At 54.0% G+C, this 134,568-nt stretch overlaps 7 protein-coding genes across 20 annotated transcripts; 2 read left to right on the forward strand and 5 right to left on the reverse strand.

Moving 5' to 3' along the window:
* Positions 1-1,043: 1,043 nt before the first annotated feature.
* Positions 1,044-51,298, forward strand: PDE4A (phosphodiesterase 4A). Of its 7 annotated transcripts, XM_045990976.1 has the most exons (17): positions 1,044-1,121; positions 7,442-7,549; positions 8,189-8,388; positions 35,493-35,684; positions 36,415-36,451; positions 36,572-36,642; positions 37,378-37,427; positions 37,598-37,710; positions 41,214-41,307; positions 42,986-43,209; positions 44,251-44,349; positions 44,451-44,615; positions 44,885-44,984; positions 45,088-45,242; positions 45,443-45,565; positions 46,011-46,193; positions 48,674-51,298. In XM_045990976.1, exons 2-17 carry the CDS (start codon positions 7,502-7,504, stop codon positions 49,361-49,363), a joined length of 2,544 nt encoding a protein of 847 aa, XP_045846932.1. In that variant the 5' UTR covers positions 1,044-1,121; positions 7,442-7,501; the 3' UTR covers positions 49,364-51,298. The 7 variants fall into 7 exon arrangements, with proteins under 7 accessions (XP_045846932.1, XP_045846931.1, XP_045846930.1 ...); XM_045990975.1 differs by lacking the exon at positions 1,044-1,121 and having other exon boundaries at positions 7,368-7,549; XM_045990974.1 differs by lacking the exons at positions 1,044-1,121; positions 7,442-7,549; positions 8,189-8,388 and adding an exon at positions 11,010-11,608.
* A 13,275-nt stretch (positions 51,299-64,573) lies between these two features.
* KEAP1 (kelch like ECH associated protein 1) lies at positions 64,574-73,404 on the reverse strand. Of its 4 annotated transcripts, none has more exons than XM_045991155.1 (6): positions 72,925-73,404; positions 70,251-70,958; positions 67,640-68,325; positions 66,376-66,581; positions 65,919-66,095; positions 64,574-65,317 (listed from the first exon to the last, which is right to left on the reverse strand). In XM_045991155.1, the coding sequence occupies exons 2-6, from the start codon at positions 70,887-70,889 to the stop codon at positions 65,151-65,153; spliced, it is 1,875 nt and encodes a 624-aa protein (XP_045847111.1). In that variant the 5' UTR covers positions 70,890-70,958; positions 72,925-73,404; the 3' UTR covers positions 64,574-65,150. The 4 variants fall into 4 exon arrangements, with proteins under 4 accessions (XP_045847111.1, XP_045847109.1, XP_045847108.1 ...); XM_045991153.1 differs by having other exon boundaries at positions 70,251-70,936; positions 72,925-73,403; XM_045991152.1 differs by lacking the exon at positions 72,925-73,404 and adding an exon at positions 72,549-72,886 and having other exon boundaries at positions 70,251-70,936.
* Positions 73,405-77,043: 3,639 nt separating this feature from the next.
* On the reverse strand, positions 77,044-83,464 carry S1PR5 (sphingosine-1-phosphate receptor 5). Of its 2 annotated transcripts, none has more exons than XM_045989665.1 (2): positions 82,182-83,464; positions 77,044-80,482 (listed from the first exon to the last, which is right to left on the reverse strand). In XM_045989665.1, exon 2 carries the CDS (start codon positions 80,462-80,464, stop codon positions 79,268-79,270), a length of 1,197 nt encoding a protein of 398 aa, XP_045845621.1. In that variant the 5' UTR covers positions 80,465-80,482; positions 82,182-83,464; the 3' UTR covers positions 77,044-79,267. The 2 variants fall into 2 exon arrangements, with proteins under 2 accessions (XP_045845621.1, XP_045845620.1); XM_045989664.1 differs by lacking the exon at positions 82,182-83,464 and adding an exon at positions 81,749-81,876.
* Positions 83,465-103,529: 20,065 nt separating this feature from the next.
* On the forward strand, positions 103,530-109,903 carry ATG4D (autophagy related 4D cysteine peptidase). Its single transcript, XM_045992170.1, has 10 exons — positions 103,530-104,082; positions 104,627-104,710; positions 104,788-104,961; positions 105,216-105,492; positions 105,567-105,631; positions 107,342-107,472; positions 108,383-108,461; positions 108,532-108,608; positions 108,693-108,812; positions 109,346-109,903. Exons 1-10 carry the CDS (start codon positions 103,851-103,853, stop codon positions 109,526-109,528), a joined length of 1,422 nt encoding a protein of 473 aa, XP_045848126.1. The 5' UTR covers positions 103,530-103,850; the 3' UTR covers positions 109,529-109,903.
* A 137-nt stretch (positions 109,904-110,040) lies between these two features.
* KRI1 (KRI1 homolog) lies at positions 110,041-118,114 on the reverse strand. 2 transcript variants are annotated; one of them, XM_045992169.1, is made up of 19 exons: positions 117,969-118,114; positions 117,783-117,856; positions 116,886-116,991; positions 116,446-116,554; positions 116,134-116,188; positions 116,006-116,052; positions 115,614-115,710; positions 115,459-115,536; positions 115,057-115,187; positions 114,649-114,775; positions 114,446-114,541; positions 114,187-114,357; positions 112,868-112,943; positions 112,688-112,773; positions 112,476-112,602; positions 112,260-112,390; positions 111,276-111,340; positions 111,080-111,178; positions 110,041-110,444 (listed from the first exon to the last, which is right to left on the reverse strand). In XM_045992169.1, the coding sequence occupies exons 1-19, from the start codon at positions 118,060-118,062 to the stop codon at positions 110,105-110,107; spliced, it is 2,109 nt and encodes a 702-aa protein (XP_045848125.1). In that variant the 5' UTR covers positions 118,063-118,114; the 3' UTR covers positions 110,041-110,104. The 2 variants fall into 2 exon arrangements, with proteins under 2 accessions (XP_045848125.1, XP_045848124.1); XM_045992168.1 differs by having other exon boundaries at positions 116,006-116,055.
* A 436-nt stretch (positions 118,115-118,550) lies between these two features.
* On the reverse strand, positions 118,551-121,110 carry CDKN2D (cyclin dependent kinase inhibitor 2D). 2 transcript variants are annotated; one of them, XM_045992177.1, is made up of 3 exons: positions 120,980-121,110; positions 120,552-120,707; positions 118,551-119,516 (listed from the first exon to the last, which is right to left on the reverse strand). In XM_045992177.1, exons 2-3 carry the CDS (start codon positions 120,690-120,692, stop codon positions 119,157-119,159), a joined length of 501 nt encoding a protein of 166 aa, XP_045848133.1. In that variant the 5' UTR covers positions 120,693-120,707; positions 120,980-121,110; the 3' UTR covers positions 118,551-119,156. The 2 variants fall into 2 exon arrangements, with proteins under 2 accessions (XP_045848133.1, XP_045848132.1); XM_045992176.1 differs by lacking the exon at positions 120,980-121,110 and adding an exon at positions 120,791-120,930.
* Positions 121,111-122,467: 1,357 nt separating this feature from the next.
* Positions 122,468-131,582, reverse strand: AP1M2 (adaptor related protein complex 1 subunit mu 2). Of its 2 annotated transcripts, none has more exons than XM_045992171.1 (12): positions 131,460-131,582; positions 130,221-130,377; positions 129,956-130,023; positions 128,498-128,628; positions 128,239-128,386; positions 128,022-128,148; positions 127,397-127,545; positions 127,245-127,316; positions 124,338-124,496; positions 123,649-123,774; positions 123,231-123,306; positions 122,468-122,865 (listed from the first exon to the last, which is right to left on the reverse strand). In XM_045992171.1, the coding sequence occupies exons 1-12, from the start codon at positions 131,499-131,501 to the stop codon at positions 122,843-122,845; spliced, it is 1,278 nt and encodes a 425-aa protein (XP_045848127.1). In that variant the 5' UTR covers positions 131,502-131,582; the 3' UTR covers positions 122,468-122,842. The 2 variants fall into 2 exon arrangements, with proteins under 2 accessions (XP_045848127.1, XP_045848131.1); XM_045992175.1 differs by having other exon boundaries at positions 127,397-127,539; positions 131,460-131,580.
* Between the last annotated feature and the right edge of the window lie 2,986 nt (positions 131,583-134,568).

Raw genomic sequence — 134,568 nt, forward strand, 5'->3', positions numbered from 1 at the left:
CCCGGGCACCCGGAGAAGAGGACCTAACCCCACGCTGGGGAGGGGTGTCTGATCAGAGCATTTTCCCAATCCCAGGGGTACAGCACCCAGCCCTGGGAAGGTCTAAATGGAGGAGGAATATGGCCCTGCCCTTGGGGGGTCGGATGTAGGGCGATGTGGTCCTGCCTTGGGCGCTAGTGTTTCCCTGGCTCGGGCTACAGCCTCCCCCTCGCGTCACCATCCTCTGCCATTCCTGAGCGGGGATTCACGCACATACGCCCCCTCTAAAATCACCCGGACCCCCACCCCCCGCCACCAGACTCCAGTCTGGGATCTCGGGCTCTTGTCCGCGGCGTCTCCCCGTGCGGCCGCTGGGTGTCGCTAATGTCTAGTCAAACGCCTGTGCTCCAGCCCAGTGCCGCCGGGGGAAGGGAAGGGGATCTAGGAGGTGCGGATGGAAGCTTTCCTCGTGGTGGTTCTCTAGAATCGTTCGTAGCCCCTCCTCTTTGGTCTCGAGCCCCCTTACGCGGCCGGGGCTCTAAAGACTCCATTACTGCGAGTTTGGGCGACCCCAGCTGCACACTTACGTGCATCCCAATCCTCGTTTTGATACTGGGATAAAAGGCCGTGTTGCAGCCTGGGGCCAGGATTATCTCTGATTAAAGGGCGCTCCGTGGGGGCGGGTGGGATAGGAGGAGCTCCGACCCCACGGGTGAGAGGCGCTTTTTCCCAGACTACCCCCGAGAGCATGTTCGGAGAAAGGGGGCTGGAGGGGATGGATTAAAGTTCTCAAGATGGGGGGATTCCCCTGCCCAGGGAAGAGGAGGGGCCATCCAGACAAAAGCGCCCGCGAGCTGTCTCCCCTCCCTCTCCTGCATCTTTCAAACCCGCGAGTGGGCGGGCGGGGGCGGGGGAAGTCCCACTGTCCTCCCCCTCCCCCTCCAGCCCAGGCAGTCCAGCATCTCCGCGGCCGTCAAGGCCCCGGGCACGCGCGCGCACGAACCCACACCCCCGCGGGTCTCACAATCGCGCACAGACACATACACACACACAACAGCAAACAAAGGGTCTGGACACCCCTGTCCCCTCCCGCCCCTCAGGCCGGAGAGGGCGGGGCATCCCCTCCCCAGCCCCTCTGCAAGGTAAGCTTCCGGGCTGAGAGCTGTGGTTGGGGACGGGGACCTAGCACCCTGGAGGGAGGGGACCAGGACGCTGTGGGGTTCCTCCGCCCCCCAAGAAAGCCTGGGCCCACCAGTACGCCCTTTGAGGGTTTCAGGGCAGCCTCCGGGCTGTGGGTGTGCGGGGAGGACCCCAGATGCCGGAGATTCCCGGGTTTCCGCGGAGATCTTTCCCTGGCTTCCGAGACCGGAGCCTACCGGCCCCAGTGAAACGGGATCCTGGGAGCCCGAGCTCCCAAAATTGGGGACAGGGCGCCGGAAGCTTCCCTATCAGCGCCAAGACTTTCTTGATCTGCCAGCACAACATGTCCGGCTGGGTGCTGAGACAGAGCCCTCTGAATTGCTTTGCACGGACCTGGTTTTCTCACACCACCATCAGGGCATCTTCTGCTAAGTCTCCCGTACCTGTGAGGTGGGGGTGGGCGGCTATCCAAGCTTTCTCTGCAGCATCCCACAGCCACACATAACTTAGCTGCGGTGGGACCCCAGTGGCATCGGCTCTCCCTCGCTGAGCTTCAGTTTCCTCATCTGCAAAGTGGGTAGGGACAGTGAGGATTCCCTGAGGTCATGCATGCGAGCCTGCCTTTGCTCTGTCATTGATTTCCTAGCTCATTTCACACATATTTCCGAGTGCCCCAGCACTGCAGCCAGGGAATGGGACTATAGCCACCAGCAAAAAGAGCCAGCTGTTTGCTGTGGTTGTACCTAAGGCGGGTGCGGGAGCAAGATCCGGGTGTAAAGAAAGCAAAACCCACTGGTGAATTCAGACTGTAGACACTAAAATCTCATAGGGCATAGAGGGTGACTGGGGGTAAGGGTGTGCCCGATGGAAGGAGATTTCTGGTTGGTATCTGCCTTACTCATTCACTTCATTCAGCTTGTTGTATGGGGCTGGGCCAGAACAGTGCCTGGTACACAGTAGATGCTCAATAATTGTTTATTAGAGAAGGTATTAGATTAAGACTATTTTCATAGTACTTTGGGTCAGGAAGGAGGTTTATCATGAACCAGTCCATCCTCCCTCCCATTGTACAGATGGGACAAGTGAGTCCTCAAGACCTGGAACAGTGGAAAGAGCTTGTCAGAGGCAATACAGGGAGTTGATGGAGTATCATCGTTCCCATCAAGTGAGCATGACTGAACGAAGGGGAAAGGAAGAAAGTTAAGACCAAATTTGAGCACAGGGCGCCCCAGGAACCCATGATCCACAGCCGGCTCCCGCCTCTCTCTCTCTACCACACAGACACAGCCCTACTGTGATGAGTAGGTACTCCACAAACATTTATTCAGCATCCACTGCTATATGCCAGGTGCTGGGGACACAGCCGGGAACAGAACACAACTCTCCGCTCCCACAGAGGTGCTATTTAATGGAGAAGACAGAAAAAGAAACAACGCAAACAAATAAATATATAACCACAGATTATGATTAGGGCTGTGATCTGTGATCGAAATAGAAGGCTGTGTGGAAAGAGCAAAATGCAAGGGCCCACTTCCGGTTGGGTATCCAGGAGGACTTCCTGGAAGAGTCGGGTTCGTCTTCAAACACGCACACAACACACACACACACACACACACACACAGAGTCACTCACATGCCCTTAAACCCAGACAGACATAATCATACTAAACAAACACCATACCGGGTGGGAGCCAGCACAGCTAAATAACATGCCTGAGGCTACAGAGCTAGTGAGTGATTGAGCAAAAACTTGAACCCAGAACCTGCGTCCCTAACTACTGTGAAATGCTGCCTCCCGCTGTGTCCACAAGAATGTGTTCTCCTCTCTTCCTGCATACACGTTCTGTAATCGCACAGAGGCACGCCCAGTGTCATTCATAGACTGATGTGGCTTCACCCTGTCACATGTATTTATATACTGCTGCAGGTGTGGTCTGGTTTTAGCTGTGCGGCACTCACAGACTCGCCCGAAGTCCCACCTGCTCCGTGGCACACGGACACTGGGGTATACTCTCACGCGCACATACATGCATATCCACGAGAGCTGGGTCAAGGAGAACTGCATGTACAAAGGCCCTGGGGTCTCTGGTGAGCCTTCCTGGCCCTGCTTTAGCTCCAGGCAAAGAGCTAGTTAGTAACGATTCCTTCTCAGGCCTGAATGCTCAGGGCCAAGGTGTGAATAAGGGCCTTTACCCTCATCTCCTTCCCTCTTTTTGGCCATCCAGGCCGGCATCCTTCTGAGGGTCATGGGCTTGGGTGAAGCTGGTGCTTTCTTGTCCAGCCAGGCCAAGGGCTCCCAGGCTGGGCCATTGGCTGATCCCGCTGACAAGCTGGGGTAAGGAAAGCAGCCCCTCTCTCTTCTCTTGCCTGAGCCTGGTGCCAGCTGCCCAGAACAGCGTGCTCTGCCATCTGGACTCCCCCTCCCCAGCCTGCCTGCTGCCCATGGGAGGGGAAGGCAGGCTTAGAGGCACCCCATTACCTTGGGCACTCAGGCCAGTTCGTGATGCCCTGCCTTCCAAGCCTGGGGTTCTGCCAAGGCTGATTTCTGCAAACATGCTCAGGTGTCCAGACAGTGATGGGTGGTGTGTGTGTCTCTGCCCCTCTTCCCTGCAATGCAGGGCTCCACTGGCCATCCACTCCTCCATTCCTTAGTTTATTCTGCAAATCCAGGGCTGCTCCAGGCTCTGGGGATCTGGCTACAGGATTAGAAGAGCCCAGGGCAAGGGGAAAAATGGAGGACACTTGGTCAAAGTAAGGAAGCATTTCAGACAACAAGGGCAGTGCGTTCAACCTTCCAAGCACGGGGCTGTGAGTGACCGTACAGGTCACAGGTCTTTGAGGCCGGTTCTCGATACAGCTAAAACCAGACTGAAAAATCCCCTCCCCTCGTGGAACTCAGGCTGTTGACAGAGATGTAAATGTACATTATGTCAGGGATGATGATGGCTGAGGAGGAAGATAAAGCTGAGTGAGGCCAGTGGGAGGGAGGGAAGCAGCTATATCAGCGAACCCCTCCAGAATGAGCTGCTTTGAGCAGAGGCCTGAGGAGGTAAGGGCTTCAACTGGAGTGATTCATTCTATTAAGAGATATAGGTTGAGTGCCTACTGTACGCCAGCATTGTCCTAGGATCTGAGAGCCAGCTGGAGACAGAACAGATCAACATCCAGACCTCAGTGTCCTAATTAAAGATGGGCAACAGCTGATAAAAATAGGTGCATTCTTTATCTTGTTAGAATGTTATGTCTATTTTTTAAAAGATTTTATTTATTTGACAGACAGAAATCACAAGTAGGCAGAGAGGCAGGCAGAGAGAGAGAGGGGGAAGAAGGCTCCCTGCTGAGCAAAGACCCGCCCCCCCCCCCCCCAACACAGGGCTCAATCCCAGGACCCTGGGATCATGACCTGAACCGAAGGCAGAGGCTTTAACCCACTGAGCCACCCAGGCGCCCCTAGAATGTTATAAGTCTAAAAGAAACAAACAGACTGAAAGCAGAGTCAAGGCAATCAGGAGGAGTGGGGAGGAACACAGGATATCCAAGCCTGGTGTTCTGGGTCAAGTACAAAGTCCCTGAGGTCTGAATATGCTTGAAGTCTGCAGAACAGTGAGTCAGCTGGTGAGTCTAGGGGGAGAGTGGGCAGAGGTGAGGTTTCTGTGAATGTGTTGCTGTCTTCCATGTCTGTGAGTCAATAATGATGGTAATTGCTATTATTACTGGGATGGCGGCTACCCTTTTGTGAGCACCCACCATGAACCAGGCATGGTGCTTAGAACCTTACAGGCATTGCTTCACTTTATCCTCACAATAAGGCCTTCAGATAAGTATGGTTATCATTCCCATTTTACAGATAAGGAAACCAGGCTCAGAGAGGCTGGGTGACTTGCCCAAGGACATACAGTTAATAATTGGCAGAGCTAGGATTTGAATGCAAGCCTGTCAGTGTAATTTTTTTTAAGAGAGAGAGAGAGCGAGCATCCACGCCGGGTGGAGGTGGGGGTTGGGGGTGGAGGAGAGGAAGAGGGAGAGAAAGAATCTTTTTTTTTTTTTTTAAGATTTTACTTATTTATTTGATAGAGATCACAAGTAGGCAGAAAGGAAGGCAGAGAGAGAGGGAGAAGCAGGCTCCCCACCGAGCAGAGAGCCAGATGTGGGCTTGATCCCAGGACCCTGAGATCATGACCTGAGCCAAAGGCAGAGGCTTAACCCATTGAGCCATCCAGGTGCCCCGAGAGAGAGAATCTTAAGCAGGCTCCATGTCCAGTGTGTGTCTCGATCTCAGGATCCCGAGATCATGACCTGAGTGAAAATCAAGAATCAGGCGCTAACCTGACTGAGCCACCCAGGCACCCCTGTTGGCATAATGTTGGAGTCTGAGCCTGGCCCTTATTACATGGCCATTTCTCTGTCTGTCATGGACTGTCAGTGCATGTATCTGACTTCATACAGAGAGAGGAGGTGCCTCTTTCCCCCTGTGTCTATCTTATTCATTCCTTCATTCGCTCAGCATCTGTTGAGACCATGTGTGGGGGACCATAATGAATGTATACCATTGATACAGATAATTACAACTCAGAATGAGAATGCTTTAATGGGGGCAAAATAAGCATCAGTGGGAGCTCAGAACATGAACCGTCTCAGTTTGGCTGAGAAGTGGAGGTGACCTTTAAGCTATCTTTATACATTGATCCATTTGTTCAACAACTGTCTATTCAACACTTGCCAAGGTTGGTGAGATAGTGTTTACATTCATTTCTATTTGGCTGACACGGAACTGAAATGCTAGTTAGTGCAATAAGGCAAGAAAAAGAAATGAAAGCCATAGTAAGGGGTAAAATAGTAGCAGACCTTGCTAGGAACTTTATAATTATGCTATTATGTCCTCAAAATAATAACCAGACATCAAACAAATACTAAGAGCCTGCTGTGTTCTGGATTTGGTTCTAGGCTCTAGGGATATGGTAAGGAATAAAACAGATAAAATATTCTTGCCCTCCTGCAGTTGATATTCTAATGCGGGAAGAGACAATAAATGTAATAGATAAATTACATTGAATGTTATCAGGTGATAAGTCCTGTGAAAAATAGAGCAGGATAAGAGGGATTGGGAGTCCTGAAGGGCTAGCAGTTAAACAGGGGTGAAATGGAGAGACACTCCAGGAGAAATGCCTGAAAAGGTGAGATATGAGCAAAGACGGGAAGAATGTGAGGACCCTGTGGATATTTAAGGGAAGAGTTCCAGGCAGAAGGATCAGCAGGTGCAAAGGCCCTGAGGCTAGAGTGTGCCTGGTGTGTCCAGAAACAGGTGAGACCAGTGTGGATAAAAAAGCTGAGAGGGAGTGAGAGGTGTGGACTGCGAGGTGTCTGGGCACATTGTGCCAGGACTGTATGGGCCTCCTCATGAGGACTCTGACTTTTCCTCTGAGGAAAGTAAAAGCCGTGGAGGGCTCTGACCAGAGGAGGGACATGATCTGACTTGGGTTCTAACAGACTCTCTCAGGTTCAGATATTGGTGGTATTAAGCACTTACTGGGTGCCAGACACTGTCCTGTGAGAATTCAGTGTGGTATGATCTCATTTCATTCTCGCATGGGCCCTGTAGGGACGACCATTCCATTTCATAGAGGAGAAACCAAGGCTCAGAGAGTTTGTCATTGACCCATGGCCACACAGCAATAACCTCACGTGGGTGCGAAGGTGAAGTGAACCAGCCTCCCCCTCCTCCAGGCTTTCAGGCAAGGATCGCCGCCGGCAGAGAGCACTCATCATCGGGAGCTGCGTCTGTGTCCCTGTCTGTCTGTTTCTATTTCCACGCGTCCCTGTCTGTCTCCGCGCGCCTCTGCTTGTGCGTCCCCCATCTGTGCCCAAGCCGCCGTCTCGCTGCGCCCGGCCCCCGCACATCGGAGCTATTTCGGGTTTAGGCATAAAAGCCCAACAGCTCGGAGGAGACGCTTCCTCCGGCCCCCGGCTCGGACCACGCGCCACACGCGGCCGCTTCTGGGAGCTCCCGGTCTTCTCTGCGGGATCCCCAGGCCGGGGGAAGCCCCCGCGGGAGGACGGGTGGGGGCTGGGACGACCCGGTCCTGAGGCTCCCGGCCCCCCAGTGGCCATCCCGGGCATTGACGCCGTCCAGACCCCAGCCGTGCGTCAGCTGTCGCTCTGGCAACGGGCAGGCGACGTCACCCCCCCCCCCGAGCAGTGCGTCAGCCACCCGCTGACGTCACGCCACGGGAGAGAAAACTAGCGAGGGAGGGTAGGATTCGGGCTCCGCCGGCAGGGGGAGCCCTGGGGCACTAACGGCGGATGTCTTCGGCTTGGTCCCTCAGGAGCCGCTGGCCGGGGCGGACATGACCCTCGCAGCCCCAGCGGCGCGCTAGGTTGGCGGGATGAAGAGGAGTCGCAGTGTTCTTTCCGTGGCCGGGACCGCGGACGAGGTGCGAGAGGCGGGGCCCGGGCTGGGGGCGGGGCTTGGGCTGCGGGGGAGACGGGCGCCCTCTTGTGACTATGGCTGTTCACTAAGTGTGGCTTCACGTTGTCAAATCTGAGGAGGGTCGTCGCCTTGTGCCTCAGTTTACTCCCTTGATTCCGTAATTTTCCAGCTGCCTAGATCAAGAGGCTCTCAGGCCCGGGACAGAACGCAGGGGCTTCCAAGGGGCTTCCCAGGTGGGGAGTGGGTTGTAGGGTGAAGAAGGGGTACTGGGGGTAAGGTTTTGAGGGTCTAAGATGCTGGGGAGGGGCCACAGACAGGAAGGCCAGGAGGGCCGTCGTAGGCGTGCGGGGTGCGGATATGTTAGAGGGGTTTCACAGCGAGGCACACAGTGTACAGGCACAAGGGTCCAGAGCCCCAGGGTAGGAACATCAAAAGGAAGCCCTGTAAGAATTATGGCTGAGAAGGCGTGGGAAAGCGCCCTTTGTGGGAGGGATCAGCGGGTGGCTAAGATGGGAGGGGGACACGAGGAGTCTACGTCCCCAAGAGCCACTTTCTCAGGTGGCTAGGGAAGGGTGTTATTGGAGGGAGGGGCTCAGAGCAGCCTCGTCAGGCCATGCCCCGTCCTGTCCTTGTCCCTCCTCAGAGGCCGTGGGAGACCCCAGAGCCCAACAGTGCCAGCATGCTGGGGGCCGACCTCCGGCGCCCTCGCCGTCGCCTTTCCACTGGTCCTGGCCTGGGCTGGGCGGAGACTGAGCCCTCAGACCCTGGGATCCCACTGCCGCCAAGGCCCACCACCCTGCCACTGCTGGTCCAGCCGCGGATTTCCATCACCCAAGCTGACAGGTACGCTGGAGGGGACCAGGCTGGGAGGTGGGATGGAGATTCAGGGCCTGGAGCTAGGTCCAGCCACCAGCCATTTCCATGTTCCAGGCCCCTGGCTTTTCACAAAGTCAGCTGAAATTTCTGGAGCCCTGTGGGTCAGGTTGTGAAGCCCCTTCCCCAGGGTGCCCCTTGCAGCCTGAGGAATCCCTTCTTCCATTTGCAACTCCCTGAGTCAGCAAGAGGCAGGCCTGTGGAAAGGGTTTCAGCCCTCCAGTCCCATCATGCCCCCACAGAGAGCTGGGGCAGGTTAGGCAGTGGGTGTCCCGCCTATCAGCTGTGTGGGAGGACACACTTTCTTCCAGGCCTTAAAGGGGATGGTGAGACCCTGGTGGAGGGCTGGACTGGCATTTTCTTTCTCTTGGGAGGAGATGTAAGAGGTATGTGTGAGCCCCCTTGCTCTTTCTCATCTGGGGTCCTCTGAGGGCACTTCAGCCCCTACTTTGGCCTGAGGATGAGTTCAAAAGCTGGACAACTGAGGTTGCCCTGGCTGCTGGCCAGGCCCCTGACCCTAGGGCCCTCCTCAGGCCCCTGTTGTCTGCAGCCTCAATCTTCCCATCCCCTTATCTACTCAGTTGGAGATCTCCAGGGTCTCTGCTTGGGTCATGAGCTAATGCTTTATTTCCAGATGGGGGAAGGAAGTGACTGTCATCCCTCCTCCCTGGGTCTACTGTATCTCCCTCCAACTCCCCACCCCCACTCCCCAACGCCAATCATCCTACCCTCTGCCAGGTTCAGGTCCAGCCTGGTCTAACCCGGATTCGAGCAGAGCTCCAAACACCAGCCTTAGCCCGCTGCCTTGCACCCTTCTGCAAACCGCCCCCGCCCCCCCCCCCCCCCGCTGTGGTCCACAGCTCCCCCCCCCCACCTCCGCCCAGATCCATTGTTACTAACCGATAGCTCTGGCCAACGCTACAGCCTCCAGGCCCCAAGAATTTGGCCCAGCCCAGGACCCTCAAATGATCTGGAGAGGACTGGCAGCCCTTGCCAATCCCCTACAAGCCGTTTTGACTATATACTGTTGGGGGAGGGTCCGCGAGAGAAGCGGGAGACACAGTTCTGGCTTCTGGGATACCCCGCGGCTGCTAATGCGGGGCGGGTTCTTGCTCGGCGTTCGCCCACGCCCGGAGCCCCCTCGGGCTGGGAGAAAAGCGGCTGTGGGGGTTGGAGACGGCCGCTTTTTTTTTTTTTTTGTAAGAACAGTGCAGGTGGGGGGGGGGGCGCGGGAGGGAGGAGGGCGGTGGCAGACGGCACGGCCTGCCCTGGGGAGTCCGTGAAGGGGACGCGCGGGGGCGGGGACCTGGTTCCGGGGACGCGCACCCAAGCCGTTTAGCGTCCGAGAGCGCGTGGGCCCCGGAGGGGGGACACCCGGGAGATTGCGCTCCCAAAGCCGGGCTACCGCCAGGGCTCCCTCGCGGCCCGGGCGGCAGAGATGGGGGGAGGGTGGCGCTCGGATCCCGCTCGCTCTCTGCTCGCTCGCTCGCTCGCTCGGCGCGGCACTGGGGGAGGCGGGAGCGTGAGTCACGGCGACTCCCGATTTAGGTGCCGGAAGGGGGGCTCTGCTGGCGGGGGCCGCGGGGAGGAGGCTCGGCTGTTTACTCGCCTGAAAAGGGCATGGGGGTGCATCTCGCGGCTGCCGGAGACCTGCCTCAGTTTACCTCCTGTAGAAGCGCTTTAAAAGAGGCCGCGATACACAGAGCGGTGGGCGGGCAGCCGGGGTGTCCTCCTGGAGCCACACGGGAACCAAAGGGACACACCCCAGAAACACCCCAAAGCGGCCCTCGGGCGTACCAAACACACACACACCAACGCATGTAGACTCCCTGAGACAACACAATAAAACAGCCGAGGCTGAATTGCCTGCACAACTCGGCAAGCGCGGACCGACCACAACACACACCCAAACGCGTGGGTACACATGCACAGCCCCAGGCCACCAGAACAGACCCCACAGCGGCGCACACCCTCCAAACAAGCAGCACACGTGCGCACACATCGTTCACCCACAGACACACCGATACACACACAGCGAAATCCAGAGAAACAGGCAGACCGCAGCAGCCAACCACGTGCGCACACACACTTCCAGGCGACACCAAAAACACAGACAACCCTCGGAAGGGGCCACGTGCACGCCCATCCCGCCCAGGGCACACATCATCACCATCTTCCGACCCACCAACAGGAGAATCCCGGAACATCGCCGCTGCCAGCCTCAGAGACCGCACCGGCGGCGCCGGGACCACTCCCCACACTCTCCCCCCGACCAGGGGTAGCGGCGAGGACACGCCAGCATAGGGCTCCGCCCCCGCCATGATGGACGGACTGACTGACACACCGGCAACCAGTTGGGTGTCTTCCTCCTGATCGGATTAACCGTTTAACTCCTTCTTTCCCGTGCACGCCGGGGCTAGGCAGGGCGCTCAGGAGAGAGCCGAGTTCCGGCGCCCCCTCCCCTCCGGGAGCGGGGCTCTGCGTGGGCGGGGAGGGGCCCCCTCCTTGGGTGGCTGCCCCCCACTGGCCCGGACGGAGGAGGAGGAGGGGGGCGGCGCTGACAGAGCGGCGGGCGGGGGGCGGGGAGGGGCGGGACGGGGCGGGGGAGCCGGGGCTGGCGCGGAGCGGGGTGCCGAGCGCGGAGAGCGCTGCCGGGCGCTGAGCAGAGCGCCAGCCGCCGACAGAAAACCGCGGCGCCCGGCCCGGGGGCGACCGGCCCGTAGCGCCCCCGGGTCTGTCCCCGGGGCGCCATGGCCCCACCGAGGCCGGGCGCACCCGCGGGGCCTCGGGCGCGTCGGCTAGCGCGCCGCTGAGCAGGGTGCAGCTTGGAGAGGCCGGGGCCCCCCGGGGCGCAGTAGGGGGCCGGCGCCATGGAGCCCCCGGCCGCCCCCTCGGAGAGGAGCCTGTCTCTGTCTCTTCCCGGGCCCCGGGAGGGCCAGGCCACCCTGAAGCCGCCCCCCCAGCACCTGTGGCGGCAGCCGCGGACCCCCATTCGTATCCAGCAGCGCGGCTACTCCGACAGCGCGGAGCGCGCAGAGCCCGAGCGGTCGCCACACCGGCCCATAGAGCGCGCCGACGCCGTGGACACCGGCGACCGGCCCGGCCTGCGCACTTCCCGCATGTCCTGGCCCTCGTCCTTCCACGGTACCGGCACCGGCAGCGGCGGCGCGAGCGGAGGCAGCTGCAAGCGGTAAGACTCCGGGCGGCGGGCGCGCGTGGAGCGGATAGGCGCGCAGAGAGGACGCAACTCGCCCCGCTGACCGCAGGGGGCGCTGCGCTGCGGGTGGAGTCCGAGTGACTCGCGGGGGTGTGGAGGGGAGGGGGAGTTCTACTGTGGGGGGCGTCCGGGACGCGACCCTGGTGATGCCCTGTACACGAGTACCCTTCCTGCTGACGCCAGTCCTGGGGTCGACTTAGGGGGCGCCATGCTGCGTGTAGTATTAACGGCGTCTTGCTTGAGGGCTGCAGCTTTGGCAGCGTGAACCTTAGTTGATGACAGCGCAGGACAGTGGCTAGGCTGGGTAGTTGAAGGGACTTTCCTGGGGGCACTGTACTGATTCCTAGAGGGCACTGTAGGGGGCGCCTGCTGAGATCACAATGTTTCCTCCAGGCTGAGGGGCTCTCGGAGTCCCCTGAGGGGGTGGAGGACTCTATGGGGTGTGGGGGAGCATTTGGGGACTCGCCCTGAAGCAGCTGGGGTCAGAAATCCAGAGGGAGCCTCTTGGGGGAACCCCGTGTTGGGGGCCTGTGTGCTGCGTTGGAGCTCCCTCTCAGGGCAGGAGTGTTAGGGTTCAGTAGCTCACCAGAGGGAGGGACTGATGCCCAGAGTGCATGGTCCCAGCACAGGGTAGTAAGGGATTCCCTGCCTCCCCGAAGGGACAGTGTTAGTGAGGGCAGGTGTCAGGCTGGTTCGATGGCATCCTCTCCTTGACCTGGGTTGGCTCCAGCTGTTGGGGTACTACTAGCTGTGTCTTAGCTATAGGCACGGCCATGGGCTTCTGGGGACCTGCGACTGTGACATAGGATTATGTGTGCTCTGGGGACAGTGATTATGGCGGTGGAACCATATGCGCTTCCGAGACCAAGATTGTGAGAGCATGACTGTGTGTGTGCTTCAGGACAGTGCGGTTGTGATACATGGCATGCTTCCAGGACAGTGACTGTGACCGTGTGACTTGTGTACTTAGGGCCACAGGAATTGTGACAGTAGGACCCTGTGAGCTCCCAGGACCATGAGGATGTGACAGTGTGTGCTTTAGGGACAGCGATTGTGACAGTGACTGCGTGTGCTCTCGAGGCACATATCATGATAGTAGGCATTCCTGGGAGGCGGTGATGGTGGCCCTGGGACCGTGTGATCGTGTCAGCTGGACTGTCCGAGCTCCCAGGGACACTGACTAAGATGGACATGCTCTCTGCTGCCTCTGTCCCCTGAGCCGAGGAGCCGAGGAGTCCTCTGAGCTCTGGGGTATGCTCCCGTCCGCCTGCCCTCCCGTGCTCTAACCACCTGGTGTTCTTGGCTACCGTATCTGCGGTGTCTGCTCTAGTTGTGCTGGGGGGGGGTGGGGTGTCGTCTGACTCTGGGTGACTGACAGCTTCGCCTGTGTGCTGTGTCTGACCCCCGCGGGTGCCCCTCTGCTTGGGACATCACTAAGACGGTCAGATTCAGGCCTCTCACCCTTGGAGTTCCCGAGGGAGGCCTCTCTAGGCCGTGACCCTACAATTCTAGCTCTCTCTCTGGGGCCTTCCAGCAGGCCCTACACCTCCCCCCAAACACCCCCACCCACTCTCATTGGAAACATACCCAGCCCCAGCACCCCTGCCCCCAGGCAGGAAGCAAGTGTCTTGGGCCCAGCACACATAGCCTGCGATTTCCCAAAGGGAACTGGAGAGAAGCTGAAGGAAAACAAAAGCTGAAATCAACAGGAAATGCCAAGACCAGGGGCTGTCCGCCAAACTGGCTCAGGTCACTGTCCTGAGAGACCAGTGAAGGTGTGGGGGGTGCCTTCGGGACTGGGCTCTCTTCCTTTTTAAGACCCCAGGGACTCCCCCTACCCTGGTGTCTGGGCACTCTCAGGGGACAGTGGCTGATGGTAATGATCATCATTCTCTTGGTGGTATCCATCTCTTAATGGCTTGCTCTCGGGCTCTGTGCCGGGGACTTTTCCACATGTCTTCATCTCTAGTGCCTGGGGTGGTATTCCTGTTGGACAGACTGAGGCCCAGAGGAGCAAATTCCCTCCTTTCTGCCCAAGCCCACATGAGCAGGAAATGGCAAAGCTGAGATCCCAGCACCTCTCTGTCTGATGCCTGGAGTCCTGGCACAAGGGTCTTGCCCTCTCTGGGCCTCGGTTTCCCCATCTGTGAAGCGAGGCTGTTGGTACTGCTCTGTTGGTGGGGGGTTGTTTGAGAGTTGTGAGATTAGGGATGTGTGTAAAGGACCTAACACAGCGAGTGCTCAGTAGATAGTCACTCAGGAGAGAAGCTGGGGTTGAGCAGACCCTGCTCCGCCAGGTTGGGAATTAAAAACAGGAACCTCAACCACATCCCGGCAGGGCTTAGGTTTCTGTTTCGCCGGGGGGGGGGGGGGGGGGGGGGGGGCTGTGTAGCCTCCAGCGCCTGTGGCCAGAGGGAAGGCATGGGTGCCAGTGGCCTCCCCCCACCCTTAGGCAGAAGGAGGAAGGGGGAACTGAAAGGCGTCCAGTGGGAACCTTGCTTCTTAGAATGGGCTTCCTGCCAGCCTGTTTCTCCAGAAAGGGGGCTCTCTGAGCGCACACAGGGCGTTCCAGGGCTACCCACGTTGCAGTTCTTGCAGCCACCAAAAAGGGGATCCAGACAGCCCTAGACTTGAGTCACAGGAACCCCCCAGAGAGAGGGCACTGCCCTCCATCTGAGATGGCATCCACAGCCCCCCTCCAGACCTGGGGATGTATGAGCCTGTGCTCCTGGCGCCCTGTGGGGCTGAGTCACGGCACCACCATGATCTGTCAAGAGGCAGATGGAGCTGGAGGAAGAGAAAGACTCCAGTGGTAGTGGGGGCGGGGAGGGGAGGGCTTGCCTAAGTTGGGGGCAGGGCCAACATACGGACCCCTATCCCCTGTGCCCCTCTGTACCTCCAAATTCTTCCCGCCGAGGGAGGCGCTGCCGGCCTGGGAAGGGGTGGAGGCAGCTGGACTGGGGTGTCTCTCTGGCCCGTGGCCTCTGTCTCCACTTGGGTCCTCGCCTCCCCTCCTCTCTGGCTCTCCCTTATCCCTGGTGGTGCCCTGGGAACGGGTCCCTCCACGCGCCCTCTGCTGGGTGACGAGAAAGGCACAGGCTGAGTGTGCGTTCGGAGTCCAGATACGCCTGTGGGGCTCTAGTCCCCGAGCAGAGCAAAGTCACAGCCGCCGCCACTACCGGCCCCAAGTTATTATTTCATGCGTATCGAGCGCCTTGGAGAGTGGGCGCCAGGTCGGCCGACCGCAGGCTGCGGGTGAGGTCCTCGCCTTCCCTGGGCAGGGACCAGGCGTCTCTCTCTGTCCAGTCGGGCGCAGGGGGACGGCCGCTTGGTGGAGGCAGAGGAACTTGGCGGAAAAGTTGCGGACGCGGAGTTCCTGGCTCACCTCGGCGCTTGGCCCTGCCCATGCAGGTACCAGGGCCTCCCAGCACCAACCTGCGTGTTAACTCCCGGTGTCTTTGGCTCGGCATTCCTGCCCAGCAGATGGAGAGAAGTGACTTGCCCAAGGTCGCACAGCGAGTTGGGGTTAACACCCAGGTCTCCTGGACTCCAGATTGGTGGGTGAGAATCAGATTCTAGCCCTGCCGCCTGAGTCACTGTGGGACCAGGAGCCCGCGGTCATGCCTCCGTGAGCCTCAGTGTTCTAAGATCTGCCCATCCCCAGGGCTGCGGTAAGGCTCCAAGGGCTGACGTTGGGGCTGGGCAGCCAGGAGCTGGAGTTTTGAGATCTGCACTTCTGCAAAGCGCATCTCTCTGATGCCTGCTGACAGAAGGGGGTGTCCTCCAAACCACAGTCCTGGGCCCTGGCTGCTGGGGTGCCCCCCGACTTCACCAGTCGCAGACTAACTGCAGGGTTCCTCTAAGTTGCAGGTCCGGCTTTGGGCCTGAGGGAACTGCAGACTGACAGAGTGAGGACAGAGTTTCAGGGGGCATCTGAGCCCACCGTCTTCACTCCTGAGTTAGAGCTCAAATCCGCCTTTGCCCTTGATTTGCTCTATGACCTGGGGAGGGGATTCACCTGCCCGAGCCTCATTTTCCTCATCTGGAGCAGGGCCATTCATGCCACAGACCGTGATTGAGCATCTTCAGGCTGTGGCAAAGAATGAGCCAGACCCCCACCCCCCGCCACCCAGTCCCTCCTGTCCTGGAGTTCTCAGGCCAGTGGATGAGGAAGAAACAACGGGTAAAGGCATATGATAATTCCAGAGGGTGACACATGGGACAGGAAGCAAAGAGGGACCGTGGGATCAGGGAAGGGCTCTCTGAGGAGGTGACATTTTAGTACAAACTTAAGTGAAGTGACACCAGAGGCTAAGTGGGCCTGAGGGAAGAAGGTGACAAGCAGAGGGAACAGCCAGTTCAAAGGTTCTGGGGTAGGAACGTGTCTGTTACGTTAGAGGCAAAAGGAGAGAGGCACGTGTGGCAGGAGTGAACAAGAGGCGAGCGGAAGGAAAGGAGGCAGGGAGGCGAAAGGGCAGCTCATTCAGGGCTTCACAGCCTATTGGGGAGATTGGCTTTAGGCCTTAGTTTCTCTCTGACTTTTTAGGAAGGAACCGAGGTCACTGAGCTGGAAGGAGACTGAACCATGAAGGGCCTGTGTAGCCTAGTGGCTAAAATCCCGGTCTTTGGAGTCAGACAACTGGGCTCATCCTCCAGCTCTGCTTTTTCCAGCCGGGGTGACCCTGACCATGTCACTTCCCCTTCCTGGGCCTCAGGTTTCCTCATCTCTGAAATGGGCCTCTTCAGGACCTTATTTCCAAAGCCTGACCTAAGAGTCAGCAAAACAATGGAAGGAAGCCTGAGGGCAGGTCAGTAAGAAAGCTCTTCCTTTCTGGTTGTAGCTGGACCAAGGGGTCCTGGTGGCCAGCGCAAAGGGTCTTAATGAGTTGAGACGAGGAGTTTTCTCTTTTTTTTTTTTTTTTTAAGATTTTATTTATTTATTTGACAGAGAGTGAGAAAGAGCTCACAAGTAGGCATAGCAGCAGGCAGAGAGAGAGAGAGAGAGAAAAGCAGGCTTCCCGCTGAGCAGAGAGCCCGATGTGGGACTCGATCTTGGGACCCTGGGATCATAACCTGAGCCGAAGGCAAAGGCTTTAACCCACTGAGCCACCCAGACGCCCCGAGACCAAGAGATTTCATCTGAGGGCGATTCTGACCTCTAGGATACATGTGGCAAAGCCTGGAGACATTTTGGTTTCATGATTGAGGGGCGCTTGTAGTTACTGTAGATAGAGAATTATCTGGCCCTAAATGTCAACAGTTGCCAAGACTGGGAAACCCTGCATTCCCAGAGAGCAAGTACCACCTCCGAGGAAGCGAAAATTGATTCTTGGGTGGATGTGTGAGGGAAAAAAAACAACCTTACATTTATGTATAAAGCCCAAATATACACATAACACATAAACAGCATACAATACAGGCATACCTTCACGACGCTTCGCAGAGACTGGATTTTTTACAGATTGAAGGTCTGTGGAGATTCTGCATTGGACAAGTTGCTTGACGCCATTTTCCCAACAGCATGTGCTCACTCTATTTCTGTGTGTCACGTTTTTTAAAAAAAATTTTTATTTTTATTTATTTATTTGACAGAGAGAGAGATCACAAGTAGGCAGAGAGGCAGGCAGAGAGAAAAGGGGAAGCAGGCTCCCCGCTGAGTAGGGAGCCTGATGCGGGGCTCAATCCCAGGACCCCGAAATCATGACCTGAGCCCAAGGCAGAGGCTCAACCCACTGAGCCACCCAGGCACCCCTGTGTGTCACATTTTGGTAGTTCTGGCAAACTTTCAAACTTTTTCGTTATTTTTACTATAGTCACATGTGATCATCTTGTGACAAGTGTAATCATTTGGGGGCACCGCAAACTGGGCCCCTATAAGTTGACACACGAAATCCGTGAGTGTTGTATGTGTTCTGACCGTTCCACCGACCTTTTCTCCCCCTACTCTCCCTTTCATTATGCCTCCCTAATTTTTTTTTAAATTTTATTTATTTGACAGAGAGAGAGAGATCACAAATAGGCAGGGAGGCAGAAGCAGGCTCCCCGCCGAGCGGAGAGCCTGATGTGGGGCTCGATCCCAGGACCCTGAGATCATGACCTGAGCCAAAGGCAGAGGCTTTAACCCACTGAGCCACTCAGGCACCCCGTGCCTCCCTATTCCCTAAGACACAGCAATATTGAAATTAGGCCAATTAAGCATCTTGATGGCCTCTAAGTGTTCAAGTGAAAGGAAGAGTCGGCACGTCTCTCACTGCCAATCCAAAGCCAGAATTGATTGAGCTTAATGAGGAAGGCATGTTGGAAGCTGAGACAGGCAGAAAGGGAGACCCTTTGGACCAGCGAGCCAAGCTGGGAAGGCAAAGGAAAAGCCTCGAAGGAAACTGAAGGTGCCACTCCAGCGAACACAGGAATAAGAAAGCAAAGTGGCGTTATTGCTGATTTGGAGAAAGTTGAGCAGTCTACATAGAGGACCATAGCCGCCACAACACTCCCTTAAGCCAAAGCCTCATCCAGAGCGAGGCCCTCACTCTCTTCAGTTCTGTGGAGGCTGAGGAAGGTGAGGAGGCTGCCAAAGCCAAGTTTGAAGCTAACGGAGGTCGGTTCCTGAGCTTGAAGGAAAGGAGCCACTCTATTACGTGAAAGTACAAGGTGCTGATCTAGAAGCCGCAGCAAGTTATCCAGAAGCTCGAGCTAAGATCGTGAAGGAAAAAAAAAAAAAAAAAAAAAAAAAAAAAAAAAAAAGATCGTGAAGGAAGGCGGCCACACTAAACACACTTCCAGTGTAGACAAAGCAGCCTTCCATTATTGGAAGATGCCATCTAGGACTTTCATAGCTAGAGAGGAAAGGTCAACGCCTGGCTTCAAGGATCAGGCTGCGTCTCTCTTCTTAGGGGCCCGTGCAGCTGGCGACTTTAAGTGAAAGCCAGGGCTCACTTGCCGTCCTGGAAAATCCTGGGGCCCTTAAGAATTAGGCTAGGGGCGCCTGGGTGGCTCAGTGGGTTAAAGCCTCTGCCTTCGGCTCAGGTCATGATCCCAGGCTCCTGGGATCGAGCCCCACATAGGGCTCTCTGCTCAGTGGGGAGCCTGCTTCCTCCTCTCTCGCCTGCCTCTCTGCCTACTTGTGATCTCTGTCAGATAAATAAAATCTTAAAAAAAAAAAAGAATTGGGCTACACCTGGGGCACCTGGGTGGCTCAGTCACTTAATCGTCTGCCTCCGGCTCAGGTCATTATCCCAGCATCCTGGGGTGGAGCCCCGCATCAGGCTCCCTGCTCAGCAGGAAGCCTGCTTCTCCTTCTCCCTCTGCTGCTCTCTCTGCTCCTGCTTTCTCTGTCTCTCAAATAAATAAATAAAATCTTAAAAAAAAGAATTAGGCTACACCTATCCGGTCTGCTGGGTAAACGGAACAATGAAGCCTGGATGACAGCACATCGGTTTACAACATGGTTTACTGGATATTTTAAACCCACTGTTGAGACCTACTTCTCAAAAAAAAAAAAAAAAAAAGGATTGCGTTCAAAAATATGACTGTTGACTGACACTGCGCCCAGCTGCTAGCGAGCTCCTGGACAATGAAATTAACGTTGTTTTCATGCCTGTTGATAACCACATCCATTCTGCAGCCTGAGGATTAAGGAGTCACTTTGACTATCACGTCTTATTATTTAAGAAGCACATTTCATAAAGCCATAACTGCCCTAGACCGTGACTCCTCTGATGGGTCTGGCCAAAAGAAATTGAGAACCTTCTGGAAAGGACTCACTGTGCTCGATGCTGTTCTGGACATTCTGACTCTTGGGAAGAGATCGCAATGTCAACGGGAGCAGGAGTTTGGAAGAAGCGGATTCCCACCCTCCTGGATGACTTGGGCAGGGCGTTCCAGACTTCCAGGGAGGAAGTACCTGCCCGTGTGGTGGGAACAGCGAGGAGCGGAATTAGGCGCGGAGCCTGAAGATGGGACAGCCTCGTTGCAATATCACGATCACACTGGAACAGTACAACTCGCTGAAAACTCAGATGGTGGTCAGTGTTTTTTGGTTTTTTTGGGGGGTTTTTTTGTTTGTTTTTTGTTTGTTTGTTTGTTTGGTTTTTTTTAGCAATAAAGCGTTTTAAATTAAGGTACGTACACTTTTTTTAGGCGATTGCACACTTAGTAGGACTACGGTGTCGTGTAAACATGGCTTTTGTGGGCACTGGGAAACCACAGAATTCATTTGGCTCGCTTTGTTGGGATGTTCACTTTACTGCAATGGTCTGGAACCGAACCCGCGGAATCTCTGAGGTACACCTGTGGGTGGCTGGCTGTAACGTTTCATAGAGAAGGCAATTTGGGACCGTCTCCGTGGGCTATTCCTCTAGGCAGGGAGGGGATAATGAAATAAAGGGTGGCCACGCTGGTCGAGAGCCTGGCTCAGACACTCTTTGGCTGTGTGACCTTGAGCAGGTTGTTTTTCGTCAAGACTCAGTTTTCCATCTGTAAAAATGGGACAACACTATGTCCCTTTGCAGGTATTTTGTGAGGATTAAAAGAGATATCAGGGCTAGAGGCGCTGAATGTTCAGGTTTGCTGCTATCACCGTTATCATTATCTTCATCTTCATCGTCGTCTTCATCTGTATCCTCTGGCTAGTATAGTGGCTTGCACATTATAAGCTCTCCAAAAAATATTTTGTCAGATAATCATAGCTGATATTCAGTGAGTACTTCACTGCGTCCAAATGCTTTTCTGACCCCCCCCCACTTTTTTTTAACATGTCCGTCCATGAGGCGCATAGTATTACGCCAATTCTACAGGTGGGAAAACTGAGGCTGGATGAAATGAAGTGACTGGCCCAAAGTCAAATGACTAAGAAGCGCCGGAGGCCAGACTCAAGCCTAGGCCAGCCAGTTCAGGGGCCCATGACAACAGAGCCAACAAGTAGAGAGAGAAAGGTATTTACAGAGGCAAGGTCCTAAAATAGAGAGTCGCTCCATTTTTCTTATGTAAAACAAGCTTCTCCCACTTCCTAACCCCAAAGAGCCACAGACAGTTTGGGGTAGTCTCTGGAATTATATCCAGCTGGCTGGCTTTGTTCTAGAATCTTCACCTCCTCAGTCTCCCTTTCTTCCTCTGCGATAGGGGATCCCATGCCCCCTCCCCCAGAGTCACAGTGACTGAGCATGCAGGGGCTCCAGGAAGTCCCTGTCTGCTGGTACTGCTCTGCCCAGGGGAGGTTGGCTTCTTGGGGCCACCTCATGAGCTGTGAAAGGCCCCAATTCTAAGATGCCTCAGAGATTCTAAGGGGTGGCCCGACTGGGCGGGGGAGATCTCAGGAGTGTCTAGGGGCCGTGAGCACCCTCAGTGTCTAGGGATGTCTCGGAGTTATAAGGCATGTCGCAGAAGCTGTGGGAGACATTGTGGAGCCGTCCCCAAGGATTGTGGGTTCATCTTGGTTTCGGAAGGTAGCCTGGTTATAGGACTGTCTTAGGAACTGTGGAGGAATCTAATTGTGCCCTTGGGGTCTGTAGGGGACCCTAGGATTTGGGAGGCAGCTACATGTTTATGGGAACACCCCTTGAGTCTGAAGACACCCCCGAGGTTATTTTGGTGTCTCTGAACTTGTGGGGCCATCTCAGGGATGCTGTGGAGCCACTCAGGGGTTGGGGGACCTCTGAGGGACTATGGAAGAATTCTTAGGATCTGTGAGGGATCCTAGAATTCAAGGGGCCTTCATGCAGTCTGTGGGAATACTCTGTGACTACAAGAAATTCTAGGGGAGCTCTGGGAGTCTCTGCCTGACTGGCCGGGTGCTTTAGGAGATTTGGGGGACATCTGAGGAAATTTGATGATCCTGGGATCTGACGGAGTTTCATTTGCAGGTGCATCCTGAGAGTCTTGGGGTGCCCCTGGGTTTTGTGGGGATAGATCAGTAATAATGAGGACACTAGTGGGGACATTTGGGAAGCTAAGGGATTGTCCCAGAGTCTACGGGGCCTCTCAGAGCACCTCTGGCTTTTGGGGGGCACTCTGGGATTTGGGGAGGCACCTCTGGGTTCTGTGGGGACACCTCAGGGATAGCTAGGACACTCCCTGGAATTGTGGGGACATCTGAGGGACTGTGGGGACATCTAAGGGACTTTGGGGACACCATTGGGGTTTATGAGAGCCACAGTGGTTTGCGAGAGCACCCCAGGGATCTGGGGGGCACTCCCAGATGTTTGTAGAGACGCTTCCGGTGATTGTAAGGACCTCAGGGGGACTGCGGGTGCCCCTGCGGTCTGAGGGGTGCCTCGCCGCAGCCGTGTGGGCGCCTGGGTCCCGCTCCGCCCTAGGGGCGGCCCCAGAGCGAAGCCGGAAGGGCCGAGGCGGCCGGGCGGGGTGGGGCCCGTGGGCCCCAGGGCTGGGCGGCCGGCCTGCGTGGGCTGCCCGGGTCTGGCGGGCAGCGCTGCTCCCCAGCGCCCGCCGAGGCGGGGCCGCCCGGCGCCCCCTGTGGTTATGGCGCGGCCGCGAGGCCTGGGCCGCATCGCCGAACTGCAGCTGGCGGCCTTCCCGGCGGTGGCGGCTGCCGAGGACGAGGCGTTCCTGCCTGAACCACCGACCCCGCGCGCAGCCCGCCGCCCACGTTCGCCGCCCTCCTCGCCCGTCTTCTTCGCCATACCGTCCCCAACTTTCCGCAGGCGTCTTCGGCTTCTCCGCAGTTTCCAGGACTTTGGCCGCCAGGCGTGGGTGGGGTAAGTGCGCGCCAGCGGTGGTGGGTTCGAATCTCCCCTGACCGCCTGGCGCTGGCCGGGTCCCGGGTTCCTCGCTGGCCCTCCCCAGCGTAACTTCCCCTCTTCCGTCACAGGGCAGCGATGAAAATCATCCCTGCCCTCCAGCGTTGCTGTGGAGACATCTGATAGGGCATGCAGTAGGCACTCAATAAACGTTAAGTTCCTCCCACTTCCTGGGCAGACCTGAGGCCGCAGTCAGGCTTTGGAGGATTGAGGCCCACCTGCCCTCCTGGGTGATCTGAGGGCGTGTGTTCAACCCTGTGAGCCTCAGTCTAACGGCCTGTGAAATGGGGCCAGCGCTGCCATCTGCGGGTTGCCTTGCCAGGAGGCACGGTGATGTTACCGGGTGCATCGGGCACGGAGGGCAAACGGGCAAACGGACTTTTTCTTCCTGGCCAGACCCGGGGTGGGACATGGGGGCTGGAAGCTTGCGGGTGAGGAGCCTGGAGACCACATCCGGTGTCCGCTTATCTTGGAAACGGAGGTAGACAGCCCCCAGGTGGGAGCGGGCTGGCTCTGGGGGCTTCTCCAGAACCAGGCAAGGGTCCTCTACCGCTCCCTTAACCCCTGCTCTCCGCACGCGCTTGTTTGGAACCTGAGTCCAAACAACCTGAGACGTACTGGGAGAGGACACTGCGGAGACAAGGCTCCGCGTCTGGCCCCGGGGAAGAGATCCGGGAGGGGAGAGAAGCGGAGGAGAGGTCGGGAGCCCCGCGTGGAGTGGGGGACTGGTATGTTTGTGGGAAATCAGTGCCTCTCTCCGAGTTTCTCTGTGTGTCTCTGTCTCCACTTCTGTCTTTCCTGTCCCTGCTCCACCGCCTTCCCCGCATCCGTCGTCCCCCTCCTGGGGGTTTTGTCACCGGACCCGCACTCTGCTGGCGCGGGCGAGTCTCTTTCCCCCAGGGGCGCCGGCGTTCAGCGAGGGCTCCAGCGGGCCCAGCTCGACGTCAGAGGGGGGGGAGGCGGGGCCAGAGGCGAGGCGTGGCGGAGGGGGATGTGGGCCTGGGGCCAGAGCCCGGGAAGCGGGAGCCTGGGCACCCCTGCCCCCCCCAGGCCCGGAGGGAGGGGTGCAGGCGGGAAATGTGCTCTGAGTTCCGCAGTAGGAGGCCCGTGCGGAGCCCTCGCTGGCGCTGGGGACACGGAGAGACGCCCGAATGCCCGCGGCCGTCCCTGGGGGGGTCACCGAGAGGGCGGGTGTGGAGGCGGTGCCAGCGGTGGCCACAGACACCTCGGGCCTTCGCCTTCAAGCACTGCTCGCCACACCACCGTGCCGCTGTCCCCATGCTTGCCCTGACAGCGCTTGGCACCCATGCGCTCGGGGACAGCACCCCGGGCAAGGCCCCGGCCCCCTGACCTGACACTGCCCCCTGCGCGCCTTGAGTCCCTGGTCCACTTCTCCTTCAGCGACGAGGACACCCGTTGGCACCCTCCAGGCAGATCTGTCAGGTGGGTGGCAGGTGGCCAATTTCCTCCTTTACCATCAAGGGCTCCGACTGGGGGGAAAGGGTACCCAGTCTTCCTTGGGGAGTCCCCAGGGTGGCTTCTAGGGTCTGCCTGGAGCCCCACCCCTTCCCCCCCTCTAAAATTCTCCGTGTTGGGAAGGGCTTCCTGCACGTGAGAGCCTTCCAACAGAATGTTGAGTCCTGCCCCCTTCCTATTTAAGGTGGGATCCCTTCACCCTCTTTGTGCCCCTAAACCTGGGTTTCTGGCACTCATCCTGGCAGCAAATATGGGTGTCCGGCGTCACCTGGGCTCCACTCCCAGGCCACCGGCCCGGAGCCAGGTCCCTCTGGCCCTGCTCTGCTGAGTGCCTCCAGGCTTTCCCACCCCCTCCTTACTGGGGCTGCCAGGCTGAAAATCAAGCTGGGGCAGAGGAGGGAGGGAGGCTCTTGCTGGAACTCCTGGAGGTTATTTAGAATCAGCTGGGCAGTGCTGGAGGGGAGAGGTTCTCAGAGGTCTCTGGGTACTCCAGCCTTGATCTTGCTTCCCTCCGCCAAACCCTTCCGATACCTGGACACACACAGACGCAGACATGGGCACATGCACACACACTGTCCGTCCATGGCTACACTGGACACCCGCACACAGGGTATTCGGGGTCACCTGGTGTTTACTGTGTAAGGCACGGGTCTCTTAGCTCGTGGGAACCCGAAGAGCCTCTCATGGTTGACCCTGGGGTGCGGGATGCACACACTACAGAAACCTCGTCTCCCACGGTGCAATACACCGCCCTGCCCGCAGGAACACACTCACCACGGCACACCCCCGCGCCCGACTCCCAGCTGTGCACAGCCACACTCAGGAACGCACCTCATCCCCAGGCAGGACTCAGAGACAGTCACAGCATAGGTGTGGCACTCAGGTGCACTCTTCCAAGGTCACACAGGTTCACAGACACACACAGGTTCATGCATGCATCCATGAACACCCAGACCCCACTGACACGCTTGGGTGTCCAAATCCACATGGAGACCCCTATACACCCAGGTACCCCCGAGCACATGTTTGCTGTGTCTCTCTCTCACACACACACACACACACACACACACAGACCCTCTGTGCACACCCAGCCCTTACAAACAGCCATGTCACCTGGCACCACGCGCCTGCCTGGCAGACACGCCAGCGCCCGCCCTCAACCTCTGTGTGACCTTCACGAAGCAAATGCCAGGCCTTTCCATAAAGGCTGCTTGGCACCTCCTGCAAGGGAGTTGGGTGGAGTGGGGCAGGGAGCCCTGGGAGATGCCAGGCCTGTCTAGAGGAAAGACAGACACCCAGTGACTTGGTGCACAGGTTCGCAGTCCGGCTGCCCAAGCTGAAATCCTTCCTCTCCGGCTAACGGGGTTGTTCGTCCTGTTTGTACCTCAGTTTATTTCTCTTGAAAATGGGCCATTAGCGGACGCCTGGGTGGCTCAGTCAGTTAAGTGGCTGCCTTCGGCTCAGGTTAGGATCCCAGGGTCCTGGGATTGAGTCCTGCATCAGGCTCCTTGCTCCGCGGGGAGCCTGCCTGCTTCTCTCTCTGTCTCTGCCTGCTTGTGCCCTCTCTCTCTCTGACAAATAAATAAATAAGATCTTAAAAAAAAAAAAAGGAAAGAAAGAAATGGGCCATTAGTATGTGTCCAGCCACAGCACAGTGTCTGAGGCATTTAACAGCAGTTGACTACTTTCGTGGTGGTTAGGATTTTTACCAACTGGAATGTGTCTCCTTTCTCTGCTACTCCCCTCCCGGCTTGTTTGTTGCCCATTGGCCCCTTGGAGCAGAACTCCCTGGAGCCGTGATCTGCTACTGGGCTGCACGGTCCTCCAGGGGCCCAGTTCAATGCTTGGGGAGCCCACGTGGGCAGGCCAAGGGGCCCCGGGAGTGGGGGGGTGCAGGAAGGCAGGTGGCAGCTTCCCCCGAGGGTGCCACCAATGGTCAGCCCCTCTGAAGGGGCGTCTTGTGCCGGTTTTTTCCTTTCTGGTGGAGTGTCTGGGCATGTGGCTGTGATGTCAAGGCCTGCTGGCTGCCCTTGACTCCACTTTATGGCCTTGGGTCCCTTTGGGACATTAATGGAGCAGCCTCCGGCCCGACTTTGTTCCACCCTGAGCAGCGGCAGGCCGGGGAAAGTGACAACTTCACATAGTCCCAGGGTGCAGTTCTGGAGGGCATCTGAAACCCTTCCCACCCCTACACCCCCCCCCACACACACACTCACACACTCAATCTGCAGTTCCAAGGGCCCAGTCCCCTCCCCTCTGCCCTTCCAAAGCCCGGGGGATAGCAGCTCCTAGAAGCACAAACAGCGGGGCCCCAGGGAGCCTCTTCCCATCCCAGCCTCTGGGCTCCTGCTTACGTGAGCGGCGTCCCCTGGGGCTGCAGGATCAGCCAGCCGTGCTGGTTGGGTGCCCTCTGGGACTTGACTCTCACCTTCCCTTACGTGGCTTCAATGACCTGGACAAGGGTGAGGTCCCGAGTATGTAGGCAAGCTCCTCTCCCCGCCCCACGGTCACTCAGCAGCGCCAGGACATCCAGGCTGTGCCTTGGGAAGCAGAACATAGTTTTCAGGCAGCAAGGCCACCAACCCCTTACCCCCCTTCTATGCCTCGCTCTCCTTGTGGAGCTGGGATGTTAACACAGCTCACAGAGTTGGCGGGAGACATAACCGGGCTCATGTGCGTAAAGCACTAGGAGTGTGCCAGGCACATGGCAAAGATTCAGTAAGTAGCTTGTTATTATCGCTTTATACCTACAAGGATCTCACCTGGCCCTGGTATAGCAGATGCTCAATAAATGGGCTTTATCATCAAAGGCCCAAGGTCATGATCTAAGAAGAGTCCACCTTAAGAGTTTTTTTTCTTTTCTTATTTCTTTTCTTCCTTCCTTCCTCCCTCTCTTTCTTTTCTTTTTCTTTTCCTTCCTTCCTTTCTTTCTTCCTTCCTTTTTTTCTTTCTTTCTTTCTTTCAGGCTGCATACTCAGCATAGAGCCCAACACGGGGCTCGAACTCACAGCCCTGAGATGAAGACCTGAGCTGATACTGAGTCAGATGTTTAATTGATTGAGCAACCCAGGCACCTTATAACCTCATAACCCCTTATGAGTTTTTGTTTTTGTTTTTTTTTACTTTTAAAAATTAATGTCTAGTAAAATTCACCCTTTTTAGTATACACTGTATGAGGGGTTTTTATTGTGGAAAGTATACAAAACATCCAATTACCCATTTTCATCTCTCACGGAGTGTACAATTCAGTGTCGTTAAGTACGCGCACATTGCTTCACAATTATCACCACCGTCTGTCTCCAGAACTTTCTCATCTCCTCAAACGGCAACTCTGTCCCCATGAAGCACTTACTCCCCACCCTTTGCCAACCCTTGGCTCCCACCATTCTACTTTGTGTCTAGGAATATGACTGCTGTGGGACCTCTTAAAAGTAGAATTTTACAATATTTGCCCTTTTGTGTCGGGCTTATTTCATTCAGCGTAATGCTTTCAAGTTCGTCCATGTGCTGTCATGTGTCAGAATTTCACTTTCTTTTTAAGACAATACGAGTCCATTGGAAATATACGCCGCCATTTTCTTTATCTGTTCAACAACCGGTGGACACTTCAGTTGTTTCCAGATTTTTTGTGTGAATTTTTGTTGTGAATTTTATTGTGAATAATGCTGCTGTGAACATTGGTTTACAGACACCTGTTGGAGTCTTGCTTCCAGTTCTTGAGTATTTAGTATTTCCTTTTTTTTTTTTTTAAGATTTTATATATTTTGGGGGCACCTGGGTCACTCAGTGGTTAACTGTTGGCCTTTGGCTCAGGCCATGATCCCTCTCTGCCTATTTGTGCCTTCTCTCTCTCTGTCAAGTAAATAAATAAAATCTTTAAAAAAGAAAAAGATTTTCGGGGCACCTGGGTGGCTCAGTGGGTTAAAGCCTCTGCCTTTGGCTCAGGTCATGATCTCAGGGTCCTGGGATCGAGCCCCGTATCAGGCTCTCTACTCAGCGGGGAGCCTCTCCCCCCCCCCAACTCTGCCTGCCTCTCTGCCTACTTGTGATCTCTGTCAAATTAAAAAAAAAAATCTTTAAAAAAAGAAAAAGACTTTATATATTTTTATTTTGAGAGAGAGCATGAGTGGGGTTAGGGGCAGAAGGGAGAGGGAGAAGCAGGCCCCCCGTGGAGCAGGGAGCCGGATGCGGGGGCTTGATCCCAGGACCCTGGGATCATGACCTGAGCGGAAGGCAGAGGCTTAAGTGACTGAGCCACCCAGGTGCCCCTCCTAAAGATTTTATTTTTAAGTAACCCAATGTGGGGCTCAAACTTAGGACCGTGAGATCAAGAGTCACACGCTCTACTGACTCAGCCAGCCCGGAGACCCTATTTTTTTATAATAGCCATTCTAACGAGTGTGTGGTGCTCTCTCATTGCACCTTTGATTAGCATTTCCCGAATGATTAAGGGTGTCGGGTATCGTCTCATGTGCTTATTATCCATCGGTGTGCACACATATCTTATTTGTTGTGCTTTGGTTTACTGGACTTTACAAATACTGTGGTTTTCGCACATTGAAGGTTTGTGGTAAGCCTGCGTCAAGCAAGTCTATCAGTGCCGTTTCCCCAACAGCATTTGCTCGCTTTGTGTCTCCGTATCACATTTTGGTAATTCTTGCAATATTTCAGACTTTTTCATTCTCATTGTATTTGTTAGGGCAAACTGGGACCAGTGATTAAAACTCAATGAGAGCTCAGATGATGGTTAGCATTTTTTAGCAATCAAGTAGTTTTCTTTTTTTTTTTTTAAGATTTATTTATTTATTTGACAGAGAGAGAGGTCACAAGTAGGCAGAGAGGCAGGCAGAGAGAGAGAGGGGGAAGCAGGCTCCCTGCTGAGCAGAGAGCCTGATGCGGGGCTCGATCCCAGGACCCAGGGATCAAGACCTGAGCTGAAGGCAGAAACTTAACCTGCTGAGCCACCCAGGTGCCCCAGCAATCAAGTATTTTTCAATTAAGGTTATGAACTTCCTAGACTTAATGCTACTGCACACTTAATAGACCACAGTGTAGTGTAAACATAACTTTTATATGTCCAGGAAATAGACAAAATTCAGTTGCCATGCTTAATTGCAGTGTTCTGGAACCAAGCCTGCAACTTCTCCGACGTGTGCCCATATCTTCTCCAGAGAAATGTATAATTTAAGTCCTTTGCCCACTTTTTAACTGGGTTGTTTGTTTTTTGTTGTTAAGTTTTAGCTCTTTATGTATTCTAGGTATCAATCCCTTATCAGATACATAGTTTGCAAAAATTTTCTCCCGTTCTATGGATTGCCTTTTCACTCTCTGGATAGTGCCCTTTGGTGCCAAAAAACTGATAATTCTGATGAGATACAATTTCTTTTCTTCTTCCTTTTTTTTCTTTTAAGATTTTATTTATTTATTTGACAGAGAGAGAGAAGGCACAAGCAAAGGGAGCAGGAGAGGGAGAGGCAGGCTCCCACTGAGCAGGGAGCCGGATGCAGGACTTGATCCCAAGACTTTGGGATCACGACCTGAGCCAAAGGCAGACAGTTAACTGACTGAGCCACCTGGGCACCCCTGTTTTTTGGTTGCCTGTGCTTTTGGTGTCATATCCAAGGAATCATTGCCAAGTCCAATGTCGTGAAGTTCCTAGGAGTTTTATAGCTTTTAGTTCTTCCATTTAGGTCTTTGATCCATTTTGAGTTAATTTTGTATATGGTGTGAGGTAAGGATCCAGCTTTATCCTTTTCCATGTGAATAAGCAGTTTTCTCAGCACCATTTGTTCAAGAGACTCTCTGTCCTTTCCGCATTGAATGGTCTTGGTGCTCATACTGAAAGTCATTTGACAATATATGTAAGGGTTTGGTTGTGAGTTCACTCGACTCTGTTGGTCTATAAGTCTGTCTTTATGCCAGTACCACACTGTTTTGATTACCGTAGCTTTGTAGGTTTTAAAATCGGGAAGTGTGAGTCTTCCAACTTTCTTCTTCAAGATTCTTTTTTTTTTTTTTTTAAGATTTTATTTTATTTATTTGAGAGAAGGGAAGAGATAACACAAGCAGGGGAGAGAGGGAGAAGCCGACTCCCCACCAAGCAGGGAGCCCCCTGTGGGGCTTAATCCCAGCAACCTGGGATTACAATCTGAGCCGAAGGCAGGCGCTTAACCAACTGAGCCCACCCAGGGGCCTGTCTTCTCATTCTTTTTTTTTTTTTAAACAAATCTTTTTTTTTTTTTAAGATTTTATTTATTTATTTGACAGAGAGAGCGATCACAAGTAGGCAGAGAGGCAGGCAGAGAGAGAGGAGAAGCAGGCTTCTTGCTGAGCAGAGAGCCCAATGGGGGGCTCGATCCCCGGACCCTGAGATCATGACCTGAGCCAAAGGCAGAGGCTTTAATCCACTGAGCCACCCAGGCGCCCCCCCACCCCCGCCCCGGTCTCCTCATTCTTGAATGCAGGATGTCTTTTGATTTATTTGTGCCTTCTTTAATTCCTTCCAGCAACATTTTTGTTTTCTGTGCACTTTTGTCCCGTTGGTTAAGTTCATTCCTAACATCTTATTCATTGTGATGGTATTGTACATGGAATTGTTTTCATAATATTCTTTTTGGATTATTCATTGTTCGTGTACAGAAAGGCAACCGATTTTTGGTGACTTTGTATCATGCGACTTCGCTAAATTCATTTATTAGTCAGTTCTGAGTTTTGACACAGGTAATCCCCACTGCTGGCTTCTTTCTCTTTGCAAAATTCTTTTGAGACTGATTCAAGTCGTTTTGCGTATCAGGCGTTAAAAAGGAAACTGCTGCTTCTTTCTGCTCTTGCTGACTCTTCACTTCTGACACCAAACATGTGTGGTTTCCCCGCCACACACACACCAACCAATTCTGCAGCTGTCTGTGGCACGGACTGTGTGAACTGCATTCTGTTTCAATTCTGACACGAACTGCCTGGAGTTACTACAGACCCCACAGGTGAAGGGCTCAGTCTGGTAAGGCTGCCCCCACTTTAGCTTAAGTCTCAAGTCCAGGGTGTGTCTACATATGCTTTAGCCCCACCAGCTGTAAGTCAAGGTTAGGACAACCCCCGCCTCGGCTTTGGTTAGTTTCCTGGAGCTGGTCACAGAACTTCAGTAAACTGTGCACTTACCAGACCACTGGTTTATTAGAAAAGATACCGCTCGGGAACAGCCAGAAGGAAGAGATGCAGGGAGCGAGGTCTAAGGGGAGGGGCCTGGAGCTCCATGCCCTCTCCAGGTGTAGCCCCTCCACGTGCTCAGCAACCCGGAAGCTCTCAGGGATGTTGATGGAGGCTTCATTTTTTGGCACAACTCGTTAAATCGTTGGCCGCTCCATTGGTGAGTCACTCAGCCTCCTGGTCTCTTCCCTTCCAGTCCAAGAAAGGGGACTGAAAGCTCTAACCCACTTAATCACATGGTTGCCCTCCCCGTCCTCCTACCCCCACCCCCTCACCCTCCTACCCCCCACCCCCCGCACCCCTGCAAGGAGTCCCCATCCTGAGGCTCTCCAGGTGTCCCCAGCAGATAGTCATCTCTTGGCAGGCAAAGACACTTTTCACTGCAGACATTCCTAGGGTTTTTAGAATTGGGTGACAAGAAACCAGGGCAGAAACCAAATATATATTTTTTATTATTTCACAGTAATTCAAAAAAAAATTTTTTTTTAAGCAGGCTCCACAGGGGCGCCTGGGTGGCTCAGTCCTTAAGCATCTGCCTTCAGCTCAGGTCCTGGGATGGAGCCCCACCTTGGGCTCCCAGCTCAGTGGGAAGCCTGCTTCTCCCTCTCCCACCCGCCCTGCTTGTGTTTCCTCTCTTGCTACCTCTCTCTCTGTGTCAAATAAATAAATAAAATCTTTTAAAAAAAGAAAGAATAGGACTAGAAATGTGTATTTTCTTTCTTATTATTTTCCTTTTAAAAGAATATTTATTTGAAAGAGAGACAGAGAGAGCACAAGCATGGGGGGGAAGGGGCAGAGGGAGAGGGAGACACAGCGTCTGTGCTGACTAGGGAGCCTGATACGGGGCTCCATCCCAGGACCAAGAGATCATGACCTGAGCCAAAGTCAGACACTTAACCAACTGAGCCACCGAGGTGCCCCCCCTTATGATTTTTTTAAAAATATTTATTTATTTATTTATTTGAGAGACAGAGACAAAGAGAGTACAAGCAGGGGGAGAGGGCAGACTCCTGGCTGAGCTGGGAGCCAGACATGGAGCTTGATCTCAGGACCTGTAGATAATGTCCTGTGCTGAAGGCAGACGCTTAACACTCTGAGCCACCCAGGTGCCCATGATCTTTTTTGAAAAGTTTTATTTATTCGTTTGACCCAGAGAGAGAAAGAGAGAATGAGAGAGAGAGCACAAGCAGGGAGACCTGCAGGCAGGAGGAGGGAGAGCTCTCCGCTGAGCAGGGAGCCTGATGCAGGACTCAGTCCCAGGACCCTGGGATCATGACCTAATCCGAAGGCAGACGCTTAACTGACTGAGCCACCCAGGCGCTCCCATGACTTTCTTATTTTTTATTTTATTTTTAAAAAAATATTTTATTTATTTGGCAGAGAGAGAGAGATCACAAGCAGGCAGAGAGGCAGGCAGAGAGATGGGAAGCAGGCTCCCTGCTGAGCAAAGAGCCGGATGCGGGGCTCAATCCCAGGACCTTGAGATCATGACCTGAGCTGAAGGCAGAGAGGCTTAACCCACTAAGCCATCCAGGCACCCCTCCTGTAACTTTCTTAATAACATTTTCTTTTCTCTAGTTTACTTTATGGTAAGACTACAGTATATAATACATATGCAAAATACATGTTAATCGATTGTTTCCATTATTGGTAAGGTTTCTGGTCAACAGTAGGCTGTTAGTAGTCAAGTTTTTGGGGAACTGAAAGTTATATGTGGATTTTCAACTTCGCGGGGGGTAGCACCCCCAACCCACTTGTTGTTCAAGGGTCTACCGTATTTTTACTTATCTTGGGTATAAATGCAGGAGTGGGATTTTGGATCACCCAGTAAGTGTACAGTTCATTGCTTAAGAAACTAACCAGCTGCCTTCTAGAGTGGCTAAGCCACTTCCTGCTGGAGTCTTCCCTCCAGCAACGGATGAGGAGGGTTCCAGTTGCTCCAAATCCTTGTCGCCAATGGTCATTATTGTCTTCAGTTCTTGTCTGTTTCTTGTTTGTTTATTTGAACCATCCTAGCAGGTGTGAAGGGATAGTTCCGGGTGTTAATTTGTATTTCCCTAAGGAGTAATGGTGTTTCCTTTGCTTATTTGCCATCTGTATATCTTCTTTGGCGAACTGTCCAGACTTTTGGTCATTTTTAAATTGAATTCCTTGTCTTCTTTTTATTGAGTTTGGAGACTTCATTATATGGTCTGGATACAGGTCCTTTGTCATATATATTCTCCTAGTATGTAACTTGTTTTTTTATGCTTTCGACTGTGTCTTTTGCAGAGCTGAAGTTTTTAGAGTTTTTAAGAAGTTTTTTGGTGTTTGATTTTTAAAAGAAGTTTGAATTTTTGGCTGTTTAAAAGTTCTGATTCCTGGGGTCCCTAGGTGGTCCAGTTGGTTAAGCCTCCGACTCTTTGATCTCAGCTCAGCGCTTGATCTTGGGGTCCTGAGTTCAAGCCCAGGGTTGGGCTCCACACTGGGTGTGGAGCCTACTTAAAAAAATAACAATTAGGGTGCCTGGGTGGCTCAGTGGGTTAAGCCGCTGCCTTCGGCTCGGGTCATGATCTCAGGGTCCTGGGATCAAGTCCCACATAGGGCTCTCTGCTCAGCAGGGAGCCTGCTTCCCTCTCTCTCTCTCTCTCTGCCTGCCTCTCTATCTACTTGTGATCTGTCTCTGTCAAATAAATGTTTAAAAAAAATAACAATTAAAAAATAAGAAAATTTGTGATTTCTTTCCTAAAATTGGACTGCCCGGTTGCTCAGGACCCCCAGCATCACCCTGTCTTTGGTGTCAGATGCCTGGGCCCTGGGAACACTTGTTTTAATGGTAGGAATGTGCTCGAATGGAGCTTGAGCAGGTAGAGGGCAGCAGCTGACCTGCTTGAATTCTGACTCCTGTTTTACACTGGTCACCTGGATGCCCCGAAGGAGGTGGTGTTTGTCCCCATTTTGTGGATGAGGAAACTGAAATCCAGTCATTGCTCCCCAGGTCGTACCTCTGGGAATTGGCAGGGCCAGCGTCTCCCTGCCTCATCCTGAGATCTCTGTCTTGCCAGTGTCCCCAGGCTGGGACCCATCTTCCTCCCCTCTCTCTGTAGCTGTGTCTCTATGGTCACAGTCTGTGTCCCCACTCTCGCCACACCAGCTTCCTTGCTAGTCCTCACACAAAAGCCAAATCCTGCCCCAGGGTTTTTGCACTTGCTATTCCCGCACCCCACCCCCACCCCTGGAGTGTTTTCCTACCTCCTGACCAGTGGCCAGCTCCTTCTTATCTTTCAGGCGCCTGGCTCAAACTACAGCAGCTAAAATCACCTCTCTAGTAACTTTTAGTCACCCACCTGGTTTCTGATTCTGTGCATGGCACAATCCGAAAGTTCATTCGTTACATATTATGGTTTATTAGGTAAACGTGTATGGGGTGTCTGCCGTGTGCCAGGCCATCTTCCTGGCTCAAGGGATATAGCAGTGAACAAAGCAGACAAAAATCCTTCCTCTCCAAGGCTTAGTTCTGGAAAGGAAGGCAAATAGTAAAGAAATCAAATATAGAGTATGTCAGGTAAGTAGTATTTCTTTTTTTTAAGGAAGGGAGATAGAGAAATATTGGGGCAGAGATTCAGATCATAGATGTGTGGTGAGGTGAGGCCTCCTGAGAAGACAGCGTTTGAGCAGAGGTCTGAAGGAGGTAAAGGAGGAGCCACCGGAGATCTGGGCAGGGGAAGCAGCCTGTGCAAAGGCCCTGAGGCTGAAATGTATCTGGAATGTTTAGGAAACAGCAAGGAGGCCATTGTGGCTAGAGTGGAGTGAGTGAGGGGTGGACTGGGAGGTTATCGGGCAGGGCCCTGTGGGCCACAGTGGGGACTTGAGCTTTTGCTCTAGAGTGAGCTGGGAGCCATAGAAGGATCTGAACAGAAGAAGGACGGAACCTGACACAAGTGTTCAAAGGCTCCCTCTGGCCACAGTGGAGGGGAACAGACTGAGGAGCAAAGACGGGAGCCAGGGACCAGGGCAGAGACAAATGTACTGGTCCAGATCCAGGCAAGCACTGAGGCAGGGCTGACCCAGGAGGGGGTGCAAAGTGGACAGATTCTGAATAGACTTGGGCATTGAGGAAAGGGTAGAGCCAAGAAGGCCCCCACACTTTGGGGGTGTGCACCGCCGCCAGGCTAACCTGTTTAGAGTCCAGCCTCCCCGTGACATGTCCTTGAGGGACAGAGGATGGTCTGTCTCAGTCACTGCTGTGTCCCCAGCACCTCTACAGAGCCTGGCTCTCAGAGGCGCTCAGTAGTTTGAGCTCCGCAACTCCCCATCTCTTTTGGGGTATCTGTCTCTCTTTAATGTCTCCTATCTGCCCCCCTACCTCGACCAGGAATTTCCTTGTACATTCCTTTCCAATGTCATCTCAGCCCCGCTGACCTGTCTTCTTGCCCATCCCCTTACAGCTTTGAGGCAGAGAATGGGCCCTCGCCATCTCCCGGCCGCAGCCCCCTGGACTCGCAGGCGAGCCCGGGCCTCGTGCTGCATGCTGGGGCCGCCACCAGCCAGCGCCGGGAGTCCTTCCTGTACCGTTCAGACAGCGACTACGACATGTCCCCCAAAACAATGTCCCGGAACTCGTCGGTCACCAGCGAGGCGTGAGCACCCCCTTGTCACCCTCCAGGCCTGCTCCCACATGAGCTGCCCTTGCCAGCAGGGAGTGGGGACCCTGCCCGAGCCCTGGGCCACCTCTCCCTTCCAGTGAAAAGTAAACAGCCCCCTTGTCCATAGCCAGGGCTCAGTCCTGCCTACCCACTGGCAGCTGGGACCTGGCTGCCACTTCTTCCTACGGACTGTCCACCTTGGCTGAACCCACTTTTCCTTCTCCCCCACCCCAGGCCTCCCTAAGTCAGCCCCCCTTATCACGACCACCTGTTGAGGTGTGAGCACCCCCAGACCTGCTCAGCCCCCTCCCCTCTCACTGGATCCTCCAATCCTGGCCCTACCCATCCAGGTACCCGCCTCAGCCCTCCCCACCTCCTTCCTGCTCCCCATCCCCTCCTGCCCACTGCTCTCACCAAGCCCAGCCCCCGCAGGGTATTTATGGCTGTCCCCTTTGTCTCTGCACAACCCCTCCCTGCCCACCTGAGTGAGCTCCTCTTTCTGACCACCATTTCCTTCAGGACCAGCCCCTGCAGGGGGTCTACCCTTGGGAGGTGTAAGTGCCTTCTCCCCTGACCTGTCAGAGCCTCCCCTCCGAGCCCACCAACCTCCCCAGGCCCAACCCACTCTAGCAAGTTGCTTCTCTGGCATCCTAGCCCTTCTCCACCCAGGCCCATAGGTGTCCCGATGCAAGGACTCCTGACCTGCCCCTGTCCTTGATTGCAGGCACGCTGAGGACCTCATTGTGACACCTTTTGCCCAGGTAAGACCCCTCTCCTAAGGAGGGAAGGGGTTCCAACTCTCCCCCACCGTTGGGAATGGTGCCTAGCCCCAGCTGCCTCTCCACGTGGCTCCCTCTTTTCACTGCTGCTCCCTATCCCAGGTGCTGGCCAGTCTCCGGAGTGTTCGCAGCAACTTCTCACTCCTGACCAATGTGCCCATTCCCAGCAACAAGTAAGTCAGGGCTGGTCCCCAACGGTCCTGATTGCAAGGCTAACTAAGCACATCTGGGTTCAACTTTTAGCTCTGCTGTGTGACCTCAGGCAGGAACTTGATCTCTCTGAGCCTCTTTCTGTTCAGGCAACAGCTCCCCCTGAGCCAGTAAACCATGGCAATTTGAATGCCTAAGACAGAAACTTAAAACTTAAAGACGAAGGGGTCCAGACACTTTGGTGGTGAGGCCAAGGGTAGCCAGTTACCCCAGGCTTGGGTCCACTGCAGGCCCTGATGCCCACTTCCTGGGCAAACAGCATCGTATGGTACCTTTGCTCCCCCTCCATAAAATGGGAATTTAATAGCGCCTCCATAGATGTGGCTGTGAGGAGTCTGGAAGATGATACACAGAAAAGTGTGAGAACATTGTTCAGTGCGAAAAAGCAGTAGTTATTATGTGGGGGCAGGTGCGTGGCTGAGAACTGCTGTTCCCTCCAGGAGTTAGGGGAAAGATGCTCAAGGAAGTAGGAACTTTGGAGACAAAGGACCTGTCCCTACCTCTGAGCAGCCCCGTCACTCCTTTGAGCCCGTTTCCTCATCTGTAAAATGGGTCGTTATGGGGCTCTGTGAGAGGCTGCAGGCTGAGTACATGGGACACAGTGAGCACTCAGAAAAAGGAAAACTGGCATTATTCGTGGAGGGGGGAAGCAGGAATCCGGATGCACAGGCTGATGCTGGAGCCCCATTTCTTTGCAGACGGTCCCCATTGGGCGGCCCAACCCCGGTCTGCAAGGCCACGCTATCAGGTAACAAAGCCCAGGGGGTGGGAAAGGGGCCCTCTTGCTGCTGGGGTGGGGATCCTCTCGCTCGGGGTGGCTGTCTTAACTCTCCCTTCCCAGCACCCCTCTCACCTGGTAGACCCCCATCATCACGGGCTGGGGCCTCTGGGTCACCACCTGTGCTGCCCCTTCTCCAGAAGAGACATGTCAGCAACTGGCCCGGGAGACATTGGAGGAGCTGGACTGGTGTCTCGAACAGCTGGAGACCATGCAGACATACCGCTCTGTGAGCGAGATGGCTTCTCACAAGGTGAGCGGACCTGGAGCCCTCCGGGCGGGAGCAGCGCCTGGGCGGGGCCTGGGGATGGGGACCACCCACTGGGTGGGACCTATAGGCGGGGCATCCTTGGGGGCGCGGCTGGTTTCTGGATGGGGCCAATGAGGTGGGACCATTCCCTGAGCCTGTGGGGTGGGGCTGACTGTTGGGTGGGGAATGGGGCGGGGCTAACTATGGGGCGGGGTCAATCAGTACGTGGGGCCTATGGGGTGGGAGTCCATCCTTAGGCGGGGCTGACCCCCTAGTCTGCCTGTTCCCGTGGGTTCTGACTTCTCCCAGGGGTGGGGGAGCCTGGTGTGTGTGGATGGGTATGGGTGTGTGTGCACCTGCACGTAGACAACCGTCTCTCTTAAGCGGGGTTCTTACGCTAGAGTCTGCAAGTGTGTATGTGCCTGTGGGTCTGTGTGGCTGTCAGTTTGCAGGCTACACATTCGCGGCACAAGGTGGGATGGGAGGGGATGTTTTAAGAGGGCACATCAGGAGCGGTATGCAGATGTGTACGTACCAAGGATGTATAGGTGTGAGCAGACGATTATACTGGGTTGTGTGGGCCTGTGCCAGAGGGGTGCTATGTTTACAAGTGTGAGTTGGCCTAGGAATGAATCTGAGTGTGTCTCTCCATGTGTTTGTGACTCTGTGCGCGCGCTTGCAGGGCTACAGGGGAGGGTGCAAGGCTTCCCTGCACAGCTGTGCAGCTTGTGGACTGCACAACTCCAGAGGATACCATTCAGAAAGCAGGCGATATGAATGATGTTTCTGTTGTGCAGCATGGTGGTTGCCCTCGTGGGAGGAAGAAGCCTATCAGGAAATGAGTGTGCAGGTGGAGGTGTCTGTGTTGGGGGGGGTGCCTACACCTGTGGGTGGAGGTTTGTCTGGGAACATTCGAGTCTGAGGGTGATGTGTCTCTGAGGGTGTACTGAGCATCTGAGAGTGTGACTGTCTCTAAATGTAGGTCTGCGGTTGTGTTTCTGCAGTGGTGTGTCTGTGTATTTGTGGGTGTGAGTGTGAGCATTCCCTCGCGGATTTCTCAGGGTCTGTCTGGTACCAAGGGCCACATGGTTTTTTGTGTTTGTTGGAAAGTGTGTCTGTGGCTATGCTGAATGTTTGTTAAGTGTGTCAGTATATCTGGGTGTTTGTCCCTAGGTGTGTGTCTCCACATCTGGGTGTGACTCTGTGTTCCTGGAAGTGCTGTGTCTGAAGGTGCCTACCTCCTGTGTGTCCAGCCATCTACCTGTAAATGTGTTGGACATCAGAGTTGTGACTGTGTGGTATGTGCTTGCATATGGGTTGGTGTGGAAGGTGTGTCTCAGAGTGTTTGTGTGTCTATGAATGTGTAGAGCATCTGGGTGTGTGTCTTTGTCTCTGGGTGTGTCCATGGAGGGGACATGTCCTCTCTAGGGTGTGTGCGCCTCCCTGCCATCTCTGGCAGTCCCACCTGGATCCTGGCTTGGGCCCGTGGGCTCCGATGCCCCTTTAACGCCCCCCCCACCCCCGGCACCACCTGACGTTGCATGCAGCCTGCCAGTGCTGCAGTGAGCACGCACACGCACACACACAGACGCACACACGGAGCCCAGAGCCTCCAAAGCCACCTCCCGGGACCCTCGCCCTGCCCCCTCATGGGCAGGGGTCCCAGGCTGCCTCCAGCCGCTGCCGCGGGGGGGCCCTTCAGGGCCAGGGGCTGGCAGACCATGTAACCAGGGCTGCTGTCGGGAGCGCGGAGGGGAGGGGAGCCCCCAGCCCTGCTGGGCCGGCCCAGGCCCCTCCGCGGCTCCCCCTTGCACTGCCCACCTGCCCAGAATCCCCCCACGCCCCCCCACAGTGGCTGTTAACCCCAGGACTCCCCAAGCCCAGCCTCTCTGTGCGGCAGCCCCGAGCGGGGCTAAGATTCCAAGATGCCCTTGGTGGATTTCTTCTGTGAGACCTGCTCCAAGCCGTGGCTGGTGGGCTGGTGGGACCAGGTAGGGGAACTCGGAATGGAGGGTGGGCAGGAGACTCAGCCCTGGCCCTCCCACCTTGGATCCTACAGCCCCTGGTCTGGGCTGGTGTGTGCCGCTGTGCACGTGTGTGGCCTGAACATGAAACCTTGTGACTGTCTGTCTCTGTGTGTGGCCCGGGACTGGGCGGGGAGAGTGGGTGGCTGGGATGTGGGTCTCTTGCTGGGTGTGACTGTCAGCACTCGCCTGTGTGTGTGTCTGCAGTGGTGTGGGGCTGTGTGACCATATGCTTGTTTGCCTGGGTCATGATGGGGCCCTCTCTGAGATCATATGGCTGTTTGTGGTGGTGTGTGTTGGGATGCGTTTGGGAGCCCAGACCTGTGTGATTTTTCTGGGGCATGTGACCCCAAGTATCAGGGACTGCCTTATTGTGTATGCCCCTCGTTTCGTGTGGCTGTGTAGAGCTGTGTAAGATGGTAGTCTGTGACTCTGTGTGCGGTTGTGTGACTTTGTGGGTCCATCTTGTGTGTGTATGTGTATCTTTCTGTGCAACTGGGGTCTCTGGCAGCACTGTGAGGAGTAAGTGCCCCATCCTGGTGTGGGCTTCGTGAGCTCACCCTTCCTGCCAAGCATCCCTCCTGCCTCTCTGGACGGAGTCTGCTTCTGGTTTGGGGGTGCTGTGGTGGAGCTTGGGGGCGGGGAAGCAATGCCCTTTCTCCTCCATGCACAATGTCATAGCAGACGCTTGTGTGAAGTGGCATGAGGGGACCAGGAGGGACTGCCAGGCCTGGTTCTGTGTATACTCCGTTCATCCGTGCATGTGCCCACCCCTCTGAGGTTGGGGGAGAGGGGCTGTGATGGGAACCCCCCTCCCCTGGGTGACCGAACAAGGTTTCCTCAGCTCAGTATTCTCCCCTGCCCCTGTCAAACCTTCTCTTCACCCAGCACTTGCATTCTCTCCTGTGGAGGAGAGATTGTATTCTCTCCTTCCAAAACTAGGTTTGGAGCTGGGGGCCAGGACGCCTTGGGAGTGGGGTCCATATCTGGGAATACTTGGGCCAGGGGAGCTCTGGGAAGGCAGGGGTTAAGGGTCCTGAGGCCTGCCCCCCTTTCCCCCAGCTCAGCAGCTGGTTGGAGGGGGAGTTGCTAAGGAGACTCCCATCACCATGGCGACGGGATTCTCCTGACACCTCATTGGCTCACTGTTAGGCAGGAGCCCCTCCCTTCCACAGGTGCCCCTCTGGCTCCTCCTTTTGGGCTGGAGGAGGAGGAAGTCTGGGAAGGGGTGCCCCCCTTCCTCAGGAAGGGAGGGGTATGCTGAGTCCCGACTTCCCAGCCTGAGTCACCATCCAGACCCCGGAGGAAAGGAAGGGCTGACCCCCTTCCCTTCCAGCAGCTTGCTGAGGGCTCTCTTGGCTGAGTGAAGAAGTAGGAGGGGTTCATGGGATCTTCAGAAGTTTCTTGGGAGGGACTGACCTCCCCCACCCTCTGATGCCCTGTCTCCCCATCATTCCTTCCTTCTTGCCTCCTTCACCTTAGTTCAAGAGGATGTTAAACCGTGAACTCACACACCTGTCAGAGATGAGCAGGTCAGGAAACCAGGTCTCTGAGTACATCTCCACCACATTCCTGGGTGAGTGAAGGGTAGCACTTTGTGGGAACTCTGCACGCCTGGACTGGAGGGGGCTGCCCCAGACCATACGTCTAATTGGTGACATTTGCCCCAGGGACACTGACTCCTGACTCCCCAGAGATCAGGGTTACCATGCTCAAGAGTTCCCATACTCTCGATGCCCCCAAATGCAGAGGGATGTCGACTTTCTAGAACCTCCACATTAAAAAATTTCTCCAAGCAGAAAAGGCCCTCCAAAGTCAGTGGAACTGCAGTGGAACTCTCTCAAACTCAAGATCCCAAGAATCCCACAAACTCAAATAGAATTCTTTTTTTTTTTTTTAAGATTTTATTTATTTATTTGACAGAGATAGATCACAAGTAGGCAGAGAGGCAGGCAAAGAGAGAAGCAGGCACCCTGCTGAGCAGAGAGCCTGGAAGCGGGGCTCAATCCTAGGACCCTGAGATCATGACCTAAGCCTAAGGCAGCGGCTTAACCCACTGAGCCACCCAGGCGCCCCTCAAATGGAATTCTTAAACTTCAAATGCCACCAGGCTGAAAGGCCTCCCTGAATTCAGTAGCATGTCCCAATTCGGATTCCCCCGCCTCCACGAATTCAGGAGATCCCGCAAACCTAAGAGAGATGCTCACCTTCAGTAGGGGTCCCAAACTTAAGGGAGCTGGTGTCCTTCAGAGTCCAGAAGAGAACCCCCAGACTTTAAAAAACTCTCCAAGCTGAAAAGTCTTCCAAATTCAGGAGAATCGCCCAACTTAATATGACCCTCAAATTCAGTAGACTCCTGCAAACTTTCCATACCCAATACGGTGATACGGAATACCTCAAATTCGTTAGAACCCTCAAGCCCATGGGGACCTCCAATTCGTCCTAATCATTGAACCCAAGAGCCCAAGCTGAGCCTGACCCCCACAATCTCAGGATAATTTCACCCTTTCAATTTATCGCCAAAGGTTTCCAAATTCTGGAGAACTGTCCTGCACCGAGCTCAAGAGAAGTGTTCGGAGTTTCAAAGGCTCCCGCCAATGGGGGTGTGGCCGTGCCGAGTTCTGACATGCAGCCAATGGGAGCACGGCATGCAAATAAGCCCTATGAGGCCCAGTTATTCAGTGGCAGGGCCCCAGGTCACAATGGGTGGCCCGGGCTTGGCTCTCGAAGCCCTTGAAAGCTCAGGAAGAGGGCTCCTGGGGCTGGCCCTCAGTGGCTGGTGTCAAAGGGGTGGGCTGGGTGGGGGGCGGTTCATGGAGCCAGAGGCTACCCTTCCCTCTGGCTTCCCCCTGCTCTCCACTCCCACCAGCACTCTTAGTCACCACGGAGGTGTCCTCCCAGTCCGAGAAGTTTCCCTGCCTATACAGGGCAGGCAGCGACTCTCTCTAGCACCCCCACCCCGCTTCCTGACCTCCCATGCCACCCCCCTGCCAAACCTGGCCATCAGACTGGAGCCACCCCATAGCTCCTGGCCAGCCTCAGGGTCCCCACTCCAGCCCACCACGTCCCAGAAGAATTCCTACTTTCCTTCTGGTTTCCAGCCTATAAGTCACCAACAGCATGATATCCTGAAGGGGTCTGCCCTCCCAAGTGAGCCTTCCCAGGGCGCGGTGGGGAGCAGGGAGGAGAACTGAGGGCCAGATGAGGGCATCTCTGTGAGTTGCTCATGCTTGTCTGGCCTCTGTCTTCTGCAGACAAGCAGAATGAAGTGGAGATCTCATCGCCCACAATGAAGGATCGAGAAAAACAGCCAGCCCCACGGCAGAGACCCTCCCAGCAGCCCCCGCCCCCCGGGCCACAGTTCCAGCCCATGTCTCAGATCACAGGGGTGAAGAAGTTGAGACACAGCAGCAGCCTGAATGATTCCAGCATCCCCCGCTTTGGGGTAAAGACTGACCAAGAGGAGCTCCTGGCCCAAGTGAGTGGCGATTCCACAGGGGCTGGACCAGAGAGGGACAGGTGTCTGCTGGGGCCCAGCCAAGGACTGGGCATTGGGCCAGTCTGAAATGAGGATTCAGGTACACTGGGGTTATGAGACTCTCAGGAGAGAGGGAGTAAAGGAAGCAGGATAGGACGGAGCTGAGTCGGGAGGCGGCATGAGCTCGAGCGTGACCCCTCGAAGAGCTCCGGAGTGTGAACACCACCACCGAGTTGAGCCCACGTTGAGGCAAGAGCACTGAACTTTTGTACCCCTGTGTCAGTCATTGGCTGTGGGCTGCCCCCAGAGTGGACAGCGTTACCTCCTCTGTGTAGCTCCCGTAGGGGCAAGAAGAGCCATTTCCTGGAGAACAGAGCCGTGTGAGTCCCAGCAGGTGGGGGATGGCGGCACCCCGTCAGTGAAAGGGGGTCTGGCCAGAACCCCATAGCACCCACTACTGGCCAGACCTGGGTTCAGCCCCTGGCTCTTCCGTGGGGGAGCCACGGGGCTCCCACATGGGTTTGTACAATATTTATTGAGCACCTACTGTGTGCTGGCACTGTTCGGGGTTCTGGGGAGACATGGAAAACTAGCCCAAGTTCCCTTCCCCCTGGCGCTGATGAGCAGTTTAGCTCAGAAGTGAAACTGTGCTCTGGGGTCAGCCTAGCTGAGTTCACATTTCGACTTGGCCACTGGTGAGATACAAGGTCTTGGGGAAGTCTCTTCACTCCTCTGGGCTTTGGTTCTCAAACCAACCAAACGAGATCAAGCACTCCGGGTCCTGCTCGGCAGATAATGATCAGGGCACAGTCACTGTGGTTGTGTTGTTATCTATGGCCCCCTGGGGTAAGTTCCCAACTGCTGAACTAGGCCCCCCACTGGGTGAGCAATAAGGGTGCTGCCTTCAGACCCGAGCTCTGAATTGCTAGGGAAGAGTGGAGAGGGGTGAAGATCAATCCCCAAGAACTTCTGACCTAAGTGGGTAGGGGCTTGGCCCTGGGTCTTGAGGGCTCCTGACCTCTGGCCTCCCAACTCCGTCAGGAACTGGAGAACCTGAACAAATGGGGTCTGAACATCTTTTGCGTGTCGGAATACGCCGGGGGCCGCTCGCTCAGCTGCGTCATGTACACGATATTTCAGGTAGGGCGGGCCGAGTGGGGCAGGGTGCGAGGCAGGGGCGCCGCGTGGAGAGCGGAGAGCCCGCGGGACTCACTGCCCCCCCACCCCCGTTCCTACTTCAGGAGCGGGACTTGCTAAAGAAGTTTCGCATCCCGGTGGACACCATGGTGACCTACATGCTGACCCTGGAGGACCACTACCACCCCGACGTGGCCTACCACAACAGCCTGCACGCGGCTGACGTGCTGCAGTCCACACACGTGCTGCTGGCCACGCCAGCGCTGGATGTGAGCCTCCCCTCCTCCCCCCGCCGCCCTGCCGTGCACCCCCAACCCCATCTCTCTCTCTCACTGCCCACCTCCCATCTCCCGTTGGTCTCTCTGGCCCTGGGTCTCTGATCTCCGTCCCTCTGTGATCCTGTTCCTCTTTCTGATCCTTCTCTCTCTCTCCTGACCCCCTTCTTTGGTGACACCCCCATCTCTCTCTCATCCTATCTCTCAGACCCCCCCCCATCTTTCTCACCCATCTCTCTCCAACCCCCACTCTCTGCCCCTAGGCTGTGTTCACGGATCTGGAGATTCTTGCCGCCCTCTTTGCGGCTGCCATCCATGATGTGGACCACCCTGGGGTCTCCAACCAGTTCCTCATCAACACCAGTGAGCGGCCTCCCCCATGGGGGCGGGGCCTGCTGGGTAAGGGGGGGCCCCCCCGGGTTGGCTTCTGCGCTCCTCTGACCCCCCGCCTGGGCCTGGGCTGCAGATTCGGAGCTGGCGCTCATGTACAACGACGAGTCGGTGCTGGAGAACCACCACCTGGCCGTGGGCTTCAAGCTGCTGCAGGAAGACAACTGCGACATCTTCCAGAATCTCAGCAAGCGCCAGCGGCAGAGCCTGCGCAAGATGGTCATCGACATGGTGGGCGGGGCCGGGGCGGGACCGGACAGGAAAGATCGCCTCCGAGGCTTGGGGAGAGCAGCAGGGTCTGAGTCCAGGACTGGAACCCCCGGGAGCAGCGTCCCTGTGGGGGCTGGGGACCAGTTGTGCCGAGCGCAGGTGGGGTCCAGGCAGCCCCAGGCAGGGCTTCAGCGGCCCCTGTCCTACCCCCTCACCCGCAGGTGCTGGCCACGGACATGTCCAAACACATGACCCTCCTGGCTGACCTGAAGACCATGGTGGAGACCAAGAAAGTGACCAGCTCGGGTGTCCTCCTGCTGGACAACTACTCCGACCGCATCCAGGTGCCCCCTCGCCCGCCATATAAGGAGACTAGAATTTCTCTAGACTGCTCTAGACTAGACTTCTCCCCGCTTTGGGTCTGGGTGGCTCCCCTCCCTCCCCTCCAGCTCCCACGTTGCCCATCTTCCTGTCTCTTTCTTTTCTCTCTCCCTCCCATCTCTATCCCAGTCTCCGTCTCCTGCTGTCCCTCCTCCTTTCTTCTTCCCTTCCATCAACCCCTTCCTGTCCCCTCTGCCTCCCCCAACACCGCCTTCTCTCCTCTCCCACACGGGTCTCTTTCCTTTCTCTCCCTCTCTCTTCCTCTCCCCTCTCCTCCCCATTTCCCTTCCCTTTCCATATCCCCGCTGCCCCTCCTCCTCATTCTCCCCATAAAGGGGGCGGTAAGGAAGCACGAGATCCCGCGCTGGGACAGGGGCATGGCCTCTGAAGGTCCCCCGCCTCGTGCAGGTCCTTCGCAACATGGTGCACTGTGCGGACCTCAGCAACCCCACCAAACCACTGGAGCTGTACCGACAGTGGACGGACCGCATCATGGCCGAGTTCTTCCAGCAGGGCGACCGGGAACGGGAGCGGGGCATGGAGATCAGCCCCATGTGTGACAAGCACACAGCCTCGGTGGAGAAGTCTCAGGTACAGTGTTGCGGTCCCTGTGGAAGGCAGCAGGGTGGTCCTCCCCATCCCGCGCTGGCCTGGAGCCTGGAGAAGTCCAGGCACTCCTGACCTGCCCCTCCACAAAGTCAAGTTTTTCTGTTTTGTTTTGTTTTGTTTTGTTTTTGTTTTTTTCCTTTTTTATCTTGATGGGAAATCTGCAACATCTTCTCTCCTCCAGAACAACCAAACAGAGCCTCTGGACTCACCGCTTGTAGACCTGAGTCAAACAAGTTCTAACTCATTTGTAGCCATCAAATAGCTAATAATAATACTTACCCAGCTCTTAGTTACAGACCTTATGTCCGTACAGCCTCTCACTTTCCCTGTAACCGCTATCTTGTCCTTGATTTTTGGTGGATTTTTTTTTTTAAGATTTTATTTATTTATTTATTTTGACAGAGAGAGATCACAAGGAGGCGGAGAGGCAGGCAGAGGTTGGGTGGGGGGGGAGCAGGCTTCCTGCTGAGCAGAGAGGCAGATGTGGGACTCGATTCCAGGACCCTGGGATCATGACCTGAGCTGAAGGCAGAGGCTTAACCCACTGAGCCACCCAGGCACCCCTGGTGGATTTTTTTTTTTTTTTTTTTAAGATTATTATTTGTTTGAGAAAGCAGGAGTGGTAGGGTGGGGGGAGGGGCATAGGGGGAGGGAGAAGCCGCTTCCCCATGGGCAGGAAGCCAGGGAGCCGGATGCAGAGGCTTGATCCCAGGACCCTGGCATTATGACCTGGACCAAAGGCAGAGGCTTTCCCTTGGTTTGGGGTGGATTTTTAAATGAGACGCAGTAACTTATCATCGCGTGCTTATTTAACTTAACAAGAGGCACAGAAACACAATGTTGTTTGTAAAGTGTGAACGGGAGTCTCACCCTCCCCACTTTCAGTCTCCTCCCCGGTGAGACCTATTTTTTCCCGGTTCACTGTGCGTGGCCTTTCCAGACCAGAGTCACCCAGCGAAGGCACTGTTGATATTTGGGGCCAGATCATTCTGTATCACAGCGGCTACCCTGGGCTTTGGAAGATGTAGAGCGGCATCTCTGGCCTCCACTCTCCCCTTCCAGTGATAACAACCTATTTCTAGACACTTCCAAATGTCCCCCGAGCGTGCGGATCACCCCATCCTCCAACGCCTGGCAAAACCAGTTTCATACATTTTATTATGTAGTTAGGGTTACAGACAATAGTTCATGGGTTTTGCTTTTTTAAAAAAATAAGAACTTTATGAATATATATCTGTTTTTATACAGCTTGCCTTTGCTCCCAAACAGTGCTTGGAGATCTGTCCAAGTGTTTCCACCTACAGTTAGCCTGTCCTTTTTGACTGTTGTATAGTATTCTCAAAGGTATAGAGAGCTAATGGTTTCTGGGGAGACTTGGTTTTTCTCCATGGCTGACCACTGAGGTGTTGACGGGTTACAAATTCACAGCAACTCAAACAAGGTAGACCTTCAGGTTTATTCCCTCTTATGTAAAAAAAGCCTAGAGAAATAATATCACTCCCTTTGAAATGGTCAGGCGTCTAAGAGAATTCCCTTCTATCATCCGAAGCCTCGGGCCTCTGTCCCCAGAAATGCCTCTTATGATCACAGATGCTGTTGAAGCTCCAGCGATTTTGGCTACATACCAGGGAAGAAACGTTTCTGCCAGTTGAGGCAGCGCCCCTACCCTCTGTTCCCACCCCAGCTCCAGTCTTCCGTCCACCTGCGGTCACACTGCCACCATCTCTCTTTGCAAAGGAGGCTGGGAAATGTAGTTTTCAGCTGTGTGAGGGAAGCATTGCCTCCACCAAGAAAAATCAAGATTCTGTTAATAAGAAGGAGGGAAGAGGGACAGCTAGCGCCTCAGTCAGTCAGGCATCTGCCTTCAGCTCAGGTCATGATCCCAGGGTCTTGAGATCGAGTCCCATTTTGGGCTCCTTGCTCAAGCCTGCTTCTTCCTCTGCCTGCTGCTCCCTCTGCTCGTGCTCACACTCTGTCTGGCAAGTAAATAAGTAAAATATTTTTTCACAAGCTTAAAAATAATAAGAAGGAGGGAAGATACTATCAGAGTGGGTTAGCCAATCTTCCGCCATGGAGTTATTTCTAGTTTTTCTTTGTTGCCAAAAAAAATGTCATTAATATCTGAGGTTTACCACAATTTTTTCTTTAAAGATTTTATTTAGGGGCGCCTGGGTGGCTCAGTGGGTTGAGCCTCTGCCTTCGGCTCAGATCATGATCTCAGCATCCTCGGATCGGGCCCCGCATCGGGCTCTCTGCTCAGTGGTGCGCCTACTTCCCTCTCTCTCTGCCCGCCTCTCTGCCTACTTGTGATCTCTCTGTCAAATAAATGAATAAAATCTGAAAAGCAAGGTTGCGAGGTTAACAGCCATGAGCCTCTTCTGAATTTTGCTAGATCCCACAGCGTGGCAGGACAGTGTGCACCAGCGGGCCCCCAGTTTGTGCCTTTCTCCCTTCTCTCCCAGGTGGGTTTCATTGACTATATTGTACACCCGCTGTGGGAGACATGGGCTGACCTGGTCCACCCAGATGCCCAGGAGATCCTGGACACGTTGGAGGACAATCGGGACTGGTACTACAGCGCCATTCGGCAGAGCCCTTCCCCGCCACCCGACGAGGGGCCCAGAGGGCCAGGCCACCCACCCCCACCGGACAAGTTCCAGTTTGAGCTGACTCTGGAGGAGGAAGAGGAAGAGGAGGTGTCTACCACCCCAGGTGCATTTGAAGTGCCGGACTTGACCATGGCTCAGGATCCATCCCCGGCTGAGGAACCGTGGGAGGTGGATGGCCACGCCCTGCCCACGGAGGCAAAGGCAGAGGAACCCGGCGTCACACGGCAAGGCGACTCAGCACATAGTGTGGCTACGGGCGAGGACGGGGCCATGTCCCCAGACACATCCGTGGAGGCTGGGGGCCGCAGCAGCCCCCTGGCCCTATCTGCTGAGAGCCCCCCTCTGCCTTCCTTGAGGACCCCGCCCTCTCCAGAGGAAGCCCCGGGCCTCCGGGGCCTCCCCTCCGTGGCGGCCGAGGTGGGGGCCCAGAAAGAGCACCAGGCTGCCAAGAGGGCGTGCAGTGCCTGCACGGGAACATCTGGCGAGGAGCCCACCCCGCTCCCAGCTCCTGGTGGATGGGGGTCAGCTGGAGGTCCTACCTGAGCCCCGGCCCCTCCATCCTGTTGCTCTCCCCGCCTCCCTCCACCACCATCACCCCCCGGCCACCTCCTCCACTGCCTCAAAGACTCTTGGGCCTCCTGAGAAAAAAGAAAACAGAAAAGTGGGGTTTTTTCTCTTTTCTTTTTTTCCTCTTTCCCCCCACCCCCACCCACGGGGCCTCTTTTTGGAGGTGGGGGCTGGGGAACAAGGGGCGGAGGTCCCGGAAGGGATTTTATTTTTGGAATTTTAATTGTTACATTTTTAGAAAAAGAAAAAGAAAAAAAACCAGGATAAAACACAGCCACTGTAGACGCTCCTGTTCCGGACTAAACCCCTCGTGTCCCTGCCCCGCCTGCCTCTCCTCCTGTGCCTCCCCCCAGGTCCCAGGCTCAGTCTTCCGGCCTCCTAAGGCTCCCCACCTGGGCCCAAGCAGGCATCATGCCTCCCTCCCTCCCTCGGGGCTTTTCCTCTGAATTTTGGAGGGTCTCTGGGACCCAACCAGAAATAGCCATTCTGGGGGGGGGGGGCTCGGGGGGGGGCTGTCTCTGGGGTGACCCCCGCTCCAGCCCCTGTCTGGCTCACTGCCCACCCCTCACCCCCAGGAGTCTTCCACCTCATTTCGCACAAACCTGGCAATACTAACTTCGGGGACGGGGGGGGGGGGGGGGGGCTGTGTGCTTTCAGATGTAGCGGAGAGAAGGTGTTGGAGGGACATTCACACCACTAACCGGGGTCTGAGGTTCGAGGAGGGCCTGATCCCCCCTCCACTTGCCATCCCCTTGCCCTTCCACTTTGGGTTCTGTTTGAATTTTCTCCATTTGGGGGGAGAGGGCTCTGAACCGCACCCCTCCTTCCAGCTGCTTTTCCTCTTGTTTCTGCCTTAAGGATTCCCGTGGCCCCAGGAGAGGGGTTTGCAGCGGCTTCCACTCGGCTGGGGTGCGGCCAGGCCCAGAGCCCCCATCCTGGGCACCACCACCCCCCATGCCCCGCATCCTCCTGACCCCCTTCATGACCCTTTGCCCTAGGAGGAAGCAATAACAGTGTACACCCACATCCCCTTTCGGGGCAGCCCTCTCCCACCCTGGCACCAACCAAAGTCATTTCTCCTTTGCCCCCATCTGGCCACGCCTCTCCCTCAGCCCTTAGCTATTCCTGGAGCAATACGACAGACAGATGCAAGGCCATTTTTCTCCAAGCCATGGGGGACTGTTTGGAAGGAAAGACCACTCCCTTTCCCCCTCCTTAATGCCCTTCGCCCGTTCTGCAGCCAGGCAAGGCGGGGCCTCTCTCTTACTCCCGCACCCCCAATTCTGAGCACACGGTACTGTAGCCCCCCGCTGCCCGCAGCCTTCCATCTGTCTGTCCATCCCGGTGGGGAGTACCACCCACTCCCACCCCCATGATGCTGTACAGGGTTCATTTTTGTAGCGACATTAATTTCTGTCCCCCACCAGTGACGAGTGGGACTTCTTTTTGGTTTTCTTTCTTTTCTTTTCTCTCTTTTTTTTTGTACATATTGTATGGTTGGTTTGTAAATTATTCTACAGAGGCAAAAAGGGAAAATAAACTTGCCCTTCCCCCAGCTGACCCCGGTCAGGGGAAGGAGGGGTGGGGTCTCCCAGAGAGAGGGTCCTCATTCCCACTCTGTATTATACAAACTGTACCACAAACCCCGAAAGCGTGGGTTCTGCGCTGCCGCTTGATGGGAAGTTGTGTCATTGTAGGGGGCGAGGGCTGAGCAGAGCCTGCCCCTTCCCCCTTACCCAGGTGTGACTGGTGAGATGGAACCCCACCCCCAATCAGGGCTCCTCTCCCCAGGAGGGGGGGGCACAGGACCCCCCCCAGCTGCTCTTGTGTTGTCCACTTTGACGATCAATCAGTCCGTCCGTTGATCGATAATCAATCCTTGTCTCCAATTAAACCGAGGCTTTCACTGATCTTCCTGGCTTATGTGACTTCCTTTCCCACCCTGTTCTTGGCAGGTGCGCCTCTCCTTACACTGTCTGCCTGGGGTGGGGGTAAGGGAAACGGAAGCTCTGTCCATATCCCTCCCCAGGCAGATAGAACCTGAAGGGGGGGGCAGCAAGTGTGGCAGGAGGCAGCCTCCATCCCCCCCACACCCCCTGCTGGGGCCTGGGCTGGACACGTGCTCAAGGACTCCAGGTTGTAAAGCGGAAGTTCAGACCAGTCTTTGGAGGCCAACAGACCCAGGTAAACCCTACTTCTATACAGCGTATCTGACACAACTCTTGGTACTTCTGGAACCTCAAGAGTAATTCCTGGAAACCTCAAGGGAACCTGATTAATGAAGCCTCCACCATCTGGCTTCCAGGCCATGATAGAAGGCCTCCGGTCAAATTCTGCTGTGCAGACGTTAAACTTGATAAACAGGCACAAAGGTATTTTCTTACCCCTATAAATTCTATGAATTCCCAGGATCCTGACCATTTTGGTGTTGCAACCTTCCTGTGGCATTAAAAGAAAACCAAAAAACCTGAATATCTTTTTTTTTTTTTCTTTAAAGATTTCGAGTAATCTCTACACCCAATGTGGAGCTGGAACTCACGGCCCTTTGATCAAGGGTAGCATGCTTTATTGACTGAGCCAGACGGATACCCCCAAACCTGAATCATAAAGGCAGGGCTCTTTTGCTTTGAGCCTTGTAAGACTTATGGTCCATATCAGGTGATCTAAATCCTCCAAATTCACACATGACTGGCTTGGGATTGAAGCTGTTTTTCTAACTTGTTCGGTCGAGATTGAGGAGTGAGCGACTCTCAGATATTTTAACCAGTGCACCTGTTTGAATACTGTAAATTCCACTCAAGGGATCCCATTTTCCCCACCTTTATCGGGGCAATTAACAAACCCTTGATTTCACCACCGTTTCTGATATTCATTATGCTAATGAGCAAACCTTCCCAAGTGGATGAAGATAGGGATAACAGAAGTGACTGATTCGAGCTTTTGGTTTAGAATACGGGCTGCCCCTGGGGTGTAGTTAATTGAGATACACACAGACACATTCAGGGCTTAAGTGGTTCGGCGCAGTGGAATCAACAGATGCGTATATTCACACCATGTGTGCAAAATGAGGGCAGCGTCCTTGGATCTAAGGAAAGGTGACCTCTGTTCGCGTCTAGGTACCAAGGAGAGGCTGAGATCCCAGCTCCAGCTGTGTGACCCTGGGCGTGATCTCTGCTGTCTCATCTCTAAAATGAGGATAACAAAAGTCTCAGTCAGTCTAGGGCAGGGCCGACCGGTGAAACCTTCTACAATGATGGGAATGTTCTGTCCATGCTTCTCCAACGTGGGAGTAGCCACTTAGCCCCACGTGGCTGTCAAACACTTGAGATGTGAGTGCCACTAAGGAGTTGGAGTTTTCATTTCCCTCTTCATTAAGTAGCCACATGCGGCCAATGGCTACCGTCTAAGACTATACAGTTCTGGAACTTGAGAGGGTGAACGTATAGGCTTAGCGTTACTAAGGTTTGTCTGGTTCACTGCGGTTTGAAGATTGACAGTACGTAGATATCCTGGCCCAGAGAAGTAGGGGCCAGCTTGGAGCCGGGGCGGGGGGGAAGGCTGGAAAACTAGGTAGAAGTTTCCAGGGAATCTGAACTTTGTGCAAGCAGTAGAGAGGAGACACAGACGTTTTCCCGAGGGTGTTTCAAAGGGAGGCAGAGTCGGGGAAAGGGTGTCAGGCTGAGGGTCAGGAGATGACAGCACCAATCCCGGGCTGCACAGGAAGGCCGATGAGACTTCTTGCTCTGGACCTCAGGTTCCCCAAGGGTAGCATGATGTCCCAAATGCCTCCTCTGCTGGGACACTGTGACAATCTGAGAATGCGGGTCAAAGGCCAGAGGTGGGCATGTGACCATCAGCTGGCTCTTTAAAATCCTCGTGATGGGGAGTTTCATCTTTCCTCAGGCAAAGGTGACCAAGGGTAGTGGGGCACAGCCGCAAGGCCTTGTAATCCAGATAGGACAGGGAGACCTGGGGAAGGGGTGCAGTCAGTTCACGTTGAAGTTGACTTCGGCCACTTGCAAACAAGCGACATGGTCTGGGACAAAAGGCTTTGGCTCTTCCAGTCTTTCAAGGGCTGTGCCCTGCGCTAAACTCATTAGATGGGGGGGCGCCTGGGTGGCTCAGTGGGTTAGAACCTTTGTTTTCAGCTCAGGTCACGATCTCAGAGTCCTGGGATCAAGCCCCACATCTGGCTCTCTGCTCAGCAGGGAGCCTGCTTCCCCCTCTCTCTGCCTACTTGTGATCTCTGTCTGTCAAATAAATAAATTTAAAAAAAATCTGTAAACTCATTAGATGGGCTATCTTATTGGCTCTCCAGCAGTCCTTGAGATACACACCATTACAGGAAACTAAGGCCTGGATGTGATCTAACCCTGTCGAGGAAAGGCAGAGACCTCACTTCACCTACTGTCTGGCCCACAATGATAGCTGCTAGATAACTACCTGATACTTTCAGTATTATTGCTCCTTTCCCCTTTTTAGCCCTATGCCCAACATGGGGCTTGAACTCACGACCCCAAGTCAAGTGTCACATGCCACACCACCTGAGCCAGCTGTACAAATGGATAGTATGTCTCCCTTTTTCATAAAATAAAATTATAAGAGTGTAAATTAAAACCTATTTTTATTTTTAAAGTTTATTCTTAAGTAAGATCTTCGCCCAGTGTGATCTTGATCTCAAGACCCTGAGATCAAGAGTCAGATGCTTCAATGACTGAGCCAGCCAGGTGCCCCTAAAATATTATAAATAAATAAATAATAAATATTAATTATAATTAATATGTATTTATTTATTTTAAGCTACTGGCAAATAATGAAAAGATGGACCGTCCTTGGGTAAGTAAAGAACTTTCATAGCTCATTAGTGTTGGTGGAAGTTGGCACATACAGCTTTCTAAAAGTAGTCTGATTGGGGCGCCCGGGTGGCTCAGTGGGTTAAGCCTCTGCCTTTGGCTCAGGTCATGATCCCAGGGTCCTGGGATCGAGCCCCACATCAGGCTCTCTGCTCAGCGGGGAGCCTGCTTCTCCCTCTCTATCTGCCTGCCTCTCTGCCTGCTTCTGCCTACTTGTGATTTCCTCTCTGACAAATAAATAAATAAATAATCTTTAAAAAAATAATAATAAAAAAAATAAAAGTAGTCTGACAATATTTATCAAAAATATAACTGCCCAGGGTGCCCTGGTGGCTCAGTCAGTTAAGTGTCTGCCTTTGGCTCCGGTCATGATCCCAGGGTCCTAGCATAGAGCAGGGAGCCTGCTTCTCCCTCTCCCTCTACACTCCTCCTGCTTGTGTTCTCTCACTCTCTCAAATAAATAAAATCTTTAAAAAAAATTTTTTTTAAATATAACTGCATGCATTTTGACCTACCCACTGAAGTTTTTACAACATTTATCCTCAAGAAAGAGTTGGATAAAAACCTAAAGGTGAAGGCACAAAATGCCCATTCTAGTATTGGTCAGAATAGCGAGGAGCTATGAAAAATGTCCAACATTAGGGACGCGTGGGTGGCTTAGGCGGTTCAGTTGGCTGCCCTCCGCTGGGGTCATGATCCCGGAGTTCCAACCTGGAGTTCCCAACCGTGGCTCCCTGCTCAGTGGGGAGTCTACTTCTCCCTCTCCCTCTTCCCCCTCCCGCTGCTCTCACGCTCTCTCTCTCTCTTCAAATAAATTAAAAAATTAAAAAAATATATTAACAATGTCTCCAGTGGTAAGATCAGTAGTCTTTGATATTTTCTTAACTTTAGCAGTGACCGGGTATTAATTTTATAATCAAGGGGAAAGTTATTTTATAATCAGGGTAAAGAAATACCGGGTATTTGTTATCTGCGAGGCACAAAAGCCTGGTAGATAAGCACACGGACTCCGGATTCGGCTTGCCTGGATTCTAGCTCCCACGCGTCTAGTTAATGACTGGGTTCGTCCAAGCAGGTTATGTATTTGTTCTGTGCCTCAGTTTCCCTTGCTGTAAAATGGAAATAATAACTGCCCAGGTTGATATGTGCCAGACACTGTTTGTTTTACGTAAATTATTGCGCTGAATTCTCACATCAGCCTTATAAAAGGTTTTACGATAAATGGGTCACAGTCTGGGAACTTCAGGCCCCAAGCGCCTCCCAGAGCGGAGCTGGGGAATTACAGCAGGTTCAGAAATGCGCGCACGCGCACGCCGAGTGGAAGGCGTGGCGAAGACGCGGGAGACTTCCCCCTGCGCTGCCATTGGCTGTCGTGGTTGTCATTAGCCGAGAAGGCCGCCAATGAGGGGCGCGGCCGCTTCGCCTTGGGAACCCGAGGGCGGAGGGAGCTGTGGCTTTCAGGCTGCTGCAGGTGCGCGAACCTGGAGGCGGGTGAGGGGACCAGGCGTCACTCCTTGAGAGTGAGCCCCAGCGTCGTTCCCCCTCGTTAAGGCGGCCCCAGCGTCACCCTCCTTTCCTGAGAGTTCCCTGGCGTCGTTGTCCCCCCTTCCTCTGAGACATCAACCCCCCCCCGAGGGACCCCTGAGATGTTCCCTCTTCCTGAGGAGGACCCCGGCGTCCTCTCTCCTTCTGGAGCTGAACCCTAGCCTCGTCCCTTCTCCCTGAGAGGGACGCCAGCGCCATTCATGCTCCCTCGGTGGGCCCCGGCCGAGGGGACCCGGGTGTCAGTGCCCTTCCCGGAGGGGTCCCAGTGTGTGTGCGTGTGTGGAGGGGGGACCCCAGCTGACACAGGAACTCGCCGTGTCGCCCGAGAAATCGGTTAAGGAATTGCGGCTCTTTCTCCTAAAATGGGAGCCGCGCGAAAGCTCTAAAGCTGCCTTAAAATACCTTTCAAGTGCTTCCCACGGTCCCTGTCATGGTCAGCAGGGCCTTGTGGAGTGGCTGGGCAGGTGTAGGACTGTCCCCTGGAAGAGGGGTTGCTGTGGCCCATGACGTCCCAAGAGATCTGATGGTAGGGGCTAGAGGGAGGTCGAAGGGCTTCCCTGTCTGTGTCGAACTGAAATCCTAAAAGAAATCCTAAAAGGCGGAGCACAGAGGGGGCGAAATCCGCAGCCGGGGAGACCTGGCTAGTTGCGTTCCCTCCCGCAGAGTCATCCTCCCGCCACTGCGATGGCGCATTGTCTCGTCCACGTTCAAGTCCATGTGAGTTTCCTGTCGCGGCCGGTGTGTCAAACGGTGAACAAGACAGAACAGACGGCGAGTTCCCATTACAAGGCTCGTACCTGCGGGGCTTGTGACTTTGCAAGTGACGCTACTTCTCCCTCAGGGTTTCTGGCTGTTCCTTAAGGAACAGTCTGTCCCCTGCCTGGTTGGCGACAAGCGGCAGGAGGGCGGAAACGGTCTGCTCCTTAGTTGTCTCTACCCAGTGCCTGGGACAGGGCCCGTACGGATGTGTTTGTTGTGCATGCCCCCAGCGCTTCACTTGGTGAATCCTTAGTGGGGCTGAGACACGCCGGGGAGGATGAGGTGTGATGAGTAAGGGAAAGGCACGCGGTGGAGATGAAAGAGAAGCACCTGTCTAGCTGAGATTTCAATGCCAACTCCTTGGCTAAGGCAATTCATCCTTCCTGACCCCGAGGCTACGAGCAAGTGAAGGCAGAGGCGGCTGAGGTCAGCAGCGCGGTTTAAAATTTCCCACCGAAGTTGTCTGGAGCAGCGGATTGAATCCAGGCAGATCCTGGGATACGTGGTCTGAAAAATGTTCCCGAGGGCCCTGTTTAACATGCGGCCTAGGAAAATGTAGATGGCGTGTGGGTGTGGATGGGGTGCTGGGGCTCATTGGAAGGAAGAGCCCTTTAGATAGGGGGCAGTTTCCTGATGCATTTGCAGTTGTGTTTCATTTACTATAAATATAACTTACCCAGAAGTCGTGAAGAATGCTAATTAAAAAAAAAAATAGGAACAAGCCAAGGTCAGGTAATTTTGCACCCCGGGCCCCTCCAATCTTGTTCCTTTTCTAGCTCTCCTTTTCTGGCAACAGTTTCTCTTTCTGCCTGGAAGCCCACAAGAGGGTGCTGCATTCCTTTTAGACCACACCTCCTGCATGGGCCCAGAGAGTTAGGGGCAGCTACAAAACCCTCACAAAATAAAGCGATGGGTTGGTGGAATCACTGATTTTTCACAGGTTACAAGAGCAAGGGAGGAATTTTAAGGAGCACAGGTAAAGTGGTCTGAGGTGACTGAATGTTATACCATTACCTTGCTAACCCTAACCTTGCTAACCCCGATCAATGTTAGCATATCAGGTTTCCAGTACTTACCTCATTCCTACCAGTAATACTACATTTATTGTATCTTACTGTGCGCCAGGTGCTAGGTAGTTATTATCCCCATTTTACAGACGAGGAAAGCCAGGCACAGACAGGATTTGCGCCAAGTTTGAATGCCAGATATGCGTCTCAAGCCTAGTCTGTTGATTCCAGTATATTCTTTCCCTCCCCCCAACCCCTGCTTAAGTTCTCTCTTTTGCAAAATTTAGTTCCACTGACATTTATATTATATATTTTGAAAGATTTTTATTTATTTGACAGAGATCACAAATAGGCGGGGGTGGGGGTGGGGGGGTGGGAAGCAGGGTCCGTCCTGAGCAGAGAGCCCGATGTGGGGCTTGATCCCAGGACCCTGAGATCATGACCTGAGCTGAAGGCAGAGGCTTAACCCACTGAGCCACCCAGGTGCCCGACATTTATATTTTAAAACCAGATGCAGAGCATCTGGTGGCTCAGTGGGTTGAGCATCTGCCTTCGGCTTAGGTCATGATCCCAGCGTTCTGGGATCAAGTCCCATATCAGGCTCCTTGCTGAGTGAGGAGCCTGCTTCTCCCTCTGCCTGCCACTCCCCCTGCCTTTGCTCTCTCTCTCTGACAAATAAATAAAATCTTAAAAAAAAAAAAAAGGCAAAACAAAACAGAATGCACACCCAAGGGAGAAGATAGTCACTGAATTGAAGGCATGTTGTATTGCACAAACCAGGGGACTCTAGCATCCAGAATGACAGTGCCTTTCACAGAGCTCAACGTTACCCTAGACACTGTCCACTTGACTGAGAGTGGGAAGTTATTTGTTTCCTATATGACTATGACTCCATCCTCTTTCACCGTCATCTTTGATAATCTTTTTTTTTAAGATTTATTTGTTTATTTGACAGAGAGAGAGAGAGAGAGAGAGAGAGATCACAAGCAGGCAGAGAGGCAGGCAGAGGGAGGGGGGAAGCAGGCTCCCCACTGAGCAGAGAGCCCGATGTTGGGCTCGATTCCAGGACCCCGAGACCAGGACCTGAGCTAAAGGCAGAGGCTTAACCCAGTGAGCCACCCAGGTGCCCTTTGATAATCTCTCTATACTGAAACTTCCCCTCAGCTTATAAACATGCTGTTTTCTGAATCTCAAAAACAAAACCCCAAACCCTCCCTGAACTCTTTGTTCCTCTCTAGCTTTCACCCAGTCTGCCTCTTCTCATCCAAATGCCGCAGAAGAGATGTTCTCTTCCTCAGTGTTCCTCACTGATTCAGTGTTGTCTTCTCGGCACTTGCACCTGTTTCAAGGAGGCACTCCCTAAGTTTGTACTGTAGGGATCTGTTGCTTTACCCTCACCAGTCTCCTGAAGTGGTTCTCTATAAGATTGCTTTCCAGTTACCAAATCCAGTAGGGATTTGAAGGCGTCTATCCTTCTGAAGCTCTTTGCACTTCATAGCATTATTCCTTAAAATTTTTGTGTTCCCCAAAGAACAAATAATTCAATCAAGAAATGGCAGAGGACATGAACAGAGATTTCTGCAAAGAAGACATCCAGATGGCCGACAGACACATGAAAAAGTGCTCCACATCACTCGGCATCTGGGAAATACAAATCAAAACCACAATGAGATACCACCTCACACCAGTCAGAATGGCTAAAATTAACAAGTCAGGAAACAACAGATGCTGGTGAGGATGCGGAGAAAGGGGAACCCTCCTACACTGTTGGTGGGAATGCAAGCTGGTGCAACCACTCCGGAAAACAGCATAGAGGTTCCTCAAAAAGTTGAAAATAGAGCTACCCTCTGACCCAGCAATTGCACTACTGGGTATTTACCCTAAAGATACAAAAGTAGTGATCCAAAGGGGCACGTGCACCCGAATGTTTATAGCAGCAATGTCCACAATAGCCAAACTATGGAAAGAACCTAGATGTCCATCAACAGATGAATGGATAAAGAAGATGTGGTATATATATACAATGGAATACTATGCAGCCATCAAAAGAAATGAAATCTTGCCATTTGCAACGATGTGGATGGAACTAAAGGGTATTATGCTTAGTGAAATAAGTCAATCAGAGAAAGACAATTATCATATGATCTCCCTGATATGAGGAAGTGGAGATGCAACGTAGGGGGCTGGGGGGGAAGGAAAAGAATAAATGAAACAAGATGGGATCAGGAGGGAGACAAACCATAAGAGATTCTTAATGTCACAAAACAAACTGAGGGGGGAGGGGGGGGAGGGAGAGGGTGGTGGGGTTATGGACATTGGGGAGGGAATGGGTTATGGTGAGTGCTATGAAGTGTATAAACCTGGTGATTCACAGACCTGTACCCCTGGGGCTAATAATACATTATATGTTTATTAAATTTTTTTTTAAATTTCTAAAAATAAAAATTTTTGTGTTCAACTTTTTCTCTTCTTAGCCTCTGTGACACTATACTTTTCTTAGTTTCCTCGTGTTTTTCTGCTGCGGTTGTTTGTTGGGGCTTCTCTTCCATATACTCAAGTGTTTCTCAGAATGTGCTTTTTAAAAAAAAATTATTTATTTATTTGACAGAGAGGCCACAAGTAGGCAGAGAGGCAGGCAGAGTAAGAGGGGGAAGCAGGCTCCCGCTGAGCAGAGAACCCGATGCAGAGCTCGACGCCAGGATCCTGAGATCATGACCTGAGCTGAAGGCAGTAGCTTAACCCACTGAGCCACCCAGGTGCCCCTCAGAATGTGCTTTTAACCTGCTGCTGTTCCTACACCAGTATGTCTTGGAATGTGGTCCCTGGACAAACAGCACCAGCATCAACTGGGAATTTTAGAAATGCAATTTCTTGGGACCCACTTATAGAGTGAGAGACTTCTGGAAAATTTAACACTCATGGTTAAAAAAAAAAAAAAAGCAAACTAGGTATAGAGGGGAGCTTCCTGAACTTGGAAGAAGTTCCAGCAAAGCTTAAGGTATAGGTGACAGAAAATCGTTCGGCAAACATCAGATTGAATGGTGGCACATTAGAAGCACTCACCTTATTGTTAGGAATAAGATAACTATTCCCCCCCTATTCCCACAATGAACCAACATTTCCCAGAAGGTCTTAGCTAATGCTGTAAGGCAAGAAAAAGAAACGAGTGGTGTAACTACTGAAAAAGATGGCATTCTACTACTACTATCTGTAGACGATTTAACTCTCTGCTTAAAAAAAAAACAAAACAGAAAACTAGAAAAAGGCTGGTGGGAGATCAAAATATCTAAATCAAAACTTTTCATATACCAGAAATACCAATTTTATTCTATTTTTCCAGAAATACCAATTGTAAAAGATCCAGGAGTAAAGATCTCATTGACAACAACCACAGCCATAAAACTCCCATGAATAAACCCTTCGCAAGTCCTTTGTGGAGAAATTATAAAGCCTTCCTGAGGACAGCAAAGAAGACTTCACTAAACAGGTACACTAAGTTCACGAACAGAGAGACCTAATATTGTAAAAACATTATTTCACCCCAACTCGATAATTTTAATGCAACCCAATTAAAATTTTCATGGAATTTCATTCATGAAGCAAAGAATAAATATGCAATAACAGAATAGCTCAGGGGTTTTTTGTTTAAAAAAATAGAAAAAGGAGAGGGACTTATTCTGATATTAAGACATGTTACAAAACTTCAGTAATTTAAATGACAAAATTGATGCAAAAATGGATATTTAGGTAAAACAGTAGTAATCTGATATAACAGAATAGAGGTCCCATACATACATGAGAAGTCTGTGTATGATTGGGATAGCATTTAAGAACTACGGATAAAGAATTAATTAGTCAAGAAATGGCTTGAAAAATAAATGGTGGAGCAGCAATAGCTATCCATGCAAAAAATTAAATTTCTACTCAATACTGTATATACCAACAAATTCCTGTTGGATTTAAAAACGGTACAAAAACAAAACAATCATATCTGATGGAAAAACAGCACAAAAATTTCTTGGTGTCTCTATTAGTCAGGATTCTTGGTTTTAACAGAACCAACAAAAACGGGTTCTGGTTACCTTAAGTGGAAACAATGTATGGGCAGGAGACAACAACTTAACAAATGGGTAGGAAGCCACGAAAAATGCAATAGTCCTTAAATATGACACAGAAGGGACAAAACATCAAGGAAGAGTGATAAATTCAACTGTGTGAAATTTATAAAAAGCTTCTAGAAGCAGTAAGAATGTGGTTTGTTACAACCACTTTGGAGAGGAATCTGGCAGGATATAAGGAAAGCTGTGCTTGCCCTAAGATCTAGTAAGTTCCACCTCTTAGTATCCCCCTGGAGAAATACACACATTTGTGCCCAAGAAGACATGGTTAAGAGTAGGCATTTCAGCCTTATCTGTAATTCGGAGAAATGAAAGGACCTAAGACTGTAGGTACTGGAAGAGATAAAACAGAACATAGGTACCTGGCAAAAGGAATGTGACATCACAGACAAAAAGATCTAGAAATCTGAGGGGGAAAAGCAAATTGCAGAATAATACAGGCAACATTATACCATTTTTATACAGAAATACATAGAACATGTCTGCAGTTTGTTTTAAGTTGAGAGGGGGCTGGAATGGAGAGATAGTAAGATTTCAGCTTTATCTATAATGTTATATTTTTTTAAGGTAATACTTAGGTATTTAACAATTAAAGAGAAATGAGGATGGCCCACAGGGCCTCTTCTGACACCATGTTCCTCTTCCCTCTCAGAGTTCACCTAGATTGCTTCCCAATGCCACAGGACCTTTGCATGTGATGCTTCTTCTATCCAGAATCTTACTCTTCCTTTCCTCATCAAGTTTACATTATCAGTTCCTTTGGATTTCTGTGCCCCCATCTCAACAATGGTTTCTCAGAGCCTCTGACCTAGGTCAAGCTCCTGGCCTTCAGAGGGCCTGTCTTTGCACCTAATTACATATGTACTTTGTGATCATTAATTCTAGCTCTCCGAGTGTCATGCCTGTTCCTCATTGTGTCTGAACACCTCACTTTGGCTCTGATAAAACAGCCATTCCAGAACTACCTGTTGGAAGCATTAAAGCCTGGAGGCTAGAAAAATGACTTTACACCCTCCTAAAACAATTTTACTTTGAGGCCTCAAACCTGACACATCCCCAAACATGGTTACTTCTCTTCTATACCTGCAGCCTCCTCAAAGCTTCTCTACCCCTGGCTGCTGAGTAAGGTTGAAGCCACACAGGAACATTCCTAAATCTCTGCTGTCCTTATCTCATCAGTCTTCTCACCGTGGATTCAACCTATCCATTCCCACAGCCTCATCCAAACTGGTGTCCTCTCACCTGCCTAACGCAATAGCTGCTTCACCTTTCCCGTGCACTCCAGTTGGCAGTCACCTGTGCCCATATACCTTCCAGAGCCATTGACTTTCAAATGGGAACTTAACCATGACCCCCAGCAGCCTATCACTCAACACAGTTGTAATACTGCTTCAGCATCTGGCTTACCTGCGGAGATGCCCCAGTTTACCCGGGGGGGGGGGGGTGTAGCTGAGGGGTTCTGGGATGCCAGCCTTCCGGTGTTCAAACTGGGACTGTCCTGGGGAAAACCAGGACAAGTTGGTCAACCTACTCCTCTGCCAGGCTGTAATTTCCATGAAGGCGGGGATCATCTGGGGCCTGTTCCCTACCCTAGCCCCTTTGATACCTGGTGCAACGGCTGTCTTTGCGGAGTTGGAAAGGGAGTGTCAATACTCACCTTTGTTGGTCCAGCAAGTTTACATGCCCAGTCGGTGTCCAAGTACCATTTTTGCAGGTAAGAAACTGTTCACCTTGCTTTGCTGAATCAGCTGAAATCTGACCTCAAGACCAGGGTTCTAACCCTTGTAGAAGGAAACACCACTCTGGGATAGGCTGTGTGGCTTCTGGCAACCGGATTACATGCAAATTCCTTTTGACTCTAGATTAGATCGCTGTTTCCGGAACTTTCACTGATAGACACACTGACCCCACGGGACCTCCTTCTGTCCCTTCTCACACGCAGGGTTAGCGCACGCTGTGGCTGCTTCGGTGTCCACTAGAGTCGAATCTAAACCCTACCACTTTGTGGCCTCATGACCTTGGGCAAGTCGCTTCCCTGAACCTCTCTGATCTGTAAAGAACGCAGGCTTGCCTTCCTAGCTCACAGCACTCTTGAGGATCAAGTAATGTGCAAAAAACTGCAAATGCTAAAAGGCTGTCCAGATACTGTTTACAATTCTTTGTCCTTCCCCACCCATTCAATGCACCTGATGCAGATTTATTTTCTTGTTCCAATAAAACCTTAGAAGAGGACCAAGGAAGCGGCGTGACCAAGACAACCTTCAGGTGACTTGAGTGAATGAAGCTGCGGAGATGGGAGGTTAAGGTTTTCCCGGGAAGGAATCAAATGTCTCCTCGCTAAGCCCCTTGGGAGAGTCTGGGACATTCCTGACAGCTGAGACCACACTTCGTTCCTCTTTGTTCCACTCTCCCAATACAAACAGTTCATTGCCTTAAGGAGAGAGCCAGGCTGTATATCACCTTCACAGGGATTGTTCGGAAGAGGAGACCAGGTTCCAGCGAGCACTGTGCCAAAGAAAATTCCCAAGAGCCCCTTTTGTCCTTTTAATACCCAGGCACCTAAATAAAAGGCTCAGTCTGTGCAACTGAAGCGCATAAAAATTCCCGGATAGATTTTCACCGATTTGAAAGGCATGTTGGGGATGGTTTGCCTGAAAATAGAACTCCAGGGAGACCTAAAAGAGAGGTGTCAAGGAGTTAGGTCATTGTCTTCAAAGCAGCCCTACGTGACAAAGTGAGCCCTGTGTGGCTTGCCTATGGGGAGACAGATGCCCTACATGTCAAGATGCCGTGGGCAGAGATAACGAACTGGTTTCATATTCAAACTCAAAATCAAAGACTTGAGTATGTTTCCGAAGAGTCCTTTCTGTCCTCGGGTTCAAGACCTCCAGCTGAGAGCCCGGGTGGAAGACACTAGTTAGTTTGTTCTTTATTTTCATTGGAAAGTTATAGGGTTACTTATCAACAAAATGACTGTCCAGGGCAGAGATATCCAGTGGTTTCTATGTACAGGCCCATCCCTGGGGTCCACACCTCCACAGGAGCCTCACCCCAGAGGCCTCAGCTGGCTCCTTCCCAGGCCTCCAGGAACCAACCACAAAGACACAAGGAACAAAAACCCCGCCTGACCTCAGCACCTGTTTTCACCCCAAAGGGAGGTGGCGGCTGCTGGTTTGGGACCCAGGCCTACTCTCAGAGTCGTGGGTGCAGAGGCCTCTCTCCTGGGAACCTGCCCTTCATGCGCCCCCCCCCCCTCCCAGGAAGGCTCTCCTGGACATTCCTGGGACAACTCGGACAGGCTCATGGGCTCCTGTTGTGGCCTTCTTTTCTTTCTAGTTGTCATCTGAACACTGAGGCATCTCAGCCTCCCATCTTGGAGGATAAGCATTTGCACTGCTGCCTTTTCTTTTGTCCCCGTTTTTGTACAAAAACAACAATACTCTCGATCAGACCATTTTTTTGCCCAAGAAACACAAGTGGCTCAACAGGTACAGTTCTGCTGGTCGATCTGCTTCCGGCAGGGTTCCATGGTGACAGCAACACCCACCCCGCTCCGGCCAGATGTCATGTGGGTCACCTCACTCCAGGTGTCTGTGTCTGGGTCGTAACACTCCACACTGTCCAGGAACGTGTGACCATCGTAGCCTCCTGCAGGGAGAGCAGAGGAAGCAGTCACCCCCTCTGAGGGCAGAGGAAAGAAAGAGGGAGAGGGGGCGCCTGGGTGGCTCAGTGGGTTAAGCCGCTGCCTTCGGCTCGGGTCATGATCTCAGGGTCCTGGGATCGAGTCCCACATCGGGCTCTCTGCTCCGCAGGGAGCCTGCTTCCCTCTCTCTCTCTCTGCCTGCCTCTCTGCCTACTTGTGATCTCCTGTCTCTCGCTGTCAAATAAATAAATAAAAATTTAAAAAAAAAAAAAAGAAAGAGGGAGAGGGAGGGGCACCGGGGTGGCTCAGTGGGTAAAAGCCTCTGCCTTCTGCTCAGGTCATGATCCCAGGGTCCTGGGATCGAGCCCCGCATCGGGCTCTCTACTCAGCAGGGAACCTGCTTCCCCCCCTCCCCCGCACCTGCCTCTCTGCCTACTTATAATCTCTGCCTGTCAAATAAATAAATAAAATCTTAAAAAAAAAAAAAAAAAAGAAAGAAAGAGGGAGAGGGAACCACAAGAAGCCCTCCTACGGGGATCTGAACCTGGCCCCAAAGATGGGGTTAATCGGGCTTCTCCACCCAGGTCCCCGCCCCCAGGGCCTCACCGAGAACGTAGATCCTGCCCTGGTGCACAGTAATCCCCAGGGCGCTTCGCCGATGCTTCATGGGAGCTACAAAAGTCCACGTTTCTGTCTCCACGTCATAGCGCTCCACGCTGTTCAGCTGGTCCTGACCATCGTAGCCCCCCGCAGCATAGATACAGTTGTGCAAGACACAGACTCCTAAACCACACCATGCAAAGACAGTGACTCCAGGGCCTGGCGCTGGGGGCCCCAGGCACTGCCTTCTTGGGGGCGCCCTCCCCTCTCCCCTCTTCCGGGGCACCCTTCAGAAACACAGCTGGAAGAGAAGAGCTCCGATGGTAGGTCGGGATCTAGCTCTCCTGGGCGTGCCGCAGGGTTTAAGACTGAAACCGGAAGCCTCCCCCAGGCCTTGCTGAGTTTCATTCCCCAGGGTGGGAGGGGGTTCCTCCACGCTCCCTTCCCGGCAGCCCCCACCCACCTGCCCCACTTCGGATGGTGTTCATGGGCGTGATCATTCGCCACTCATCTCTCTCTGGGTAGTAACACTCGGCTGAGTTGAGGCGGTTTGTTCCATCGAAGCCCCCGACGGCATAGAGCAAACGGTTGAGGACGGCCACCCCCACCCCGATCCTTCGAGTCAGCATTGGGGCCACCAAGTGCCACTCGTCCCGCTCTGGCTCATACCTGCAAGGGCATAATAACGACAATAGCGATCATAGCCGACCTGTATGGAACACTATGCCCCGACGTGCTGCCTGTTCTTTATGCACTTGAACTCTTTACTCCTCGTAGCATGTCTCTGAGGAAACAGGTTCACAGCCATTATCTGCTCAAGGTTACCTGCATGTCTGCTGGACGCTGAGGGTGGTCCCACCGTATACCACTGCCAGGCCCCATGCTGCGTGTTGTTAGCTCCCCAAAAACCCTCTTAGCCTGTTGGACAGGTGGTCCTCTTTATCATCTCCCACTGCCCCATCACCTTCAGATGACAAGACAGAAGCACAGAGGGATGAAATGGCATGTCCCCGGTCACCACGGAGGTGGGGCTGGAGGTCTGACCCAGCCTTCTAGGACACCAGAATCCTAATTCTAACAACCAGCCTACCACCCAGGATGGTTTCTGTCAAAGTGTGCTGTTTGTTTAAAATTCCCATTCCCTAGCCCCGCTCCAAACCCAGCGATGCCAGATCTTAGCAGTGGGCTAGGAAGTTTGTTTTAACAAGTTCTCCAGCTGAGAACTGTATCCTGGATCATGCTTCTAGAAGAGGAGAAGGCGGAGGACTGACTGTGCAAAAGTTGAAAGCCAAAATTGCTTGGCCTCTTAACACAGGGTCACCATGCAGTTGTGCAGGTTGTGCACTGCACAAGGGGTCACCTTCCACATAGAAGACCTCATATATCCGTTTATTATGGCAGTTTTGGGGCAGATGGCAGTAAGGTGTCATGCTGTAATAAAATTAGCATTTTACCACAACTTCAAACTGATAGAACTCCTTCCAAATCTGCAGGAGTTGTATGGGTTTGTGACAGCCCTGTAAGCAATTCCCAGGCCCAAGACACATCATCCAACGTCACTGACCACAAATCTCCCATGGATTTAGCTTCACCTGAGGTTTCCACTCCCTGAAGGCAGAGTGCAGAGAAAGGCACCTAACAACAGGGGGAATCCCCAAATCCCAGTGGGTTAGGACCTGTGAGCAATGGGAACCTCCGAGCTTACCCCTCTGGCCCCTGCCACTCACCTCTCCACGCTGTTGTGGTGGATGCAGCCATGGGAGCCACCAACGGCATAGATGTGGCCATCGATGACCCCAACCCCGATCCGGTTGCGTGGTACACTCATGGGGGCACAGGGCGACCACTGGTTGGTCATGGGGTTATAGCAGTCCAGGGCATTGGAGTCGGTGTTGCCGTCGGGCGAGTTGTTCCGGCCGCCCACGGCGTACAGCAGCCCACCCACGACGCAGCCGGCCAGGCCGCTGCGGGGCACCTGCAGGTCTGCCAGTCGGAGCCAGGTGCCGTCACTGGGGTTGTAGGCCTCCAGGTAGCTGAGTGACTGGCGGAAGTAGCCGCCGGCGGTGTAGATGAGCCGGCCAACCTTGGGCGCCCGACAGGGCATCACCTGCGTGGGTTTATGCAAGGTGAGCTCCTGGAAGATCTTGACCAGGTAGTCCTTGCAGCGCGAGTCTGACTGCAGGATCTCGCACTTCTGCAGCTGCAGCTGCAGGAAGCGGGGCGTGAGCGAGTGGCAGCGCACAGCGCGGAGCAGCGCCTGCACGTAGAAGCGCCGCTGCTCGCAGTCGTACTTCACCCAGTTGATGCAGGCGTGGAAGACCTCGGACTCGCAGCGCACGTTCAGATCGTCTCGGCTGATGAGCGTCACCAGCTGGCAATGGGACAGGTTGAAGAACTCCTCTTGCTTGGCCACCTGCGGAGGGCATTACGGTGACAGGCTGACTCCCCTCGACCGCGGGATGACTGCGGACAAGTCACTCAACCTGCCTCTCACCATCTCGGTTTCCTATTTCGTAAAACGGGGATCCGGATAGTGCGAACCTCACAGCTTGTGAAGATTGGAGTTACTACTCCACGCCAGGCCTATACTACCTAAGTACTCAGGCAAATGAGCAAAGACACAATGTTCTTTGTACCTTTTTGTATCATTTTGTGCTTGGACTACAAGATTGTTACCTTTTCTTACTTTTTTTTTTTTAAGATTTTATTTATTTATTTGACAGAGAGAGATCACAAGTAGGCAGAGAGGCAGGCAGAGAGGGGGAGGGGGGAAGCAGGCTCCCTGCTGAGCAGAGAGCCCGATGCGGGACTCGATACCAGGACCCTGAGATCATGACCTGAGCCGAAGGCAGCAGACCAACCCACTGAGCCACCCAGGTGCCCCTCTTTTTTTTTTAATTTTTAGAAGATTTTATTTATTTGACAGACAGAGATCACAAGTAGGCAGCGAGGCAGGCAGGAGTGGGGGAGAAGCAGGACCCCTGCTGAGCAGAAAGCCCACTGGATCCCAGGACCCTGAGATCATGACCCCAGCGGAAGGCAGAGGCTTAACCCACTGAGCCACCCAGGTGCCCCAATTGTTACTCTTTAAACGATATTACTTTTTCAAAAGGACAGATTGACTAAGTAGGAAAAAATAGCCACAGAATATTCTAGAAAAAGTGTAGGCTCTAAAGAAAGTAGGCTGAGCTGCACCTTGGCCCCCTCTTTCTAACGAGGTGACCTTGGGCAATAATCCGTGCCTTGGTTTTCCTCCTCCATTAGTAGCTACCTCACAGCTGGGCTACTCCTAGGGCATGCAGGGCCCCAGGCAAATATTTCTTGTCAGGCACCAGACCATATAAATAATTTCAGCCACCCCTCATCAGCAGGTCACCGACACTCTGGTACCCCAAGCCCACGCAATCCCTTTAAAGAAACATCGCACAGGCCTGCGGGAAAGCCCAGCTCACAGACCACCTTTCTGGAAGCCAGAGGCCCTAGGACTAATGCTAGCCTCCTCGGAGCTTCTGGTTAAGCCCACACCCGGGGGCAGAGGGAAGGAGAACATCAGCCCTTAAGGAGAGAAACTGAAACCAGGACGGTATCTACCTCAGCTGATCCCAGCCACTGGAGGAGGACTTTGAAAATTTCCAGGAAGGCCCTCTAAAGCATGGGACTCCCTAAGGCACGGGGCCTGGGGTACAGCCCTGCTGGGCCACAGCTAAGGGTGGTGCTTCCTCATAGGATAGTGGGGAAAACCCAATGATTTAAAGAATGGAAATCACTTAGTACAGGGGTGAGCCCACAACAAGTGCTCAACAAACACTTATTATTATTGTCATCCCCAAGGGCACAACCTCTAGGGCCTGCCACCCACGGATCTGGGCTCATCATTGCGATTTTACAAGGAATCGCTTATTTTCTGCTCACAACTTCCTCCACTTAAAAACGAAAATGAAACCAACAACAGTGTAAGGACAACACTGCGTGGACCAGAGGAAACATGTCTAAGGGTCCCGTGTGAGGTCGGCAGCATGTCATGGGTGTTCAGTAAGTATCTGCAGACTGTCTGAAACACCGGGCCCTCCTTTAGCGCACCCCAGGCACCCTGCCCCTATTCTTGGCCCCAGAGGAGTCGGGGAGCCCAGAGACAGACCCAGAAAGTTCTCACTTTCCTCAGCTGTTTCCCAGAGTCACCCCTGATCTGTAGACTAGGACCTCAGAACCCAATTTGTCTCCAGCAACCTGACCTGACTCTTCACATCTCAAGGGAAGCCGGGGATGTCCGTCCATCTGTCCCTGGTCCTTCTGATGCCGCCCCCAAGCCCAGGCCCCATGTCTCCTCCAGCAACTCACCTCTCCGAAGTGCATATAGATGTATTCGCGGGCGCGCTGGTGCAGCTCGGCACAGCCGATCTGTTCAGCGAAGTTGGCAATGCCAATGGCGTTGCTGGGGTCCAGCTGCTGCACGAGGAAGTCGCTGCAGGCGCGGACGACGCTGTCGATCTGGTACATGACGGCACCGTTCATCACGTGGAGCACGCACTTCTCACCCATGGAGATGGAGGCCGTGTAGGCAAACTCAATGAGGCGCTCCATGACCTTGGGGTGGATGCCCTCAATGGACACCACCTCCATGCCCTGCTCCCGTAGCCCATTGGTGAACATGGCCTTGAAGACGGGGCTAGATGAGGCCAGCACCACCTTGTGAGCCATGAACTGGGCGGCTGGCGCGTCCTCGTATTTGACCTGCAGTGTGACGTCACACAGCTGCTGGCTGAGCCGCAGTTCGTTCATGATGCCGAAGGCCTGCTTGGTGTGGTCCTCCAGCGTGTAGCTGAAGGTGCGGTTGCCGTGCTGGGAGGGCGTCACCTCGGCTTTGCACTCGGTGGAGGCGTACATCACCGTGTCCTCTGCCCCCTCAGGGCGCTGTGACCTCAGGGGAAGGAATCGGGTGCGGGCCCCAGCCCCGCTAGGCCTGGGTTCTGGCTGCATGGGGTTCCAGGTGACAAGGGACAACACCACCACTGGCACTCAGAGGCCTGGAGGAGGGAGAGCACAGGGCTGGGGGCAGGGCCTGGGGGTCAGGCCTCCTTTTTTTCAGATAAAGCGACTCCTAGACCAGTTTTCCTTCCCAAGCCCAGATGAAGCAATGTCCATTTGTGCTCACTAACTGCCACACGGCCTCAGAGCCCAAGAGTTCATCTTAAAACACAGGTCGGACGATGTCCCCCCACCATCCCCACTCAGAATCCCCCCCACAACTCCCTGTGGCATGAAGAGTAAAACCAAACTCTGCAGTGTCCTACCCTACACAGTCAGCCTCTGTCCGCCTCTTTCCTTTGCTCACTCTGTTCCAGAGATCAGCTCTATCCCTTCCCAATAGAGCGCATCTAGCTCATTCGCAGTATCTACTGTGTGCCAGGCACTGTTCTAGGCACTGGAAACATAGCAGAGGAGAAAGGCAGACATAAACCGTGCCGCCCTGGAGAGGTCACTTGGGGAGGGATGGGCCATAAGTGAAATAAGCGAGACTTGAGGAGAAGTTGGGATTGGGAAGAAAAGGACAACAGCATTGTGACAGGGTGCCTTGGGGCAGTTAGTTTAAATCGGGTAGTCCAGGGCTCTGTTAGAGCTGAGACAAGAAGGACATACACGTGAAAGGGGTTTTCCAGGCAGAGGGAATGGCAAGTTCAAAGGCTCAAAGGCAGAATGAGAGAGATGATCTGGAGAGTCGGAGAGAAGTGTAACGAGAGATACACAGGCTTCCATGAAACCTGTGGAGTCTGGAGGGCCAGGGCTGGAGCTGTGTTTTGAAAGATCCGCTCTGAGAAGACCGGAATTTGCAACAGGCCCCCCAGGTTCTCCACTGATCTTTCCCGGACTCACAGCAGAGTCATCTCCTCCGTTTTTCATTTCCACCACAGCACTTGTCAGAAACCGTAATGACCTCCACTGCTTGCTTGTTGAGGGATGGCCCATGCCTCTGGCCCTCAGCGGCAGGGCTTCTGAAGGCAGGGAGCCCTGTGTAGGTCAAGGCTGTGCCCACCCTCCCATGTGGCTCCCCCACGTCCTGCCTGGGGCCTGGCACTGCTCAGGGGTCAGTAAGCGAGAGGCTGGCTGGCTGCCCACTTCACTGTGCCTGCCACAGCACCCTCCTCCACCGGGCCCAGGGCGCCGCTTGGCCGCCTCTCCCCGGCCGAGGCCCCTGTCCTGCCTCTTGGTCTCTGGCCAGTCGGTCAACGGTGCCCCTAGGACACTGGGCACTTCTCCCCCACGAAGCGATCAGTGGGAGACTGCGCATGCCCTGCCAGAGCCGCCACCAAGGCCTGGAGAAGGGAGGAAGTGACCCCTGCCGTGCGGCCTTTCCACTGCCAACCCCAAGGCGCAGACCAAGCTCCCCAGCGCGCCGGGCTCCCGGGCCCTCGGTCCGAGGGGCACTCCCTGGGCCTCTCGCCCGGCTTGCGTAGCTCCCGGGCCACCCCTCGGGTCGCGCCGTCCAACAAAAGCCGAGGACTCGAGCCGCGCCCTCCTGGCCCTCCGCGAGGCCGCGGGAAGCCCATGGCCACCGGACCCGCGGCGCCCCGTTCCGCGACCCCCGGGGCACTCCCGGCCCGCGGTTCGCCCAGCCCGGACGCAGGCCGCCTCACTCACCCCGCCATGGCCGCGCGCGAGCTCCGCCTCCGTCGCCCAGGCCCGGGCGCCTCCATCGCTGCGCGGGGGGGAGGCGTGGAGCGCGCGCAGGTCACCATGACTAAGCAGAGCCGGGCGCCGGCCGTGTCAGAATAAAAGTCCCCGCGGCCCCCGGCCTCCCGCGGCTGGGAGGGCAGAGGGGCCGCTTCCCCCGCCCCCGCCGTCAGTCACCAAGCTGCGCTGCCCCCGCGCGGCGACCACTCCGGCTGTCATTGCGGCGCGGCGCACCCAGCCGCGTGGTCCGAGCCGCCGGGAATCAGACCCTCGGGTTCGAGGCCCGGAGCGCCCCTGCCTGCACTGGAGATCGGCGGACAGCCCTAGCGGCCGGCGAGCTCACCTCGGCCGCCGCGTAGTCTCCTAGCTCTTGCCGCGGGGTGGGGATGCCCGGGGCACCAAGGCGGCTCCGGGCACAGTGGTGCCACCCGCGCGCAGAGCTTCCGGGAAACCCGAGGGTCCGCGTCCCGGCCGGGAGCGGCTCCCGCTTAACTTTCGCTATGGAGCGTCAGCCGTCGGGGGACCTTGGCCCTGGGGCGGCGAGGCCTGCGGGGTCTTGGACGTCGGGGAGGGGGGGCGGCCTCCGATCTGCCGGGAAGGAGGCGGGGAGAGGGCGGAGAGGCGCGGTGGGGAAGGAGACGCGATTCCCCGCCCTTCCCGCAGGTGCCCGGCACCCCTGGGCAAAGAGTGGGCGAGGGCGCAAGGCCGCGGGTTGGGGTGGGGTGGGGGGGGGGGCGGTCCGGTCTGTCCCCACTTCGCACTGCCCCTTCCACCCGCTCGATTTCGTCATCTCGGCGCATGACTCCTCTCTCCGACCCGCTTTCCTTCCCCCTCCCCCGCCTTTTAAAAAAGATTTTATTTATCTCTTTGTCCGAGAGAGCAGAAGCAGGGGGAGCGGCAGGCAGAGGGAGAAGCAGGCTCCCCGCCGAGCAAGGATCCCAATGCCAGACTCCATCCCAGGACCCTGAGATCATAACCTGAGCCCAACGCAGATGCTTAACCGACTCAGCCACCCAGGCATTCCCGCTCTTCTCCCTTTAACCCCACTCAGTTCAGGCCTCACGGTCCAATGGTCGCAGGATACCTGCTTGGCTTTTCCTTGTCTTTATTGTTTAGTTCTCTCCAATCTAGAGGCGCATGAAACTCGCCTACAGGGGTCTGAAGCCCGGCTCTCCCATTCTCTAGCTCTGTAGGGACAGGTCCCTAATTCGACCTGTCTATGCTTCAATTTTTTCCCTGTAAAGTGGTAATAATACTAGCACCTACCGGCTAGGGGATCCGGAGGACATAGGAACAATTGTTATTTTTCAATGCAAGAGATACTACTGATTTGCCATTTATACCGATTTTATAAAGTTAATTTTTAAATGTACTTATTTTTAAAAGAGCTCATCTAGGGGCGCCTGGGTGGCTCAGTGGGTTAAAGCCTCTGCCTTCGGCTCAGGTCATGATCCCAGAGTCCTGGGATAGAGCCCCACATCCCATCGAGCTCTCTGCTCAGCAGGGAGCCTGCTTCCTTTCCTCTCTCCGCCTGCCTCTCTGCCTATTTGTGATCTCTGTCTGTCAAATAAATAAATAAAATATTTTTTAAAAAAGTAAAAGAGCCTATCTAAGCCAAACTATGGAAGCAGCCTAAGTGTCCATCTATAGATGAATGGGTAAAGAAGATTTGGCATATACTTATAATATTATTCAGCCATAAAAACGAATAAAATCTTGTCATTTGCAACAACATGCATGGAGCTGGGGGGATAAGGCTAAGCAATATAAGCCAGTCAGAGAACGATGAATACCCTATGATTTCACTCATGTGTGGAATTTAAGAAACAAAGGTTGGGGCTCCTGGGCGCCTCAGTTGGTGAAGCACCTGACTCTTGATTTCAGTTTAGGTCAAGATCTCAGGATTGTCAGATGAGCCCCAGAATAGGCTCCATGATGGAGGAGGAGCCTGCTTAAGATTCTTTCTCCCTTGGGGCACCTGGGTGGCTCAGTGGGATAAGCCTCTGCCTTCAGCTTAGGTCCTGATCTCAGGGTCCTGGGAATGATCCTGCTTCCCCCTCCTCTCTGCCTGCCTCTCTGCCTACTTGTGATCACTGTCTATTAAATAAATAAAATATTTGAGAGAAAGGGGGAAAAAAAAGATTCTTTCTCCCTCTCCCTCTGCCCCCCCCATCTTAAAAAAATAAGAAGAAAAAAAAAGAGAGACATCCTGCAAACAGACTCTTAACTATAAAGAACAAAGTGCTGGTTACCAGAGAGGAAGGGGTGGGGGATGGGTGGAATAGATGAAAGGGGTTAATTAAGAGTACGTTCATCAGGATGAGCACTGAGTAATGTATAGAATTATTGAATCACTATATTGAACACCTGAAACTAATACAACACTGTATGGTAACTACACTGGAATCAAAACAATTTAAAAAATTGTTTTAGAGCATGAGTGGGGGAAGGGGAAGGGTCAAAGGGAGAGAAAGAATTTTTTTTTTAGGTTTTATTTATTTACTTGACAGAGAGACATCAAGAGAGGGAACACAAGCAGGGGGAGCAAGAGAGGGAGAAGCAGGCTCCCCACCGAGCAGGGAGCGGGATGCCAGGCTCAATCCAAGGACACTGGAATCGTGATCTGAGCGGAAGCAGACGCTCAATGACTGAGCCACCCAGCCGCCCTGAGAGGATCTTAAGCAGGCTCCACGCTCACAGAGGAGGCCAATGTGGGGCTCCATCCCTGAGATCATGACCTGAGCTGAAATCAAGAGTTCGAGGCTCGGGGCGCCTGGGTGGCTCAGTGGATTAAGCTGCTGCCTTCGGCTCAGGTCATGATCTCAGGGTTCTAGGATCGAGTCCCGCATCGGGCTCTCTGCTCTGCAGGGAGCCTGCTTCCTCCTCTCTCTCTGCCTGCCTCTCTGCCTACTTGTGATCTCTCTGTCTGTCAAATAAATAAATAAAATCTTTAAAAAAAAAAAAAGAGTTCGAGGCTTTATCAATTGAGCCACCCAGGAGCCCCTAATTTTTTTTTTTAGATTTATTTATTCACTTATTTGACAGTGCAATCACAAGAGGGCAGAGAGGCAGGCAGAGAGAGACGGGGAAGCGGGTTCCCCACGGAGCAGAGAGCCCTGGTGGGCCTCCATCCCAGGCCCCGGAGACCATGATCTGAGCAGAAGGCAGAGGCCCAACCCACTGAGCAACCCAGGCGCCCCCTAATTTTTTTTTTTTTTAAAGAAAGACTATATATCTTTGAGGAGGCATAATCAAGGATACAACATTTACAGTTTTCTAATGAAATGGCTTCACAAAAATTTTAAAAAACAAGTATCTCATAGGAATAATTCTTGCCATATGTGATATACATTCATTCCTGAAAAGCTAGATGATAAACTGACCCAAATTTCAACTGCACTTGGGAAATCTGTTTCCTAAAGATGCTCTATATTAAATCTTTTTTAAAAGAAAAAAAAAGAGTCCATCTAAATGAAAACTAGGCGAATAATCGAAGGAAATGCCAGGCTAAAAAGCTGTTGGTCTAAGAAAAGATTCTGCCAGCCTTAGGAGTGCATTTTAAAGATTCAACATCTCTACTCAGTCTAGGATTTAATCCAAGCCGGAGGGTGGAAGGGGGTGCTGTTGAGTGAAGCTGCAGTTCCAGGCTGCTCCAGCAGGGGCGCCATTGCACAGTCAGAGAATACGCCGAGCGGCCCCCAGCTCTAAGGCAACCAGCACCTTCCCAGAATGTTTTTTTTTTTTTTTTAAGAATTTTATTTATTTATTTGACAGACAGAGATCACAAGTAGGCAGAGAGGCAGGCAGAGAGGCGGAAGCAGGCTCCCCGCTGAGCAGAGAGCCCGATGCGGGGCTCGATTCCAGGGTCCTAGGATCATGACCTGAGCCGAAAGCAGAGGCTTAACGCACTGAGCCACCCAGGCGCCCCCCAGAATGTGTTTGAAGCACTCTCATATCTCAAAATCAAACCTACTGGCCCTGTGACCCAGCGATGCCACTTGCAGAGATTTATCCAAGGTACACTTGCACACGTGCAAGAGGATGTACTGCAGTACTGTGTATAAAGGTAAAGGCTTGGACTCCACCCCCACCGCCCTCCATAGGATCCTGATGGGATATGTTGCGGGCACAACCCCGCTGTGAAATATTACGCATCCAGTGAAAGGGATTAAGGCATTTGCCTTATGGATGTTATCTCGATTTAAAAAAAAAAAAATGGGGGACGCCTGGATGCCTCAGTGGGTTAAGCCTCTTCCTTCAGCTCAAGTCATGATCTCATGGTCCTGGGACTGAGCCCCGTGTCAGGCTCTCTGCTCAGCAGGGAGCCTGCTTCCCTCTCTGTCTCTGCCTTCCTCTCTGCCTACTTGTGATCCCTCTCTCTGTTTGCAAATAAATAAATAAAATCTTTAAAAAATTTTAAAAATTTTAAAAAAGTAAAAAAAAATTTTTTTTAGTGCTATGGATCAAATTGTCAACCCCCATGCTCCCCCACAAGAAATATATGTTGAATCGCAAACCCCCAACACATGGTATTTGGAGATGGGTCTTTGGGAAGGATGAGGCCATTCATGGTGGGGCCCCATGATGGGATTTGAGCCCTTATAAGAAGAGACACCAGAGAGCTTCTTGATTTCTCTATGCCAAGAGAGGACACAGCAGGAAGGTAGCCATGTGCAAGCCAAGAAGAGAGTCCTCACTTGCACTAGATAAGGTTGGTGTGTTCATCTTGGACTTCCAAACCCCAGAACCGTGAGAAGTAAGTCTCTGCTGTTTCAACTGCTCAGGTAATGGTGTCTGTTATGACAGCCCGAGCCAACTAAGAGGGTAAGACAGTACAAAATCTGTGGGTGTGCGACAGTTTCCAAGACATACTATTAAGTGAAAAAGCAAAATGCAAAGCAGTGCTAAAATTGTATATAAAAAAAGAGCAGTGTTTACCTGTCAGCTCATTTATCCACAGAATAGCTCTGGAAATTTCCAAGGATTCCCCACAGCGATCACGTCTACAAGGGGAACTGGTGCTTTTCGAATTGTGTAAAATGTGAACAAGAGACTAAATCCCTTTACCATCATCCTATCAACCAACCAAACAATGGAGTGAGCTTCAGGTTCCCCTAGACTATAAAGGAGCCTGGGGTCAGGGGCACCAGGCCTAGTGGGAAATTAGGTCTAGTCCTGGGAGCATCCCAGTTTCAGTGTGTTTGTGTTCCAGGAAATAGGCTGGTTTCCCATGCATGTGGCCCGCAGGGACTACCTGAGCATGGCCAGTGGCTCCCAGGGTGAGTCGGCGGCCTCCAAAACACACTGGGGTCCTTACGGCTGCCTGCAGTTACACGGGTCTCCCGGCAAGTGGCGCTCGGTAGTTTGAGCCCAAAGCCCCTGCCCCTCCCCCGGGGCCGCAATGCGGCATTGGGGTCAGGAATGCGTCTAGGGACAGCCGGTACCCAGAGCCAGCATGCCTGGAGCCTTTTATGGGCACAAACAGGCCCCTGGTATCGCCCCCAGACAAGAATGCAGACCACTCAGGGAGGGAGCGTCTGCCCTTGCCATGCCCCTCTGAAGGAGCCAGACACTAGTCTAGGCCTGCGCCCCTTAAGGCCTGAGAGCCTGGCAGTCTGGGCTAGTATCCTGGCTCCCACACTGGGCCAGGTACTCACTGCTCATTTGTCAAATCGGGGTGAGGAAAACTACCTTGCAAAGTTGCAGTAAGGGTGAGGAAAAGGTGTGTCCTGGGCCTACCACTGTGGGGATGACTGGCCCCGCACAGTAAGCTGTAATTGTTCTTATTATTTTATTAGTTTTTTAATTTTTTTTATGACACCACACTCAAAGAAATCTTGTTTGGATAGGAACCGGCTGTCTTCCACAGTCAAATTTTAGTTTAGGGTGCCGTGTCTTTAACATTCCCTTCTCTAAACAGGATTCTTTTCTTTCTCTCATGCCTGCATTCACTTCCTCAGTAATTCTGTCTGCTGTCTCCAAAATCTATTCAGAATCCACATAGCCTGAGCCCCTATCCTTGCTCCTCTGGGCCAGGGCAGGCACTTTGACCTTGTTCTAGCTTCGACCTTCCCCCTCACAGAGATCTGTGAACATCTCAAGCAAATCAAGTCCAACGGCTACCTCCCACTCCACTCAGAGTAAAAGCAAAGTCCTCCACGGAGCCCACAAGGCTCTGCCCACTCTGCCCCCATCATATTCCTGCCTTTGTTTCCTCCCACCACCCCCCTCCGTTGTGCTCCAGCCGCGAGGAGATCTTTGCTTTTCTGAGGAGGTACAGGCATGTTCTGGCCTCAGGACCTTTGCGCTGCTGTTCCCTCATCCTGCAACGCTCTTCTTTCAAGTGTTCCCAGGGCAGTGACAGCTCGGCTTACAGTGTATGTCACACGTCTGCAGCCAAGCATCCCCTGACACCACGGATGGCATCACTGTATTGTAGCTGGAATTACCTCCATCATTTCTTCACTCTGTTATTGCCTGTGTTCCCCATCAGGATGTCAATGCCACGAGGGCCGCGGGTTTTGTCTGTTTCACTTACTGCCCTGAGGTTTAGCATAAATAAAACACGTTTCCCTTTGTCTCTTCTGCCGCCACCATCTTCAGCTGTTTTTCCTACCAATTCCTTATTTAAAAAGAAAAAGTCTGCCAAACAGCCCTTAGGGAGGGTAACGGCAGGCCAAAGGGCATCATTCGGCGGCCGGTGCGGGTACCAGGGTCCGGGCGGCTGTGGGCGCCCCAGGGCCGCCAGCGGAGACGCTCGTGTCCAGCCCGTCCCGCTGCGGGGACGAGCGCTCGGAGCGGCTGGAGCTGCCATCCAAGCCAGGGGGCAGCCAGCGGTTCAGGCCTTCCGAAGCCCCAGCGGGGCTCCCGGAGCCCTGGGAGGCGTCCTGCCCTCTGTGGCAGGGGCGGCGGCCGCAGCAGACCAGGCGCAGGAGAGCGAAACGCAGGTCGCGGTTGGTGAGCGTGTAAATGATGGGGTTCAGAAGCGAGTTGGCCATGGCCAGGCCCAGGAAGGGGTCGGCCTGCAAGAGCACGGGGCAGGCGCGCGCGGGGCACGCCACGTCGAGCAAGAGCAGTAGGAAGAGGGGGCCCCAGCACGCCACGAAGGCCAGGAGCACCACGCTGAGCGTGCGCAACAGCGCCAGCGAGCGCGGCGTACGGCGTGCGCGGCCCGGGGCGCCCCCCGCGGCCCCGGGGCGTCTCCGCAGGCGCCGCGCGTTGGCGCGCACCTGGCAGTAGATGCGCGCGTAGAGCGCGCAGATGGTGGCCAGGATGCCGAGGAAGGCGAGCACGCAGAAGAGCACGTAGGCCTTGGCGTAGAGCGGCAGGACGGTGGAGCAGGTGTCCAGGCGGCCCAGACAGTTCCAGCCGAGCGCCGGCAGTAGTCCGAGCAGCAGCGACACGCCCCAGGCGGCGGCCGCCATGGCCAGCGAGCGGCCCCGACGCGCGGCGGGCGCGGGTCCTCGGCGGGCCATGGTGAGGCGGCGCTCGAGCGCGATGGCCAGGAGGCTCAGCACGGACGCGGCGAGCGCCACGAAGACGCCACCTTCACGGGCGAACCAGAGCGCGGGCGACAGGCGCAGCGTGAGGGGCCCCGACAGCAGGATGTTGGCGGCATAAGCCGCGCCCGCCAGCAGGTCGGACAGCGTCAGGCTGCCCAGGAGCAGGAACATGGGCGCGTGGAAGCGCGGGTGGCGCCCCAGCACGAACAGCACCGCCAAGTTCTCGAGCACGATCAGGGCGCACACCGCCAGGCACACGACGGCGTCCGCACGCAGCCCCGCGCCCGGCTGGTAGCGCGCGCCGCGAAGCTTGCCCGTGTAGTTGTAATGCAAGACGATGACCTCGCTCACCGGCGCCGGCCGCAGCAGCCCCGACTCCATGGGCCGCTTGCCCCGAGGCTGCGGAGAGGTAAGGGACAGCGTGAGGCCTGGGGAGGTAGGTGGGCACGTTAGAGGCTCGCAGCCCTGGGGAAGGTGGCCCTTCCCACCACTCCACACTGACCCCGGGGCTCAAAGGGAGTTAGGGATGGAAAGGAGGTGGCCATGGAGAGGGGCAGACACAAAGACACGCCAGTAATATCAGGAAGGGACACGGGGACAGAGTCCCACAGGAAAGGGACACTAGTAAGTCACACATAATCAGGGATATCCAGGGGCAGATTCAATCATAAGCAGACAGAGACGCACACACGAATACAGTGACACGTTGACAATGACTTGTACTCACAGTCACACCTCATGGGGGAAACAAGAAAATATATTCACACAGGAGCGGAGCAACATAGCCAGAGTCACACAGGGACCCAAATTCAGCCACAGAGAGGGTCTCGCCCACTCGTTCAGGCCACAATTTCACAGCCTCCACCCTCAGCCAGCCCGGGAACCCGGAACCTCACAGTCTATGTGAGAAAGTTGTCTGCCCTCCCATTTTAGAGAGGCAGAGCCTGGGGGCAGCAGACAGGATCCAGATGGCTTTTGCAGAGGGGCGCACATGTCATTACAGTGTAATAATACTTCCTGCCCAAGACTTCACCCTCTAATCCCCTCACAGCTCTCAGTCCCAGTTTACAGACTGGAAACCGTCGACTCAAAAGTTCCTCGAATAAGAAGGGGACACGAGGGTTTTCATGTTTCAACACAAATACAGCTCCTCAGAAATGCTCAGACAGTCGTGGGAGTCCCACTTGACGGATGAGAAAATCGAGGCTGGGAACGGGAGCGGACTTACTTGCACAGGGCGGGGAAAAAAATGCACTCGGCTGGCATCGGTTGCCCTCGGGGAACGTGGCGCGAATATAGACCCAGGGAGTCACGGACTCAGCCACGCTGCGGGGAGGGAGGCATCAGAACCGTGCGGACACGGGTGACGCTCTGATGGGGACACAGAGCCAGAGGCTGGAAACAGGACTGAAGTAGCGAAACTTGCAGTGTGGCCAGGAGAGGGAGAGGGAGAGGGCGAGGCCAGGGGAGTCCAGGCGTCCCTTTTCCTATCCCCGGCCCCGGCATCCAGCCCTGGAGTCGCCGCCTTCCCTCCCACCCCCGCCACCCCCTTCCCCTGAGGCTTCCGGGGAGGTACAAACAGGGGGGCCGGGGGAGCGGTCAGGGCAATCCCCTGCGGGCCAGACTGAGCCCCGCGCCCCTGGAGACCCAGCGCAGTACACTCACCCCCGCGCCCTGGTCGTGCGCCCCGGCAGTTGCTCTGCCCCGAGCAGAGTGAGCGGACGCGGCTCCGGGGGCGGGACCGGAGCTGGCAGGCGAGGGGGAGGGCCCACAACGCGGACCTCTGGCGGTCGCCAGTAGTCGCCCCCTCCCCTTGGGGCCCGGGCACCCAGCCCATGGCTGCCAGCCTGTGCCACCCGCCGCGGCACCGGAGCGCGCCCCGTCGGCGACTGGCACCGGCGATCCCTTGGCTCCCCCCTCCGGGCCTGAACTGCTCTCCTAGGGACCGCTCCGTCGCGGTGGGAGGACCCGGAGAAGCGGGAAGGGGAGGTTCTCAGCAGGAGCCGCCGCAGCCTGAGCCTCTTCCTGCCCCCCCAGCAGAGGGGTCTCGTCTGTGCTCTGGGGCCTGGACACTGGTCCCTGCCCACTTCCCGCCTACCTTGCAGCTGAGACTCCGGGATGCACCCCAAGAACGCCCCGTCTGTCCGCGACGGATCCCAGGCGCGCAGGTTAGGAAGGGTCTTCAGTAAGGCAAGGATAGCCTCTGTCCCTGGACCCCAGCAGTCACCTTCGGGTGGCTCCGGGGTGCTGGGCCTTCTCCATCCCCTCCTCCCCCGCTCTCACACCTGGCTTAGAGGGAGTTGGGGAGGAGCAGGAGAAGGCAGGATTCTGGAGGGAACCTCCTTCTCCCCAAATGAGGAAGTTCTGGCTCCCCCACACCCCGTCTCTGCTACCCTTATTGCTCCCAACGATGTGATTTACTCATTTAACATGTTTCTGGGCTGTGTCCCCACCGGAAGGTCAGCCCCCACCGAGGCACAGCCCAGACGCAGTAAGTTATCTGCTGAGAGAGTGAATGAATGAATGAGTGTACCGTGGCTTTCTGTGTGTGTATCTCATTCATCAGATCTGGGGTCTGTCTCTCTTTCTCCTGGTCTCTCTCGTGTCTCTCTCAGTCGTTGGCTGTCTTTGTCTATGTCGCTCTCCCACGCCTCTCCCAGGCTTCCGCTTCTCCAACGGGCCAGTCCCAGCTGGCCCCACACCCCCACTCGAAGTTCCCAGGAGTTTCCTGGCCTGGCCCGGCTCCCCCACCCTCAGACCAGAGTCTCTAGCCAGGAAGGGGGGACTGGGATTTGTGGCTGCCATTTGACTCAGCCAAGAGGGGAGGATTTGGGGGGTGCCCCCCCGGTGAGGGATGGAGAGGGGCACCCAGTCCTGGTCATAGTCCCATGTAGCCCCTTGGGGATCCCTGAGGCTTCTACCCGCACTGCTCCTTGGGGAGACAGAAAGGTTCCCGCTTGCTCCAACCAAAGACACACACAGGGCCAGTGCAGCCAGTGGGGCCAGGATGGGGGGATGGGGAACGCCTGGGTGGGGGTGCCCCACAACCTGGCCTTCCAAGCCAGCAGGGATGAGCCCTGAAGATTCCCCAGATGCTGTGGGGCCACCCAGATGCTGGATAAATGACCCCGTTCTGTGAAAGGAAAGCCGCACCCTTTGTGGGAAGGTGGCCTCTTCACACCTCCCTGGGCTCTATGCTGTGCTGGGCCCTCCCACTGCCACCGTCCACCCCCAGGGTCCCTTTTCTGTAAACTAGGACCCTGCCTTCTCCAGCTCTGTGCCCCCACCCCTCTCCACCATTCCACACCTGTGGCCACAGTTCTTAATACCCAGATCAGGTCGGGCACCTGGGTGGCTCTGTGGGTTGGGCCGCTACCTTCAGCTCAGGTCATGATCTCACCGTCCTGGGATAGAGTCCCGCATCAGGCCCTCTGTTCGGCGAGGAGCCTGCTTCCCTTTCTCTCTCTCTGCCTGCCTCTCTGTCTACTTGCAATCTCTCTCTCTGTGTCAAATAAATAAATAAAATCTTTAAAAAACAAATACCCAGATCAGGTCCTTCTCCTGCTCTAAATTCTCCCATGGCTCCCTAGGTGACTCAAAGTAACTGCCAAAGTGCTCACCACCATCCACATGGCCCCGCTCTGTGTCTCCTTACTTACTTCACTGCTGTCCCTGCCTCTAGCCACCCTCTGCCCTCCTGCCCCAGTGGCCTCCTACAGATTCCTCACACAATTTAGGACCCTTGCTCTTGGGGATAAGTCACCCTTTCCCCCAACACTTCCCAGCTGGTCACCTCCTCAGAGAGGCCTTCCTTGATCTCTCTCCCTCCTCCCCAGTTTCACATGGTATTTGGCACCATGTGAAACTACCTTATTTATTTATTCACAGGGCCTGTGGTATATCTGTGCCCTAGACCCCCAGATCCGGGAAGGCAGAAACCCTGTCTGTCCCTCTGGCGTGATGTCATCTAAATAGAAAGGGTTTGGAGTCTGGCGCCAGGCTCAGCTACTCTGTAGTCTAGGACCGTGGGCAAATGAGCCTCAGTGGCCCCTTCTGTAAAATGGACTTAATAACAGTGTCCTCTCTGAGGGATACTGAGGATGAAAGGTATGATTAGAACAGAACCAGATGGAGCGCCTGGATGGCTTGGTGGGTTAAAGCCTCTGCCTTCAGCTCAGGTCATGAGCCCAGGGTCCTGGGATGGAGCCCGCTTCCCCTCCTCTCTCTGCCTGCCTCTCTGCCTACTTGTGATCTCTCTCTGTCAAATAAATAAATCTTAAAAAAAAAAAAAAAAAGAACAGAACCAGAATTTAAAAAACAAAAACAAAAAACAGAGCCAGGACATACAGTGAGAGCTCCATAAATGTTGGGTATTCTGGGTCAGCACTGTGTCCCTGAGGAGGAATTAGGAGGGGACTCAGCTCAGGCCTCATGGGCCTTAAGCACCCCCCACCCATCCTTCCCGCTCCCCCCCCAGCCCCAGTCAAGCCTGGTCTCTTCCCCAGGGAAGGGCAGCTCATGCCACAGCCCGCGCACCTGATGCGTGCCTGGGCGGGCACCCACCCAGCAGGTTCTGCTCCCAGCGCCCTCCCACGGGGGCTGCCCCACCCGATCAGCACCCACTCACAAAGCAGAGTCAGCACCAGCGAGAGGACAAAATGCCCAGCGCTGTGGTCTCAAACCCCCACCCGCCTGGAGGATGGCAGGACCGCAGGACCGCAGCTGGGGGTGTGTGTGTGGGGGAGGTTCCATTTCCCCCTCTCCGTGCCATTCGCTCGGATCCTGAGCCCTCCTGAGCCCTGAATGCCGTTGGCAGGGAGGAGCAAACTGACAACTCCCCCGCCCCCATCCCGGGCCTGGCCAGAGACCAGAGCAATCATGGTTGGGGGTGGGGCTCTCAAACTGGAGGCCCAAGGACCCCAGGCCTGTTCGCTCAGCTCGGAGGCCTCCCATTCAAATAACCGGCAGAACTGCCCGGAAACACTGTGCTTTAGCTGGTAAATTTGTTGCTTGCAGGGGTGCAGGCGAACAACTCAGGGACTATTTATATGCCAGTGTGGAACCAGCACGTACACAGGGCCGGTACCGACGGCCGGATTCGGGCTGGTGCAGAAGGAAGCTGCGAATGAGCAAGGTGGGCGCGCCTGGCTGGCTCGGGCGGTGGAGCATACCTGCTCTTGATCTCAAGGTTGTCGGTTTGAGCCCCACCTTGGGTGTAGACATTACTTAAAAATAAAATCTAGAAAGAAAGAAGAAAGGAAGGAAGGAAGAAAAACGGTGCTGGACTGTGGTTAGCAGTATGATGTATTCATTTTATTTTATTTTTTTTTAAAGATTTTGTTTGCTTATTTGATGAGAGACTCAGTGAACAGAGAGCGAGAGAGGGAACACAAGCCAGGAGAGTGGGAGAGGGAGAAGCAGGCCTCCCGTGGAGCAGGGATGCCAATGTGGGACTCATCCAGAAGCCCGGGATCATGACCTGAACCAAAGGCAGACGCTTAACGACTGTGCCACCCAGGCGCCCTGATGTGTTTATTTTAATAGGCATAAGGGGCGCCTGGGTGGCTCAGTTGGTTAAGGGTCTGCCTTTGGCTCAGGTCCCGGGTTCTTGGGATCAAGCCCCAGAGCAGGCTCCTCGCTTCTCTCTCTCTCTCTGATGCTTCCCCTTCTCATACTCTCTGTCTCTCTCTCGCTCGCTGACAAATAAATAAAATCTTTTAAAAAGATAGATATGAAAATAAATATAAGTGTGTGTATACATGGGTTAGTAAACACACACATATTTCCTGGCACTGTCTGCTGAAGGTTGGGAAGCATTGATACTCTAGGAAAAAATGAATACACTCAGCCCCCAGGTCTTTTTTTTTTTTTTTTAAGATTTTATTTATTTTACAGAGAGAGAAAGCACAAGCAGGGAGAGCAGCAGACAGAGAGGGAGAAGCAGACTCCCCGCTGAGCAGGGAGCGGGATACAGGGCTCCATCCTAGCACTTTGGGATCAGGGCCCGAGTGCAAGGGAGACGCCTAATGACTGAGCCACCCAGGTGCCCCAGCCCCAGGTCTTGCTCTCTAAATACCATTTTCCGGGTGCCTGGGTGGCTCAGTGGGTTAAAGCCTCTGCCTTCGGCTCAGGTCATGATCCCAGAGTCCTGTGATCAAGTCCCGCGCCGGGCTATCTGCTCGGCCGGGAGCCTGCTTCTCCCCCTCTCTCTCTGCCTGCCTCTCTGCCTGCTTGTGATCTCTGTCAGTCAAATAAATAATAAATAAATAAATAAAATCCTTAAAAAAAAGTTTTAAAAAATTAATAAAAATAAATATCATTTTCCAATACAGGGACCCAGGGCTGGAGAAATGGCTGATTCTAGGGCTGGTGCCGAGAAAATACCACACCAGCCTGGAGACACTTCCAGCGGCAGAAAGTACTTAAAACAAGCTGAAAGGACGGAGAAGCCAACCTCAACTCTCCTTGGCCACAGCTGGAACAATCGAGAACAAAGTGAATAACCATAGTATTGGATTATGACCCCAAAGATGAAATAAAGTCCACACAAGTCCATACTGATTAAAAACACGTGAGTAAATCCATTTAAAGATGGAGGAGAGGGGCGCCTGGGTGGCTCACTGAGTTAAGCTTCTGCCTTCCGCTCAGGTCATGATCTCAGGGTCCTGGGATCAAGCCCCACATTGGGCTCTCTGCTCAGCAGGGAGCCTGCTTCCCTCTCTCTCTCTCTCTGCCTGCCTCTCTGCCTACTTGTGCTCTCTCTGTCAAATAAATAAATAAAATATTTTTTTTAAAATGGAGAAGGGACAAATGTCCCTGACAGGAGACTTTCAATTAATAAATGTAGAATGAGATGTGCCTGGGTGGGCCAGTCGATTAAGTGTCCGACTCTCGGTTTTGGCTCAGGTCGTGATCTCAGGGTCATGATCAAACCCTGCGTGGGGCTCCGTACTTAGCTCAGAGTCTGCTGGTGAGTCTCTCTCCCTCTCCCTCCCCTTTTGGTCCTCCCCCACTCAGCCCACACTCTCTCTCTGAAATAAATCAATAAAATCTTAAAAAAAATTAATGTAGAATGAACGACGAAAGTAGAAAGTCGCCATTAGAATGCCTGCCTTCTTCTGCAGGAGGCAGAAGCCACTGATGGGTGAGAAATTTAGTGGGAAAACTTTAAGGAGAGGGGCGCCTGGGTGGCTCAGTGGGTTAAAGCCTCTGCCTTCGGCTCAGGTCATGATCCCAGGGTCCTGGGATCGAGCCCCACATGGGGCTCTCTGCTCAGCAGGGAGCCTGCTTCCCTCTCTCTCTCTGCCTGCCTCTCTGCCTAGTTGTGATTTCTCTCTGTCAAATAAATAAAAAATAAAATAAAATAAAAACTTTAAGGAGAAACAGGAAATTTGCATAGCCTCAGAGTTTCTACCCCTAAATATCTCTTAACCACCTTGATGTCTTTTTTTTTTTTTTTAAGATTTTATCTATTTATTTGACAGAGATCACAAGTAGGCAGAAAGGCAGACAGAGAGAGAGAGAGGAGGAAGCAGGCTCCCAACTGAGCAGAGAGCCCGATGCGGGGGCTTGATGCGGGGCCTTGATGCGGGGCTCAATGCAGGGCTCCATCCCAGGACCCTGGGATCATGACCTGAGCAGAAGGCAGAGGCTTTAACCCACTGAGCCACCCAGGCGCCCCACCACCTCTATGTCTTGTGAGGTGCCCGGCTGGCTCAGTCGGTAGAGCGTGCGACTCTTGGTCTGTAGCCCCACAGTGGGTGTAGAGCTTACGTAAAAATAATTTTTTTTTTAAAAATCACCTTGACGGCTGTAAATTTTGTCCATGAATTATTTTATTTTATTTTATTTTATTTTATTTTATTTGACAGAGAAAGACCCACTGAGAGAGGAAACACAAGCCGGGGAGTGGGAGAAGGAGAAGCAGACTTCCCACTGAGCAGGGAGCCCAAGGTGGGGCTCGATTCCACCACCCTCGGATCATGACCTGAGCTGAAGGCAGATGCTTAATGACTGAGCCACCCAGGTGCCCCATCTACAAATTCTTTTTTTTCCCCCACAAATTCTTGATATTCCTTCCCATAAGCAGTGGAGTTAAGTTGCTCCCTCCTTGAGAGGGAATGGACTCCAGCTTTAGTCATAACAGCTAAAAGTCGGCAGCAAGCAAGGCATCCTTCAGGAGGGGAGTGGATGAACTGTGGGACATCCACACACGCTGAACATTACTCAGCGCTGAAAAGAAACAAGCTATCAAACCATGAAAAGGCAGGAGGAAACTTAAATGCATATCGCTAAGGGAAAGAAGCCAGTCAGAAAAGCTACCTGTGGGGCACCTGGGGAGCTCAGTCGGTTGAGCGCCCAGCTCTTGGTTTCCGCTCAGGTCCTGCTCTCAGGGTCATGGGATCAAGCCCCGAGTCTGGCTCTGCACTCAGCGTGGAGTCTGCTGGAAATTCTCTTTCTCTCCCTCTCCCTCTGCTCCTCTCCCTTCTCTCTCTCTCGCATAAATAAATAAAATCTTAAAAAAAGAAAAGGCTGCATGCTGTTTGACTGCAGCTCTAGAATATTCTGGAAGAGCCAAAAGGGTGGAGACAGTAGAAGGCGCAGGGGTTGGCAGGGGTTACGGGGTGGAGAAGGCTGCCTAGGTGGGGCGCAACGGATTTTTACTGCAGTGAGGGTGGGTACGTGTCATTTTACGCTGGTCCAGACCCAGAGAATGGAACAGCCCAAGAGTGAAGCCGAATGTCAGCTGTGGACTCTGGGTGACAATGACGTGTCACGGTAGGTTCACTAGTTCTACGCGCCGTGGGACTGTGATGTGGCATGTCCACTGTGGGGGGAGTTGTGGGGGCATCAGGGTGTATATGGGGACTCGGGACTTTGCACTTAATTTCAGAGCTCTGAAAAATAAGTTTATTACGTTTTCAAAACACCTCTGCCATTTCAAGTGGACAGATGCTCCTGGACCATGCCATCTGGTGGCTTTGGACGTATGGATTGCCAGCCTGACTGAAGATGTTTGAGTTTGGGACGCCTGGCTGAGATGCCAGGGACGTGGACTTGGGGTCAGACCAATGGCAGGGCCATTTTCAGGTTCCTGAACCTCTCTGCACTTCAGTCTCCTCCCCTGAGAATAGGGACACACACTGCCTTCTCCCTGCCCCGTTAGGGCCTCACCTTCTGGAAACCCCATATACAAGGTAGTAAGCGGATTCCACATAGTGATGTGTGCTATTAACCAATCAGATATCATGGGGGCATAGGAGAGTGACTGGGGACCATTTCAGATCCAGAGAGCGAGGCATCCCTCCTTGAGGAGGTGAAGGAAGCTGAGGTCAGCAGAAGGGGGGTTCCTGGCAGAGGAATCATCGTGAGCAAAGGCCTAGCATACTCTTTTTATTTTTTATTTTTTTTTTAAATATTTTAGTTATTTATTTGACAGAGAGATCACAAGTAGGCAGGCGGGGGAGGGGTAGCAGGCTCCCTGCAGAGCAGAGAGCCCAATGCGGGACTCGATCCCAGGACCCTGAGATCATGACCTGGGCTGAAGGCAGAGGCTTAACCCACTGAGCCACCCAGGTGCCCCACTCCTTTTATTTTTTAAAAATGAGGCAACATTCACATAACATAAAATGAACCATTTTAAAGGAACAGTCCAGTGCCTTTAAGCACATTCACGAGGGTATGCAAACATCACCTCTGTCTAGTTTAAACACATTAAGAAATAATTTCATCACCGCAGAAGGAAGCCACACCCATCAAGAAGCCATTCCTCATTGCCCCCTCCCGGGATACCTCATGTAACTGGAATCATGTGATCTGTGGTCTTTTTTATTGGACTTCTTTCACTTGGCATCCGGTTTTTTGGGGTCCTTCCAGATGTTGAAGGCACCAGGAGTCCATTTCTTTTTATGGCTCAATAGTATTTTATTGCATTTGTAGACTTCTTCTTAAAGGTTCTAAAAGGCTCCGAGAAGAGACTTCCGGTTGGCCGGGAAAGGGCGGAGAAGGCAGCGTGGTGCTGGGGCATCACCTTGTCTGGAGGTGCTGGTTAGGACTTGGGCAGTCAGACGACTGACTCTCTCCTCACCTGCTCACCCCAGGCCTGGCCTGCTGGCCAGGGGGAGAAGCTGGCCTCATCCTCCCTCGCCTGCATCCCCAGTTACAGCTCAGGTTAAACTCAGGCCAAGACTTCAAAATCTGTGGAAGTGGGTGGGAATCGAGTCCTCGGGAGGAGTCAGGCCCTGTTCTTTACCCCAGGCCGCCCCTCGAGGTACCCTCCTCCCTACACTCTCTCACTTCCCAAGCCCTAGGCTTGGAAACTGGGAGTCAGCACCTCCCCTCTCTTGCCCCCTCACACTTAGACATTCATTTCACAGACAAGGTGGAAGGGAAGGAGAAAGAACAGCTGGGCAGAAGCAGTCGATCAGCACAGGCAAAGGCCTGGAGACCACAAAGAATGGGTGTGCAAAAGAAAAGGAAATGAGGTCAGTTGGGTGGGAGCTTGGCTTAGGGGAGAGGAAAGAAGAGAGGGGTGGGGCGGTTTGGGGGTGGGGGTAAGGGTCAGGTCCAGCGGGGCCTGAAATGCCAAGCCTCTGCCGTCTGACCACCCCCTCCCTAGATGACGCGCCAAACCTCTCTGATCTCAGTCACCGCCCTCGGTAAACTGGGGTCTTTCACACAGTGATCTTGTGAATACGAATGCAGTCATCCGGCCGTGTTGACACCTCTCCTCACAGCAAACCACTCTATAAATGTCAGCAAGCATGTCTTTATGGCTCTACTGAGACACGACTCGCCTACCATACAATTCACCCACTTAAAGTGTGATTTTGGATTTCGATGGTCCTTGGTGGATTCGCAGAGCGTGTTCCCAGTCCCCACATCTAACTGTAGAACACGGCATCACTCCCGAAGGGAACTCCATACCCCTTGGCCATCACCGTCATTTCTCCCCTCCTTGCCGTCCCTGCAAACCACGAACCTACTTTCCTGTTTCTGCCCATTTGTCTGTTCTTGACATTTCCTACGAATGGAATCATGCGATACTTTGTATCTGGCTTCTTTCACTCAGCTGGGCGTTTTCAAGACCCAGCCATGTCGCAGCATGAATCCCAACGTCATTCCTTTTTATGGCTGGATAAGATGTCAGGGTATGGATTTGCCATGTTTCGTTTTTCCACTCATCAGCTCGTGGGCATTTGGGTGGCTTCTCCTTTTTTGGCTAGCTAGGAAAATGCTGCTATGAACCTTCACGTGGAGGGTTTTTGTGCAGATATCTATTTTTGTCTCCACAGGGTATATTCCTAAGAGTGGAATTGCTGGGTCAGATGGTTAACTCTTTAACGTTTTGAGGAACTGCAGACTGTTTTCTAGATCGACTGCGCAATTTTGCATTCCCAGCTGCAATGTACACAGGTTCAGACTTCCCCACATCCTTGCTAATGCTTGTTGTCCGTCCTTTATTATTATTATTATTTTTTAAGATTTTATTTATTTGTCAGAAAGAGAGAGCACACAAGCAGGCAGAGAGGCAGGCAGAGGCAGAGAGAGAGGCAGGCTTCTCTCCCTACCCCCGAGCAAGGAGCCCGATGCAGGACTCGATCCCAGGACCCGGGATCATGACCCAAGCCGAAGGCAGGGGCCTAACCCACTGAGCCCCCAGGTGTCCCGTCCGTCCTTTATTATGACAGCCATCCGAATCAGGGCGATGTGGTATCCAGTCGTGGTTTTGATAGTTACTACTTTTTGCTACTGTTTTTGTTTTGTTTTGCTACTGTTTTTAATGATCCACTCTTCACACCGTAGTCCATCCTTCCTCCTGTCCTGCTTACAACCCTCCACTACTCCTTGGTGCCCTTGGAAGAAAGTTCAGAGAGTCCTGGCCATTGGCATTGGCTCTCCCCTCTGCCACCTCTCCTTCCCCCCGCTTCACCCCATAACTTAGTTCTTGCCTCTGAATCTCCAAATCTGGCAACTGCTCCTCAAGGTCAGAGAGAGGCAGGCTGTGGGGTCAGGCAGGTAGGGGCTGGAATCCTGGCTCTGATGATCTTGGGTGGATGGATTCACCTCTGTGAGCCTCAGTTTGCTCATCAGTTAAATGGGAATCAGATTATTCCCTCTCATCGGGTTCAATGACTCAGTTCATGTCAACTCCTTTTTAAGATTTTATTTTTTTAAGTAATCTCTACACCCATCAAGCTCAAACTCACAACCCTGAGATCAAGAGTCCCACACCTGGGTGCCTGAGTGGCTCAGTTGGTTAAGCAACTGCCTTCAGCTCAGGTCATTATCCTGGAGTCCCAGGATGGAGTCCTGCATAGGGCTCCCTTCTCAGTGGGGAATCTGCTTCTCCCTCTAACTCTCTCCCCTCTCATGCTCTCTCTCTCTCTCAAATAAATAAGTAAATAAATAAAATCTTTTTTAAAAAAAAAGTCCCACACTCTACTGCTTGAGCCAGCAGACGTCCCCATGTCAACTCTTTAGTCCAATGTCTAGCATTGAGTAGGAGTTGTATCGATCAAGATTTGCTTAGTTGGCAGTTCCAGAAAAAAAACAAAACCAAATTATATTCAACTGAAAAATGACTCAAACTCATGTGAGGAAAAAGAAGAAATGAATTGGCTCCTGTAACTGAAAATCTAGGCATCTAGGAGTTGTGTGGACTTCAGGCACAGCTGGATCAAGAAGCTATATAGTGTCACTGGGAATCTAACTTGCTGCCTCCTGGCTCTACTGGGCTTTCATCTCATCAGGCTCCCGTGGGGTGGCAGAGATTGTGTCTGGCACCATAGATCCGTGACTCCCACTCAGCAGCTACTTGGAAAGAGATAACCAACTGCCCCAAGGTTTCATCAACAGTCCTTGTACTGCATCATCATTGGTCCAGCTGGGATCACGTGACACAACCAAACCAATCCCACGGCCTAGGGGATGAACTACTCTGATTGGCTGAGTCAGAGAGGAGGTTATTCCAAATTTGTCAGCACACCTCCATCTGAGCCCATATGAGTCCTCTGAGCCCAGCCTCGGTAGGTTGTGTTTCAGGCGTCTGAGATGGGAAGGCGTGGGGTGTCAGAAAGGTCAGGAGTTACATTTGTGGAGTTCCGTTGGGGATAGCTGAGTTTGAGGTGCCTCTAGGCCATCACACGGTGCCCCTGAGTCATCAGCTGGGTAGGAGACAGCGGTCACCGGGTGTCTTGGTGGCTCGCATTTTTATTGCTTTTATGGCAAGGTAATTTCATCTCCCTTTGAAGGATACAATTGGAAAGTGTAATTATTATGATGTATAATTTCTCCACCTGGAGATAATTGCCTTTTTTTTTTCCTCCTTCTTAGAAGTTCTGGCAGCACATCTCAATTCAGCTTTCCAAATGATCACACCGTCCAGAGAATGGAGAGGGAGCGTGCTCTTTTCTTCCTGGGTTTTTTCTGCTGGGCAGCTTCTCCTGCCATTGTCCCGCAGGAATCATCTTCAATTCCCATATCGGGACACCTGTTTCCTCGATCTTGAGTCTTCCTTTTTTCTTTTTATCTTTCTTTTTTTGGGGGGGGGGAGGGGAGTTTACTCCCTTGTTTTGTTTGAGTGCATCCTGCAATAACTTTCTTTCTTTTTTTTTTAAGATTTTTTATTTATTTGACAGAGAGAGATCACAAGTAGGCAGAGAGGCAGGCAGAGAGAGAGGGAAGCAGGCTCGCCGCTGAGCAGAGAGCCCGATGCGGGACTCGATTCCAGGACCCCGAGATCATGACCGGAGCCGAAGGCAGCGGCTTAAACCACTGAGCCACCCAGGCACCCAATAACTTTCCAAGAACGTAAGAGCACGGGAGATGACATTTTTGAGCCCCTCTGCATTTTGAAATGTCTCTGCTTGCTCCTTGCACATGGTCACTATTTTGGCTGGAAATAGGGGTCTGGGTTCAAAATCCTATTCTGTCAGAATTTTGAGGCTACAGATCCATTGTCTTTATTTCCAGTGTCTTTGAATTTGCTGCTTGTGCTACCAGGAAGGCACTCCTTTCCTCCTCATCCTTTCGATCCCACAATGGCCATTTCGAGGGTAAACCAATAGCTCTGGATGGAAAAACTCAGCCAAGTCCGTGACTGCCTTGACCGATTCTGGCCATCAAATGCAGGTGGAAGCTGAGTCACTTCTGTACATCAGTCACTTCTGAGCCGAGGCAGCGAAAAGCCCACACACGTTTCTCTGGTCTCCCTGGACGTGTTTGTTCCTGCAGCAAAACTTGACTTATGCTAATACAGAGTCCCCAGCGTGAATGTGGCTTCCTCAGAGAGGGCCTCCTGGGTCTCAGCGGCTAACCTAAGATTACTTCCCCCTATCGCCAGCAAATATTTCCTGACGTGACCCTTACTGCTATCATAACCATGAAATTATTTGTGTACCAAGTTCAGCATCCATCTCCTGCATCCCCCTCCCGCCCCCACCAAGACCCCGAGAGGAGAGTGGTATTCGGTTTACTTACCCAGTGCTGGAGCTTTGAACCCAGACAGAGCCTGGCCCAAAGTAGATGTTCAGAATCCATTTGTCGAATTTAGTTGTAGCCAATTTCTGAAGATTTTATTTATTTATTTGACACAGACAGAGAGCTTAAGCAGGGGGAGCAGCAGGGAGAAGCAGACTCCCCTCCAAGCAAGGAGCCTGATGCTGGACTCGATCCCAGGACCCTGGGATCATGACCTGAGCTGCAGGCACACACTTAACCTTTGAGCCACCCAGGCGTCCCTCTCACTCACACAACTCTTGATGTCATAGCAGCGTCAGGGACAGCCCAGGATGGCCTCAAGGAAGCAAGGAAGTTTGACAAGGAGCATGATTGACGGTGAAAAAGCATCTGTGTGTTTCATTTTCTTCAAGAGCGTGTAATGCATTCTAGCAACTGCTCAGCCCGGGAGGGATGTCCAGGGCATGATGTAGTTCACTGAGGGGCCTGGGAACAGGGGAGAAAGAGGCCCAGAAGCATGCTTGGAATTGCTCAGGGACCCAGGAGGAAATTCATGCAGCGACGCCAAGACCGAGATGCAGACACCAGAAGACAGTCCCACCTTACGGGACTCCGCGCAAGCGCCCGTTGGCTTCTGGGCCCTAACGTTAGCGTATGGATTCGCTCCTTTGGCTTTGCTGGACCATCACCGACATACAACAAACCGCTGGTACTTCCAGTGTTCGGTTCCTCGCGCCCTCTCCAGCCTTCGGGATGGGCAGCCTCCCTCATACAGCCATTCGGGCGGGTTTGTAGTGGGAGCTGGTTGTCCCGTCGTTTTGCATTTCCCTGGGGGCTGCTGCTCGTTGACAATCTTTCCTGTTGCTTCTTTGGCATCCGTGTATCTTCTTTTATGAAGAGTCTGTTCAAAGCTCTTGCCAGTGTTTTCATTGGGTCGCTTTCCAGGTTTTCAGTGCGTGGTGGGGTGCGCGGGTGGCTCAGTCCGTTACCCTGCTCAGCAGCGAGCCTGCTTCTCCCCTTCCTCTGCCGGCTGCTGCCCCTGCTTGTGCTCTCTTGCTCTCTGTCAAATAAATAAAATATTTAAAAATAACAAATAAAATTAAAAAAAAAGAGTCTGGTGACTCTGAAGATTATCCCTGGGGATAATAGATAATAGTCGATCCCCTGCTGTATGACCTCTGTATCTGAAGGGGGATAAATGAGTGTGCCTACCTTGGAGGGTAGTGCTGAGTGTTAAGTATTTAAGACAGGTCAAGTCAGGGGCACCTGGGTGGCTCAGTCGGTTAAGCGACGATTCTTGATTTCCACTCAGGGCACGATTGCAGGGTCATGAAATTGAGCCCCGAGGTGGGCTCCATGCTCAGCTGGAAGTTGGCTTGAGATTCTCTCTCCCCCTCTGCCCCTCCCCCACCTCTTGTGCTAGCATGTGCTCTCTCTCTCTCTCTCTCAAATAAATAAATAAATAAGAAAAAAAGACAGGTAAAGTCAGTAGGGAACTGATCTGGAGCCCTAGAGAAATCAGCTGTGGAGACTCAGAAACAGTTGGGAGGGGGCACTGAGGATGGCTAAGTGCTACAATCATTTAGTCATTCAACAAACAGCCATTGTGTGTTAGTTGTGTTCCAGCACAAGAGGCACAAGGAAATGGGGATGTCTGGTTTCTCCTGTCATCGCTAGCTCTAGGTGCCAGCGCGTTGCAAGGGATGATGGATGTTCTTGAGAGAATAATGGAATCAGGAGAGTCATAGCTCTTGTCTGTGGGTCCCCAGGATTCATGAGCAATGACCCAATGGATCAGGAGTTATTACAACTATGGTTAGGGGGAGACCAAGAACAGATAAAGGACCCTAGCCTGGGGCACCTGGGTGACTCAGTCAGTTAAGTGTCTGCCTTCAGCTCAGGTCATGATCTCAGGGTCCTGGGATCGAGCCCCACATCAAGCTCCCTGCTCAGCGGGCTCCCTGCTTAGCAGGAAGTCTGCTTGTTGCTTTCCCTCTGTCCCTCCCCACCCACCTCCCCCCTCCCAGCTCTTGTGCTCACTCTCTCTCTCTCTCTCCTTCTCAAATAAGTAAATAAAATCTTTTTAAAAAATAATAAATAAATAAAGGGCCCTAGCCCCAAGGAGGTCAGGACAGGCCTCAGGGCGGATGATGGGCAAGCTGAGGCCTGAAGGGGCAGAGGCATCAGCAGGTGATACCAGTTTCCACGCTCAGGTAATAAACTACAACAAAGGGGTGACTTGAAGCAGAAATGGATTCCCTCATAGTCCTGGGAGCTAGAAGTCCACAGTCAAGATGTCAGCAGGGTCACGCTCTCTCTGAAGGCACCAGGGGAGAAGAGAAACTGCTTCCCTGCCTCTTTCCTGGCATCTGGCTGTAACTGGCATCTTTGTTTTATAGGTGAATAACCCCAGACTCTGGCTGCATGGTCCCTTGGCCTTCTTCCCGGTGTCTGCGTCTGTCTGTCTGTCTTCTCGGCTTGCAGGGACACCAGTCCCGAGCCTTCTACGATCCAGGGCCCACCCTAATCCAATATGACCTCAGGCTCCTGGGGTTAGGACTTCAACATATCTTTCTGGGAGACACAATATAGCCCAAAGGCAGGTCGTCCTAGGACACTACTGGGATTTGGGATCTGAAGTTGGCAGCAGACAAGTCTGGGGCAACCCAGTTGGGGGAGGTCCTTGGGGTGGGGGCGGCTGGTCACTGGTTTGCTTAAGAGGATGGGCCATTGCAGGAGGGGGAGGAGGGGGAGAGGAAGGGAAGAAGGAGGAGAAAGGGGAGGGTTAGCCCAGATGGAGATTCAGAGCGGGCCCTGAACAGCTCCAGGGGGCCAGCCGGGATTCAGGCAGAGGTTGTCCAGGGAGGGAGGGACCCAGGGGACCAAGCGCATCTGGGATGTCACGTGTCTGGACATGTGCTATCGTTGTATTTCCTGCACTGTCCAATCCAGGAGCCGCTGGCCACGCGGGGCTGGGGAGCACCTGACATGTGGCCGGTCCAAGTTGAGACGTGCTATGGCTATGAAACACACACAAAGCAGCTTTGGCAGACGGTGCCAAAAAAGGTAAAATAGCTCGATAATCATTTTTTATACTTAGTACATGGTGAAATGATAATATTGTGCGTATATGGAGTTAAATAAAAAGTACTGTTAAATATAATTTTAGGGGCGCCTTGGTGGCTCAGTTGGTTAAGTATTTGCCTTCAGCTCCGGTCATGATCCTGGGGTTCTGGGATCGAGCCCTGTGTCAGGCTCCTTGCTCAGCGGGAAGCCTAATTCTCCCTCTGCCTGCTGCTCCCCCTGCTTGTGCTCGCTCGCTCTATCAAATAAACAAACAAAATCTTTTAAAAAACAAATAAACCCTTAATTTTACCTGGGGTGTCTGTCTGGTTTAGCGGGTGGAGCGCGCGACTCTCGACCTCGGGTTGTGAGTTGGAGCCCCACATTGGTTGTATACGTTACTTAAAATAAAGAGGGCACCTGGGTGGCTCAGTGGGTTAAAGCCTCTGCCTTTGGCTCTGGTCATGATATTAGGGTCGTGGGATTGAGACCCATATCGGGCTCTCTGCTCCATGGGGAACCTGCTTCCCCCCCTCCCTGCCTGCCTCTCTGCCTACTTGTGATCTCTGTCTGTCAAATAAATAAATGAAATCTTTAAAAATAAATAAAATTAAAATTAATTTTACCTGTTTCTTAAACTTTTTTTTAAAAGATTTTATTCATTTATTTGAGAGAGAGAGCACATGAGTGGGGGGAGAGGGAGAAGGAGAAGCAGACTCCCCGCTGAGCAGGGAACCCAACGTGGGGCTCAATTCCAGAACCCTGGGATCATGACCCAAGGTGAAAGCAGACGCTTAATTGACTGAGCCACCCAGCTGCCCCTAAATTTATTTTTTATTGAGATATAATCAACATGTAACAGTGTATTAGTTTCAAGTGTGCAACATGATTTGCTATTTGTATATATTGCTAAGTGATTGGCACATTAAGTTTACTTAATATCCTTTACCTCACATAGTTACAAACTGTTTTTTTATGAGAACCTTTTTTTTAATATGTAAGATTTTATTTATTTATTTGAGAGAATGCGAGCCAGAGAGCATGAGCGGGGGCAGAGGCAGAGGCAGAGGGAGAGGGAAAAGCAGGCTCCCCGATGAGCAGGGAGCCCGATGTGGGACTCGATCCTAGAACCCTGGGATCATGACCTGAGCAGAAAGCAGATGCTTAACCATCTGAGCCACCCAAGCACCCCAGATTTTACTTTTTTATTTTTTAAAATTTAAAAAATATTTTATTTATTTATTTGACAGAAATCACAAGTAGGCAGAGAGACAGGCAAAGAGAGAGGGGGAAGCAGGCTCCCCACGGAGCAGAGAGCCCGATGTGGGGCTTGATCTCAGGACCCTGAGATCATGACCTGAGCTGAAGGCAGAGGCTTTAACCCACTAAGCCATCCAGGTGCCCCTATTTTTTTTTTTTTTAAAGTAAACTCTACACCCAACTGGGGTCTCAAACTCACAACCATAAGATCAAGAGCTGCACTTTCCACTGAGTGAGCCAGGCACCCCTAAGATCTTTTTATTTTATTTATTTTAAATTTGTATTTATTTAAGCTATAGCTACACCCAGTGTGGGGCTCGAACTCATGACCACGAGATCAGGAATCCCAAGCTCCACCTGCTGAGCCAGTCAGGTGCCCCATGTCTGGCCTTGTTCAGATTCCACCTGTGAGAGCCTGAACAGTATTTGCGCTTCTCTGTCTGACTTAATTCACTCAGCATAATGCCCTCAAGGTCTACCCACATTGTTGGGAATGGTAGGATTTCCATTTATTTATTTATTTATTTATTTATTTATTTAACAGAGAGAGAGTGAGAGCACAGGCAGAGTGAGTAGCAGGTAGTGGGAGAGGCAGAGGGGGAAGCAGGCTCCCCACTGAGCAGGGACCCCCGATGCAGGGCTCGATCCCAGGACCCCGGGAACATGACCTGAGCTGAAGGCAGACGCTTTACGACCGAGCTACCGAGACATCCTGGATTTCCTTCCTTTTTTAAGGCTGAGTAATAGTCCACTGTATGGATAGACACTACGTGTTCCTCCTCTAGCTACTAACGGACAGTCTGGGGGTTTCCGGAGCCTGACTGTTGTAGACGATGCTACACGAACACGGGAGAGCAGGCATCTCTAGGAAATCCTGTCTCCGTTTCCTTCGGGTAAATACGCAGACGTGGGATTGCGGGATCCTATGGTAGCTCTCTTTTTAATTTTTGGAGAATCCTCAGTACTGTTTCCCACAGTGGCTACACCAGCAGACACTCCCATTAACAGTGCCCCGGGGATCCCTTTCCTATGTTACTACGCTTACCATCTTTTTCATAATAGCCATCCTGACGGGTGTGAGTTGACATCTCCTAGTGCTTTTGATTTGCCTTTTCCTGGTGACCGATGATGTTACGCACCCTTTCATGTAGCTCTTGGCTAGTTGTATGTCTTCTTGGGAAAACTGTCTATTGAGATCCTCTGCCCGTTTTTTAATTAGATTGTATTTTTCTAACAGGGCTACTAGAATTTCAAATATTATAGTCACGTTATGTCTCTACTGAACACCACCGCTCTAGGTTTTTGGGTTTTTGTTGTTGTTGTTCAGTGTGTAGAAACTGTTCATAAGCATAACTTGATAGGGGCACGTGGGTGGCTGTCGGTTAAGCACCCGACTCTTGATTTCCGCTCAAGTCATGATCTCAGGGTTATGAGATCGAGGCCCACCACAGGCTCCAAACCAGACGTGGAGCCTGCTTGGGATTGTCTCTCTCCCTTGCCCTCTGCCCCTCCCCATTCCTCTCTAAAAGTATAAAAAATAAATAACTTGGTAAATAGGCTCTTTCACCTGTTGGATGGATTAGAGGCATCAGAGGAGGCAGCCGGCTGCTAGTGACTGGGGCCAGACTAGCAGGGGAGTGGTGATAAGAATGTCAATCATCGGGGAACCCGTTAAGTAGTCTGCATTTGGGTCTGGTCATGATCCCAGGGTCCTGGGATCAAGCCCCACAAGGGGCTCCCTGTTTGATGGTGGGTCTGCTTGTCTTCCTCTCCCTCTGCCCCTCTCCCCCCAATCACGCACATGCTTTCTCGGTCTCTCTAATAAATACAAAAAATAAAATCTAAAAAAAACAAAAGCAAAAAGCCATGTCAAGAGCAGCAACACTTCACGCTGAAGTCATGGCTGGTGTAAGCCTGGCCCTGTTCTTTGCGTTCTGCATATGCCTTTCATCCTTCTCCCAAACCCTAGGAATTAGGCACTGTTATTAAGCCCATTTGGCAGATGAGGAAACTGAGGTCTAGGGAGGCAGGGTCACCTGTCCAAGAGGTCTGACTGTTGCGTCTGGCTCGGTGACCATCACTATTGTGCTGCTTCAGGAGTGTGAGGACAGCTGGGGACAGACAGATTCTGGTAAAAGAAGCAAGGGAGGCTGAGGGGTGGGGGAGGGGCAAGGGTATGGGAGGAAAAGCCAGTGGGGATGAAATGCAGGATCAGGTAGGGGCACACCGAACCTGAGGAGCCTGGGGGACATTCCAAGGGGGATACAGGTGGAGGCTGGACCCCGGGCTGGGGCCAGAGACCCAGGCGGAGAGATGAAGTCGTGGTGCTCATTGGAAGGGGGGAATGAAGGGCAAGGAATCCAAGTCCCCACCGGGTCTGCTGGGGAACCAACTTGACCATGGAAGGGGTGGTCAGCCACCAGATCAAACAGAAGGGGGTCACCTATGACCCCCCAAAACCACCTGCTCCTTGCAAAATGTTCTTCTTTCCATTCCAGATTTTATTTGTTGTACTTACTGCATTGTTGAGCACCTACTGTGTACATGGAGGCCACGGGCTGAGTGTTGAGGAGCCAGCAGTGACCAAGATGGGCAGAGTCCCTAGGCCTCATGGTGTGGTAGGGACAGAGGTAATAAATATACTATATATATATATATAGTATATATACTATATATTATATATAATATATTTTATATAATATTTATATTTTATATAATATATTTTATATTTTATATAATATATTATATATTTTATATAATATAAATATATATATAAATATATAAAATATATAAAATATATATAAAATATATATAAAAATATATAAAATTATAAAAAATATAAATATATATAAAAATATAAATAATAAAATATATAATATATTATATATTTTATATAATATATAAATATTATTTATATATTATATATTATTTATATATTATATATTATATATAATTATATAATATATATATTATATATTATATATTTATATATTATATATTATTTATATATATATAATATATTATTATTTTATATATATATACATAATTGGTGCTCTGGTCAATGTTTGTATCCCCCCCAAAATGCATATATTGAAACTCTAACCCCCAATGTGAGGGTATGAGGAGATGGGGCTTCTGGGAGATGATCAGGTAATAGATGAGCTCATGAGGGTAGAGAATCCATGATGGGGTTAATGCCAAGAGGAAGAAGACAGGAGATCTATTTCTCTCTCTCTCTCTGCCTCCCTCAGCCAGCATACAGCAGAGAAAGGGCATGTGAGGACATAACCAGGAGCAGGGCCCTCACGAAGATCTCGGCCATCCTGGCACCCTGATCTTATGCTTCCGCCCTCCAGGATCATGAGAAAGAAATGTTCATTGTTTCAGCCACCCAGTGCGCAGTATTTACAGAGCAGCCTGAGCTGACTCAGTCAGGTTGTGGTAACTGTTCTGGGGCCAGGGGAGGGTGGCGGCGGGGGGAAGCCAGGGAAGAGGAAAGGAGTCCAAAGATGGGAGTGGGGTGGATTTTGAGCACTGTCAGCCTGCGGGGATGACATTTGAATAATTTCCTGATGAAGGTCCAGGAGGAGGCAGCCATGCAGCGATCTCAAAGATGGGAGGGCTAGGCGAGCTGGGGGAGCTGTCTGAGCAAAGGTCCTGGGGTGGGATTGCACTTGTTGGGTTTGAGAAAGGAGGCAGGTGTGGCTGAAGGAAAGCGCAGTGAGGAGAGAGCGGAGGGAAAGTCAGGGAAGTGACTGTCTTTTTGCAGCCTCTGTACATCCCACAGCCTTGTCGAGTTCCTTCAGCTGGCTGAGGACAGTGCCCTCTAGTGGCCTCTAGTGGCCACCCTCTCTGCCATTCAGAGGGTCAAAACACTGTCATCCGCCTTTGACGTTTTGCTTGGTTTCCTCTGACTGCCTCAAATGCCATTCCAAGGCACTTTACACGGATGAGCTCAGCTCGTCCTACTAACATTCCTGAGTCACATGCATTGAAAAATTTTACAGCTCTATTGAGTTATAACTGACATACAATAAATCACACACATTTCACGTGTAGGATCTGATGAGTTTCCACATCTTGTAACCCAGCATCACGATCAAGATACTAAACGTATCCTGATCTCAAAAAGTTATATTCTAAGCCCCTTTTGTCCCTCCCTCTAGCCTCTCCCCACCCAACCCCCAGACCCCCCGAAACTGATCTGCTTTCTGTTCCTAGAGATGAGGCTGCATTTTCTGGAGTTTTAGGTACCGGGGACCAGAGAGTCTATACTCGTCCTTCTTATCCGGCTTCTTTTCCTCCGCATATTTATCACAGAGATTCGTCTGTGTGGTTGTATTTGAGCCCTTTCTGCTCCTGAAGGAACTGAGGCTCAGGGAGGTGTGGCTTGGGGGTGTGAGGAGGAGGAGGAGGAGGTGTCGCGCAGGTTTGGCACCAGAGCGACGCGGGTCCCGGGGGCGCAGGCCGCGGAGGGGCGCCCCGGCGGGTGGGCCGCGGGCAGGTGCACACAGGCTCGGAGCCGCCCCGGGGCCGGCCTTTCCCAGCGCGCCGTCGGGGGCGGGGCCGGGGCGGGGCCGGGGCGGGGCCTCGCGGCTCTGGGGCCTCCGATAAGGGCCTGCAGGGGGGCTCGCGCGCGCCTGGGCGCTGCGATAGGGCGGCGGGGCGTGCTCGCGGGGCGCCGCGGGGAGGCGCCGCGGCCGAAGGTCCCGGCGCGCCACCCGGAACCGGGGCCGGCGACCCAGGCTGGGGCCGGGCCGGGCCGGGCGGGGCGGGGCGTCCGGCCGTGTCGCGCCCGCCTGGCTCCCGGGGCCAGGGCCGCTAAAATGGCGGCGGCGGCGGTGACAGCGTCCCGCGCCGGGCCCGGGGGCCCGGTCGCCGCGTCGGGGGCCGACTAGCGCCTTCCCGGGCGCCGCGGCCCGGCCCCCTGGGCGCTCGCTCGCGGCCCCCACCCGGGCCCTCGGTCCGCCCTCCCCGTGCGCCCATGAACTCCGTGTCGCCGGCCGCCGCGCAGTACCGGAGCGGGAGCCCGGAGGACGCGCGCCGCCCCGAGGGCCGCAGGCCGCGGGGCCCCCGGGTTCCGGACCCCAACGGCCTGAGGCCCTCTGGAGCCAGCGGCCCCGCTCTTGGCTCGCCCGCGGCCGCCCCTGGGGAGCCGGACGAAGTGGACAAGTTTAAGGCGAAGTTCCTGACGGCCTGGAACAACGTCAAGTACGGTGAGGAGGGGGCGGGCCCGAGGCTTGGTTCCTGAGATGGGCGCTGGCCGAGGGTTCGGCAGCCAGGGGGCTTAGAGGCCGGTGGGAGTCGAGGGGTGGCCGACCCTGGCCCTGCCGAGTATTCTCCCATTTACTCTCCTCCTGTGAGTCACCTGTGGGTCCCCCGCCCTGCCCCGGCACACCTGCAGCAGGTCCGAAAGGGAATGTGTTTTCAAGTCTATGCCATTGCCGTGTGACCTTGGGCAAGGTTTTTTCCTCTACTGTGCCTTCATTGTCCCCCTCTGTAAAACGGATACAAGAAGCGAACTGCTTTATTCATCCTGGATTGATGGCAAACACTTACGTGGTGGTTACTAGGGTCCCTGCCTCCATCGGAGGGGAATATGGCATGGCTTGCCCCGTGCCAGCCCTGAACTGGGACCTGGGAGACAGTGAGGTGGGATGGGGGGGGGGGATGGAAGCATGACTGCTGTCATCACTGTCATTTAACATGTCTGTCAAGCCAGTGCTTCATCTGGCTGGGTGCTGCCCCACGTCTCCCCAGGTTGGGCAGTCAAAAGCCGGACCAGCTTTAGCAAGATCTCCAGCGTCCACCTCTGCGGCCGCCGCTACCGCTTCGAGGGCGAGGGTGAGCTGGGGACCCCAGGCCAGGCTCGAGGGAGACCTGGTGCTCCAGGTGGCCGCTGACAAGCCTGCATCTTGCAGGTGACATCCAGCGTTTCCAGCGGGACTTCATGTCCCGCCTGTGGCTCACGTACCGCCGGGACTTCCCGCCCCTCGCTGGAGGCTGCCTGACCTCCGACTGCGGCTGGGGCTGCATGCTGCGCAGTGGGCAGATGATGCTGGCCCAGGGCCTGCTGCTGCATTTCCTGCCCAGAGGTGAGCGCCGGAAGGGAGGGCACCCGGCAGTGTCGGGCCAGGCACGCGGGGCAGCAGGGTCAGAACTGTTTGTAGACTAAGCTTAAAGGTTTGTGAGAAGGTGTGCCGAGTAGGTTTCTGGGGGGAGCGAGAGTTGATACAGTAAGGTTCAGGATCGTGAAAATTGCTGGTAAAGCTGGGGCGGCAGGAGAGTTAGAATTGCGCAGAAAGCATGAGCACCAGCACCCTTTGACTCTGTAATCCATCCCCACCAGACTGGACCTGGGCTGAGGGCTCAGGCCCGGGACCCTCTGAGCCATCAGGCCTGGCCTCTCCCAACCGTTACCGTGGGCCTGCACGCTGGGTGCCCCCGCGCTGGGCCCAGGGCACCCCTGAGCTGGAACAGGAGCGTCGGCACCGGCAGATAGTGTCCTGGTTCGCCGACCACCCCCAGGCCCCCTTCGGCCTACACCGGCTGGTGGAGCTTGGGCAGAGCTCAGGCAAGAAGGCGGGGGACTGGTATGGGCCATCTCTGGTGGCACACATACTCAGGTGAGGGCCGTTGCAGGGGACGCGGGAGCCACTGGGTTCCCGCAGGCACTCAGGCCTTCCCTGTCACCCGCCAGGAAGGCTGTGGAGAGCTGCTCGGAGGTCACCCGCCTGGTGGTGTATGTTTCTCAGGACTGCACAGGTAAGAGACTGGAAACCAAGGTCCCAGAGTTGTCGCCCTGAGCCAGTCACTACCTACCTTCCTGGGGCAGAGGAAGCCTGGGGAAGGATTTGAGACCCACACAGGGGAGGTGGGAGGTGCTCAGGATCCCCCACGGCCTCCAGAACCAGGACAGGAAACGTTAGGGGCTTCTTGGTAAGTGGAGAAGAGAAGATATAAGAGCTTCCCTCTCTCAGGTCCAATTTACTCTTCCTCTGTAAACAGTTCTAACACGTACAGAAGTCTGCTCTGTGCCGCAAGGGATTGTTGTGAGGATTAAGTGAGTCAATAATACAAGTTAAACTCCTAGAGCAGGGCTTGTCACACAGTGAGTGTTAGCTAAATATTATTATTGTTCCCCACTCTCCTCCAAATCAGTTTTTTGTTTTTTAAGATTTTATTTGTTGGGGCACCTGGGTGGTTCAGTGGGTTAAGCCTCTGCCTTCGGCTCAGGTCATGATCTCAGGGTCCTGGGATCGAGCCCTGCGTTGGGCTGTCTGCTCAGAGAGAGCCTGCTTCCCCCTCTCTGCCTGCCTCTCTGCCTACTTGTGATCTTCTAAGTAAAATCTTCAAAAAAAAAAAAAAAGATTTTATTTGATAGAGAAAGAGAGAGAGTACAAGCAGGGGGAATGGCAGGCAGAGGGAAAGGGAGAAGCAGGCTCCCCGCTGAGCAGGGAGCCCAACTTGGGACTTGATCCCAGGACTCTGGGATCATGACCTGAGCCAAAGGCAGAGGCTTAACTGACTGAGTCAACCAGGCGCCCCTCCTCCAAATCAGTTTAGATGGGGTCCTCATTAATAGGAGCCTTAATGGTGTCAGAGAATCTACAAAACCTATAAATTTTTATATAAAATTATAGACATTTAGACATGTGGACAATATTTGATTTTCACAGATGACCAGTATCTTAGTCCATTTGGGCTGCTGTACCAAAAATGCCACAGATGGGATAGCCCATAGATAATAGGAACTTACTTCTCATTGTTCTGGGGGCCGGGAAGTCCCAGATCAAAGCACCAGCAGGTTCGGTGTCTGGTGGGGACCCACTTCCTAGTTCATTCTGCCGCCTTCTCACATGGTGGAAGGGGCAGGTGAGCTCTCGGGGGTCCTTTTTATACAGGCACTAATTCCACTCATGAGGATTCCATCTTCATGACCCAGTCTCCTCCCAAAGGCCCCATCTCTTAATACCATCACTTTGGGGATCAGAATTTTAGCATCTGAGTGTTGGGGGGACACAAGCATTCAGGCCATAGCAGCTCTGTTTCCAGAAGGGGCTGAATCCCCTTTTCTGGAAGCCAGGCGGGGGCTTACTTAGCAGTGAGGGAAGAGGTACTCAGAGCTCCCATTTCCATATCGGCAAAGTCACGCGCTGAGTAACGACTAACCAGGCCTGGAACTGGGGAGGTGCTCTGGGCTGCGGGGAAGGCTCTCTGCCTCCCCCTGGTCTTATGTTCTTCATCTAAATCGTAGGGCCTCAGTTGTCCTCTCTGTAAAATGGGGATGTCTGCACCTGCCCCGAGGCCCTGGAATGGTCGAGGGGCGAGTTTGGGTGGGTAGGACACTCGAAAGACCTCCTTCTCCGCTGATGACAGGAGTGGCACCCTGCGAAGTGACACAGGCATGTGGAGGGCCACTCTCCAAGGCCTGAAGGGTGGGTAGGAACGTGACCTGCTGCATCGTCTTCCCAGTGTACAAGGCAGATGTGGCGCGCCTGGTGGCCAGGCCAGACCCCACGGCTGAATGGAAGTCCGTGGTCATCTTGGTGCCGGTGCGGCTGGGCGGCGAGACTCTCAACCCCGTGTACGTGCCCTGTGTGAAGGTGGGTGCCGTCAAGTTCCACTAAGCCTGCCCTGGGAACCGCACTGGCTTCTGTAGCTTGGGTGAGGTGTTTCTGCTGCTTTCATCTGCCCATCTGTTTGTTCAGTAGTCGGGGAGCACCTAGTACGTGCCAAACACTGTCCCAGCGGCTGGGTTTCAGAGGGGAAGAGGCAAACGTTCGTGCCCTCTGGGATTAGAGATTCTACTGGAGGACAGACAGACATTGGGGGTCTGAAACCAAACTGACAGGTGTGGCATTATGCCTTAGATTCTAGAGGAATGAAAACTAACACATGTGAGGGGCAGAGGGGGGGAGGCTGCAGCCTAGGAAAGCCCCTCTCCAGCCAAGGCAGATGAGGAGGAGCCAGGGTGCTCCAGGCAAAAGGAATGGCAAAGCTGGGAAAAACCTGGGTTGTTTTCACTCAGAATGAAGGCCAAAGTCTCCCTACAGCCTGCGGGCTTTGTACCATGCCCCTGCCCATGCCTTGACCTCATCTGCCCCCACTCTCCTTCCCCCTTCTCTCTGCCCCCACCACAAGAACCTCCTCACCTTTCTCAGAATATATTGGCCTCAGGGCCTTTGCACTCACTGTTCCTGCTGCTTGGAGTGCTCTTTCCCCAGAGATGCACTCCTAACTCCTTCGGATCTTTGCCGCAATGTCACCTCAGCGAGGCCTGACTCCCCTACTTAAAATTGCAAAGCCCTTTTCCCTTCTTTATTCTTCTCCCAGTGTTATTGCCTGCGGACACGTGGCAAAACTTGTCTTGCTCCTTGTTTATCTCCTACACTGGAATATCAGCTCCTCAAGAGGGGGCTGGATTTGCACACACTGGGGGTTTGCCAAGTGCTTCTCTAGGGCCTGACAGCACCTGCCTGGAGCGGACTCCTCTGCCCGCTTTTCTCCCTGCAGGAGCTCCTGCGTTCCGAGCTGTGCCTGGGCATCATGGGGGGCAAGCCACGGCATTCACTGTACTTCATCGGCTACCAAGGTAAGCCCACCCCATTCCACCCCCCCCACCTCCCCCTTCCTCGGCCCCCCTCATGCCTCCACCCCTGCAGACGACTTCTTGCTCTACCTGGACCCCCACTACTGCCAGCCCACCGTGGATGTCAGTCAGGCTGACTTCCCCCTGGAGGTGAGCCGGGTGGGATCCCCAGGGTGGGGCTGGGGAAGGTGGAGGGGGCTGGGGCCCTGAGCCTCCCTCATTTGTATGCTCCAGTCCTTCCACTGCACCTCACCCCGAAAGATGGCCTTTGCCAAGATGGACCCGAGCTGTACGGTGGGCTTCTATGCTGGAGACCAGAAGGAGTTTGAGACGCTCTGCTCAGAGCTGACCAGGGTGAGCCAGGAGCGGTGGAGGGTGGAGGGCAAGGGGCAGTGATGGGGGAGAAGAAGACAGAGAGACCTCAAGTCCCACAGACCTGGGGAATCAAGATCATTATCCTGCCCACAAGCTACAAAAGACCAGCTAGGACTGATTGGACCAAAACAAGGACAGGAGATGAAAAGTTGGGGACATTATTGCCTGAAGAACAGCAGCATCCATAAGCTCAAGTAGTAGACACTGTCCCATAAGGGTGTTACCCTTAGAGTGGCAAGGGGCACCCCCCCCACCCGTTCAGTGAAAAGGGAGCCCTACTTTCCCAGAGTTGCAGCAAAAATCCTAGGGCTGCTGCTCATTGGTCACTCTGGATCACGTGCCCATCGTGGTGGTCTGGGAATGGGAGGCACTGATTGGCTGGCCTGGGTCACTGCCCTGGAGGGATGAGAGTTGAGCTCAGGAAGCACTTGGTAAATGCATCCGTTAGGATAATTACACCTATAGAACAGATATGGTTTGGGGCTAAGCCTCGCTCTCCCTCCTCCCGCCAGGTCCTCAGCTCCTCCTCAGCCACCGAGCGCTACCCCATGTTCACCCTGGCTGAGGGCCATGCTCAGGACCACAGCCTAGACGACCTCTGCTCCCAGCTCTCCCAGCCAACACTGCGGCTCCCTCGCACAGGCCGGCTCCTCAAGGCCAAACGCCCGAGCTCGGAGGACTTCGTGTTTTTATAACGGGTGGGGTGGGGGGAGATGAGCACTATTTATTTTTTTATTTATGTCATGCTGGGTGTGGGAGCTTGAAACCTGGAGGTGATGGGTCTTCCCCTTCTCACCCCCTTGACAAGTGCAGCTGAGACCAGTCCAGGAAACCTCGGAACTGGGGGCCCTCCAGGCAGGGGCAGTCTGCCTGCCTCTGGCCAGCTGGGCCCTCCGCCCAGGGCAGGGAGGGAGGGCTCCCAGACACCCACTCAGGGCCTGACTCTAGTACTGTAGTTTGCACTGGACCACCTGTGCCCCTCACGGGTCCCAAAGCCCCTACCCTGCTGAGGTCTAGGGGTGGTGGGGGGGACCGTGGCCACTGGGGGCTAATAAAGCCGTTTAACTTGACTGTGGCTGGCCCAGCACTGGAGGGACGGGGTCCGAGGTGTGTGTCAAGGGGAGACGGCAGGGGAAGCTTGTTAGGCCAGCGAGACAGCAAGACTTCTTTGCCCCCGGGTGGACACACGGTCCACACAGTCCATGAGGGAGATGCATCCAGGAGCTGACTGGAAGGGAGGGACCCCAGGACCTCTGGCTGCTTCCTGGAGCTCAGGGGCCGCTCTTGGGACCCTGGGGCTTCCTCCGCTGCCGGCCCAGCTGGCGGAAGTGTAGCCGTTTGGGGTTGAGCCCAAAGGCCTGCAGTCTCTGGCGGCTGAACTCCCGCCCCCCCAGTGTCAGAGTGGGGCCCAGGAGACGCGCCTTCTTGCCCCTCCTCTGCCTCTGGGGGACTGGCTTCTGCGTGTGTGACACGGGGCCTGCTTCTTCCTGTGCTTGGGGGCTCCCAGGCTGGGCCTGCTTCCCACTAGCCCCATCAGATGCCAGCAGCTGTCCCTGCGGGCCGTCTTTGTCTCTCTGTGGCTTTCCTGTGGCTTCCGAAAGTGTCTCCATCCTGAGGAGAAAAGTGGGGGCTCAGCCCAAGCTGGTCACGATTAGGCCAATTCCTGAGTACACATCCCCCATTTTACAGATGAGGAAAGGAGAGGCTCACAGAGGCAAGGCGCCAAATCAGGGGCCTGTCTGGGGTTCAAACCCAAGTCTGACACCAAAACTGGGCCTTTCCTATTGAGCTCCGAGACTTGACGAACTGCCGCTCACTGGGGCATTTTGAACCTGGGCCTCTACTAAGCTGCTCATGGAAAGCAGCTTTCAGCTCTGGGCGGTTCTATCAGCCCTGCTTTACAGATCAGGAAATAATGGGCACAATAATACTACTACTTAAAATACCCTTATGGTATTTCCTATGTTCTAGGCACTTTACATGAATGAATTCACTTAATCCTCAAAAACCCAACAAGAAACGAGCCATCCTTACTCCCTACCTGCATTTTTAAATAAGGAAACAGGCCCAGAAAGGGCAAAGGCCTTGCCCAAGGCCACACAGCTATGGCTGGCCAGAATCTGAACCCAGGGATCGAGAAAGGAAGCCCCATTCCCGGGGCCACACAACAAATGGCTGACAGAGCGCGCGGCAAGCCCAGGCCGGCGGGCTCCCAAGCCCACCCTCCCCCCGCGGGGGATACTCACTCCTCTGGGCAAAGTGACTTGAAGATCTGCCTCTTTTTCCATAAGTTCTGGGCCTTCTGGCTGTATGCCCGCTTGTCCTGCAGTTCCTCCTGCTCTGACCTGCGGCGTCCAGCAGACACGCCTGTCGCGGGGAGCTCTGGGAGGTGCCCCCACCTGCTAGGCCCTCCCCCCGGCCCACCTGGCCCGGCCCTGTCACCTGTACATGCAGGTTTTCTTCAGGGAGCACCACCGGTTCAGCTCCTTGTCATCCGCAGCGAGGATCTGCACAGGAAGGCGGGGTGGGGGCCCGCATGTGAGCCCCAGGTCGGGGGTGGGGGAGCCCAGCTCACTCGCTCTCAGCTTTGGCCGCCTCACTAGTCAAAGGCGGGTCATGCTACTCCCACTCGGCACAGACCACAGCAGGAGAGGACTGATTTCTACGGGGGCCACTGGAAGGTTGTGGCAGCGGGGATCAAATGGGGAAACTGAGGCTCGGCCAGGTGATCTTGCCCGAGTCACATGATCGGGAAGTGGCTGATTTCAGATTCCAGATTGGGCCCGGAGTGCCTGCGCCTCACTCAGGCACCACGGACGGTCCCAGTAACCTCAGGTCAGGCAGGGGCTCTGCGCGGATGGCCACGTGTGCCAATGACAGGTGAGGCCTCACCCAGAGAAACTACTGAGGCTGCCGGGAAGACTGAGCGAGCGCAGCAGGCCCGAGCTGCATAAACGTGGGCTTGGCCGGCCGTGACAGGTGAGGCCCCCGCAGCCCCCACGGCTAAGGGGCCAGCAGCTCCAAGAGCCACACACACACACACCTCGGCTCCATAGCCGCGGTGGGGGGGGCTGTTATTAGCCCATTTTACAGTCGGGGAAACGGAGGCACAGCATTCTAGGTCGCAGTTGGTGAGTGGCCACAGCCGGTTTGAATCCGGGCATCTGTTTCCAGAGCCCACCCAGTCCTAACGGCCACCCAACCGCTGATATTCGGTAAGAAATTTAAAAATAGTATTTTTTTAAAAAACAGAAGTAGTATTTACACCATGTCCTGTGGGCCTCAGAGGCCATCCGAGGCAGGTAACGTTATCCGTACGGGTGTTTTCCGCAGAAGGAACGGGGGTCGCAGCATCTGCTGGCCACACACGCCCCCTTGCCCGCAAGGCGCACCCCCACCCCCAGCAGCACCGCTGTGGGGTCCCACCTCCTCGGTGCTCAGCCCGAAGTCGCAGGGAACCACGGTGCGGTACTTAAAGCGACAGGGCAGGTCGTCAATGATGTCCTCGTAGTCCAGCCGGTAATACTCGTCCAGGTACTCCTCAAACGTCTTGTCGCCTACGCAGGGAGGGAGCCAGGCTGCCGGGGTGTGCCGGGCCCCGCGGAGCCCCTGCCCGCCCCCCGCCCCCAGCCCGGGCCTCACCAGGCTCAAACACTGGCTTCTCCTGCCCCACGGCTGCAGCGAAGGGGGACTTGCGCTTCTTCTTGCCCGTCTGGGGGGCCTCGCGCGGCTTCTTCTGCGGCTGGCTGGGGTCGTAGTCAGCGTCCATCTGCCGAGATGCAAAGGTCAAGCCAGCCCTCACTCGGGGGGGGGGGCTCACCCCTCGGGGTCCCCCCTACGCCCATGGCACCTACATTGAAGTCGGGGTCCTCGCAGTGCAGCTCCTGGTCCCAAGCTCCAGCCTGCTCAGTCCCAGCCCATGTGTCCCAGTTCCAGTCATCTGGTCCCAGAGGACACAGAGGTGGGGGGTCAGGGCAGAACTCCGGACTTCAGACACAGCAGCTCCCCCAGGCTGGTGCCCCCGGTGACCTCACCTTCAAGCCCTTCCTCTTCCTCAAACTGCGGCTTCTCCTGCTCCACGGTGCCATAGTACTCATCCCCAAAACATCTCTGCAAGGTCAGGGCCAGGAGGCTCAGCAAGGCCCACTCCCCCAGACTGCCTCACTCACCACCCTACATGGCTCCCAGCACCCCCCAGACCTCGCTGCTGACATGAGAGGAACCCGGTGTGTCCAGGCCCCTCTGTGCCCCAGTACTCCCTGCTGCTCCACAGAGCCGTGGTTCTTCCCCTCCCACAGGCCTTTGCCCCCACAGTACCCCCTGCCTGCTGCACCCCTCCCTCCTTGGCTGCCAAGCTGCGGCTCAGGCCTCAGCTGCCCGCCTTGACCCTCTCACCACCACGCCCGACAGTCAACTGGGGACTCCTCTCAGACCCCACCTCCCCCTGAAAGTCCCCATCACCACTCTGATCGCTAGGGGTTGTAACTGTACAGTTAAGGGCCTGCCATCAGACCCGGAGCTCTGGGAGGGCAGGGGCCGCTCCGTGGCCTGGTGCTCAGTGACCACGAGGCTGGTTCTTGCCATTCCATGAGCTCCAGGAGGGCTGAAACTGCTGGGCCCTTGACAGAAACCCTGCACCCAGTGGGCACCTGCCAAAAGCAGATATTGGAAACTGTATCATTTATTTTTATTTTTATTATTTTTTAAAGATTTTATTTGACAGATAGAGATCACAAATAGGGAGAGAGGCAGGCAGAGAGAGAGAGAGGAGGAAGCAGGCTCCCTGCCAAGCAGAGAGCCCGATGCGGGGCTCGTTCCCAGGACCCTGGGATCATGACCTGAGCGAAAGGCAGAGGCTTTAACCCACTGAGCCACCCAGGCGCCCCGAAACTGTGTCATTTATTAAGCACCTACTGTATGCCCAATGCTGGGCTGCAACTCACTGCATTCTCAAAAGCACCCCAAGAGACAGAAACGACCGCCATTTCACTGAGGAACCAAAGCCTACACAGCCTTGGTCTCCTCCCCTCACCTCCAGGCTTGGTCAGGTGTCTCTTTGGGGTTCCCCGGGTCCCCACTGCTCTCCCCATACAGCCCTATCACCTGTTTCCATGGCCTGATGCTATGTCCCTTCAAACCCTACAAGTTTCAAGGAAACACAACTATTCCCTGTCTCTTGAGCGTTACCAATTTTTATGCAGGTTTCTCCCAAGCTATCCTGAGGTAGACTGTATGGCTGAACCCACTTTATAGACAAGGACACAGGCACCGAGACATCAAGTCACTTCTCTGAGGCCACACAGCCTGGAAACGCGCATAGATTGCACGGCTGGGAGGGGTCCAGGGGTCATACCTGCATGAGCTGGTCATGGCGGGTGGGGTCAAAGTCGTCCTCGAGGTCCCGCTCCTCAAACCCCAGGGTTTCGTTGCCTGTGACCTGCCGCAGCCTCTCCAGCTTGGCCAGAATCTCTTTCCTTTTCAGGTTCTTCAGCTGCTTGAGCTCTTCCTGCTTCTTGGCTTTCTCCTGCGGGTGGCAGGCCGGGGGGAGAGAGGGAGCGTGGGCTCCCCTGCACAGTGGGCCGCCCTCCCCCGCCTGGCACCCCCATACTCACCCTCCTCTTCCGCTCCCGCGTCTCCTCTCTCCTCTCCTTCCTGCGCTCATCCTTGCGGCGCACAGAGGACGCGATGCTCCGAGGGTAGGTCTTGACCTGTGGGCAGCAGGGGAGCCCAGAAGGGCCACAGGGATGATCCTGGGCTCTCCCGGCCTGGGCCCCCAAAGCCCGGGTCCTCCCCAGCCCCAGCCCTAGTCCCGCACCAAGGCCGAGTCCGGCTCCTCGAAGCGGAAGTTGTACTTGTGCTCGAAGTCCTCCTGCTTCTTCAGAAACAGCTCCCCCTCGTCTGAGGAATCGTCCACCGCTAGCTGGACGGGGAGGCCGGGACCCCTGAGGGACAAAAATGGGGCAGGTCAGCCGAGCCCCCATACCCGTGTACTCCCGCATTAACGCATGGAATCCTCACATGAGCCCTATTTGGGGGGCACCCCCATTTTACAGATAGGGAAACTGAGGCACAGAGTCCAGGACCGGGGCCATGTAGCCCCAGAGCCCACACGCCGCAGCTCTTCCTCACAGGACTGTAACTGCCACCATCTGTGTGAAGAAGTAAACACCCGGTGCCCTTCGCCTTCGGGCTGGCAGGGCTCCAGGCGGACATGGCTGCTCACCCTTCCTCCTCTTCTGCCTCCTCTTCCTCTTCGCCTTCCTCCTCTTCGTAGCGTTTGTTGAGGATATAATCCCGCAGGAACCGCTCTCCTTCATCCAGCTCTGGGTTGCTCCAGTATTCCTTGAGGTGGGTCTGGGGCGGAGGGGGGAGGGGACAGGAGCCAGGTCAGGGACCTGTGGGCAGGGAAGGAGGGTGGTGGGCTCAGCTCCACGTGGACTTAAGTAACTAAAACTTCACAGCCCGTCTGTGAAGGGGGGGGGGGGGCCAATCGCCATCTTACAGAAGCAGAAACCGGTGCCCAGAGCGGGGCACACCTCAGTCTTCACACGATGGGCTCTTGGCTACTCCCTCAAGAACTGGTTTCCAGAAAAAGCCTGGGAACCGACCAGACAGGAGAACTCACCAGTTCCTTCAGGGTGTCAGGGTTGTGAATCTCCTTCTGCCCCTTCAGCCACTCCACATAGTCCGCATCCTCCTGGGCCTGAGGGGACGCCAGCTCTGAGCGCCTGGGGAACCCTGCCCGCCGCCAAGCCCCAGCCAGCCAGGCCCAGCACGCACCTTCTCCTCTTTGGTTTGGGCACGTTTCTGCAGCAACCCGGAGCCACCTTCCCCGGCACTGTCCTCATCGTCGCTGTCCTCCACGAATGCCCGGAAGCTGCCCATGTGAGAGAAAACGCCTCAGGAGACACAGCCCTGCCCACAGTCCTGAGATGAACCCTGTTTACAAAGTCCTGGGCTCCCCTCAACAAGCTCGGAGCAGCGCTGTGACACAGAGGGTATCGTCAACCCCATTTAACAGACGAGGACACTGAGGCACAGAAAGACTAAGTGACGTGCCCAAGGGCACACAGCCACGAAGTAACAGGGCTGGATGTGAACCCAGGCTGGGCCTGTCCAATCCCAGAGCCTAAAGTCCAATCCATCTGGCCATCGAGCAGGCCCAGGCTCACCTCTCCTTGAGCTGTTTCTGTTCCTCTACGTAACTCTGCGATGAGATCTGCTGCAGAGAGAGCGACTGTGGGCCTCAGGCCCAGCCCCAGGCCCCTCAGCCCCCAGCCAGGCCTTCCACCCCACCTACCGGGAATCTCTGGTCAGAGCTCTCTGCGTCTGAATTTTCCTCGTCGACGTATTTGCTGGGCAAGGACAAACAAGGGCTTCAGAGTAGACTCCCCACGGCTCGTTCGTCCCCCGGGGTGGGGAGCTCTTACGAGCAGCCATTGGGGGGCAGGGCGGTGCAGGTGGATCACGGACGCTCCTGTTCTCTGGGAGCCCCTCAATCCTGGTGAGTCACCACCAGCTTCTTCCCCCCTCTTCTAAGACCCCCATGCGTCAGCCTGCCCTGGGAAGGCTCGGGGGAGGGATGGGACTGGAAGTCAGGACCTCTGCTCACCCTTCTTTCTCCAAGATAACCTTCCTTTCGTAGTCCTTCAGGTACATAGGACGCATCTTCTTTTGCTTCTTTTCAGCTTCCTCAGCTTCCTCGCTCTCCGAGGACGATACTGTGGGGTTGCCAGAAGACACCTGCCATCACCCACAACCCCCTTCCTTCCCCAGGTGGAGAATTCCCACAGGGCCGGGCCTGGGTCCGACCAGGATTTCAAACGTCACACTTAAAACTACTCGGTAGTAGCTGGCTGTGCTCACTCAGTAACTCATGCTTTGACCAGGGCCGAGCACACAGTCATTATTGACGAATAATAACATAAAACACTCCGCCAAGCACTTAGGACATAGAATGTAGAACATACATAGTGTGATGGTTCATTAAATAGTCGCACAAACCAGTAAGGCAACGAGGAACCTGGGCCCTAGGGAGGAGCAGCCCCAGACCTGTTTTCTGATAGAAGGTGGCATCCTTCTGATAAATGCGGGGGTCCTTCTTCTTCAACAAGGAGAGAGTCGTGTAAAAGTCACGCTCTTGCTGGGGGTCAAATTCCTAAGGCATGAGAAGGACCGGGGATAGACTTCAGAAGGGAGACGGAGGAGGGCCCTTGTGGAGGCTGGAGACACTAAGTACCAAGGGCAGGTGGGCTGAGAGGGTGTGGGAATTAGAGTGGATCAGGGGCATACATGAGTAAGAAGAAGTGATCCAGCGGGACAGAGGCAGGTTGGGGGCTGGAGGGTGGGTAAGAGGGGCAGTGGGAAGATGTGAAACAGGTAGCGGAGGAAGAGGGGCCCTCAATGGGGGTGGACTGGGACGGGCCACAGAGAGGTACAGGATCTGAGCTAGAGGAAGGTAATGGGCAAGGGGAGGATACTTCCTGGGAACAAAGGATTGAGGTGGGGGCCGGTGAGCAGAGAGGACATAGGTGGGACAGCAAGCAGGGGCTGCGCGGCACAGTGAGGCCCCCAAAAGATCAGGCCTGATGTGAGAAGCTGAGTACCCCATGTGGCAGAGGGACGCCCCACTTCAGGGGCTGAGTTGGACCCTGACAAATGGTTAAACTCTTGGGAATGAAAGAGGGGACACAGCGGTCGCACCGCACACACATCGGGATGAGCAGGTGGCTGGTGGCTGGAGAGGGGAGGTAAGAGGGCATGCGGCCTCCCCTGGGGATGGAGAGAGCGCTGTGTGTCCTTCATGGGATTAGGAAGAGGAGGATGGAAACTCCCGTAGGGTGAAATGGGGTTGGGGGTTAGCCGCCCTCTGTATATCAAGGTTGGGAAGCGGTAGGGGGGGAACTTGGATGCTTCCCGAATGTACAGCACCGGGGTGAGAAAGCTCACCACGCGCTCGTCGCTAGAGTCAGACTCAGAGCTGGAGTCGCCGCCGCTGTCCCGGTCCCCGTAGCGATCTTTAACTGCGGGGCACAGGTGGGAAACCCCCAGATCAGCGTGGAGGACCAGGTGAGCCCCCACTTCCCGACGACCCGGCACGCGCCGCCGCCCCGCGCGCATGCGCCCCGCACTCACGCCGCTGCAGCTCCTCGCGCTCCCGGTAGCGGCCGTACCGCGCGGCAAACGCCGCGTTGACCCGCAGAGGCGACGACCCTCGCGGTTCCGGCATGGCGGCTCTGTGGCCCACTGCGCATGCGTGCAGCGAGAGTTTTCCCCACCCCCACCCCCGGAAGGCGGGGCTACTCAAGGCCCCCTTGAGCCTGAGAGGAGGCGGAGCCTCGCGGGCCGCACCTAATCCTGTCCCCAAACTTTCCGGGATCCCTTACGCCGTGCGACCACAATCCCCGCCCGTGGGTCACGCCTCTTCGAGTCAGACTCCAGCCACCGCCCACTCACCCCCACCCCCGCCCGCCCGGGGCTCCCGGCACCCAGCTGACATCTGGGGGCCCTTTCTCCACTCGCGGTTTCCTGCCTCCCTTCCGTTCCGACAGCGTAAACCGCTGCCCCACCCAGCTCACTCACCTCTGGCACCCTGGGAATTACCACTCACACCCCTCCCCCAAAGCATCCACGACCTGCGACCCCTCTTCCGACCCCATACAAACATACTGGACGCGCGGCTCTCCATCGCAGACTCAAAAATCAGAAGCCACCAGCTCTGTGATCATGCACAAGTCTTAATTTAATGGGTAAAAACATTAAGTTATCACACAACAATTTTTTTCCACAAAGCTTAATAAATAGAATCTCTTTTTTTAAACGCTGTACAAGAGACTGGAAAACAAGCTTCCAACAAAATATGAACGAACTCATACTACCCTTTGATTCGAAACTCTCCCCCCTCCCACCCCATGCCTGAAAGCAGTGTGCACACTTGGAGGTCTCTCTCTGGGTACAAGCCAGCCAAGGTCGCCAGGTTCCAGGAGCCCTGGAAGCGATGACCTCACTCTGGGGCTGGGGCTTTAAACGCTCAGCTCTCAGGCGTCTGTAGCCCCAGCAATCTGAGGCGCAGAGAAAACGGAACCGTTTAGATGGCTGTTGTCAGCAAGAGCCCTTCTCTGCCCAGCACGTCAAAAGGGGTGAGAAAAACAAATGAGAAATGTCCCTCAAACACACACACCCCGCAAATCAACACCAACAAGCCACAAACCGGTGCCCCACCCCTTTCGACAGTGGGCAGAAGTGAGGGGAGAAAGTGTTTCTTTCCTCCTCTCTTGATACAGAACCCCGCCGGGTCCTGTTGCTGGAGTGGGTGGCCCTGGGTCACAGCAGCACCACCGTGTGCCCCTGGAGGATGTCCATGAGATCCTGGGCCCCTAGCCCCTGCGCCAGCTCCAGGGGTGTGAGGCCCCTGGCGTCCCTGTGATGGAGATCAGACTCCATAGCCAGGAAGCTGACCACAGCCGTGTGGCCCTCTCGCACCGCCAGGTGGATGGGGAGCGCCCCAGTACCATCAGGCGCGTTGACATCAGCACCATGCTCTACCAAGACCTTCAGGGTGTCCAGGAATCCAGTGCGTGCCGCATCATGGGCTGGAGTAGTGCCGGTGGCGTCCTGGACATTGGGGCTGGCACCTTGCTTGAGGAGCTCCAAAGCAATGGTGGGGCTGCCGAACATCATGACCTGTGTGGGGGCCAAGGATAAGGGGTCTCTCAAGGGAGAGGTTCCAGGAGAAGGGGGTCACTGAAGAGAGGGGTCATTCAAGAATAGGGAACACTAGAGATCGTCTAAAGAATCGGGAAACCCCAGAGAACACAAGCACTCAGACAGCTGTTGGATACCCCAGAGAAAGACATCTCCTGGGAAGAGGGACCCCTCTCCAAGAAACCGGTCATCCCCTAAGGACAAGATAATCGTCTAGGGAATAGCCTCCGTGGAAACTTTCAAGGAACTTAAGACCCTCCCCAAAGAAGCAGAGACATGCCCCATCCCATAGAGGAGATCGTTAGGAAATATGGCCCCCACTCCAGGAAATCAACCTCAAAGAATGAAAACTGCCCCCTAAGAACTTGAGAACGGAAGGGAAAGGAAGTGCCCAGGGAATTTGAAACCCCTTCTCTAATTAACAGCTCCTCCCATATAGTGAGGATGCTCCCCAGGGTGCGTCGCCCCCTTGAGAAATGGGGTTCCCCTGTAAAATGCCCCCCAGGGAATAAGGACGCTCAAGCAATGCCTAACTGTGCCCCCATTAGGACTTTCCTTAATATACCAGGAATCTGGGGAACCAACAAACCCAGGAATGGAGATCTCCCCAAGTAACCGGATTCCTCTCAGAGAACCCTCCATTAAATGGGGACCTACTGGAAACATGAATCCTTCTTTTCTGTAATTGGAAGGTCCAAGAAACAAGAACCATCCCTATGAAACCAGGATCCAAAGAAGCTGAACTCACACCACGGAGTAAGAATCTCCCCAGGGAAACTGAATCCTCCGCATCCAGAGAATAAGAAATCCTCCAGAGAAGATGGAAAGTCCTCCCCTCCCCCCAACCTAACCCCATCCATCCACGACCCACCCACGAAAAGGGACATCAGGGAGCAACATCGGCCCAGGAAAAAAGGATCGGACCCCCAGTCTGCCACCACTGCGACCAGGAAACGTAAGGGAAAGGGTCTGGGGTCCCAGCCCCGCCCTCGCTCCGAGCCGGCCGGGCCTCACCTGCAGCGCAGTCTTGCCGAAGCGGTTCAGGGCGTCGGGATGCACCAGCTCGCGGTGCAGAAGGCGGCGCACCTCCTGCACGTCGCCCCGGGCCGCCGCCCCGCTTAGCCGGTCGCCGGCGCGGACCTCCTCCAGCAGCATGTCGACACTGGCAGCCTGCAAAGCCCCCGCCCCACCCCGGCGCCGTCAGTGCGGGGAAAGCCACGGAAGCCGGCCCGAAGATCCGCTCCGAGGTGCACCTGGCCCGCGCGAGGCTCCCAGCTCTGCTCGCCTGTCGGCTCTCCGGCGCGACCCCCGCCCTCCCGGCGGGCTCCTCCCCCCGTCGGCCAGCGGGTCGCCGGGGGCTGGGAGCCCGGCCCAACCCTCCGCCGCCCGCACCGCCCGGCCCGGCGCCCGCCCCTTGGGGGCCGGGTCTCCCCTCAACTCACCCTCCCTCCTCCGCGACGTCTGTTCTGAGGCGGTGTCGAAGCCGCTGCCAAGCCGGCCGTCAGGGGGCGGTGCCGTCACGCCGGAGGCCCCGCCCCGAACGCTGCGGATTTGTTTTCTTACGAACTCGCTACACTGTAACCCAGCCGCGTTGCCCGGCGCGCGACCTGCCGGCGCCCCGCCCACGCAGCCAGCGCAGCCAATGGCCGTGCGTCACCGGGGGAGTTTTACGCTCCGGCATGGGTGGTGCCGCTCCTGATTGGCCGAGCCGCGGCGACCGGTGGGCCGCCGGCAATGGCGGGGTTTTCGGTTTTCAAACTCGCCAGGCGGGCGGGAAAGGGAGCCGGTTTAACTGACCCGCGGGAGAAAGGTCAGGGGCAGGGTAGCGCGGGCAGTCCAGTCTGGAGTTTCACCATTCAGTCACGCGATAAGCACTTATTAGCCCTTAGTCTGTGCAGAGAGCTTTATTTCACTCACTCGCCCCCTGTGTGCTGGAACCCGTCCCGCGCTGGGGAGCGCACGTTCGGGCAACTACATAATTTTAGGTAGCGTTAGGCATCGTCAAGAAAATAAAACGGGGAAATGGAGTAGGTGAGAAGGAATCACGGTCGGGCTCAGATTGGACCAAACCTGGCACAGCAAATGCCATGGCAGAGACAAAATTTCACGCTGCCAGCTGCAGCCGCCACGTGGATGAGCCCGGAAGGCTAGAGTCGAGGTCGCAGGCGGCGCTTACAGACGTCTGCATTCAGACTTTTACCGAGCACCCTCTGTGCACTAGGCGCACAACTGGAGAGCGAGCCAGCCAGCCAGGTGGTTCCCGCTGCAGGATCCCCACCATTTAGGTCGGGAGGAGACAGTAATGTGATCTTTGCAGGGTGGTAAACGCAAGGGAGGTGATAAAACAGATAAGTGATAGTCTCTTGGGAAAGGAGGACCGTTGAAACAGGTCAGGGAGGGCCTCCCCGAGGAGGTGACGTTTGCGATCTGAAGGTTAGGGAAGGAGCCCTGTGAATATCTGTGGGGGGAGGTACATGCCAGGTGAAGGGCATTACGGTTGCAATGGCGGAGGTGGGAGCACACCTGCCATGCACAGGAAGCGTGAACGCTAGAGGCGGAGAGTGGGAGGGGGTGAAGACAGGTTAACTAGAAGGACGGGGAGCGCAGATAAGGCTTGTGGACCGCACTGAGCACTTACTTTTTACTTTTCACGAGGGAATCCTGGGAGGGTTCTGAGCGCCACAGTCTGGCTTAGAAGAAGCGCCCTCTGGCTGCTACGAGGGAAACTGATGAGGGCGGAAGAGGGTTGGAGCCCCGACCCAAGGAGCTAGGGGGAAACTGCACTGCCCCAGATATGCCTCCGCCTGAGGAGCGGATCTGCGTTGCCCACTCCCATCCCAGCCCGTCAGCGGGTGTTCCTGGCATTCCCGGTCCCAGCCAAGAATATACGCAGCAGCCAGATTTTTTTTTTTTTTTTTTTTTTTTTAATACCATCCTGAAACTCTGGGTGGGCCAGCATGGCCTCCGGGCTCAGCAGCTGTGAAGGAGGGGTCCCAACACCCCTAAGGCAGGTCACTGCAAGAAGGCACTCATGAGGGGGGTTTCAAGACCCTCCTCTATTTCTTCATATAAAATTGGAGGAGGGAGGAGCCCGGAGGCAAAAGGAGGTAGGGAGACTGTTCGTCCCAGCCTATGGGTGGAGGGAAAGGCAGGGAGGAAGCCAGGTGCTGGGTGCTGGGAGCAAGAAACTGCTAAGTCAGGGTCCTTCCCTCATACACATCCCCCATCTTCCTCCCTCTCAAGTCTACAGTCCCAGCCTGGGGGGAGGGAAGGCCCCATGTCCAAGTCCCCACCTCTTCTCTCTCCTAGCTGGTCCGAAGTTGATAATCTGCAGGGAAACAATAAGCAGGGACCATATCCAAACTGGAAAAGGGAACAGAGGGAAAGCACCCCTCCCACATTTATTCCCCCACCCCAGTGCTCATGATCAACCCCATGGGTATGTAACAAGGCTAAGAAGGGGGTCTGACCTAGGGAAGGTAACCATAGCTTGTCTTCAGGTACAGATGGGGGTGCTGTGTGTTCAAACCCTATCAGTACCCTAGAGCTGGCAACTGCCCCCATTTTAAAGATGGGCAAACTGAGGCCGGTTCTGTTGAACTGTGGTGCCCTCTGACCCAAGTGTGGCCAAAGCCCCGAGACCACCCTTTGGATCTCCTTGACCCAGCGTCCCAGGGAGCCAGGCGGCCTTACCGCCACTTTGGGTGATGTAGCGAACCCACGGCAGGGCCTGGTAACCGCTTTTCTCAATGATCTTCATGTACCGAACCTGAAAGGGGATGAGACAAGGTGGCCCAGGTTGTGCAGGGAGCCTGGCTGTGGTGCGGGAACTCTATGTAACACAGCTGGGGGAGAATGTGCTGAAATGGTCTGTGAGTAGTGACATGGGCCGGGCCAAAGTGTGGCACGGGCAGCGGGTGGAGGGGAGTGGGTAGGCCGTCCAGGGCCCTGGGAAAGAGACGGCACAGTGTAGGGGAACAGACACAAGGCGATTTTGAGGGGACGAGGTGGTACAGGCCAGGGGACAGATGTGACCTGAGCCAAGGCACAGGAGGATGGGGAACCCCCTGAGGCCAAGGAGGGAAGACACCTGCCTGCTCACTACACTCACCTGGATCCCAGAGACGGTGAAATAGGGGATCTCAAACTTGACCCCAATAGGGGGCCGGCCCTCTACCTCCTCCTTCTCCACGCTGGGGAGGCCAAAGTGGGCACGCATCAGGTACTCCTTGCCCCCCTGAGGGCACACGGGGGCATCAGACACACCAAGAGGCCTCCCTCTGCCCAGCCCATCCTCCCGGCAGCCCCCAGGGCAGGCTCTGCTCTTTGTCCATTGCAGACCAGAAAGTGAAACCTCCTGGCCAAGGTACAGCTGAAGCTTCTAACTATAAAGCCTGGTCTGAGGGCTTCTGATTACCACCTCCCCACTTTCCAGGCCCTAATGGATCCTCCCACCCCCATCCCGTTCGCAGGGGCTGACCAAATCCTCCAGCGGCCCAAGGATGAGAGTAACATGATCCTGTCTATTTCACAGATGGGCAAACAGAGCATCCGTGGAGGGAAGTGGGTTTCCTAAGACTGTCTAGCTGAGAAGGGAAGGGAGGAGAACTTGAACCCAGGGCTGGTTTCCTCAAGACCTGGGAGGCGGGGAGTTTAACCACCAGGCTGGCCTGGTTTCCAGCTCTGTGATCCCTAAAGGGTAACCATGTGCATACACACATGGGTTGCTATTTGTTCTCTGGCTTGCTTGCGAGCGGCAGGGGCAGGTCCCTCAGATCCCACACCCGTCCCAGTACTCACCGGGAAAGACTTAATACTCCAAATAACGACATTCTTTTCCGGCACGTACTTGGCACTCCCTACACTGGTCTTGAACTTCGGGGAGTCGGCGTCACTGGGCACGGGCACGGATATCTCCACGCCGTTGGCCACCGACTGCTTCTTAAACTGCCCCTTGGCCTGTCAGAGGAGAGGGTGTGGGGTGTGGAGAATTCACTCCTGCATCCTGCAAACATTCAGCAAGCCCTTTCCCCGCACAACCTCGGGGAGAGCCTCCGCAGTCCTGAAATGGGAATAATCAGCTTGCCCATTTTACAGATGAGAACATGGAGACAGGGGAAGCTAAGGCATTTGCTTGGAGATGCACGGCCAACACGTGGCAAGCTGGAGGAGTCACACCCACAGGAGACTCCAGAGGCTCTGTTCTCAGTGTTTGCAAAGTGTCCTATACCTTTGCCTGGTCCAAAATCCAAATGATGCCCATCAGAGGAGTTTTTGCTTGAGAGGTGGCATTTAATGAGTCCCTAGCACATGCTGGGCCCCAAGCCAACCACTTGGCCCTCTCGCTAATTCCCTAAAGTAGGATCCATCCCTGTGGTCCATTTCACAGATGAGGAGAATGAGGCACTCTGTCCAAGTCAATTAGCTGGTATCTGACACAGCAGGGACTTGCATCGGGCTTGGGTTGGCAATGATCACATGTCTCACTTACAAGTCACTGAATAAGTTACATCACCTGTATCTGACACGTGACATGGGACAGACTTTGAACACAAGGATTTTAAGTGTTCTGTGTGCAGTAGCTAGCATTATGACTACTACCACTGTTGACCAATTTGGGGAGGGATGTTTGAGAGGTGGCATCAGGGGCAGAGGACCTCGAAGTAAACCAGAGGGCACATTCTTTCCGGGAAGCATCAGCACTAATGGCTCCTTCCCCTTTATTGAGGGGTGTCAAGACCCTCTCAGGTGACCATTCATTCACCCTGCAGCTTCCCTGACACCCTGAGACCAGGGAACAAAGTGAAATAGAAAAACAGAGACTCTTAAGCCAGGCAGACCCAAGTTCAAGGTAGGTTACCGCCCCCCCCTTTCCTTGGTAGGGGACATCAGCACCCCTCTGAACCTCAGCTTCCCCATCTATAAAAGAGGGCCGACTCTAAACTGTGGAGAAGCTCTTGTTTGGGACTCCAGGAGCTGTTCACGGCAACAAGAACCAGAGTGGCCAAGAACTGGAAAAAACCACGCAAGAGAAGAAACAGAATAGATCCCCATGGTGGGATACTCAACAGTTGTAGAAAGGGAGGCACGAAACTAGAGCTTCTGGGACTCGTGTTCAAATCAAGCTTATGCAAACAAAGCTAGTCCGTCCACTGGTAGGATCAGAAACCAGCAGAACAAAATATTTATCGTTAAAAATGTGGGCGGCAGGGCGTGTGGCTGGCTTAATCGGTGGAACATGCAACTCTTGATCTTCAGATTGTGAGTTTGAGCCCCAGAATGGGCATGGAGACCGCTTAAAAATCAGTCTTAAAATAAAAATAAAAATTTTCTAAATCTTTAAAAAAAAATGTGGGTGCCAAAATTATAAAAGGAATACACTGAGGACTGTCTTTAAACCATGTATTATATATATATATATGTATATACATATATATGTATATTTGCTAGGAAAGTAAATAAAACATGTCAGTCGGTGTTAAGACATGGGGGAAAATAGAGCAAAGAGGGAGGTGGGGAATGATAGGGGTGACAATTTTATTTTATTTTTTAGAGACTTTATTTATTTGAGAGTGACTGAGAAACAGCATGAGCTAGGGGTGGGTGGAAGGGAAAGAGGGAAGCAAACTCCCCACTGAGCACGGAACCAGACGTGGGGCTCGATCCCAAGACCCTGGGATCATGACCTGAGCCAAAGGCAGACACTTAACTGACTGAAGCACCCAGGTGCCCCATGGGGGTTGCAATTTTAAATAGAGAAATCAGGAAAGGCCTTTGAGGAGGTAACACTTAGCAAAAAAATTGAAGGAGATGAGGGAAGGAGCCGTGTGGATATCTGGGGCAGGGAAGGGGTACGATCCAAAGGGAATAGCCAGTGCAAAGGCCCTGAGGTATGACCTTGCTTGGTGTGAATAAAGAGGAAGCCGATATAGCTGGAATGGAGGGAGGGAGGGAGACAGTGGAGGGAGGTCAAACTGGGGAGGGGACAGGGCAGACTGTCATAGGGCCTTGTGGGATGCCAGGACTTTGGCTTTTACTCTCAGTGAAGTGGGAGCCATGAAAGGTTGTAGGCAGAAGAGAGACACAGCCGGACTGAAGTGCTCATAGGTGCCCTCTAAGGGAACAGACAGTGGGGAGCCAAGACAGGAGCTGGGAGACCAGGGCAGACGCAGTGGAGGGTGTATGAAGTGGGGCCAATTAGAGACCTGTTTGCCCAGGATTTGCTGATGGTTTGTCTGTCTCCCCATCTGGCCTGCAAGCTCCTTGAGGACACCCTATCTTTGATCTCTTCTCTCTTGTCCCTTAGACCCCTCACAAAACAGAGGCTCCATTAAAATCATAGTGTGAATAGCGAATACTCCGTCTATCATTTACACATTACCAAGAACCTACTACATGTCTGACCCTGGGGAAAAGAAATCCACACCAGGAAGAAGTAGATGTGACGGTCAGCAGAGCAGAGACAGAGGGGGTGGGAGAGGGTGGGAGTCGAAGCTGTGGGCATGGCTGCTGGAACAGCAGCCCAGGCAGAAGGAAGAGCCAATGCAAAGCCCCTACAGGGAACTGTGCCTGACATGTCTGAGAACCAGCCAGGAGACCAGCGTGGCTGGAGGGGAGCGAGGATCCAGGAGATGGGGTTAGGCTGGTGATTTTGGGGTTGGAGGGGGGCAGACCACGCACTTGGAAGAATTATTCCCCTGGGCCTACCTTGACCATGATCTCCACGCGGCTGTGGGAGAACTTCTCAATGACGGACTCAATCCAGATCAATGGCTTGACCTGCGGACGGCAGAAGAGGGAGTTCTTGGAGGTTCTAGGGTCGTCTCTCACCCTCATAATGGGGCTTTCCCCTGCTTCACCTGGGTGCTGAGGCGGTAGGACATGAGCTCAAAGTCGCCATCAGGTGGGATGAAGGAGATGGTGCGGTCATTGTCAAAGCGGGAGAGCCGCACGCACTGGTGGAATTTCACATCCTCCAGCTCCACGGACTTGTTCTTGCTCCCTGAAACTCGGAGCCAAGCGGGTGGGCAGGTGACCCTGGAGGCCTGGCCCAGAGACCCTACCCCAGATCGCTAGCCCTGCCTTCTCTGCCTACCACTTGCCATTACCTGCCATTTTACAGGTAAGGAAACTGAGGCCCAGAGAGGGTGAGTAACTTGCTGGGCCAGAAGCAGGGGGACAGAGCTAGAATCTGAACCCATGGAATCTGGCTCTTGCTGTCAGGTTTTTAAATAGGATGCTATTCTGACCTCCTACTCCCGCTGGAATGTCAGCTCCACAAGGACAGTGATTTGTCTTTTTCAGCCTTGTACTTGGGCCAAACACCCAATAATGAAGCACTGTTTGCACCAATGAGCCAGCAGCCGCAGCACTGGCCATGACCAGCAGAGGGCACTCGAGTGCTTATTTCAGAACTGGCTGCATTTCTCTGGGTCCCCGGATGGGATAGGGTCCTCTCCGGTTTCCCCTCCTCCAGAAGCTTACGGCCAGTGAGCTCAAAGAGCACTCGGTCGTTGAGGCCAAGCCGCAGCTCTGGCATTCCCGACAGAAACACCTTGAGCTTGATGGTGCCCACGATCTCGCTCAGCAGGACGCTGCCGTTGGCATTGACCTGAGGATGCACAAACGGGGGTCAACAAACACATGGGCTCCTCTGCTGCCTCCAGGCCTTGGAAGGAGTGGGTGAGAAGGGGGTGCTCACCAGCAGGTTGACAGACTCAATGACATCAATGAAGACCTCATTCTTCTTGTACTTGATGCCCTCGGAGCGCCAGGACACAGCGTTGGTGACAGTGGGTGGCACCCGAGATTTGCCGGTCTCCAGCTTGTTGCCCTGCTGCGTGATGTACCTGTCAGGAGGCCGGGGCGATGACTAGCTGGACCCAGGGATGCTTCCCAGACCCTGCCGGACTTCCTTCCATGAGTAGGTCCACCCCTGGCTGTCCCCATGGCCCACTCACTCCTGCAGGATCTTGCTGTCCGTGGTCTGTGGGAAGCCAAAGTCCATGAGTTCATCCAGCAGCTCATAGACGATGACAAAGTTGTCACGGATGCTCTCCTCCTCCAACTCCTTGAAGTACTCAGAGAACACCTAGGGGTGCAGGGAAAACAGCAGAGGTATGGCTGGGGCCTCATTCATCCAGCCAACAACCCAACAGGCAACTATTAAGTGCCTACTGTATACCAGCACTGGGACATTAAGAATTCAGGGACTCCACAAGCTTTAGGGGTTTGGCCCCCCCCCCCAAGTTCAGAGCCTCTAGAGTGGTTGGCATAACCACAGCAGGAACCTCCCAGTCATCTGACGTTCAAAAAACCCTCCATCCCTCATTCTGCCCCAGCCCCACTGGCCATCTCTCTGTTCTCACCTGGGAGTCTTTGCATATGCTCTCCCCTCTGCCCAGGACATTCTTCTCACAGTGGGCTTCTTGTCATTTGGGACTGAGCTCAAAGGTCATCTCCTCAGTGAAGCCCCAACCGTCCCTCCCCTCCCCCCCCCCGCCCCGCCTTGAGTGTCAAAGTGAGACTAGCATGGCAGGCTCCAGTTCTCATCATGTCCTGTTGCACCTCCTTCGTGCCCTTTGACTCCGTGGGACAGGCAGGGATTGTGCCCCCTTATGCACAGCTGTGTCCCCTCTTTGCCTAGCAGGGGACAGATCAATACACATTCCTTGTTTGTTGAAAAGTATTTCCTGGACACTTTCTCAGTCACTGAGAATGGCGTCTAGCGGGGCGCCTGGGTGGCTCAGTGGGTTAAAGCCTCTGCTTTCGACTCAGGTCATGATCCCGGGGTTCTGGGATCGAGCCCCGCATCGGGCTCTCTGCTCCACGGAGAGCCTGCTTCCTCCTCTCTCTCTGACTGTCTCCCTGCCTACTTGTGATTTCTGTCTGTCAAATAAATAAATAAAATCTTTAAAAAAAAAAAAAAGAATGGCGTCTAGCAAGCACTCAAATTATTATATGACTCTATAAACAGTACTAATGCTAACAATACCAAACTGTTATTGAGCATTTACTGTATACTAGGCATTATTTTAGGCACCCATAAATATGAATTTGACTAATTTGTCCAACAACCCCGAGGTAGGACTTGTTGTAATTCTCAGTTTAGAGACAGTGAGAGAAATGACTTGCTCAAGTTCACATGGCCAGGGAGCAGGGAGGGCGGTGGGGGGGGGGGGCACCTGGGATCAGAACCCAGTTTTTTCTGGCTCAGATCTGAGCAGTGCACTGTCTTAGAAACCTCCTTGGTCCTTGCCCTACAGGGAGAGAGACGATGCCCTAGCGGCTAATGAGAACACAGAGATGGGGCTTCAGCGGAGGTCAGGGAACGCTTCCTAGGAGAAATGGATCCTGAAAGAGAAGCGCAAATCAAGTGGATGGACAGACCAGCTGGCTGATGGGAAGGCAGAACCTACCTCCACCGTCTTGTAGAGGAAGGAGTACACGAGGGAGGCGTTGGCGTTCTTCAGTGTGGTGGCCACCACTGTGGGCAGCAAAGTTAAGGATAAGGTGCCATTTTGGACGTCTCAAATGGAGCACGGATCCTAAAACCTCACCCTGTCCATCCCTCCCCAACCCGAACCACTGATGTGCTGTGCAACTTCTGTCCTCCGTCCACCCTCTCGGGGCCTGAGCCACCACCATCCCAGGCCTCCAGGAATCCTGCTAAGGGCCGGATACAGTAGAGGTTGCTGTGCTTGATCCACAGGAAGTGAACCCGGCCATGGCTCAGCAGTGGGGCCAGGGCACCCTCCTCCTCCCGCTGCACGAGCAGAGGCATGAAGTGCTCGATCTCACTCATGGCCACATCGCCCTTGTAGTTGCGGCTGATCAGGGGCTAAGGGTGAGCAGAGAAGTCCCGGTCACCACGGGGCATCAGAGAGAATGCCTGGTTCTGACTCTACTTCCTGGCTGCCAGGCAGGGGCAAGACTCTGCCGCTCTGTGCCTCAGTTTCCTCCTCTGTAAAATGGGAGCATGGTAACAATAGCAAAAGTGTAGAGTCCTCAGTGCGGACCAGCTGTGTCCCACTACAGACCGGACGTTTGCTAACTGATCTGGATCTCACTGCACGGGGCAGGCAGCTTCACCATCTTCATCTGAAGGATGGAGACCCCAAGGTGTGAACCATGTCTCTTAACAGGTGGGGAAACCAGGAATGGAACCAAGACACAAGGGTCCAGCATTCCAGCTCCTTCCCAAGGCTTCACAGGCTCCAAACTGGTGAGGTGGGGACGACAGAAGGGAAGGGAAGGGTGGGGAGAAAGGAAGGAAGGAGGCAAAGAAAAGAAAAAGATTCTAGAAAGAAAGAGACAATACCCTTATAGGCGCTGTTGGGCAGGCAGTAAGCACTGGATACTAACAGTCCCTACTTCCCCAGCTGGTTTAGTCCAAGGCTGAGAACCCCGAGGGGGCAGAGCTGGTCCTCAAACACCTTAGCTTTCACCACCACCGTTTTTTTGGATATAAAATGACAAAGTGAATGAGAGAGGGCTTCAGAAAGGGACTAGGCAACCCCAAATATGCCCGTCTTCCCCCAAATATGAATTGTGTGGATGATGGAGACGGTGATAGAATTTCAACGGACTGAACATCTCCTGTTTGCAGCTGGGTTCTTGAGCTAAGTAGTTTACACTCATCCAGCTGGATGCATTCTTACTGGGTGGGGACCTCTGTTATTCCCATTTTTACGGACAGGGAGACTGAGGCCCAGGGAGGCAAAGCCCCCGGCCCGCGGCACGCGACTGGGAAACAGTGAAGATGGGATTCCACCCGGGACTTCCAGGGATTGGGGGAGGGGTGTTCCCACGCTCCCAGAGCTTTCTGGAGCCTCCCCGCCCGCGAGGAGGGGCCGCCCCTGAGTCCAGGGGAGCGCAGCCTCACCTGTCCTTCCCCAACCCCATCCCCCGCGCCCGGCCCACCTTGCCCTTGACGTCGAGGATGAAGACAGCCGAGGCGGACATGGTGGCAACCGGCGGACCCGGGAGGCGGGGAGGGAGCGCCGGGAGGCGACGGCGGCGCCGCTTCCTTCTTCCTGCGGAAGCGGCCCCGCGCAGGTGAGCGCCCAGGTGAGAGCGTCTTAAAGGGGAGGCCTCCAGGTGAGCGGCGCTGTTGGCCGACGCGAAGACGGCTGCAGGGCGGGGCCTCGGAGGGGACTGCTGCCCCGCCTCACTTTCCCGGTGCACCCAGGAGGGCTGATGGGAGGAGTCTCCAGACCAACCAACCATCCCTTCGTCCACCCAGCCAGCCACCCACCCACCCTCTCATCCCCCACCCATTTTTCCCACCCACCCATCCATCCACCCTCCCATCCATTCGTCCACCCAGCCACCCGCTCACTCCCTCCACCCCCGGCCCATTCATCCCGCCCCCCACCCCACCCCACCCCGCACCCATTCATCCATCTCCATCCATCCACCCATTCAAGCACTGGTCTGGTTTCTCTTCAGTCTCTCCCACATGCACACCTGCCCCAATGGAGGAGAGATTTTGTCCTGTTTTTGTCTGTGTCCCCAGTGCCCACACTGGTACTCCATAATATCTGTCCAGCTCCGTGGAGAGGGGAGAAAAAAATGCATTTGTGCAAGTCATGCATTCATTCATTCATTCATACAATAACGATTTACTAATTAATTTATTCTTCCCTCGGATATTTACTGACTAGTACATTCTTTCACCGAGGAACTGTGGGTAGAACTTGGAGCAGAACAAATGTAACCGCTTTTATTATTATTCCTAGTGTTACTCTTAATCATTCCAGTAAAGTATTTATAAGATGTTGATAGACTGTTGAAAAGATCAATGGTCATTATTATTGTGACTGTATTATAAAATTCACTCAACAAGCATTTATTGAGCACCTTCTGTGTACTGCACCGAAAACATGGAGGCTGGTAATGCTGCCCTTGCTACTGATTCATGCATGCAGTGAGTGAATATTCGTCAAGCAGCCCTGTGCCACTATGGATGGCAAACAGACCAAGCCCCGCCACTGCTCTCTGCAAGGGAGGGTGAGAGGCACACAACGTAAAAACCGAAAGACAAGATGACCTCTGATCATGACCAGAGGTCATCTTGATTGTCTCAATCGTGATCATCTCTGATCAAGAAGGCAAGGGAAGGGCATTAGGTGGCTCAGTCCGTTAGGTGTCTGCCTTCGGCTCCGGTCATGATCCCGGGGTCCTGGGATCGAGCCCCATGTTGGTTGGGGGGAGGTCCCTGTTCAGTGGGGTGTCTGTTTCTCCCTCTCCCTCTGCCTGCTGCTCTGCCTACTTGGGCGCACTCTCTCTGTCGAATAAGTAAATAAATAAATAATCTTTAAAAAAAAAAAGGAAGAAGAAGGCAAGTAAGTTGGTAGCAGGGATTGGGGGGCGCTGTGAGAACAGAGAGATCAGAGAGGGGGCTGACATTTGGAAATTTCCTACCATGTCCTTAAGAGCAGGAAGAAGACAGCGGAAAGAGCCTTCGGGCAGAACCTGCACAAAGCGAGTACTAATATTGTTTTTGTTGTCTTGTTTATATGTGCTAGTGCAGCAGGAGGCCTTGGGAACCAGCTGCTTGGGCTCAAGTCCGGCCACCAGCCAGCTGGGTGGCCTCAGGCACCTGCTCTGCCCTGCACATCTGTCAAAAAGGGTCAACTGCTCTCACCTCCTTAGGTTATCATGCAGATGCTTGGGTCATTACCCCCAGCAGGACTCTTGGAACAGACCTGGGATACAGCCAACACTCAGTAATGTTGTCAGTATTATTTGCTATCATTGCCATTATTATTTACTGTGAAGCAGTTAAGAATACAGATGGTAGCAGGATGCCTGGGTGGCTCAGTCCGTTAAGTGTCTGCCTCCGGCTCTGTCCTGATCCCCAGGTCCTGGGTTCCAGTCCCGCATGGGCTCCCTGCTCAGCAGGGAGTCTGCTTCTCCCTCTCCCTCCTCCCCTCTCCCTGCTCCTGCTCTCTCTCCCTCAAATAAATAATTTTTAAAAAAAGAAAAAAGACACAGGCAACCACTCATCCTTCCTTCCTCCTGCAAACCTAGCCCCACAACTTTATCAGTCTTTTGGGGTGCGGTGGGTGTCCCCAGAGGGGACTCGAGGGAGGGAGGCGAGGACAGCAGCTGCTGCTATCAGAACTACCCACTCCTCTCCCAACAGGCCTCTAATGCGGATGATATCACAGCAATGATTCCCCAGCCTAAGTGCGCACTTGATCATGAGCACGGCTCTCCTGCTACATCTGTCTTCTGCGGATTTTCTTTTTATTTATTTTATTTACTTGTTTGTTTGTGTTTGCTCTTTGACTCTGGTCTTCCCATCTTTGTTTTTCCTGATAATTCAGGACCCGAGGGGGAAGACCTTCTATGTTTTCTTCCATTGGAAGAAGCAGAGGCCCAGAGAGGTCAAGCCACTTGCCCAGGGCTACACAGCTGTGAGGTAGTTGGGCCAGAACTTGCGCTTGAGTCCTGAAGGTCAAGTGCTCAATCCCCACCCACTCCCAACAGCATTGCCAGGTACCAGTATTCCTATTACTAACAATAGCTCACGCCTGTGGGGCGCTCACCGTACCCAGGCCCTGCCCTAAATGTCTCCCCGGTGGGAATCCTTCTAGAAACAATGCCTGAGTGAGGGAGGACTGTTATCTCCATTTGACAGATAGCATTGCCAAGGGGAGGAGAGCAAGGACAAGCTGGACAAAGTCACTCAGTTAGCAGTGGTGTAACGGGATTTCCAGCCCCGCACAGTCCAAGGTTTTATGTTGTCTTTGCTCAAAAGAGGAGGATTGCCACCACTCTCCTTCCCACCTGCCCCCTGCTCAGAAGGTGACTTAGGGGGATGGCGAAGGCTACCGGGTCCTTGCCCCAGCTCACAATCACTGAACCTCCTAGGTCCCTGAGATGTGTGTGTGTGTGTTTTTTTTTAAGATTTTATGTATTTATTTGACAGACAGAGATCACAAGTAGGCAGAGAGGCAGGCAGAGAGAGAGAGAGGGAAGCAGGCGCCCCGCTGAGCACAGAGCCTGATGCAGGGCTGGATCC

The sequence above is a fragment of the Meles meles genome, chromosome 20 (genome assembly GCF_922984935.1).
Source record: "Meles meles chromosome 20, mMelMel3.1 paternal haplotype, whole genome shotgun sequence".
NCBI lineage: Eukaryota > Metazoa > Chordata > Mammalia > Carnivora > Mustelidae > Meles > Meles meles.

Coding starts and splice junctions, on each gene's coding strand:
- ATG4D (XM_045992170.1), top strand. CDS start 103,851: ATGAACTCCGTGTCGCCGGCCGCCGCGCAGTACCGGAGCGGGAGCCCG. Junction 105,493..105,566: donor CTGGTGGCACACATACTCAG/GTGAGGGCCGTT, acceptor GTCACCCGCCAG/GAAGGCTGTGGAGAGCTGCT. Junction 108,609..108,692: donor AGGCTGACTTCCCCCTGGAG/GTGAGCCGGGTG, acceptor TGTATGCTCCAG/TCCTTCCACTGCACCTCACC.
- KEAP1 (XM_045991155.1), bottom strand. CDS start 70,889: ATGCAGCCAGAACCCAGGCCTAGCGGGGCTGGGGCCCGCACCCGATTC. Junction 66,582..67,639: donor CACCACAACAGCGTGGAGAG/GTGAGTGGCAGG, acceptor ATGCCCTTGCAG/GTATGAGCCAGAGCGGGACG. Junction 66,096..66,375: donor CACCATCCGAAGTGGGGCAG/GTGGGTGGGGGC, acceptor GGTGTGGTTTAG/GAGTCTGTGTCTTGCACAAC.
- AP1M2 (XM_045992171.1), bottom strand. CDS start 131,501: ATGTCCGCCTCGGCTGTCTTCATCCTCGACGTCAAGGGCAAG. Junction 130,378..131,459: donor TCCTCGACGTCAAGGGCAAG/GTGGGCCGGGCG, acceptor GCTCACCCTTAG/CCCCTGATCAGCCGCAACTA. Junction 128,629..129,955: donor TCCTCTACAAGACGGTGGAG/GTAGGTTCTGCC, acceptor CTGCACCCCTAG/GTGTTCTCTGAGTACTTCAA.
- PDE4A (XM_045990974.1), top strand. CDS start 11,289: ATGGAGCCCCCGGCCGCCCCCTCGGAGAGGAGCCTGTCTCTGTCTCTT. Junction 45,243..45,442: donor GCAAGATGGTCATCGACATG/GTGGGCGGGGCC, acceptor CCTCACCCGCAG/GTGCTGGCCACGGACATGTC. Junction 46,194..48,673: donor CCTCGGTGGAGAAGTCTCAG/GTACAGTGTTGC, acceptor CTTCTCTCCCAG/GTGGGTTTCATTGACTATAT.
- CDKN2D (XM_045992177.1), bottom strand. CDS start 120,692: ATGCTGCTGGAGGAGGTCCGCGCCGGCGACCGGCTAAGCGGGGCGGCG. Junction 119,517..120,551: donor TCGGCAAGACTGCGCTGCAG/GTGAGGCCCGGC, acceptor GCCCCCACACAG/GTCATGATGTTCGGCAGCCC.
- S1PR5 (XM_045989665.1), bottom strand. CDS start 80,464: ATGGAGTCGGGGCTGCTGCGGCCGGCGCCGGTGAGCGAGGTCATCGTC.
- KRI1 (XM_045992168.1), bottom strand. CDS start 118,062: ATGCCGGAACCGCGAGGGTCGTCGCCTCTGCGGGTCAACGCGGCGTTT. Junction 116,189..116,445: donor GTTATCTTGGAGAAAGAAGG/GTGAGCAGAGGT, acceptor GTCCTTGCCCAG/CAAATACGTCGACGAGGAAA. Junction 110,445..111,079: donor AAGTCACTTTGCCCAGAGGA/GTGAGTATCCCC, acceptor TTTTCTCCTCAG/GATGGAGACACTTTCGGAAG.